Source organism: Arachis stenosperma, chromosome 1 (genome assembly GCF_014773155.1).
Source record: "Arachis stenosperma cultivar V10309 chromosome 1, arast.V10309.gnm1.PFL2, whole genome shotgun sequence".
NCBI classification, from domain to species: Eukaryota; Viridiplantae; Streptophyta; class Magnoliopsida; order Fabales; family Fabaceae; genus Arachis; species Arachis stenosperma.
This window is the reverse complement of record NC_080377.1, coordinates 129,805,392-129,949,570: the sequence shown is the minus strand read 5'-3', so window position 1 is coordinate 129,949,570 and position 144,179 is coordinate 129,805,392. Positions and strand designations below refer to the sequence as shown.

At 39.1% G+C, this 144,179-nt stretch overlaps 1 long non-coding RNA gene and 4 other non-coding genes across 5 annotated transcripts; 3 read left to right on the top strand and 2 right to left on the bottom strand.

Annotated features, from left to right (window-relative positions):
- Positions 1–53,913: 53,913 nt before the first annotated feature.
- On the bottom strand, positions 53,914–54,017 carry LOC130948871 (small nucleolar RNA R71). Its single transcript, XR_009073287.1, has one exon. It is a non-coding gene; the product is annotated as a small nucleolar RNA R71 (small nucleolar RNA).
- A 7,031-nt stretch (positions 54,018–61,048) lies between these two features.
- LOC130951465 (small nucleolar RNA R71) lies at positions 61,049–61,155 on the bottom strand. The gene has a single exon (XR_009073983.1). It is a non-coding gene; the product is annotated as a small nucleolar RNA R71 (small nucleolar RNA).
- A 19,119-nt stretch (positions 61,156–80,274) lies between these two features.
- On the top strand, positions 80,275–80,382 carry LOC130952754 (small nucleolar RNA R71). Its single transcript, XR_009074935.1, has one exon. It is a non-coding gene; the product is annotated as a small nucleolar RNA R71 (small nucleolar RNA).
- Positions 80,383–92,502: 12,120 nt separating this feature from the next.
- On the top strand, positions 92,503–96,677 carry LOC130940363 (uncharacterized). Its single transcript, XR_009070289.1, has 3 exons — positions 92,503–93,147; positions 93,328–93,505; positions 96,134–96,677. It is a non-coding gene; the product is annotated as an uncharacterized LOC130940363 (long non-coding RNA).
- Positions 96,678–110,373: 13,696 nt separating this feature from the next.
- LOC130951612 (small nucleolar RNA R71) lies at positions 110,374–110,481 on the top strand. The gene has a single exon (XR_009074039.1). It is a non-coding gene; the product is annotated as a small nucleolar RNA R71 (small nucleolar RNA).
- The last annotated feature ends 33,698 nt before the right edge of the window (positions 110,482–144,179 follow it).

The window sequence follows — 144,179 nt, the reverse complement described above, 5'->3', positions numbered from 1 at the left end:
TGGAGGTGAGCGAACAGCCACAGGAGTCCTCCAATGTGGCTTCTACTGGCCTACTCTCTATAAAGATTCCTGAGCATTTGTACTTAATTGTGACAGTTGTCAAAGATCTGGCAATCTGCCTCACAGTTATGCCATGCCTCAGCAAGGGATCTTGGAGATTGAGTTGTTTGATGTATGGGGTATTGACTTTATGGGACCCTTCCCACCATCATACTCAAACACTTATATTCTGGTGGCAGTGGATTATGTATCCAAATGGGTGGAAGCTATTGCAACACCCACCAATGACACTAAAACAGTGTTAAAATTCCTCCAGAAACACATCTTCAGTAGATTTGGTACCCCTAGAGTATTAATCAGTGATTGGGGCAGTCATTTCTGCAATAAACAGCTTTACTCTGCTTTGGTTCGTTATGGAGTTAGCCACAGGGTAGCTACTCCATATCACCCACAGACTAATGGGCAAGCTGAAGTCTCAAATAGAGAACTTAAAAGAATCCTGGAATGGACTGTAATTAACCGTAGAAAGGATTGGGCAAGGAGCTTGGATGATGCTCTGTGGGCATACAGAACAGCATTCAAGACCCCTATAGGGACCTCTCCATACCAGCTTGTGTATGGAAAGGCATGTCACTTGCCAGTGTAACTGGAACATAAGGCCTACTGGGCGATCAGATTCCTAAACCTTGATGCCAAATTAGCTGGAGAAAAATGATTGCTTCAGTTAATGAGCTAGAGGAATTTAGACTCAATGCTTTCGAGAATGCAAAAATTTACAAAGAGAAAGCAAAAAGATGGCATGATAAGAAATTGTCATCCAGAGTCTTTGAGCCGGGGCAGAAAGTTCTGCTATTTAATTCCAGGCTCAAATTATTCCCCGGGAAATTAAAATCCCGGTGGAGAGGTCCATATGTGATTACAAGCGTATCACCATATGGATACGTAGAGCTTCAGGATAATGAATCCAACAAAAAGTTCATTGTTAATGGACAGAGAATTAAACATTATCTTGAAAGTAACTTCGAGCAAGAATGCTCGAAACTGAGACTTGATTAGAGCTCAGTGGTAGTCCAGCTAAAGACAATAAAGAAGCGCTTGCTGGGAGGCAACCCAGCCATTTACAAAGTATTTACTAATTAAATAAATTTCCTTTTTTTACAGGTATGTGTCCAAGTATCTTCAAGGTATAATAGCAATTGCTTGAATTCACAGAGTTACAGGGGAATTTGGAAGTTCACTGGCGAAAAAAGGCCAGTAAGAAACATTTTGGGCGTTGAACGCCCAAAAGAAGCACCCACTGGGCGTTCAACGCCAGTAAGGGTAGCCATCTGGGCGTTAAACGCCAGAAAGGAGCATCTTCTGGGCGTTAAACGCCAGAAAGAAGCACCTTCTGGGCGTTTAACGCCAGATTGACAGCATCCTGGGCGTTCAGAAAAACGCCCAGTGACAAAGGACTTCCTGGCGTTCAACGCCAGAAAGATGCATCAGCTGGGCGTTGAACGCCCAGGAGAAGCAACGTTTGGGCGTTAAACGCCCAAAACATGCAGCGTTTGGGCATTTAACTCCAGAATGGTGGGGAGGAGGTAAAATTCGTTTTTCTTCACAAATTTTCTAATTTTTATGTTTCAATTCATGATTTCTTGCATAAACATGTTTCAATTCCAAAAATTTTTAAATCCTAATTTCTAAAAACCCTAATTTCTAAAATCCCTTTTTCAAAAATATCAAATGTATCTTAATTCATAAACACAAATCTTTTTCCAATCCAATTCTTTTTCAAATCTTTTTAATTTCTTCTCATATCTTTTTCAACTCATCTTATCTTTTTTTCGAAACTGCCTCTCCTTCTACTCCTCTCCTTTCCTTTCTTTTGCTTGAGGACAAGCAAACCTCTAAGTTTGGTGTGATTTGCCATGATCACTGAGCTAAAACTCATTAAGATCATGGCACCTAAGGGAACAGGAAGAGCAAGGATGTGAACTTAAGGGAGCTGAAGCGTCAGAAATTAATTCTTGAAGGCACCCCACAGACTAGAGGAACATCCACTTCCCAAAATATAGGTTGTTAAGTTCTAATTCTAGCTTTAACTCTGTGATAGTATTATTATAGGATTTTACCTTAGAAGTTATATAGGAGTAGTAGTAATTAGCATATCTATTTTGGCTTTATTTCCAATTAAGTTATAACTTATTTTTCTCATCATCATCAAACATGAATAAAATAGTAGATTTATAGAATAAAGAGGCAATTTAATTTTTTCGAGTTCTTAATAAGGAAAATTCTAATTATTTATATGTGGTGGCAATACTTTTTGTCTTCTGAATGAATGCTTGAACAGTGCATAATTTTGATATTGAATTTTATGAATGTTAAAATTGTTGGCTCTTGAAAGAATGATGAACAAGAGAAATGTTATTGATGATCTGAAAAATCATGAAATTGATTCTTGAAGCAAGAAAAAGCAGTGAAAAAAAAAAGAAAAAAAATTCTTGCCAAAAAAAAGAGAGAAAGAAAAAAGCAAGCAGAAAAAGCCAATAGCCCTTAAAACCAAAAGGCAAGGGTAAAAAGGATCCAAGGCTTTGAGCATTAATGGATAGGAGGGCCCAAGGAAATAAATCCGGGTCTAAGCGGCTAAATCAAGCTGTCCCTAACCATGTGCTTGTGTCATGCAGGTCCAAGTGAAAAGCTTGAGACTGAGTGGTTAAAGTCGTGATCCAAAGCAAAAAGAGTGTGCTTAAGAGCTATGGACACCTCTAATTGGGGACTCTAGCAAAGCTGAGTCACAATCTGAAAAGGTTCACCCAATTATGTGTCTGTGGCATTTATGTATCTGGTGGTAATACTGGAAAACAAAGTGCTTAGGGCCACGGCCAAGACTCATAAAGTAACTGTGTTCAAGAATCAACATACTAAGCTAGGAGAATCAATAATACTATCTAAATTCTGAGTTCCTATGGATGCCAATCATTCTGAATTTCAAAGGATAAAGTGAGATGCCAAAACTGTTCAGAAGCAAAAAGCTACTAGTCCCGCTCATCTAATTAGAATCTGAGCTTCACTTGAAACTCTGAGATATTATTGTTCCTTAATTTCTTTTCATCCTATTTTATTTATCTAGTTGCTTGAGGACAAGCAACAGTTTAAGTTTGGTGTTGTGATGAGCGGATATTTTATACGCTTTTTGGGGGTAATTTCATGTAGATTTTAGTATGTTTAAATTAGTTTTTAATAGAATTTTATTAGTTTTTAAGCAAAAATCATATTTCTGGACTTTACTATGAGTGTGTGTATTTTTCTGTGATTTCAGGTATTTTCTGGCTGAAATTGAGGAAGTTGAGCAAAAATCTGACTTAGGCTGAAAAAGGACTGCTGATGTTGTTGGATCCTGACCTCCCTGCACTCGAAATGGATTTTCTGGAGCTACAAGAGTCCAATTGGCGCGCTCTCAATGGCGTTGGAAAGTAGACATCCAGGGATTTCCAGCAATATATAATAGTCCATACTTTGCCCGAAGATAGACGACGTAACTTGGCGTTGAACGCCAAGTACATGCTGCTGTCTGGAGTTAAACGCCAGAAACACGTCATGATCCGGAGTTGAACGCCCAAAACACGTCATAACTTGGAGTTTAACTCCAAGAAAAGCCTCTACTCGTGGATAGCTTTAGTCTCAGCCCAGCACACACCAAGTGGGCCCCAGAAGTGGATTTCTGCACCAATTATCTTAGTTTACTCATATTCTGTAAACCTAGGTTACTAGTTTACTATTTAAACAACTTTTAGAGAATTATTTTGTACCTCATGACATTTTCATATCTGAATTACATACTTTTTGATGGCATGAGTCTCTAAACTCCATTGTTGGGGGTGAGGAGCTCTGCAGCGTCTCGATGAATTAATGCAATTGTTTCTATTTCACTCAAACGTGTGTATGGTCCGATCTAAGATGTTTATTCGCGCTTAATTATGAAGGAGGTGATGATCTGTGACACTTATCACCCCCTTTAATCCATGAACGTGTGCCTGACAAACACCTCCGTTCTACATCAGATTGAATGAGCTTCTCTTAGATTCCTTAATCAGAATCTCCGCGGTATAAGCTAGAATTGATGGTGGCCACTCTTGAGAATCCGGAAGGTCTAAACCTTGTCTGTGGTATTCCGAGTAGGATTTAAGGATTGAATGGCTGTGACGCGCTTCAAACTCGCGATTGCTGGGCGTGATGACAAACGCAAAAGGATCAATGGATCCTATTCCAACATGATCGAGAACCAACAGCTGATTAGCCGTGCTGTGACAGAGCATAGGAACGTTTTCACTGAGAGGATGGGAGGTAGCCACTGACAATGGTAACACCCTACATACAGCTTGCCGTAGACGTGCTTTACAAACAATTGAGTTGAATATTACATTGCAGAAATTCAGAGGACAAGGCATCTCCAAAACTCCAACATATTTCTCATTACTGCACAACAAGTAACGATTTTATTCCCTCTTCTTTTTCCAATCTAATAATTCCAACTGATAATTTTAATTAATATCCTGACTAAGAATAATAAAATAAACATAGCTCGTTTCAACAAGAATAATCTCAGTGGGATCGACCCTTACTCACGTAAGGTATTACTTGGACGACCCAGTGCACTTGCTGGTTAGTTGTACGGATTGCAAAAGTGTGATTGCAATTTCATGCACCAAGCATCGCATTCGTTAATTTCTTTTGCTAAAGTTAAGGAACTAGGTTTGAAAGTGTCAGAATTAGCTTTTGATCTGCATGTACATACTCCGCATCAGACGGTTATAACTAGGTCAGGGTGTAGGTAAGTAGGTTTCAAGCTTGAGGGTAGAGACTTCGTGCATGATTTGATCTGTTTACCAATGGTTGGGTTGGAGATGATATTGGAATTTGATTGGTTGTCAAAGAACCGGGTTTTGTTGGATTGCTTTGAGCAGTCAATCCAGTTTATGCCGGAAGGAGAAAAAGGAGCAGTGATAGCTGAGGGTTACTATCTGAACTCTGTGATGGTGTGATGATCAGACTTTTGTGTGGTATAGAATTTCACAATAAATTCTCATTGCAAGTATAGTTTCTAAACCAACAAAGGATCCTTTCATACAAGCACTTGGTTGTCACAAGTAATAAACCCCTAAAATTAATAACCGAAGTATTCAAACCTCGGGTCGTCTTCTCAAAGGAATTGCAGGGTAGTGTTCTTGCTATTGGTTATGAGTTATATATTTTGGGGTTTTGGATGAGAGACATGAAAAGTAAAAGGCGATGGAAATCTAATGATAAAGCGGTCTTGGCAAGGTTTGGTGGTCAAGGATCTCTATCTTCATCACTAATCACATCATGATAATTGCAATGATCAATCTCATTAAATCATCCTCTAACTAGTAAAGAAGAGTCATATGAGCTATATCAATCCGAGTCCATAGGTCCTAACTATTCACTAATTGAATTAATGAGAGCTAGAGTCAATGGCTACCAATCATCAATCGCTTGGGCATTAGTAACTCAAGAGTTCCTAAATTACCATCTCAAGCCAAGAACATAAAATTCTACTCTGACATCCTTCCAAGCATTTCATCAAATACTTAGAAGGCACAAAAGGAAAGCATGGTCAATTGACAACAAGAATGGATTCTAACAATAATTAATTGCAAAAGATTAACAACAACCATCAACGAAAATACAATTAACATGAATTACCTCAAATTGCATTAAAAGAAAATAAGAAGAACAAGAGTAGATCAACTTACAAAGTATGGAAACAAAATAGAATAATTGCAACAAGAGAATAGAAGAACAAGATGTAGCAACATAGAATTGAAAGGTAGAAGTAGATGAAAGCAAAGATTAAAACCTAGATCTAAGAAATTCTAACCTAAACCTAATCCTAATTCTAGAGAGAAGGGAGAGCTTCCCTCTCTAGAAACTAACTCTAAAACTAGATCTAAAACTAACTAATGTGTATTCTAAGGTCCTAAGGTGCATTCCCCTTCAATCCTTGATCTTTTTAAGCATTTTGGCGCCAAATTTGGTTTAGATTGGGCCCCACAGCTCCTGTGAATTCGTTGGGCACGATTTCACTTAAAAATCACGTGCCAGCACCGACGCGCATGCTTTCAGCACGCGTACGCGTCCATGGGGTTTTGCGCGATCCACGGGTATGCGTCTAGTGCGCGTGCGCGTCCATGGGCGTATCCCAAATCTTTGGCTTTTCATGGTTTCTCCACTTTGCATACTTTCTCTTCACTCCTTTGATCCATTCTTAGCCCTTTTCAATCTGAAATCACTAGCAAACACATCAAGGTATCTAGTGGAATCAAAGAAAGATTAGAATTATCAAATCAAGGGTCCAAAAGCATGTTTTCACACTTAAGCACAAATTAAAAGACAATCATGGAACTATACTATTTAATTGAATAAATGTGAGAAAAGGTTAACAGAATGCTCTAAATTCAACATAGGATAAACCCTAAAAATAGGGTTTATCATCCTCCCCACACTTAAACCTTAGCATGTCCTCATGCTAAAATAAGAAGGAAACAAGGGGTATGACATTTATTCAATGTAACTAAACTATATGCAAACTATCTAAATGCAACTATCTATATGAATTCAAATGCTTGGTCCAAACAAATCAACTTCCAAGGGAATATATGTAAGCACAAGGGATAAAGCAATAGGAGCTAAACTAAACCAAACCCACAATCGCATTGAATTACCAAAAAGATTTACAAACTTGCATGAATAAGAATGATTATGGTGAAAACATGAAATTGAGCAATTGAACCCTCACCGGATGTGTATCCGCTCTAGTCACTCGTGTTTATGGGTTGATTCACTCAATTCTCCCCTAATCATGCTTTTCCAAAATTTGTTCTTCATCTAACAATCAACAATCATTCAATTCATGCATATAAATATCATGATATCTTTCTCAAGGGTTGTAATGGGGCTAGGGTCAAGGTAGGATCATATATGGTTAAGTGGACTAAAATTTGAATCTTTGATTAACCTAGACTTTCCCACCTAACCTATACAATGGCCTGTACAAATTCAAAACTAACCTAACTACCCATTCTTCACATTTCACATATTCATGTATTTTCTTTTAATTTCACAACACTTATGCATTGTCACTTTTATTTGGACTTTATTTTGGGGCATTTTTGTCCCCTTTTATTGTTTTTCTTCTTTTTCTTTCTTTTCTATTTTTTTCTTTTCTTTTCTTTTTTTCCTTTGTTTTTCTTTTTGTTTTTCCCATAAATTTTTTTTCTTTCAAACTATATACAAGAACAAAAATGTATAAGGTCTATACATTTAATCAATACATGAGCATGCACCCAATTCCCAAATATAAAAATGCAAAACACCCTTCTATCCCCACCAATGTTCCCAAACCTCCCCAAACTTGAATAATAAACACTCTTACTAGCCTAAGCTAATCAAAGATCCAAATAGGGACATTTATTGTTTTTCACTTTAGGCTTGTAATGTGCTAAAATAAAGAACAATTGGGTTAAGCGTAGGCTTAAAATTGGCTAACAATGGAAGGTAAAAGGTAGGCTATTTGGGTAAGTGAGCTAATGAAATATTGGTCTCAATCATATAAATGCATGAATACAAGGAATAATTGGACATATAGAATTAAACAAATCAAGGATCACAATCATAGAAAGAGAACAATTGCACACAAGAAGGAAAATAAGTGGTTATAAGATGTAACCACACCATTAGGCTCAAATCTCTCAAGCCTGTGTTCTTAGCTCAAAACATGCTTCACAAAGTATAAAATTCAAACAAGTTCCACAAAAATTTTCCAATCAATTAGGGTGATGCCCTATAGATAAATTCCTTGGGAAAATTCTATCATTTTGACTAAGCTTATTCTAAATGCAATGTTGTGATTGAGAAATTCTAAAATTTCCTTAGTTTACCCCTTTTTTTTCAATCAAAACCAATTTCATATGCAAAGGGGTCAACTTAGGTTTCAACAATCCAAAATATTTTTTTTCTAATCACAACCAAAAAGCTAAAACAACTATATGAAGAAAATCCAACTAAAAATATGAAATGTATCCAATCTAAGGCGCAAAATGCAATAAACTAAAATAAAAGTATGCAACAACTAAAATAAAGATATCCACAATACCAGTATATACAATAATCCAAAAAGAGTGCAAAATAAAGTAAAATGACATAAATTAGGAGATAATGTCCAAAAATGTTCACCCAAGTAAAGCTATCTACCGACGGCGATGACGGTGACCTCCCCACACATAGAATGAAGCACCGTCCTCGATGCTACTGTTCGGGCTCATGGTGAGGGTCAATAGTCGCATCTGGCTGGGTCTCAGGCTGTGGCTCCTCAGGGGGCTGTTGTGCCTCCGGGGTAGCCTGTGTCTGTGGAGGTGCCTTTGGCTGAGCCTGCTCCACCTCATCGGATGCGGAAGAAGCGGGAAGAGGGGGAAACTCAATGCCCAGTGCCATGAACATCTGATCTACTCTGTCCAGGCATTGCATAATGCGGTGCTCACTGTGCTCCATGAAGCGGAACAGATGCTGAATTAGTAGATATGTCGGCTGGAGTGCAAGTGGTGGTACTAAGGATGCTGCTGGTGCTGATGGTCCTGTTGCAGTTGAGGAAGAAGAAGGTTCAGCTGGTGCTGCTCTGGCTCGAGCTCCAGATGCACGCTGGATGGAGGCTTCTCGTGCACCCACGTACCCCACAGAATAATAACCTCCTCCTCGTCATCGTCTGGGGCTAGTGGTGACACATCATCGTCTCTCCATGGAGCACTGGCTAGCTCAGCCATCCTAGTGACCAGAGTGGGAAAGGAAAGTATGCCACGGACATGTGCTCGCTATATGTACCTCCTAATCAACCGGAAAAAATATACCACCTTCCCCTCCATAACATAGCCGATCAGGACGAGCATGTCCATCAGAATCTCAGAAAAAATGGGTAATAGGCATGACATAGGTGGCAAAAATCTGTTGCCAAGTCCTGGCCTCTCTCGATAATTGAGCAAAAAGCATCCCCTTGGGTTACTCTGAAGAAGTTACAGTAAAATTCCTTTACCCATGATGTGTATATCCTGCCCAAATCCCTATCAACAAAGCCTAGGCCCATCTCTTGAATACGGGCCTCCATGGATCGCCTCAGGTCGGTGGGAAGGGCCAATTTCTTCTCAATATTCATATTTTTCTTCCGATAGGTTGGGAAACAGAGCTCACAGTACAAGTTAGGAAACCTGTTTGTGTCAGTAGGCGGGAGCTGCTGGTTTTCTTTATCCACTTCATTAAATGGGTTCTTGGCATAGTTGGCATAAGGAGAAAGAATAGAGGCCTAAGGTGTGTTCCTCTTTCTAGAGGTAACCTTGGCTTTCTCTCTATCAGACATCCTGAAAAATAGATATTGCAGGATATAAACATTTAAGCCAAGTAGAGGAAAGAAAGCAAGGAATCACACATTCATGAAGTGAGGTAAAAAAGATGAAAGCTTGGAATGCAAGCAACAAGAATAAGAATTTAATCCAAGCCACAAACCAAGAAATCGAGAAATATATGCATAGTGCTTATTTATCAACCTCAATAACCGTCATACCCAAGAAGAATGGTTAAAGTGTTAGTTGAAAACTAAAAATAGGAATTAGTTGGTTATTCAAGTTAGAAGTTAGAAAACTAGTTCAAAGGTTAGGGGTATGACGCTCATCTGCTTAATTAGGATGAATGCAGAAAATTAAGGATAGCAAGCACACTCATAATCATGGGGAAGAAGCAGTCATTGACGACGAAATATGAAATTGCAAAAAGAGCAATTAATTGAAAGCAAGTCATTAATCAATGTCATAAATGTGCAATAATTGGTGTTGGAAAAGTTGAAACATGCATTAGTGTAACCAAAAGCAAGTTGAAAACCATTTGAACGCAAAAGGGTCACACTAGTGAAATGTACCAATCAATGCAAAAGAATGAACCATATTTAAGAGAATTGCAAGTTAGATCAAACGGTGAGCTAAGTAATTAGTCAAAAGGCATTTGATTTAGCTTGAAAAATTGAAAGCATATGAAGGTTCAATGCATATCACGGAAACAAAATAAGCACAGAAATGCCAACCAAATCAACCTAGGAATTGAGCTTGGTAAAAGATAGGTAGATTTCACTTCAAAAGTGTGAAGTTCAATGCCTAGGGTATAGGTTGAAGAACAAAACAATTTTCGGAAATTTGGGCAGCATTCCAGCAGTAAATTGGATGTTTATGGATAGCAAACAGCAGCAAAAATAATTCATGAATCCAAAAATGCATCAAACATGATAAAAATATGTGATTCATGTGCACAGGCAGCATCAAACACAATCAAACAAAGAAAGTACAGCAAGGCAGCAATGAAAAGAACAGCACAGCAGTAAGATAAACACAAAGGACATCACCAATCAAACAACCATGCAATTTATATTTCGAAGGTAAACAGGAACGGAGCAATTATCAGGCCTAGAATCTTTTAACCACATTCTAACTACCTAACCGCATACATTGCTATCTAACCTACAAGATATAATTAACAAAAGAAAAATAAAAACAGAGCAAAATATTCGAAATGGGGGCACCTGGGAGCAGTAGTAGAGACATAATTGGGAGAAGAATGGTGAAAGGAAGTGGTGCCACCCAAGGACAGCAGCTGCCCGGTAGTAGGGATAGCAGGACGGTGATGCTGGGATAGGGGGTACAGCGGAGAGATATAGCTCCTCTCTATTGCTGCGATGAGAAGAAGAACGAGTGGTAGAGAGAGAGAGGTTGGTGATAGTTGTAGGGTAGCTCACCGGCGAGGCTAATGGCGGCAAGGGCAAACAGAGAGTATGCGACAGGGAAGGGAGAAGGGAAAGAGGGACTGAGAAGAGAAGAGAGAAGGAAAAAGGAAGGGTTGCGGCGGCGACGAGGTCACCGGAAGGTGGTTGGTGAGCGGCGGTTAGGGCACGAAATTGTGATCACTACTTTTCACAACTCAAATAATCCCCGGTAATGAATCCAAAAACTTGGTGCTCAATACCATGGTATAAACACAACTTCGCACAACTAACCAGCAAGTGCACTGGGTCGTCCAAGTAATAAACCTTACGCGAGTAAGGGTCGATCCCACGGAGATTGTTGGTATGAAGCAAGCTATGGTCATCATGAAAATCTCAGTCAGGCAGATTCAAATGGTTATGGATGATATATGAATAAAACATAAAGATAAAGATAGAGATACTTATGTAATTCATTGTTGAGAACTTCAGATAAGCGAATGGAGATGCTTTGTCCCTTCCGTCTCTCTGCTTTCTTACTGTCTTCATCCAATCCTTCTTACTCCTTTCCATGGCAAGCTGTATGTTGGGCATCACCGTTGTCACTGGCTACAATCCCGTCCTCTCAGTAAAAATGTTCAACGCACCCTGTCACGGCACGGCTAATCATCTGTCGGTTCTCAATCAGGTTGGAATAGAATCCATTGATTCTTTTGCGTCTGTCACTAACGCCCAGCCTTCAGGAGTTTGAAGCTCGTCACAGTCATTCAATCATTGAATCCTACTCAGAATACCACAGACAAGGTTTAGACCTTCCGGATTCTCTTGAATTCCGCCATCAATTCTAGCTTATACCACGAAGATTCCGATTAAAGAATCCAAGAGATAAACATTCAAGCCTTGTTTGCTTGTAGAACGGGAGTGGTTGTCAGGCATGCATTCATAAGTGAGAATGGTGATGAGCGTCACATAATCATCACATTCATCAAGTTCTTGAATGCGAATGAATATCTTGGAATAAGAACAAGCTGAATTGAATAGAAGAACAATAGTAATTGCATTAATACTCGAGGTACAGCAGAGCTCCACACCTTAATCTATGGTGTGTAGAAACTCCACCGTTAAAAATACATAAGAACAAGGTCTAGGCATGGCCGAATGGCCAGCCCCCATAACGTGATCAAAAGATTCAAAGATCTAAAGATGGTCTAAGATCCAAAGATCTGATCTAAGAACTAGATGTCCAAAGATGAAAATACAATAGCAAAAGGTCTTATTTATAAAGAACTAGTAGCCTAAGGTTTACAGAAATGAGTAAATGACAGAAAAATCTACTTCCGGGCCCACTTGCTTGGGCTGAGCATTGAAGCATTTTCGTGTAGAGACTCTTCTTGGAGTTAAACGCCAGCTTTTGTGCCAGTTTGGGCGTTTAACTCCCATTCTTGTGCCAGTTCCGGCGTTTAACGCCGGGCATTCTTGAGCTGATTTGGAACGCCGGTTTGGGCCATCAAATCTCGGGCAAAGTATGGATTATTATACATTGATGGAAAGCCCAAAATGTCTACTTTCCAACGCCATTGAGAGCGCACTAATTGGGCTTCTGTAGCTCCAGAAAATCCACTTCGAGTGCAGGGAGGTCAGAATCCAACAGCATCTGCAGTCCATTTCAGTCTCTGAATCAGATTTTTGCTCAGGTCCCTCAATTTCAGCCAGAAAATACCTGAAATCATAGAAAAATACACAAACTCATAGTAAAGTCCAGAAAAGTGAATTTTAACTAAAAACTAATAAAAATATACTAAAAACTAACTAAAATATACTAAAAACATACTAAAAACAATGCCAAAAAGCGTACAAATTATCCGCTCATCACAACACCAAACTTAAATTGTTGCTTGTCCTCAAGCAACTGAAAATCAAATAAGATAAAGAGAAGAGAATATGCAATGAATTCCAAAAACTTCTATGAAGATCAGTATTAATTAGATGAGCAGGGCTTTTAGCTTTTTGCCTCTGAATAGTTTTGGCATCTCACTTTATCCTTTGAAATTCAGAATGATTGGCTTCTATAGGAACTCAGAATCCAGATAGTGTTATTGATTCTCCTAGTTAAGTATGATGATTCTTGAACACAGCTACTTTATGAGTCTTGGCCGTGGCCCAAAGCACTCTGTCTTCCAGTATTACCACCAGATACATACATGCCACAGACATATAATTGGGTGAACCTTTTCAGATTGTGACTCAGCTTTGCTAGAGTCCCCAATTAGAGGTGTCCAGGGTTCTTAAGCACACTTTTTTTGCCTTGGATCACAACTTTATTTATTTCTTTTTTTCTTTCTTTTTCTCTTTCTCCTTTTTTTTTGTTTTCTCTCTTTTTTTTCGCTTCTTTTTTTTGTATTCACTGCTTTTTCTTGCTTCAAGAATCATTTTTATGATTTTTCAGATCCTCAGTAACATGTCTCCTTTTTCCTCATTCTTTCAAGAGCCAACCATTCATGAACAACAAATTCAAAAGATATATGCGCTGTTTAAGCATACATTCAGAAAACAAAATTGTTGCCACCACATCAAAATAATTAATCTGTTATAAAATTTAAAATTCATGCAATTCTTCTCTTTTTCAATTAAGAACATTTTTTTTAAGAAAGGTGATGGATTCATAGGACATTCATAACTTTAAGGCATAGACACTAAGACACTAATGATCACAAGACACAAACATAGATAAACATAAAGCCTAATTTTTGAAAAACAGGAAAATAAAGAACAAGGAAATTAAAGAACGGGTCCACCTTAGTGATGGCGGCTTGTTCTTCCTCTTGAAGATCTTATGGAATGCTTGAGCTCCTCAATGTCTCTTCCTTGCCTTTGTTGCTCCTCTCTCATGAATCTTTGATCTTCTCTAATTCCATGGAGGAGGATGGAATGTTCTTGATGCTCCACCCTTAGTTGTCCCATATTGGAACTCAATTCTCCTAGGGAGGTGTTGATTTGCTCCCAATAGTTTTGTGGAGGAAAGTACATCCCTTGAGGCATTTCAGGGATTTCATGATGAGTAGGATCTCTTGTTTGCTCCATCCTTTTCTTAGTGATGGGCTTGAGGTCATGCCTTCTCAGTTGAACCGGCTTCCCTCTTGAGTTTCTCTTCCATTGAGCGCCCTCTTCACAAATGTTTATGAGGACTTGGTCCAACCTTTGATCAAAGTTGACCCTTTTTGAGTTTGAAAGGGATCTCGGGGATCACCTTCTTCATGGCTACAACTTCATAGAAGTGGTCTTGATGCACCCTTGAGATGAATCTCTCCATCTCCCATGACTCGGAGGTGAAAGCTTTTGCCTTCCCTTTTCTCTTTCTAGAGGTTTCTCCGGCCTTGGATGCCATAAATAGTTATGGAAAAACAAAAAGCAATGCTTTTACCACACCAAACTTAAAAGGTTTGCTTGTCCTCGAGCAAAAGAAAGAAGAGAGTAGAAGAAGAAGAAATAGAGGAGATGGAGATGGCTTTGTGGTTTGGCCAAAGGGGGGAGAAGTAGTTGTTAGGGTGTGTGAAAATGAAGGAGTGAAGATGGGTTTATATAGGGGTGGAGAGAGGGGTAGGGTTCGGCTATGGGAGGGTGGGTTTGGGAGGGAAAGTGGTTTAAATTTGAATGGTGAGTGATGAGCGGATAATTTATACGCTTTTTGGCATTGTTTTTAGATAGTTTTTAGTAAGTTCAAGCTACTTTTAGGGATGTTTTCCTTAGTTTTTATGTTAAATTCACATTTCTAGACTTTACTATGAGTTTGCGTGTTTTTCTGTGATTTCAGGTAAATTCTGACTGAAATTGAGGGATTTGAGCAAAACTCTGAAGAAGGCTGACAAAAGGACTGCTGATGCTGTTGGAATCTGACCTCCCTGCACTCGAAATGGATTTTCTGGAGCTACAGAACTCCAATTGGCGCACTCTCAATGGCGTTGGAAATTAGACATCCAGGGCTTTCCAGCAATATATAATAGTCCATACTTTATTCAAAGAATGACGACGTAACTTGGCGTTGAACGCCAAGTACATGCTGCTGTCTGGAGTTAAACGCCAGAAAAACGTCATGATCCGGAGTTGAACGCCCAAAACACGTCATAACTCGGAGTTCAACTCCAAGAGAAGCCTCAGCTCGTGGATTGATCAAGCTCAGCCCAAACACACACCAAGTGGGCCCCGGAAGTGGATTTATGCATCAATTACTTACTCATGTAAACCTTAGTAGCTAGTCTAGTATATATAGGACATTTATCTATTGTATTAGACATCTTTTGACCACTTTAACTCTTTAATCATTCGGTCACTTGATCATGGAGAGGGCTGGCCATTCGGCCATGCCTGAACCTCTTTCACTTATGTATTTTCAACGGTGGAGTTTCTGCACACCATAGATTAAGGGTGTGGAGCTCTGCTGTACCTCAAGTATTAATGAAGTTCTATTTTCTTTCATTCAATTCCTCTTTTATTCTTATTCCAAGATATTCATTTGTACTCAAGAACATGATGAATGTGATGAGTCAGATAACCCTCATTATCATTCTCACTTATGAACGCGCGTGATTGACAACCACTTCCGTTCTACATGCAACCGAGCTTGAATGTATATCTCTTAGATTCCCCAACAGAATCTTCGTGGTATAAGCTAGATAGATGGCGGCATTTATGAGGATCCGGAAAGTCTCACCTTGTCTGTGGTATTCCGAGTAGGATCCTGGGAATCCGAAAAGTCTAACCTTGTCTGTGGTATTCCGAGTAGGATTCCGGTAATGAATGACTGTGACGTGCTTCAAACTTGCAAGTGCTGGGCGTTAGTGACAGACGCAAAAGAATCAAGGGATTCTATTCCTGTAGGCGCAGGAACCAACCAGTGATTAGCCGTACTGTGACAGAGTGCGTGAGCATTAGTTTTCACTGCGAGGATGGGATGTAGCCATCAACCATGGGTGATGCCTCCAGACGATTAGCCATGCGAGTGACAGCCGCAGAGGACCATTTTCCCGAGAGGATTGAAAGTAGCCACCGCTGATGGTGAACCCCTATACACAGCTTGCCATGGAAAGGAGTAAGAAGGACTGAGTAGAAGCGGTAGGAGAGCAGGCGTCCTTGGGTCATACAGCATCTCCATTCACTTATCTGAAATTCCTACCAATGAATCTGCATAAGTATTCTATCCCTTTTATTATTTCTATTTTATTATTTGAATCTAATCAAGTATCATGTTTAATCCGCCTGACTGAGATTTGCAAGGTGACCATAGCTTGCTTCATACCAACAATCTCTGTGGGATCGACCCTTACTCACGTAAGGTTTATTACTTGGACGACCCAGTACACTTGCTGGTTAGTTGAACGGAGTTGTGAATTTAACCAAGAGACACAATAGTTTTTGTGTACATACCAAAGGGCCAATATCAAGGAACACAATTTCGTCCACCAAGTTTTTGGCGCCGTTGCCGGGGATTGTTCGAGTATGGACAACTGACGGTTCATCTTGTTGCTCAGATTAGGTAATTTTCTTTTCAAAAATCTTTTTTTCAAAATTTTTCTTTTATTTTCGTTTTTTTTTAAGAATATTTTCGAAAAAAAAATTAATAAAAATACAAAAAAATTAGAAAATCATAAAAATCAAAAATATTTTGTGTTTCTTGTTTAAGTCTTGAGTCAATTTTTAAGTTTGGTGTCAATTGCATGTTTTAAAAATTTTTCTTGCATTTTTTTCGAAAAATCCATGCATTCATAGTGTTCTTCATGATCTTCAAGTTGTTCTTGATAAGTCCTCTTGTTTGATCTTGATGTTTTCTTGTTTTTTGTTGTTTGTTGTTTTTCATGTGCATTTTTGCATTCATATTTTCCATGCATTAAAGATTTCTAAGTTTGGTGTCTTGCATGTTTTCTTTGCATCAAAAATTTTTCAAAATTATGTTCTTGGTGTTCATCATGATCTTCAAAGTGTTCTTGGTGTTCATCTTGACATTCATAGCATTCTTGCATGCATCTTGTGTTTTGATCCAAAACTTTCATGCTTTGGGTCATTTTTGTGTTTTTCATTAAAAATTCAAAAATCAAAAAAATATCTTTTCCTTATTTCCCTCCAATTTTCGAAATTTTGGGTTGATTTGGTCAAAAATTTTCAAAATTAGTTGTTTCTTACAAGTCAAGTCAAAATTTCAATTTTAAAAATCTTATCTTTGTAAAATCTTTTTCAAAAATCATATCTTTTTCTTTTTCTTTATAAATTTCGAAAATTTTAAAAATCTTTTTCAAAATATTTTTCAAAATCTTTTTCTTATCTTTATATCAAATTTTCGAAAATTAGCTAACAATTAATGTGATTGGTTCAAAAATTTGAAGTTTGTTACTTTCTTGTTAAGAAAGGTTCAATCTTTAAGTTCTAGAATCTTATCTTGTAGTTTCTTGTTAGTTAAGTAATTTTAAAAATTAAATCTTTTTCAAAATATCTTTTTCTTAAAAACCTTTTTATCTTTTTATCTTATCTTTTTCAAAAACTTTATCTTTTTCAAAATTTGATTTCAAAATATCTTATCTAACTTCTTATCTTTTTAAATTTTGATTTCAAATCTTTTTCAATCAACTAACTAACTTTTTGTTTGTTTCTTATCTTTTTCAAAACCACCTAACTACCTCTCTCTCTTCTATTTTCGAAAATATCTCTCTCTTTTTCAAAAATTCTTTTTAATTAACTAATTGTTTCAAATTTTAATTTCAAATTACATTTATCTCTAATTTTCGAAAATCACTAACTCTTTTTCAAAATTATTTTCGAATTCTCCCTCCTCTTTTCTTCTTCTATTTAATTAATTAATTACTAACACTTCTCTCCACCTTTCTTCATCTAAAATCCGAACCCTCTTCTTCATTCCTCTACTCCCTTCTTTTTCTACTAACATAAAGGAATCTCTATACTGTGACATAGAGGATTCCTCTTTCTTTTCTTGTTTTCTTCTCTTTCATATGAGCAGGAACAAGGAAAAGGGCACTCTTGTTGAAATAGATCCAGAACCTGAAAGGACTCTGAAGAGAAAATTAAGAGAAGCTAAATTGCAACAATCCAGAAGAAACCTTCTAGAAATTTTCGAACAAGAGAAAGAGATGGCGGCTGAAAATAATAATAATAATGCAAGGAGAATGCTTGGTGACTTCACTAAACCAACGTCCAAATTTGATGGAAGAAGCATCTCCATTCCTGCCATTGGAGCCAATAACTTTGAGCTTAAGCCTCAACTAGTTGCTTTAATGCAACAAAACTGCAAGTTTTATGGACTTCCATCTGAAGATCCTTACCAGTTTTTAACTGAGTTCTTGCAAATCTGTGAGACTGTAAAGACGAATGGAGTTGATCCTGAAGACTACAGACTCATGCTTTTCCCTTTTGCTGTGAGAGACAGAGCTAGAGTATGGTTGGATTCACAACCTAAGGATAGCCTGGACTCCTGGGATAAGCTGGTCACTGCCTTCTTAGATAAATTCTTTCCTCCTCAAAAGCTGAGCAAGCTGAGAGTGGATGTTCAAACCTTCAAACAAAAAGATGGTGAATCCCTCTATGAAGCTTGGGAAAGATACAAGCAGCTGACCAAGAGATGTCCATCTGACATGTTTTCAGAATGGACCATATTAGACATATTCTATTATGGTCTCTCTGAATTTTCGAAAATGTCATTGGACCATTCTGCAGGTGGATCTATTCACCTGAAGAAAACGCCTGAAGAGGCTCAAGAACTCATTGACATGGTTGCAAATAACCAGTTCATGTACACTTCTGAGAGGAATTCTGTGAACAATGGGGTACCTCAGAAGAAAGGAGTTCTTGAAATTGATGCTCTGAATGCCATATTGGCTCAGAACAAAATGTTGACTCAACAGGTCAACATAATCTCTCAAAATCTGAATGGATTGCAACATGCATCCAACAGTACTAGAGAGGAAGCTTCTGAAGAAGCTTATGATCCTGAGAACCCTGCCATGGTAGAGGTTAATTACATGGGTGAACCTTATGGAAACACCTATAACTCATCATGGAGAAATCATCCAAATTTCTCATGGAAGGATCAACAAAAGCCTCAACAAGGCTTTAACAATGGTGGACGCAATAGGCTGAGCAATAGTAAGCCATATCCATCATCTTCTCAGCAACAGACAGAGAACTCTGAACAAAACAATTCTAATTTAGCCAATATAGTCTCTGATCTGTCAAAGGCCACTTTCAGTTTCATGAATGAAACCAGATCCTCCATTAGAAATTTGGAAGCACAAGTGGGCCAGCTGAGTAAGAAAGTTATTGAAACTCCTCCCAATAGTCTCCCAAGTAATACAGAAGAAAATCCAAAAGGAGAGTGCAAGGCCATTGACATAGTCAATATGGCCGAATACACAAGGGAGGAGGAGGACGAAAATCCTAGTGAGGAAGACCTCCTGGGACGTTCCTCAAGCAAGAAGGAGTTTCCTATTAAGGATCCTGAGGAATCTGAGGCTCACCTAGAGACCATAGAGATTCCTTTAAATCTCCTTCTGCCATTCATGAGCTCTGAAGAATATTCATCCTCTGAAGAGAATGAAGATGTGACTGGAGAGCAAGTTGCTCAATACTTAGGAGCTATCATGAAGCTGAATGCCAAGCTGTTTGGTAATGAGACTTGGGAAAGTGAACCTCCCTTGCTCATTAGTGAACTAGATACTTGGATTCAGAGAACTCTACCTCAAAAGAAACAAGATCCTGGCAAGTTCTTAGTACCTTGCACCATTGGCACCATGAGCTTTGAAAAAGCTCTATGTGATCTTGGGTCAGGAATAAATCTTATGCCACTCTCTGTAATGGAGAAGCTGGGGATCATTGAGGTACAGCCTGCCTTGTTCTCATTACAATTGGCAGACAAGTCAGTGAGACAAGCCTATGGAATAGTAGAGGACGTGCTAGTAAAGGTTGAAGGCCTTTACATCCCTACTGATTTCATAATCCTGGACACTAGGAAGGAAGATGATGAATGCATCATCCTTGGAAGACCTTTCCTAGCCACAGCAGAAGCTGTGATAGATGTCAACAGAGGAGAATTAGTCCTTCAATTGAATGGGGAATACCTTGTGTTTAAGGCACATGGCCATCCCTCTGTGACAAAAGAGAGTAAGCATGAAGAGCTTCTCTCAGTTCAAGGTCAAGAAGAACCCACACAGTCAAACTCTAAGTTTGGTGTTGTGAGGCCACAACCAAACTCTAAGTTTGGTGTTCAAACCCCATATCCAAACTCTAAGTTTGGTGTTGGGACTACACACTAAATTGACCTGATCACCATGTGGCTCCATGAGAGCCACTGTCAAGCTATTGACATTAAAGAAGCGCTTGTTGGGAGGCAACCCAATTTTATTTATCTAATTTTATTTTATTTTGTTTCTTGTTTATTTTTGTGTTTTATTAGGTACATGATCATGAGGAGTCATGAAAAAAATAAAAAAAAATTAATTAAAAACAGAGTCAAAAACAGAAGAAAAAAATTTTCACCCTGGAGGTAGCGCAGACTGGCGTTCAACGCCAGAAAGGTGCATCTGGCCGGCGTTCAACGCCAGAACAGAGCACCATTCTGGCGCTGAACGCCCAAAACAAGCAACAACCTGGCGTTAAACGCCAGGATGGTGCACAGAGAGGACAAAATGGCGCTGAACGCCAGGAACAAGCATGAAACTGGCGTTCAACGCCAGAAACATGCATTACATGGGCGTTGAACGCCCAGAACATGCATCAATGGGCGTTTGAACGCCAGAATGATGCATGAAGGCATTCTACATGCCTATATGGTGAAGGAATGGTATTTGTTTTCACCTCAGGATCTGTGGACCCCACAGGATCCTCACCTCAGGATCTGTGGACCCCACAGGATCCCCACCTACCATATTCCCACCTTACCTCCTAATCCTAATTTTTGTGATGTGAATACCCCATGTCACAATTCCCAATATTCTTCATCAATCACCTCAATTCCTCTTCCCAATTACCCCATTCACCATTCACATCAACCCACCCTTCCCCATAAACCCCACCTACCCTCATAAAATTCAAATTCAATTTCCCACCCATTCCCACCCAAAATGGCCGAACTCCCACCCTCCTCTCTCCCTATAAATACCCTTCCATTCTTCTTCATTTTCACACAAAAATAACCCCTTCTTCTCCCACATAGCCGAACCTACTTCTCTCCCTATTCACCATATTCTCTTCTTCTTCTTCTACTTTTCTTTCTTTCTTGCTCGAGGACGAGCAAATTTTAAGTTTGGTGTGGTAAAAGCATAAGCTTTCTTTTTTTTTTCTGTTTTTCCATTACCAATGGCACCTAAGGCCGGAGTATCCTCTAGAAAAGGAAAAGGGAAAGCAAAAGCTTCCACCTCCGAGTCATGGGAGATGGAAAGATTCATCTCCAAGAGCCATCAAGACCACTTCTATGATGTTGTGGCAAAGAAGAAGGTGATCCCTGAGGTCCCTTTCAAGCTCAAAAAGAATGAGTATCCGGAAATCCGACATGAAATCCAAAGAAGAGGTTGGGAAGTCATAACCAACCCCATGCAACAAGTTGGAATATTGATGGTTCAAGAGTTCTATGCTAATGCATGGATCACTAGGAACCATGATCAAAGTATGAACCCGAATCCAAAGAACTATCTCACAATGGTTCGGGGGAAATACTTAGATTTCAGTCCGGAAAATGTGAGGTTGGCGTTTCACTTACCCATGATGCAAGGTGATGAACGCCCCTACACAAGAAGGGTCAACTTTAATCAAAGGTTGGACCAAGTCCTAATGGACATTTGTGTGGAAGGCGCCCAATGGAGAACAGACTCCAAAGGCAAGCCAGTCCAACTAAGAAGACTGGACCTCAAGCCTATAGCTAGAGGATGGTTGGAGTTCATCCAAAGATCCATCATCCCTACAAGCAACCGATCTGAAGTTACTGTGGATCGGGCCATCATGATTCATAGCATCATGATTGGAGAGGAAGTAGAAGTTCATGAGGTCATCTCCAATGAACTCTACAAAATAGCCGACAAGTCCTCACCCATGGCACGGCTAGCCTTCCCTCACCTTATTTGCCATCTATGTTACTCAGCCGGAGTTATCATAGATGGAGATGTCTCCATTGAAGAAGACAAGCCCATCACCAAGAAAAGGATGGAGCAAACAAGAGAAGTTCCTCACGGCCCTCAAGAAGAACATGAGGAAGTTCATCATCAACAAATGCCTCAAGGAATGCACTTTCCTCCCAACAACTATTGGGAGCAACTCAACACCTCCTTAGAAGATTTGAGCCATAATGTTGAACAACTAAGGGTGGAACATCATGAACACTCCATCATTCTCCAAGAAATAAGAGAAGATCAAAGAGCAATGAGGGAAGAGCAACAAAGGCAAGGAAGGGACATAGAAGAGCTTAAGAACATCATTGGTCTTTCAAGAAGAAGACGCCACTAAAGGTGGATTCATTCCTTGTTCTTTATTTCTTTCTGCTTTTCGGTTTTTAATTATTGTGTTTATCTATGTTTTGTGTCTTTATTTCATGATTATTAGTATGTAACCATGCCTTAAAGCTATGAATAAAATCCATTAATCCTTCACCTCTCTTAAAAGAAAAATGTTTTAATTCAAAAGAACAAGAAGTACATAAATTTCGAAAATAGCTCTTGAATTTAGTTTAATTATATTGATGTGGTGACAATACTTTTTGTTTTCTGAATGAATGCTTGAACAGTGCATATGTCTTTTGATCTTGTTGTTTATGAATGTTAAAATTGTTGGCTCTTGAAAGAATGATGAACAAAGAGAAATGTTATTGAGGGTCTGAAAAATCATGAAATTGATTCTTGAAGCAAGAAAAAGCAGTGAAAAAGAAGAAGCATTCGAAAAAAAAAAAGAGTATATAGAAAAAGAAGGAGCAGTAGAAAAAGCCAATAGCCCTTAAAACCAAAAGGCAAGGGTAAAAAGGATCCAAGGCTTTGAGCATCAATGGATAGGAGGGCCCAAGGAAATTAAATCCAGGCCTAAGCGGCTAAATCAAGCTGTCCCTAACCATGTGCTTGTGTCATGAAGGTCCAAGTGAAAAGCTTGAGACTGAGTGGTTAAAGTCATGATCCAAAGCAAAAGAGTGTGCTTAAGAGCTCTGGACACCACTAACTGGGGACTTTAGCAAAGCTAAGTCACAATCTGAAAAGGTTCACCCAGTTATGTGTCTGTGGCATTTATGTATCCGGTGGTAATACTGGAAAACAAAATGCTTAGGGCCACGGCCAAGACTCATAAGTAGCTGTGTTCAAGAATCAACATGCTTAACTAGGAAAGTCAATAACACTATCTGAGATTCTAAGTTCCTAGAGAAGCCAATCATTCAAAACTTCAAAGGAAAAAGTGAGATGCCAAAACTGTTCAGAAGCAAAAAGCTACAAGTCCCGCTCATTTAATTATAATTAATATTCATTGATATTTCTGAATTTATAGTATATTCTCTTCTTTTTATCCTATTTGATTTTCAGTTGCTTGGGGACAAGCAACAATTTAAGTTTGGTGTTGTGATGAGCGGATAATTTATACGCTTTTTGGCATTGTTTTTAGATAGTTTTTAGTAAGTTCAAGCTACTTTTAGGGATGTTTTCCTTAGTTTTTATGTTAAATTCACATTTCTGGACTTTACTATGAGTTTGTGTGTTTTTCTGTGATTTCAGGTAAATTCTGACTGAAATTGAGGGATTTGAGCAAAACTCTGAAGAAGGCTGACAAAAGGACTGCTGATGCTGTTGGAATCTGACCTCCCTGCACTCGAAATGGATTTTCTGGAGCTACAGAACTCCAATTGGCGCGCTCTCAACGGCGTTGGAAAGTAGACATCCAGGGCTTTCCAGCAATATATAATAGTCCATACTTTATTCAAAGAATGACGACGTAACATGGCGTTGAACGCCAAGTACATGCTGCTGTCTAGAGTTAAACGCCAGAAAAACGTCATGATCCGGAGTTGAACGCCCAAAACACGTCATAACTCGGAGTTCAACTCCAAGAGAAGCCTCAGCTCGTGGATTGATCAAGCTCAGCCCAAACACACCAAGTGGGCCCCGGAAGTGGATTTATGCATCAATTACTTACTCATGTAAACCTAGTAGCTAGTCTAGTATATATAGGACATTTATCTATTGTATTAGACATCTTTTGACCACTTTAACTCTTTAATCATTCGGTCACTTGATCATGGAGAGGGCTGGCCATTCGGCCATGCCTGAACCTCTTTCACTTATGTATTTTCAACGGTGGAGTTTCTGCACACCATAGATTAAGGGTGTGGAGCTCTGCTGTACCTCAAGTATTAATGAAGTTCTATTTTCTTTCATTCAATTCCTCTTTTATTCTTATTCCAAGATATTCATTCGTACTCAAGAACATGATGAATGTGATGAGTCAGATAACCCTCATTATCATTCTCACTTATGAACGCGCGTGATTGACAACCACTTCCGTTCTACATGCAACCGAGCTTGAATGTATATCTCTTAGATTCCCCAACAGAATCTTCGTGGTATAAGCTAGATAGATGGCGGCATTTATGAGGATCCGGAAAGTCTCACCTTGTCTGTGGTATTTTGAGTAGGATCCTGGGAATCCGGAAAGTCTAACCTTGTCTGTGGTATTCCGAGTAGGATTTCGGTAATGAATGACTGTGACGTGCTTCAAACTTGCAAGTGCTGGGCGTTAGTGACAGACGCAAAAGAATCAAGGGATTCTATTCCAGTAGGCGCAGGAACCAACCAGTGATTAGCCGTACTGTGACAGAGTGCGTGAGCATTAATTTTCACTGCGAGGATGGGATGTAGCCATCAACCATGGGTGATGCCTCCAGACGATTAGCCATGCGAGTGACAGCCGCAGAGGACCATTTTCCCGAGAGGATTGAAAGTAGCCACCGCTGATGGTGAACCCCTATACACAGCTTGCCATGGAAAGGAGTAAGAAGGACTGAGTAGAAGCGGTAGGAGAGCAGGCGTCCTTGGGTCATACAGCATCTCCATTCACTTATCTGAAATTCCTACCAATGAATCTGCATAAGTATTCTATCCCTTTTATTATTTCTATTTTATTATTTGAATCTAATCAAGTATCATGTTTAATCCGCCTGACTGAGATTTGCAAGGTGACCATAGCTTGCTTCATACCAACAATCTCTGTGGGATCGACCCTTACTCACGTAAGGTTTATTACTTGGACGACCCAGTACACTTGCTGGTTAGTTGAACGGAGTTGTGAATTTAACCAAGAGACACAATAGTTTTTGTGTACATACCAAAGGGCCAATATCAAGGAACACAATTTCGTCCACCAGTGAGGTAGGTGGGGTTTTATGAAGGATGGATGTGAGTGGTGAATAGAAAGATGGGATTTGATAGGTGAGGGGTTTTTGGGGAGGAGGTGTTGAGGTGATTGGTGAATGGGTGAAGCAAAGAGAGAGTGGTGGGGTAGGTGGGGATCTGTGGGGTCCACAGATCCTGAGGTGTCAAGGAAAAGTCATCCCTGCACCAAGTGACGAGCAAATATGCTCTCTGTGCCAATTCTAGCATTAAACGCTGGGCTGGTGCCCATTTCTGGCGTTTAACGCCAGCTTCTTGCCCTTTCCTGGCGTTTAACGCCAGTCTGGTGCCCCTTTCTGGCGTTAAATGCCCAGAATGGTGCCAGACTGGGCGTTAAACGCCCATTTGCTGCCCTTACTGGCGTTTAAACGCCAGCAGGTTCTTCCTCCAGGGTGTGCTGTTTTTCTTCCTGTTTTTCATTTTGTTTTTGCTTTTTCAACTAATTTTGTGACTTCTCATGATCATCAACCTACAGAAAACATAAAATAACAAAGAAAAATAGATAAAATATAACATTGGGTTGCCTCCCAACAAGCGCTTCTTTAATGTCAGTAGCTTGACAGAGAGCTCTCAATGAGCCTCACAGATACTCAGAGAAATGTTGGAACCTCCGAACACCAAACTTAGAGTTTGAATGTGGGGGTTCAACACCAAACTTAGAAGTTGGTTGTGGCCTCCCAACACCAAACATAGAGTTTGACTGTGGGGGCTCTGTTTGACTCTGTTTTGAGAGAAGCTCTTTATGCTTCCTCTTCATGGTTACAAAGGAATATCCTTGAGCCTTAGACACAAAGGACTCTTCATTCACTTGAATGATCAATTCTCCTCTGTCCACATCAATCACAGCCTTTGCTGTGGCTAGGAAGGGTCTGCCAAGGATGATGGATTCATCCATGCACTTCCTAGTTTCTAGGACTATAAAATCAGCAGGGATGTAATGGTCTTCAATCTTTACCAGAACATCCTCTACAAGTCCATAAGCTTGTTTTCTTGAATTGTCTGCCATCTCTAGTGAGATTCTTGCAGCTTGCACCTCAAAGATCCCTAGCTTCTCCATTACAGAGAGAGGCATGAGGTTCACACTTGACCCTAGGTCACACAAGGCCTCCTTGAAGGTCATGGTGCCTATGGCGCAAGGTATTGAGAACTTTCCAGGATCTTGTCTCTTTTGAGGTAATTTCTGCCTAGACAAGTCATCCAGTTCTTTGGTGAGCAAAGGAGGTTCGTTCTCCCAAGTCTCATTACCAAATAACTTGTCATTTAGCTTCATGATTGCTCCAAGGTATTTAGTAACTTGCTCTTCAGTGACATACTCATCCTCTTCAGAGGAAGAATACTCATCAGAGCTCATGAATGGCAGAAGTAAATCCATTGGAATCTCTATGGTCTCAATGTGAGCCTCAGATTCCCATGGTTCCTCATTAGGGAACTCATTGGAGGCCAGTGGACGTCCATTGAGGTCTTCCTCAGTGGCGTTCACTGCCTCTTCCTCCTCTCCAAATTCGGCCATGTTGATGACCTTGCACTTCTCCTTTTGGATTCTCTTCTGTATTGCTTGGAAGAGTACTAGGAGGGAGTTCAGTAATTTTCTTGCTCAGCTGTCCCACTTGTGCCTCCAAGTTTCTAATGGAGGACCTTGTTTCAGTCATGAAACATTGAGTGGTTTTGATTAGATCAGAGACCATGGTTGCTAAGTCCGAGTGGCTCTGCTTAGAATTCTCTGTCTGTTGCTGAGAAGATGATGGAAAAGGCTTGCCATTGTTAAACCTGTTTCTTCCACCATTATTGTTGTTGAAGCCTTGTTGAGGTCTCTGTTGATCCTTCCATGAGAGATTTGGATGATTTTTCCATGAAGGATTATAGGTGTTTCCATAGGGTTCTCCCTTGTAATTCACCTCTTCTATTGAAGGGTTCTCAGGATCATAAGCTTCTTCTTCAGATGAAGCATCCTTAGTACTGCCTGGTGCAGCTTGCATTCCAGACAGACTTTGAGAAATTAAATTGACTTGCTGAGTCAATATTTTGTTCAGAGCCAGTATGGCATTTAAAGTATCAATCTCAAGAACTCCTTTCTTCTGATTTGTCCCATTGTTCACAGGATTCCTTTCAGAAGTGTACATGAATTGGTTATTTGCAACCATTTCAATTAGTTCTTGAGCTTCTGCAGGCGTCTTCTTCAGATGAAGAGATCCTCCAGCAGAGCTATCCAAAGACATCTTGGACAGTTCAGACAGACCATCATAGAAAATACCTATGATGCTCCATTCAGAAAGCATGTCAGAGGGACACTTTCTGATCAATTGTTTGTATCTTTTCCAAGCTTCATAGAGGGATTCTCCTTCCTTCTGTCTGAAGGTTTGGACTTCCACTCTAAGCTTACTCAATTTTTGAGGTGGAAAGAATTTTGCCAAGAAGGCATTGACTAGCTTTTCCCAAGAGTTCAGGCTTTCCTTAGGTTGTGAGTCCAACCATATCCTAGCTCTGTCCCTTATAGCAAAAGGGAATAGCATAAGTCTGTAGACCTCAGGGTCAACCCCATTAGTCTTGACAGTGTCATAGATTTGCAAAAATTCAGGAAAAAACTGATGAGGATCTTCCAATGGAAGTCCATGGAACTTGCAATTCTGTTGCATCAGAGAAACTAATTGAGGCTTAAGCTCAAAGTTGTTTGCTCCAATGGCAGGGATAGAGATGCTTCTCCCATAGAAGTCGGGAGTAGGTGCAGTAAAGTCACCCAGCACCTTCCTTGCATTGTTGGCATTGTTGTTGTTTTCGGCTGCCATGGGTTCTTCTTCTTTAAAGATTTCTGTTAGATCCTCTACAGAGAGTTGTGCCTTAGCTTCTCTTAGCTTTCACTTCAAGGTCCTTTCAGGTTCAGGGTCAGCCTCAACAAGAATGCTTTTGTCTTTGCTCCTGCTTATATGAAAGAGAAGAGAACAAGAAAATATGGAATCCTCTATGTCACAGTATAGAGATTCCTTGATGTGTCAGAGGAAAAGAAAAATAGAAGGAGAGGTAGAAGAATTCGAACTTATCAAAAGAGATAGAGTTCGAATTGTTCCTTGAGGAATAGTGTTAGTCCATAAATAGAAGGATGTGAGAAGAGGGGAAGAAATTTTCGAAAATTAAGTAAAAGATTTTAAAAACATTTTGAAAATACTAATTGATTTTCGAAAACTAAGATTTAAAAAAAATCAAGTGATTTTTGAAAAAGATTTTGAAATTAGAAATCAAAAGATATGATTTGAAAACTATTTTGAAAAAGATTTGATTAAGAAGATATGATTGAAAAGTTATGGTTTTAAAAAGATGTGATTGAGAAGATTTGATTTGAAAAACAATTTAAAAAGATTTGATTTTAAAAATTAATGACTTGGCTAACAAGAAAAGATATGATTCAAACATTAAACCTTTCTCAACAGAAAAGGCAACATACTTGAAATGTTGAATCAAATCATTAATTGATAGCAATTATTTTTGAAAATGGAAAGAAATTGATTTTAAAAAAGATTTGATTGAAAAGATTTGATTTGAAAAAGATTTGATTTTGAAAAGATTTTGAAAACTTGAAAAAAATCTGAATTGAAAACAGAATCTTCCCTCTTGTGCCATCCTGGCATTAAACGTCCAGAATGGTATACATTCTGGCGTTTAACGCCCAAAGCTCTAACCTTTTGGGCGTTAAACGCCCAGCCAGGCACCCTGGCTGGCGTTTAAACGCCAGTTTGCCCTTCTTCACTGGGCGTTTTGAACGCCCAGCTTTTTTTGTGTAATTCCTCTGCTGAATGTTCTGAATCTTCAATTCTCTGTATTATTGACTTGAAAAGACACAAATTAAATTTTTTTTGGATTTTTAATAATGAGGAATAATCAAAATGCAACTAAAATCAAATAACAATGCATGCAAGACACCAAACTTAGCAGTTTGTGTACTACTGACACTAACAAAATGAGAATGCATATGAGAAACAATAAAACACTCAAGTCAAGAGAATTTAAAGATCAGAGCAAGGAAATCATCAAGAACAACTTGAAGATTAATGAAGACACATGAATGAATGCAAGAAGAACAGAAACATGCAATTGACACCAAACTTAAAATGAGACACTAGACTCAAACAAGAAACATAAAATATTTTTGGTTTTTATGATTTTGTAAATTTTTTTGGATTTTTCGAAAATTAAGTGGAAAAGAAAATAAAGGTATCAAAATTCTTAATGAGAATTCCAGGAATCATGCAAATGTTAGTCTAAAGCTTTAGTCTAAAGGAATTAGACATGGCTAGCCAAGCTTCAGCAGGACATTGCATTCAAGAGCTAAATTGATGAGAATCAATTAGCTTTGGTGATGATAAGAACATCACCTTGAAATACTAGAATTCATTCTTAAGAACTCTGAAGATAAATACCTAATCTAAGCAACAAGATGAACCGTTAGTTGTCCAAACTCAACAATCCCCGGCAACGGCGCCAAAAACTTGGTGCACGAAATTGTGATCACTACTTTTCACAACTCAAATAATCCCCGGTAATGAATCCAAAAACTTGGTGCTCAATACCATGGTATAAACACAACTTCGCACAACTAACCAGCAAGTGCACTGGGTCGTCCAAGTAATAAACCTTACGCGAGTAAGGGTCGATCCCACGGAGATTGTTGGTATGAAGCAAGCTATGGTCATCTTGTAAATCTCAGTCAGGCAGATTCAAATGGTTATGGATGATATATGAATAAACATAAAGATAAAGATAAGAGATACTTATGTAATTCATTGGTGAGAACTTCAGATAAGCGAATGGAGATGCTTTGTCCCTTCCGTCTCTCTACTTTCCTACTGTCTTCATCCAATCCTTCTTACTCCTTTCCATGGCAAGCTGTACGTTGGGCATCACCGTTGTCAGTGGCTACAATCACGTCCTCTCAGTGAAAAATATTCAACGCACCCTGTCACGGCACGGCTAATCATCTGTCGGTTCTCAATCAGGTTGGAATAGATCCATTGATTCTTTTTGCGTCTGTCACTAACGCCAGCTTCAGGAGTTTGAAGCTCGTCACAGTCATTCAATCATTGAATCCTACTCAGAATACCACAGATAAGGTTTAGACCTTCCGGATTCTCTTGAATGCCGCCATCAATTCTAGCTTATACCACGAAGATTCCGATTAAGAATCCAAGAGATAAACATTCAAGCCTTGTTTTCTTGTAGAACGGAGTGGTTGGTCAGGCACGCGTTCATAAGTGAGAATGGTGATGAGCGTCACATAATCATCACATTCATCAGTTCTTGAGTGCGAATGAATATCTTGGAATAAGAACAAGCTGAATTGAATAGAAGACAATAGTAATTGCATTAATACTCGAGGTACAGCAGAGCTCCACACCTTAATCTATGGTGTGTAGAAACTCCACCGTTGAAAATACATAAGAACAAGGTCTAGGCATGGCCGAATGGCCAGCCCCCAAAACGTGATCAAAAGATTCAAAGATCTAAAGATGATCTAAGATCCAAAGATCTGATCTAAGAACTAGATGTCCAAAGATGAAAATACAATAGCAAAAGGTCTTATTTATAAAGAACTAGTAGCCTAAGGTTTACAGAAATGAGTAAATGACAGAAAAATCCACTTTCGGGCCCACTTGGTGTGTGCTTGGGGGAGCATTGAAGCATTTCGTGTAGAGACTCTTCTTGGAGTTAAACGCCAGCTTTTGTGCCAGTTTGGGCGTTTAACTCCCATTCTTGTGCCAGTTCCGGCGTTTAACGCCGGGCATTCTTGAGCTGATTTTGAACGCCGGTTTGGGCCATCAAATCTCGGGAAAAGTATGGACTATTATACATTGCTGGAAAGCCCAGGATGTCTACTTTCCAACGTCGTTGAGAGCGCGCCAATTGGGTTTCTGTAGCTCCAGAAAATCCACTTCGAGTGCAGGGAGGTCAGAATCCAACAGCATCTGCAGTCCATTTCAGTCTCTGAATCAGATTTTTGCTCAGGTCCCTCAATTTCAGCCAGAAAATACCTGAAATCACAGAAAAATACACAAACTCATAGTAAAGTCCAGAAAAGTGAATTTTAACTAAAAACTAATAAAAATATAATAAAAACTAACTAAATCATACTAAAAACATACTAAAAACAATGCCAAAAAGCGTATAAATTATCCGCTCATCAAGTACGCGTACGCGTTGATGCATTGGTGCGGCACCAATACTTGTAACCCGAGAGTTGCGCTAACTCTGGGCCAACATTATGCCTTTAGCCCAACTCTCCATCCATGCGGATGCCCAGGGTACGCGCCCGCGTCAATGCACGCATCTTCATTCTACGCTTCAGCGCGCATGAAGCTTCCGCGTCCATCCTTTTTTCGCTCACCCACGCAGACGCGCACGGGGCGCGCACGCGTGGATTAAAAAATATAACCCCAAGGACTGGAGTACCCTAGCGAAGTCGCGTGCATCCCCTTCTCCTTCACCACGTCTCTCCCTCTTCGTCTCCCCTTTTCACAGAACCTCCATAACCGCTGATGAGCGGATAATTTGTACGCTTTTTGGCATTGTTTTTAGTATGTTTTTAGTATGTTTTAGTTAGTTTTTAGTATATTTTTATTAGTTTTTAGTTAAAATTCACTTTTCTGGACTTTACTATGGGTTTGTGTGTTTTTTCTGTGATTTCAGGTATTTTCTGGCTGAAATTGAGGGATCTGAGCAAAAATCTGATTCAAAGGCTGAAAAGGGCTACAGATGCTGTTGGATTCTGACCTCCCTGCACTCGAAGTGGATTTTCTGGAGCTACAGAAGCCCAATTGGCGCGTTCTCAACGGCATTGGAAAGTAGACATCCTGGGCTTTCCAACAATGTATAATAGTCCATACTTTGCGCGAGATTTGATGGCCCAAACCGGCGTTGCAAATCAGCCTCAGAAATCCCAGCGTTTAACGCTGGAACTGGCATAAAAATTGGAGTTAAACGCCCAAACTGGCATGGAAGCTGGCGTTTAACTCCAGAAAAGGTCTCTACACATGAAAGCTTCAATGCTCAGCCCAAGCACACACCAAGTGGGCCTGGAAGTAGATTTTTCTGTCATTTACTCATTTCTGTAAACCTTAGGTTACTAGTTCACTATTAATAGGATCTTTTGACATTGTATCTGTACCTCATGACACTTTACACGTTTCTTTGTGTACTTCTTACAGCATGAGTCTCTAAACCCCATGGTTGGGGGTGAGGAGCTCTGCTGTGTCTTGATGGATTAATGCAATTACTGCTGTTTCTCATTCAATCATGCTTGCTTCCATTCTATGATATTACTTGTTCTTAACCCGGATGAATGTGATGATCCGTGACACTCATCATCATTCTCAACTATGAACGTGTGCCTGACAACCACCTCCGTTCTACCTTAGATTAAGTAGATATCTCTTGAATTCTTTAACCAGAATCTTCGTGGTATAGCTAGAACTGATGGCGGCATTCAAGAGAATCCGGAAGGTCTAAACCTTGTCTGTGGTATTCTGAGTAGGATTCAATGATTGAATGACTGTGACGAGCTTCAAACTCCTGAAGGCGGGGCGTTAGTGACAAACGCAAAAGAATCACTGGATTCTATTCTGGCCTGATTGAGAACCGACAGATGGATAGCCGTGCCGTGACAGGGTGCGTTGAACATTTCCAATGAGAGGATGGGAGGTAGCCATTGACAACGGCGAAACCCTACATACAGCTTGCCATGGAAGGAGCCTTGCGTGCTTGAAGAAGAAGACAGTAGGAAAGCAGAGATTCAGAAGATGGAGCATCTCCAAAACCTCAACCTATTTTCCATCACTGCAAAACAAGTACTTAATTCATGTTCTTTTGCTTTTCACAATCAATCCTGATAATTTCTGATATCCTGACTAAGATTTACAAGATAACCATAGCTTGCTTCAAGCCGACAATCTCCGTGGGATCGACCCTTACTCACGTAAGGTATTACTTGGACGACCCAGTGCACTTGCTGGTTAGTTGTGCGGGATTGCAAAAGTGTGATTGCAATTTCGTGCACCAAGTTTTTGGCGCCCTTGCCTGGGATTGTTCGAGTTTGGACAACTGACGGCTTATCTTGTTGCTTAGATTAGGACTGTTTTATTTTTGTTGGTTTAGAGTTTTTTAGTTGAGTCTAGTTTCATATTTTAAGTTTGGTGTCAATTGCATGCTTTTGTTTTTCTTCTAATTTTCGAATTTGCATGTCTTTAGTCCTTTTTTTTATCCGTAAAAATTCTAAGTTTGGTGTCCTCTTTGTGTTTTTCCTTTAAAATTTTCGAAAAATTGTGTTTGATTTTCTAAAAATTTTAAGTTTGGTGTCATTTTGTTGTTTTTCTCTTTCTTCATTTCAAAAATCAAATCTTTTTCATAAAAATTTTTCAATCATATCTTTCTAATTCCTAATCTCAAAATCTTTTTAATTAACTAATTGATTCAGTTTTCAATTTGCTTTGTTCTTATTTTCTTTTAATTTTCGAATTTTTTTATTTTATTTTCCTTTTGTTTTATTTTAATTTTATTTTTTTTCGGTTAATTCAAAAAAAAAAACAAAATTTATCTATTTGCAATCCATATCAATTCCCTTTATCCACTATGGACCTAAGTGAAATTGATCAGTCCAGAAGGACTCTGGGGTCATATGCTAACCCCATTACAGCTGCATATGGGAGTAGCATCTGTACACCTCCCATCAAAGCAAGCAGATTTGAGCTAAACCCTCAACTTATTATCATAGTGCAGCAAAATTGCCAGTATTCCGGTCTTCCTCAAGAAGAGCCTACTGAGTTTCTGGCACAGTTCTTACAAATTGCTGACACAGTACATGATAAAGAGGTGGATCAGGATGTCTATAGACTATTACTGTTTCCATTTGCTGTAAAAGTTCAAGCTAAAAGGTGGTTGAATAACCAACCTACAGCAAGCATAAAGACATGGAAACAGTTATCAGACAAATTCCTGAATCATTTTTACCCTCCAAAGAGGATGACACAGCTAAGGCTGGACATCCAAGGCTTTAAACAAGAGGATAATGAATCCCTTTACAATGCCTGGGAGAGGTATAGAGGTATGCTAAGAAAATGCCCCTCTGAAATGTTTTCAGAGTGGGTACAGTTAGACATCTTCTACTATGGGCTTACAGAAAAAGCTCAGATGTCTTTAAACCACTCAGCTGGTGGATCTATACACATGAGGAAGACTATTGAAGAGGCTCAAGAGCTTATAGACACTGTTGCTAGAAACCAATATTTGTACTCTAGCAATGAGTTCTCTCCAAAAGAGGAAGTCATGGCAGTAGTCACTGATCCTAATCCTCAAGAACAGATGATTGAGCTTAATCAACAATTGCTCCTGATGACAGAACAGTTAGCAGAATTTAAAGAGATACTCCATGAAACTAAAGTTGCTAACAAGAACATAGAACTGCAGTTGAATCAAGCAAAACAGCAAATATCTAAACAGATAACAGAGGAATGTCAAGCAGTTCAACTGAGGAGTGGTAAGACACTGAATAACACTGCTCAAAAGAGCAAAAAGCCAAATAAGAAACAATTGACAGAGGACAACCAAACCACTGTTCAAAATCCCTCTGAGGACAGTAAGAGCCCAGAGAGGAATGCTATTGGCGTTCAAACGCCAGAAGGGGAAGGAAAGCTAGCGTTAAACGCCCATTCCTTACCCAGTTCTGGCGTTCAAACGCCAGAAAATGGAGAGAAGTTGGCGTTTAACGCCCAATCTTCACCCATTCCTGGCGTTCAGACGCCAAGGGAGGATCAGACACCTGAGAGTGCTGACAGTAATCCCTCTAAAAAGGCTTCTTCAACCACTTCTGTAAGGAATAAACCTGCAGCATCTAAGGTTGAAGAATATCAAACCAAGATGCCTTATCCTCAAAAACTCCGCAAAGCGGAACAGGATAAGCAATTTGCCCGCTTTGCAGACTATTTAAGGACTCTTGAAATAAAGATTCTGTTTGCAGAGGCACTTGAGCAAATACCTTCTTATGCTAAGTTCATGAAAGAGATCCTAAGTCATAAGAAGGATTGGAGAGAAACTGAAAAAGTGTTTCTCACTGAAGAATGCAGTGCAGTCATTCTGAAAAGTTTACCAGAAAAGCTTCAAGATCCAGGAAGCTTTATGATACCATGCACATTAGAAGGTGCCTGCACCAAGACAGCCCTATGTGATCTTGGAGCAAGCATCAATCTAATACCTGCATCCACTATCAGAAAGCTTGGGTTGACTGGAGAAGTCAAACCAACCCGGATATGCCTCCAACTTGCTGATGGCTCCATTAAACATCCATCAGGCATAATAGAGGATATGATTGTTAAGGTTGGGCCATTTGCCTTTCCAATTGACTTTGTGGTGCTGGAAATGGAAGAGCACAAAAGTGCAACTCTCATTCTAGGAAGACCTTTCCTAGCAACTGGACGAACTCTCATTGATGTACACAAAGGGAAAGTAACCCTGAGAGTCAATGAGGATGAGTTCAAGTTGAATGCTGTAAAAGCTATGCAGCATCCAGACACACCAAATGACTGCATGGGCACTGACATTATTGACTCTCTGGTAGAAGAGATCAATATGACTGAAAGCCTAGAATCAGAGCTTGAAGACATCTTCAAGGATGTTCAACCTGATCAAGAAGAACCACAGGAAACAAAGGAATTTTCGAAAATTCCTCATGAGGAGGATAAGCCTCCCAAACCTGAACTCAAACCACTACCACCATCCCTGAAGTATGCATTTCTGGGAGAGGGTGACACTTTTCCAGTGATTATAAGCTCTGCTTTAAATCCACAGGAAGAGGAAGCACTGATTCAAGTGCTAAGGACACACAAGACAGCTCTTGGGTGGTCCATAAGTGATCTTAAGGGCATTAGCCCAGCCAGATGCATGCACAAGATCCTGTTGGAGGATAATGCCAAACCAGTGGTCTAACCACAGAGGAGGCTAAATCCTGCCATGAAGGAGGTGGTGCAGAAAGAGGTCACTAAATTACTAGAGGCTGGGATTATTTATCCTATTTCTGATAGCCCCTGGGTGAGCCCTGTACAAGTTGTCCCCAAGAAGGGAGGCATGACAGTGGTTCATAATGAAAAAAATGAACTGGTTCCTACAAGAACAGTCACAGGGTGGCGTATGTGTATTGACTACAGAAGGCTCAATACAGCCACCAGAAAGGATCATTTTCCTTTACCATTCATAGACCAAATGCTAGAAAGACTAGCTGGTCATGATTATTACTGCTTTTTGGATGGCTATTCAGGTTACAACCAAATTGCAGTAGATCCTCAGGACCAAGAGAAAACAGCATTTACTTGCCCTTCTGGCGTGTTTGCCTACAGGAGGATGCCTTTTGGTCTGTGTAATGCTCCTGCAACCTTTCAGAGATGCATGTTATCCATCTTCTCTGATATGGTGGAGAAATTCCTGGAAGTCTTAATGGATGACTTCTCAGTATATGGAGACTCATTCAGCTCCTGTCTTAATCACCTAGCACTTGTCCTGAAAAGGTGCCAAGAGACTAACCTGGTTTTAAACTGGGAAAAATGTCACTTTATGGTGACTGAAGGAATTGTCCTTGGGCACAAAATTTCAAGCAGGGGAATAGAGGTGGATAAGGCAAAGGTAGAGGTAATTGAAAAATTACCACCACCTGCCAATGTTAAGGCAATCAGAAGCTTTCTGGGGCATGCAGGATTTTACAGAAGGTTCATAAAGGATTTTTCGAAAATTGCAAAACCTTTGAGTAACCTGCTAGCTGCTGACACACCATTTGTGTTTGACACACAGTGTCAGCAGGCGTTTGAGACCCTGAAAGCTAAGCTGGTCACAGCACCAATCATCTCTGCACCAGATTGGACATTGCCATTTGAATTAATGTGTGATGCCAGTGACCATGCCATTGGTGCAGTGTTGGGACAGAGGCATAACAAGCTTCTGCACGTCATTTATTATGCCAGCCGTGTTCTAAATGACACACAGAAGAATTACACAACCACAGAGAAAGAGTTACTTGCAGTGGTCTATGCCATTGACAAGTTTAGATCCTATCTAGTGGGATCCAAAGTGATTGTGTACACTGACCATGCTGCTCTTAAATACTTACTCACAAAGCAGGATTTAAAACCCAGGCTAATAAGATGGGTGTTGCTTCTGCAAGAGTTTGATATAGAAATAAGAGACAGAAAAGGGACAGAGAACCAGGTAGCTGATCATCTGTCCCGAATAGAACCAGTAGCTGGGGCGTCCCTCCCTTCTACTGAGATCTCTGAGACTTTCCCAGATGAGCAACTCTTTGCCATTCAGGAAGCTCCATGGTTTGCAGATATTGCAAACTATAAAGTTGTGAGGTTCATACCCCAGGAGTACAGCAGAGTGCAAAGAAAGAAATTAATTTCAGATGCCAAGTACTACCTATGGGATGAGCCATATCTCTTTAAGAGATGTGCAGACGGAATGATCCGCAGATGTGTACCCAGAGAAGAAGCACAAAGGATCCTATGGCACTGCCATGGATCACAGTACGGAGGACATTTTGGAAGTGAGCGAACAGCCACTAAAGTCTTCCAATGTGGCTTCTACTGGCCTACTCTCTATAAAGACTCTCGAGAGTTTGTGCGTAACTGTGACAGTTGCCAAAGAGCTGGTAACTTGCCTCACGGATATGCCATGCCTCAACAAGGGATATTAGAGATAGAATTGTTTGATGTATGGGGAATTGACTTCATGGGTCCATTCCCACCATCATACTCAAACACTTACATTCTGGTGGCAGTGGACTATGTATCTAAATGGGTAGAAGCAATTGTTACACCCACTAATGATACCAAGACCGTGCTGAAATTCCTCCAGAAACACATCTTCAGCAGGTTTGGTGTTCCCAGAGTACTAATCAGTGACGGGGGCACTCATTTCTGCAGTAGACAGCTATACTCTGCTATGGTCAGATATGGAATTAGCCACAAGGTGGCAACTCCTTATCATCCACAGACAAATGGGCAAGCTGAAGTCTCAAACAGAGAATTAAAAAGAATCCTAGAACGGACTGTGATAGCCCGAAGAAAGGATTGGGCAAAGAGTTTGGATGATGCTCTGTGGGCATACAGAACAGCATTCAAGACTCCTATAGGAACCTCTCCATACCAACTAGTGTATGGGAAGGCCTGTCATCTGCCCGTGGAACTGGAACATAAAGCCTACTGGGCAACCAGATTCCTAAACATGGATGCTCAGTTAGCTGGTGAAAAAAGATTGCTCCAGCTGAATGAGCTAGAAGAGTTCAGACTCAATGCCTTTGAAAATGCAAAAATTTATAAGGAAAAGGCAAAGAAATGGCATGACAAGAAGTTGTCAACCAAAGTCTTTGAGCCAGGACAAAAAGTTCTGCTCTTCAACTCTAGGCTCAAATTGTTTCCAGGAAAACTTAAATCCCGGTGGAGGGGTCCGTATGTGATTACAGGAGTGTCACCATATGGATATGTTGAGCTTCAGGATATTGATTCTGACAAAAAGTTCATTGTTAATGGACAAAGAATCAAGCATTATCTTGAAGGCAATTTTGAGCAGGAATGCTCAAAACTGAGACTTGAGTTATTCTCAGTAAAGGTCCAGCTAAAGACAGTAAAGAAGCGCTTGCTGGGAGGCAACCCAGTCATTAGTAGGTCATATGTTTTGTTTTTACAGAGGCAAGTATCAAAAATGAAGGAATTCACAGAGTTACAGAAGGATTCAGCGCAAAAAGCAGACAAAAAGAACTTACTGGCGAAAAAACGCCAGTAAGGGGCATTTTGGGCGTTAAACGCCAGAATGGGCACCATTCTGGGCGTTTAACGCCAGGTGTGCAGCATCCTGGGCGTTTAGAAAAACGCCCAGTGACAAAGGGGATTCTGGCGTTTAACGCCAGCCAGGGCACCTGGCTGGGCGTTAAACGCCCAAAAGGGGCAACAAATGGGCGTTAAACGCCAGAATGAGTGCCATTCTGGGCGTTTAACGCCAGAAAGGTGGGGGACCCAGATTTTGTTTTCCAATCAAATTTTTTTCAAACTTTCCTTTTCTTACCCATACTTTTCTACATAAACACACTTCAACCTTTCATCATTCACTTTCAAATCTTCAAAAATTAAAATCATTCTTCAAATCTTACTCAAATCAACCCCAAATCTTGTTCAAAAAAAAAACAAACAACCACCCTTCTCTCAAATTCTCTCCATATCTTCTCAAATCTCTTCTAAATTTTTTCGAAATCTCCTCCTCCCTTATAAAAACACGTTCGGCCTCCTCATTCCCCCGCACCATTCAAATTTGCTCTTCTCCTCTCTCTCTCTTCTTTCCTTTCTTTTGCTTGAGGACAAGCAAACCTTTAAGTTTGGTGTGCTTTTCTGTGATCACTAAGCCAAGATTCATCAAGATCATGGCTCCTAAGGGAAAACAAACCAATTTAAGAGGAAAGAAAGAGAATAATCCAAAGAATCTTTGGAATCAAGAGAAGTTCTTAACTAAAGAACATGAAGACCATTATCACAAAATAATGGGTCTGAGGTCAGTGATCCCGGAAGTTAAATTTGATCTGAAAGAAGATGAATATCTGGGGATCCAAGAGCAAATTCGAAACAGAGGATGGGAAGTTCTAACCAATCCTGAGATAAAGGTTGGAAGGAATATGGTTCAGGAATTCTACTCAAATCTGTGGCTAACAGATAAGCAGAGAATGACTGGAACTGCTTACCATACCTACAGAACCATGGTCAGAGGGAAAGTTATGTACTTCCATCTGGACAAAATAAGAGAGATCTTCAAGTTACCTCAACTGCAAGATGATCCTGAATCCTTTAATAGGAGAATGGTGAGAGCAGATAAAGGGTTGGATCAAGTTCTAGAGGACATATGCCTCCCTGGAACTAAGTGGATAACCAATTCAAAGGGTGTCCCAAACCAACTCAAGAGGGGAGACCTCAAACCAATTGCAAGAGGTTGGCTAGACTTTATTGGGCGTTCCATATTGCCCACTAGCAACCGTTCTGAGGTCACTATCAAGAGAGCAGTGATGATTCATTGCATTATGCTTGGAAAAGAAGTGGAGGTCCATCATGTGATTGCTTGTGAGATCTACACAATTGCAAATAAGAATTCCATTGAAGCCAAACTGGCTTACCCAAGCCTGATCTCCTTGCTCTGTAAAGAGGCTGGGGTAAAGATGGGAGTAGATGAATTCATACCCATTGAACATCCAATCACCAAGAAGTCAATGGAAGGACAAACACAAGACAACTCTATCAAAAGGAGGGCGCAGGAGTTCCTCCCTGAATTTCCTGAAATTGGCTACTGGGCCAGCCTGGAAGCATCTATCACCAAGTTGCAAGAGACTATGGAGCAACTTAAGGAAGAACAGCAGAATCAGAACTGCATGCTCTGCAAATTGCTGAAGGAACAAGAGAAGCAGGGGCGTGAGCTTCAAGAATGGAAACGCCAAAAGTTCTCCCCTCAATTTGAGGGAGCATCCACTTCTCAAAATCAAGGTTGTTGAGTCCTAACTCTGTGATAACCTCTATCATTAGGAGCCTATTTAAATTTTCTGTTTTCTATTTTTTTTCTATTTTTAGTTTCATTTTATATCTATTTTTGAGTCTTGTTCTTAATTCATAATTAATAAAATTTAAAGCTTATGCCTTAAAGCTATGAATGTCCTATGAATCCATCACCTCTCTTAAATGAAAACTGCTTTAATCACAAAAGAACAAGAAGTACAAGATTTCGAATCTATCCTTGAAACTAGCTTAATTGGTTTGATGTGGTGACAATACTTTCTGTTTTCTGAATGTATGCTTGAACAGTGCATATGTCTTTTGAATTTGTTATTCATGAATGTTAAAATTGTTGGCTCTTGAAAGAATGATGGAAAAAGAGACATGTTACTGAGGATCTGAAAATTCATAAAAATGATTCTTGAAGCAAGAAAAAGCAGTGAATACAAAAAAAAAATTTCGAAAAAAAAGAGAAAAAGAAAGAAATAAAAGTTGTGAACCAAGGCAAAGGAGAGTGTGCTTAAGAACCCTGGACACCTCTAATTGGGGACTCTAGCAAAGCTGAGTCACAATCTGAAAAGGTTCACCCAATTATGTGTCTGTGGCATTTATGTATCCGGTGGTAATACTGGAAGACAGAGTGCTTTGGGCCACAGCCAAGACTCATAAAGTAGCTGTGTTCAAGAATCATCATACTTAACTGGGAGAATCAATAACACTATCTGGATTCTGAGTTCCTAAAGAAGCCAATCATTCTGAATTTCAAAGGATAAAGTGAGATGCCAAAACTGTTCGGAGGCAAAAAGCTACTAGTCCCGCTCATCTAATTTGGAGCTAAGTTTCATTGATAATTTGGAGTTTATAGTATATTCTCTTCTTTTTATCTTATTTGATTTTCAGTTGCTTGAGGACAAGCAACAATTTAAGTTTGATGTTGTGATGAGCGGATAATTTATACGCTTTTTGGCATTGTTTTTAGTATGTTTTTAGTATGATTTAGTTAGTTTTTAGTATATTTTTATTAGTTTTTAGTTAAAATTCACTTTTCTGGACTTTACTATGGGTTTGTGTGTTTTTCTATTATTTCAGGTATTTTCTAGCTGAAATTGAGGGATCTGAGCAAAAATCTGATTCAGAGGCTGAAAAGGGTTGCAGATGCTGTTGGATTCTGACCTCCCTGCACTCGAAGTGGATTATTTGGAGCTACAGAAGCCCAATTGGCGCGCTCTCAACGGCATTGGAAAGTAGACATCCTGGGCTTTCCAACAATGTATAATAGTCCATACTTTGCCCGAGATTTGATGGCCCAAACCGGCGTTGCAAATCAGCCTCAGAAATCCCAGCGTTTAACACTGGAACTGGCATAAAAATTGGAGTTAAACGCCCAAACTGGCATGGAAGCTGGCGTTTAACTCCAGAAAAGGTCTCTACACATGAAAGCTTCAATGCTCAGCCCAAGCACACACCAAGTGGGCCCGGAAGTGGATTTTTCTGTCATTTACTCATTTCTGTAAACCTTAGGTTACTAGTTCACTATTAATAGGATCTTTTGACATTGTATCTGTACCTCATGACACTTTACACGTTTCTTTGTGTACTTCTTACAGCATGAGTCTCTAAACCCCATGGTTGGGGGTGAGGAGCTCTGCTGTGTCTTGATGGATTAATGCAATTACTGCTGTTTTTCATTCAATCATGCTTGCTTCCATTCTAAGATATTACTTGTTCTTAACCCGGATGAATGTGATGATCCGTGACACTCATCATCATTCTCAACTATGAACGTGTGCCTGACAACCACCTCCGTTCTACCTTAGATTAAGTAGATATCTCTTGGATTCTTTAACCGGAATCTTCGTGGTATAAGCTAGAACTGATGGCGGCATTCAAGAGAATCCGGAAGGTCTAAACCTTGTCTGTGGTATTCTGAGTAGGATTCAATGATTGAATGACTGTGACGAGCTTCAAACTCCTGAAGGCGGGGCGTTAGTGACAAACGCAAAAGAATCACTGGATTCTATTCCGGCCTGATTGAGAACCGACAGATGGATAGCCGTGCCGTGACAGGGTGCGTTGAACATTTCCAATGAGAGGATAGGAGGTAGCCATTGACAACGGCAAAACCCTACATACAGCTTGCCATGGAAGGAGCCTTGCGTGCTTGAAGAAGAAGACAGTAGGAAAGTAGAGATTCAGAAGATGGAGCATCTCCAAAACCTCAACCTATTTTCCATCACTGCAAAACAAGTACTTAATTCATGTTCTTTTGCTTTTCACAATCAATCCTGATAATTTCTGATATCCTGACTAAGATTTACAAGATAACCATAGCTTGCTTCAAGCCGACAATCTCCGTGGGATCGACCCTTACTCACGTAAGGTATTACTTGGACGACCCAGTGCACTTGCTGGTTAGTTGTGCGGGATTGCAAAAGTGTGATTGCAATTTCGTGCACCAGTACTATGCACGTCCGTGTGGGTTGCGGCTTGTGCGAGAAGCTTAGTGTTGGCGCGATGTGCGCCTAACTCTCGGGTATTAAGTATGATGTTACCTCTGTGTATTGACGCGTATGCGTATAGCGTGCGTACGCGTCCCTGCCCCCTTTTTTTTCTTTTTTTTTTCGGGAACACTAAAAACAGCCTAAAATCTCCCTAACACTACCTACAATATACAACCAACTACAAATGCAACATTAACAAAATCTTATTATGGTTTTGAGGTTTTCCAACTACTAACAAGTATAAATTATATGTTAACCACTCAACAACCAAATTATTGAAACAGGCATATATAAAAAGGAAACTACCTACAATGGTAACTCAAATCACTTATTAATCAAAGCTACAAGAGAGTGGAAAGAGTTTACCATGGTGGGGTGTCTCCCACCTAGCACTTTTAGTTTAAGTCCTTAAGTTGGACGTTTCGGAAGCTCTTTGTTATGGTGGCTTGTGCTTATATTCATCCTTAAATCTCCAAGGATCTTTGCTTCTCAAATGGTTGAAAGAAATTCCAACCATCTTCATCAAGCTTTGGCAAAGTTCTACCCAAGATATGAGCTCCCATAGTTGGTTTTCATGCTCCGAACCGAGATCCCATGTTTTATTTTCACACCCGTCTTCAAGTTGAGCATCATGGTTCTTCCATCCGGGTGGTTGACACATAGAATTCTCTTTAGCACACCAAATCTTCCTTTTAGACCCATACAAAGTAGCATTTATCCAATCATGGTCCCTATGTCTTGAAAACTTGACCTCGATGAGCCTAATTCCAAACTTCTAACCACTACATAACTCTTTCTTACTCTTAGTTCCACAAAGAGCTCTAAGTTGCCCATCATTTTCAATTAAACCATATTCAAGTGAGAAAATAAAGCTTAGGGATAGGAATTTTACCCACTTGAATGTTGTGTTGGATGGTGACTTAGGAAGGGTGACTTCCCTACACTTAGACAATGCAAGGTCGACTTCCTTATGCTCTTCCTTGGTTGCTACTACCTCTTGATAACTTTATTCAAATTCTTCTTGCTTGTTGACTTCTTCCAATTCCTCCTCATCCTCAATCGAGTCAAACTTGGGAGGTTGTGTGAAATCTACTTCAACATCGGCTTCACATTCATTGAAAGAATCTTCAACAAGAGTATCAACGTTTCTTGATGGTGAGTTGTCTTCAATAACTTCAACTTCAAATTCCATGGGAGAGGATTCCATTTTGGATAAGAATTCATTAATGATGGAGTCTTCCTCTTGATTACCCTCTTCAAAGTTTCCGACTATGGTATGCTTTGGAGGTTGTACACCCTCCTCAACATCAATATTAAGTTTCTTGGAGAGAGGTTCTTGAAATTCCCATGGTGGTTCCGCATCTCCTAAATCTTCAACCACTCATTCCTCTTCTTCCACAATCATGGCTTCCTCTGTAACAACCCTAGTTTTTGAAAATCAAATAATTAGTTATTTGTGATTTATTTTAAGAAAATTATTTTGCTAAAGGTAATTAAATAGAGTTTCATGATAATTGAAGTTTGAATTAATTAGAATTTTTATATAAACTTTATTAGATATTTGGTATAATTGAAATTATAATTTTAGTAATTGAAAAAGAAGAAAGAATTGTACTGTTCAATTTAAGTAATTTTTAATGAATTATGTTCTATTTTATTAATTTGTACTCTTAGAGATTAATTTATTAGAAATGGTTAGTTTAATTTTTATAAATACTTTAAGTTTAAGTTAATTAATGTTCAAGTATAATTTTTATTATAATTAATTATTCTACACAAATTGAAATTAGAGTTTTGATAAAAAGTTATATCATTTAATTTGAATAATTAATATTGAGTTTAAGTTATATTTTATAAACATGTGATTAATATGTTCATTTTATATTTTAAATTAGAAATAATTGATTGAGCCTAGAAATATGTTGATAAATAATGTTCCTAAATATTTTTAATAGAGCATATTTGATTTTAAAATTACTCTACCCTCTAATTTTATCAAAATATCTAATCATATCTATCCATATTCTTTATAAAATCCCTAATTCCTAAACCTAAATTCCCAAATCAACTCAGAAACCCTAATTTCTCAAATTGAAAATCATAAGTTCCTAATTAGAAACCCTAATCCTAAACCCTTTTGCCTCAGCCGCACCCCCACACCTCTTTCACCCTTTTCAGCGTAACACACTCAGCCCCACTCAAACTCACACACGGACAAGAGAGGAAGAAGGAGAAAAGGATGGCGCCGGCGGGTTGAGTGCCGCCATCGCTGTCGTTGCCACGTCTGAGGGAGAAAGAGATCAACAGAGAGTGCAGTTGCTGAACCCAGGATCGCTGCTGCTTAGGGCTTTGTCGCCGCCATCCATGGAACCATGAGTCGCGCCACTATCACTAAGGGGAGGAGGGAGAAGGCGTGATGCTGGAGGAGCGCGACCCACCGCGCCGCCGTTGGTCAATTGCCATCGAGCTCGAAGAAGCAGGGGAGAACGACGTTGGGTTTGAGGAAGACAGAGGTGGAGTGGCATGAGGTGGAAGGCGAGCTGTTCGCGTTGCTGTTTGTGCCACCGTTGCTGAGCCATAGCGCCGCCGCCGCCGAGTCTCACTGCTGTGCGTCGCTGTCCAAAGCAGAGAGTCACAATGAAGCTCCGTTTGTGCTTCTCTGGTCCGCCAAGAGAGGAGCTCATGGGTGGAGGAAGACCAGTTGAGGAAGAGAACACCGTTGAGTGGGGTAAACGCCTCTGCTGTACTTCTTGGTCACTGGTGGTGGAGTCGCATCGCCGTCACCCCTGGGCTGCCGTTCCTGCTGCCGCCGTTTCCTCATTCTGTTATTATTGTCTAATTGAGGTAAGGCATTCTGGCTCTTGCTTCAATTTGAGTTAGCATGGAGTTTCCAGAATTTTTACTGTTATCCTATTTGAATTCACCGTTTCTGATTGCTGCCGTGACCACCTCACGTTGCTACTGGCTCTGTTTGAAAATGGCTGCTACTTCTGGAATCCCAGATCGGAGAGGAGAGGAGGCGTTTAACCTTGTCATTGTTGCTGCCATGGAAATAGGTGCTGGAAACTGCTATTGGAGCAGCTGCGTTTAGTGATTTTTGCGAGTTTCGACTTTGAGTTATGGGATTTATTTTAAAATTAACAGTTTTAATTTATGAATGCCAACGAGGTTTAGTGTGTAATTGCAAATAATTCATAAATATGATTAATTGATAGGAATAAGCTTAGTTTGAGGTTGTGAAATTTGGATTAAGTTTGGTACTGAGATGATATTCTGGTGTTTCAATTAGTTTATTGAGTTTAGGTTATGGATAAGAATGTCACTGGGTTTTGTTATTGTGAGTAATTAATTTGACAAGTTTAATTTTGGTTAATGCTGTGACTCATATTGGTTTTCTGATTTTGATGGATTTATTGAGAATTCTGACCTATGTGATATTGCTGAATTGGTTGAAATGTGGCTGTGAATGGTGATTCATTTGATAATACTTGTTACACTAAAATTTGATGAGTTAACTATTGAAAAGTTATCATATTGATAATTGATGAACTGAGTTGGATTTGTGTTTGGTTTGGGATTATCGTGATGATGGTTTAAGTTGTGGCTATATTTTGATTATTGAGAATAAGCGTTTGCTGTAGATTTTAGCAATCTGATATGTCAGAATGGCTGTGAAATTGACTTGTGACTGGTTGAAATTAGTTTTGATGCTTGCTAATATTGATTCATGATTAATCAGAATTATGTTTGAGAACTGCTAAAAGATTGAAGTTTGATTACCGAGTTGTTCTCTTGAAATATGACTTCTAAAACAAAATAGCTACTTTGTTAACAAGTAAACGACTTTAAATTATGGAAGGCTGATTTTTGGGGTTACTGGTTGATTGAGTTTAATTTTGAAAGGATTCTATGATATGTTGAAAATAGTTATAAATTGATAAGATAGAAGTTGGATAGATGGATTATGTGGAAATTGCGGAGTATGATTTAATTGTTGATTATTGCGAATTATGAGTGTTTGATTGATTGAGAATCTCCTGTTGTGATAATTGTTGAGAAAGGCTTGATAAGATGTTGAAAAGAAAGAACCCGTAAGGGTGGCTAAGTCCGAGTTTTAGGGGAGATGCTGCCAAAATTTTATAAAATCTGAGGTTTTATTTGAGAAGTTATTTTAGAAGCTTGGATTTGAAAAATGATTATTTAAGTTTTATTTAGTTAAGAAAGGAATTATTCTATTTTAAATTCGATTTACCAAAGAAAGGTTTATGTTTCAAAATTAAATTATTTAAGAAAGAAACTATGTTTTGAGATTGATTCAATATGAAAAGAATTATGTTTTAAGCTTGAAATAAAGGATTACTTTTTAAAAGTTTGATGAATTTATAATATTTGAATTTGAATAGTAAAGAGAGATGATTTTTGAGTATTTGGAAAGTTAGTAAACTTGAGAAAGAGTTTTATTTGATTACTTCTAATCAGAGGTTATGTTTTGAAAGCTATTTAATGAATTTAAAATAAATGATTTTTTTAAGTCTTTTGATAGAGAACTAAACTGAAAAATAGTTTTAAAGTTGGCTTGACTCAAGATTGCCAAAGTAGAGATTATGAACTGAAATGAGGATTAAGATTTTCATGAACAAATGCTTGAGAAAGTTAAGAAAGGTTTAAGAAGATGTGATAAGGATTTAAAGGGAAAGAGAGAATGAAGATTGATTTGTGGATTATTGAGATTGAGAAAGGATAATGAAAAACAATAAAAGGCGGGAATACCCCACGAGCTATTAGTTGTTTAACTACAGGGAAAATCCATGAACTGATAATTGGTTAAATTCGGGAAGTACCCACGAACTGAATGATCATTGATCTCGGGGAAATCTATAAATTGTTATTTGATTTATATGCGGGAAAAACCCACAGACTGATAATCATTGATTACGGGAAAAACCCATGAATTGCTATATGTTGATCTCGGATATGACCCACGAATTGAAGATCATTGTTTGCTGTGTATTGATCTCGAGTAACACCCATGAACTGAAGATCGCTATGTTATTGTGTATTGATCTCGGGGAATAACCCACGAACTGAAGATCTCTGTTTTGTTTGTGAAATGATCTCGGGGATGCCCACAAACAGAGGATCACTGTTTCTCCTTGTGCGTATATTATGGGGTTGGGCTTTGCATCGACTGCCGGTAGTCACGAAGGAGTGGTATTCTTACCACCGACACATATGCACTAAGGACACAAAGGGAAGCCATATCTGGGACTTGTTCCTAGGTAATGTCGGGCTGCAGGGTGTAAAACGACACGTGAGCTCATGGCCTGTTTAGGACAGACACGCATCATATTGGTTGTTCATTTACATTTGGTTGTGTTTGCCTGTATTACGTCTCTATGATTGTGTTATTTGTCTTATTGTGATTTATTTGTGTGTTGAATTGAGTTTCTTACTTGTGCTAGTAGTTTGTGAATGGATAGAGATGATTAATATATGTTGTTATGACTGAGAATCAATTATGTGGCTGAAAGATATTTAATATGACAAGTTTTGCGATTGAGATCTGTTTTGGGTTTAGAAATTTAAAGAAAGTAATTATTTATCTAAAGTAAGATTAAAAAGTATTTCAAAGGGGTTTGACAAAGATGGTTTATTAAGCAAAGTTAATTATTTGCATGCCAATCATTACTTTTGCGGCATTCCCATTCCCTACTGATAATGTGTGGTTTGTTATCACCCCAAAATCTTTCCCCCTTTCAGTGACACAGGTTTGAAGACTCAATTTGAAGCTGTGGACGATTATTGGACTATATTTATGAGTTAAATATATGAGTTAAATTGCTTTCATAGAGTTTCCTCGCACTTATTGCTTAAGATTTTTATTTTATACAGAGGAATATGATTTGTATCTGAGTTTTATTTGAAATCTTTTGTATGACAGATATTATTATTAATAGTTATGTGATTATTATTACTTTAAAATTTTTGATATATGATTTTGATAATCAAAAACAAAATTTTCTAGAATTTTTTTTAGAAACTGAAACGCAATATCGAACTAAAGGCTCAATAGTAAATAGTTAATAAAGGAAAGCAGGTTAGTAATGCCTTACTTTCGGTACGATCATGACGTTCTGGAAGTTGGGTCGTTACAAATGGTATTAGAGCAGTTTGTTCCTGTTAGAGCATTGGGAATGGACTCACTATGCTTCATTGCATACTCTGAGTGTTTGTCATGCTTTGTTACTTGTTCTGATAACGAGAGTTTGAGTTTTATATGCATGATTGTCTGATGATTAACACTGTTGGTTTACCATTGCATGCCTCATGGTATTAGGTCTGGCCAACTTAATACTAATTATTTATGTATATGGGAACACTAATGGGTTGTCATAGATGAAATAGAAGAATAGGTAATGCGATTCACGGGGTTTGGGAGCGTTAGAAGTTATGAAGTTAGCTTCGATTCGACGTATAATCTTTATTCGTGCCATGTGAACTTGTGCTATCTCTTCATTGTTTTCATTTGAATTCCTTGTTTTGGATTTCCTCGTCAGCATATAACTTGCTTATCTTTCAACCTTATCTTATTGTTCTTGTATACCTTTCCTTGCTTGTGAATCTAATTGCTTACCTGACTTTTTTCAAATCTTCATTCTTGACCATGCTTAAATTTTTGTTCATAGATTCCGTTTTCTTTGATTTGAGTTTAAATTTATTTTCTTAGAATAATTTTCGAGGGTGAAAATTTTTCTAAGGTGGGTAGAATGTAACAATCCTAGCTTTTGAAAATCAAATAATTAGTTATTTGTGATTTATTTTAAGAAAATTATTTTGCTAAAGGTAATTGATGAGCGGATAATTTATACGCTTTTTGGCATTGTTTTTAGGTAGTTTTTAGTATGATCTAGTTACTTTTAGGGATGTTTTCATTAGTTTTTATGCTAAATTCACATTTCTGGACTTTACTATGAGTTTGTGTATTTTTCTGTGATTTTAGGTATTTTCTGGCTGAAATTGAGGGACCTGAACAAAACTCTGATAGGAGGCTGACAAAGGACTGCTGATGCTGTTGGAATCTGACCTCCCTTCACTCAAAATGGATTTTCTGGAGCTACAGAACTCCAAATGGCTCGATCTCAATGGAGTTAGAAAGTAGACATCCAGAGCTTTCCAGCAATATATAATAGTCCATACTTTATTCGTAATTAGATGATGTAAACTGGCGCTCAACGCCAGTTTCATGCTGCATTCTAGAGTCAAACGCCAGAAACATGTCACGAACTAGAGTTGAACGCCCAAAACACGTTACAACTTGGCGTTCAACTCCAAGAGAAGCCTCAGCTCGTGGATAGATCAAGCTCAGCCCAAGCACACACCAAATGGGCCCCGAAAGTGAATTTATGCATCAATTACTTACTTCTATAAACCCTAGTAGCTAGTTTAGTATAAATAGAACTTTTTACTAGTTTATTAGATGTCTTTGACTATCTAGTCTTTTGACCACATATCTGGTCCTTCTCCCTATTTTCGAATTTCATATCATATTTTGGGGGCTGGCCATTCGGCCATGCCTGGACCTTCATCACTTATGTATTTTCAACGGTGGAGTTTCTACACACCATAGATTAAGGGTGTGGAGCTCTGCTGTACCTCAAGTTTCAATGCGAGTACTACTATTTTTTATTCAATTCGACTTATTCTTATTCTAAGATATTCGTTGCACTTCAATATGATGAATGTGATGATCGGTGACACTCATCATCATTCTCACCTATGAACGCATGACTGACAACCACTTCCGTTCTACTTTAGACCGGGCGCATATCTCTTGGATTCCTTAATCAGAATCTTCGTGGTATAAGCTAGAATTGATGGTGGCATTCATGGAAATCCGGAAAGTCTAACCTTGTCTGTGGTATTCCGAGTAGGATTCCGGAATTGAATGACTGTGACGAGCTTCAAACTCGCGATTGCTGGGCGTGATGACAAATGCAAAAGAATCAAAGGATTCTATTCCAACATGATCGAGAACCAACAGATGATTAGCCGTGCTGTGACAGAGCATTTGAACCATTTTCACTGAGAGGATGGGATGTAGCCATTGACAACGGTGATGCCCTACATACAGCTTGCCATAGAAAGGAGTGACAAAGATTGGATAAAAGCAGTAGGAAAACAGAGATTCGGAAGGAACACAGCACCTCCATACACTTATCTGAAATTCCCATCATTGAATTACATGAGTAATTCTATCTTTATTTTCTGTTTAAATTTATTATTATTATTCGAAAATCCAATAATCTCTTAATATAGTTGAATCCGCCTGATTGGGATTTACAAGATGACCATAGCTTGCTTTATACCAACAATCTCTGTGGGATCGACCCTTACTCATGTAAGGTATTACTTGGACGACCCAGTACACTTGCTGGTTAGTTGTGCGGAGTTGTGACAAAGTATGATTTGTGTTTGAGAGCACCAAGTCTTTGGAGCCATTGTTGATGATCACAATTTCGTCCACCAAGTTTTTGGCGCCGTTGCTGGGGATTGTTCGAGTATGGACAACTGACGGTTCATCTTGTTGCTCAGATTAGGTAATTTTCTTTTTATTTTCTTTTCAAAAAAATTTTTTTCAAAAATCTTTCAAAAATTTGTCTTTATTTTCGTTTTCCTAAAGAATATTTTTGAAAAAAAATAATAAAAATACAAAGAAATCATAAAATCATAAAAATAAAAAATATTTTGTATTTCTTGTTAGAGTCTTGAGTCAATTTTTAAGTTTGGTGTCAATTGCATGTTTTTAAAAATTTATGCATTATTTTTCGAAAATTCATGCATTCATGGTGTTCTTCATGATCTTCAAGTTGTTCTTGGTAAGTCTTCTTATTTGATCTTGATGTTTTCTTGTTTTGTGTCTTTTATTATTTTCATATGCATTTTTGCATTCATAGTGTCCATGCATTAAAGATTTCTAAGTTTGGTGTCTTGCATGTTTTCTTTGCATCAAAATTTTTTTCAAAAATATGTTCTTGATGTTCATCATGAACTTCAAGTGTTCTTGGTGTTCATCTTGACATTCATAGTATTCTTGCATGCATAATATGTTTTGATCCAAAATTTTCATGTTTTGGGTCATAATTGTGTTTTTCTCACTCATCATTAAAAATTCAAAAATAAAAAATTATCTTTTCCTTAATTTTCTCATAATTTTCGAAAATTTGAGTTGACTTAGTCAAAAAAAATTTTAAAATTAGTTGTTTCTTACAAGTCAAGTCAAATTTTCAATTTTAAAAATCTTATATTTTCAAAACTTTTTCAAAAATCAAATCTTTTTTACTTTTCTTATTAATTTTTGAAATTTTCTTTTTAAAAATATTTTTCAAAAATCTTTTTCTTAATTTTATCTTTATTTTCGAAAATTATGCTAACAATTAATGTGATTGGTTCAAAAATTTGAAGTTGTTAATTTCTTGTTAAGAAAGGTTCAATCTTTAAATTCTAGAATCTTATCTTTTAGTTTCTTGTTAGTTAAGCAATTAATTTTAATTTTAAAAATTAAATCTTTTCTAACCATATCTTTTTAATCATATCTTTTTATTTTATCTTTTATATCATATTTTTTTTAATTTTATCTTTTTTCAAAAATTTGATTTTAAAATATCTTATCTAACTTCTTATCTTCTTATCTTTTCAAATTTGATTTTAATATCTCTTCCAACTAATTATTTGACTTTTTGTTTATTTCTTATCTTTTTCAAAACCACCTAACTACTCTCCCCTCTCTAATTTTCGAAAATACCTCCCTCTTTTTCAAAAGAATTCTTTTTAATTAACTAATTGTTTTAAATTTTAATTTTAATTCTATCTTATCTTTAATTTTCGAAAATCATTAACTCCTTTTCAAAATTAATTTTTGATTTCTCTCTCTCATCTTCTTCTATTTATTTATTCATTTACTAACACTTCTCTTCACCTCTCTTCATCTCCAATCACAGCCTCTATCCTTACCCTTGTGTTTGGATTCTCCTTTCTTTATTCTTTTCTTCTTCTACTAATAATAAGGATCCTCTTTACTGTGACATAGAGGACTTCTCATCTTTTCATGTTCTCTTCTCTTTCATATGAGCAGGAACAAGGAAAAAAACACTCTTGTTGAAGCTGATCCTGAACCTGAAAGGACTCTGAAGAGGAAACTAAGAGAAGCTAAATTACAATAATCCAGAGGCAACCTTTCTAAAATTTTTGAACAAGAGAAGGAGAAGGCAGCCGAACCCAACAACAATAATGCAAGGAGGATGCTTGGTGATTTTACTAAACCCACGTCCAAGTTTGATGGAAGAAGCATCTCAATTCCTGCCATTGGAGCAAACAATTTTGAGCTGAAACCTCAGTTAGTTGCTCTAATGCAACAGAACTGCAAGTTTCATGGACTTCCATCTGAAGATCCTTACCAGTTTTTAACTGAGTTCTTGCAGATTTGTGAGACTGTTAAGACGAATGGAGTAGATCCTGAAGTCTACAGGCTCATGCTTTTCCCTTTTGCTGTAAGAGACAGAGCTAGAACATGGTTGGACTCACAACCTAAAGATAGCCTGGACTCCTGGGATAAGCTGGTCACGGCCTTCTTGGATAAATTCTTTCCTCCTCAAAAGCTGAACAAGCTTAGAATGGATGTTCAGACCTTCAAGCAAAAAGATGGTGAATCCCTCTATGAAGCTTGGGAAAGATACAAGCAGATGACCAAAAAGTGTCCTTCTGACATGTTTTCAGAGTGGACCATATTAGATATATTCTATATAGTCTATCTGAGTTTTCCAAGATGTCATTGGACCACTCTGCAGGTGGATCCATTCACCTAAAGAAAATGCCTGCAGAAGCTCGGGAACTTATTGACATGGTTGCAAATAACAAATTCATGTATACTTCTGAGAGAAATTCCATGAATAATGGGATGCCTCAGAGGAAGGGATTTCTTGAAATTGATGCTCTGAATGCCATATTGGCTCAGAACAAAATGTTGACTCAGCAAGTCAACATGATTTCTCAAAGTCTGAATGGATGGCAAAATGCATCCAACAGTACTAAAGAGGCATCTTCTGAAGAAGAAGCTTATGATCCTGAAAATCCTGCAATGGCAGAGGTAAATTACATGGGTGAACCTTATGGAAACACCTATAATTCATCATGGAGAAATCATCCAAATTTCTCACGGAAGGATCAACAAAAGCCTCAACAAGGCTTTAATAATGGTGGAAGAAATAGGCTCAGCAATATCAAGCCTTATCCATCATCTTCTCAGCAACAGACAGAGAATTATGAACAGAATACCTCTAACTTAGCAAATTTAGTTTCTGATTTGTCTAAGGCCACTTTAAGTTTCATAAATGAAACAAGATCCTCCATCAGAAATCTGGAGGCACAAGTGGGCCAACTGAGTAAGAAAATCACTGAAACCCCTCCTAGTACTCTCCTAAGCAATACTGAAGAAAATTCAAAAAGAGAGTGCAAGGCCATTGATATAATCAATATGGCCGAATGCAAGGAGGAGGGAGAGGACGTGAATCCTAATGAGGAAGATCTCATGGGACGTCTCTCAAGCAGGAAGGAGTTCCCTATTGAGGATCCAAAGGAATCTGAGGCTCATATAGAGACCATAGAGATTCTATTAAATCTCCTTCTGCCATTCATGAGCTCTGAAGATTATTCTTCCTCTGAAGAAGATGAAGATGTAACTGGAGAGCAAGTTGCTCAATATCTAGGAGCTATCATGAAGTTGAATGCCAAGTTATTTGGTAATGAGACTTTGGAAGGTGAACCTCCCTTGCTCATTAGTGAACTTGATACATGGGTTCAGCAAACTTCACCTCAAAAGAAACAAGATCCTGGGAAATTCTTAATACCATGTACCATAGGCACCATGACCTTTGAAAAAGCTCTGTGTGACCTAGGGTCAGGCATAAATCTTATGCCACTCTCTGTAATGAAGAAGCTGGGGATCATTGAGGTACAGCCTGCCTTATTCTCAATACAACTGGCAGACAAGTCAGTAAGACAAGCTTATGGATTAGTAGAGGACGTGTTGGTAAAGGTTAAAGGCCTTTACATTCCTGCTGATTTCATAATCTTAGACATTAGGAAGGAGGATGATGAATGCATCATCCTTGGAAGACCTTTCTTAGCCACAGCAGAAGCTGTGATAGATGTTAACAGAGGAGAATTAGTCCTTCAATTGAATGGGGACTACCTTGAGTTTAAGGCACACGACTATCCTTCTGTAACAAGGGAGAGTAAGCATGCAGAGCTTCTCTCAGTACAGAGTCAAACAGAGCCCCCACAATCAAACTTTAAGTTTGGTGTTGAATCCCCACAACCAAACTCTAAGTTTGGTGTTGAAAATCCGAAACCAAACTCTAAGTTTGGTGTTGGGACTATACAACATTGACCTGATCACCTGTGAGGCTCCATGAGAGCCCACTGTCAAGCTATTGACATTAAAGAAACGCTTATTGGGAGGCAACCCAATTTTTATTTATCTAATTTTATTTTTTATTTTATTGTTCTTTTATGTTTTATTAGGTTCATGATCATGTGGAGTCACGAAAAAATATTAAAATTAAAAACAGAATAAAAAATAGCAGAAGAAAAATACACCCTGGAGGAATGACTTACTGGCGTTTAAATGCCAGTAAGGAGCATCTGGCTGGCGTTCAACGCCATAACAGAGCATGGATCTGGCGCTGAACGCCAGAAACAAGCAACATCCCGGTGTTCAAACGCCAGGAATGCACCCTGAGGAGAGCTGGCGCTGAACGCCAGAAACAAGCATGGAACTGTCGTTCAACGCCAGAAACATGCTGTACATGGGCGTTGAACGCCCAGAACATGCATCACTTCGGCATTTAAATGCCAGAATTGCATGGAAAGGCATTTTACATGCCTAATTGGTGTAGGGATGTAAATCCTTGACACCTCAGGATCTGTGGATCCCGCAGGATCATCTCAGGATCTGTGGACCCCACAGGATCCCTGATGAGCGGATAATTTATACGCTTTTTGGCATTATTTTTAGTATGTTTTTAGTATGTTTTAGTTAGTTTTTATTATATTTTTATTAGTTTTTAGTTAAAATTCACTTTTCTGGACTTTACCATGAGTTTGTGTATTTTTCTATGATTTCAGATATTTTCTGGCTGAAATTGAGGGATCTGAGCAAAAATCTGATTCAGAGGCTGAAAAGGACCGTAGATGCTGTTGGATTCTGACCTCCCTGCACTCGAAGTGGATTTTATGGAGCTACAAAGGCTCAATTGGCGCGCTCTCAACTTCGTTGGAAAGTAGATATCCTGGGCTTTCCAGCAATGTATAATAGTCTATACTTTGCCCGAGATTTGATGGCCCAAACCGGCGTTCCAAATCAGCTCAAAACTGCCCAGCGTTAAACGCCGGAACTGGCACAAGAATGGGAGTTAAACGCCCAAACTGGCACAAAAGCTGGCGTTTAACTCCAAGAAGAGTCTCTACACATGAAAGCTTCAATTCTCTGCCCAAGCACACACCAAGTGGGCCAGGAAGTGGATTTTTATGCCATTTACTCATTTTTGTAAACTCTAAGCTACTAGTTCTCTACAAATAGGACCTTTTGCTATTGTATTTTGATCTTTGGATCATTTTAGATCTTTTGATTATCTTTGGATGTCTAGTTCTTAGATCATTGGGAGGCTGGCCATTCGGCCATCCCTAGACTTTGTTCTTATGTATTTTCAACGGTGGAGTTTCTACACACCATAGATTAAGGTGTGGAGCTCTGCTGTACCTCGAGTATTAATGCAATTACTATTGTTCTTCTATTCAATTCAGCTTATTCTTGTTCTAAGATATCACTTGTTCCTCAACTTGATGAATGTGATGATCCGTGACACTCATCATCATTCTCACCTATGAACGCGTGCCTGACAACCACCTCCGTTCTACCTTAGATTGAGTGGATATCTCTTGGATCCCTTAATCGGAATCTTCGTGGTATAAGCTAGAATTGATGGCGGCATTCAGGAGAATCCGGAAGGTCTAAACCTTGTCTGTGGTATTCTGAGTAGGATTCGAGGATTAAATGACTGTGACGAGCTTCAAACTCCTGAAGGCTGGGCGTTAGTGACAGACGCAAAAGAATCAATGGATTCTATTCCAACCTGATTGAGAACCGACAGATGATTAGCCGTGCTTTGATAGAGCGCGTTGAACATTTTCACTGAGAGGACGGGACTGTAGCCATTGACAACGGTGATGCCCAACATACAGCTTGCCATGGAAAGGAGTAAGAAGGATTGGATGAAGACAGTAGGAAAGCAGAGAGACGGAAGGGACAAAGCATCTCCATACGCTTATCTGAAATTCTCACCAATGAATTACATAAGTATCTCTATCTTTATTTTATGTTTTATTCATAAATCATCCATAACCATTTGAATCTGCCTAACTGAGATTTACGAGATGACCATAGCTTGCTTCATACCAACAATCTCCGTGGGATCGACCCTTACTCGCGTAAGGTTTATTACTTGGACGACCCAGTGCACTTGCTGGTTAGTTGTGCGAAGTTGTGATAAAGAGTTGAGATTGCAATTGAGCGTACCATGTTGATGGCGCTGATGCCAAGGCATCTTAGGCTAGTTTCACTAGCATTTTCCTGTTAGTTTTAGTTGTTTTATGCATTTTCTTGAGCTTAAAGTAACCAAGAATGGTTAAATGAACAACAAAGTAATGAATCATCCAAACAGTATAATTTTGATACAAATTTCATGAGTTTTTAGTTATATTACTTGAATGCTATGAATAGAAGATTTCTCATGAAATTTTGCAAGACCTTGATGCAATTGTTTGGATGATTTCAGGGAAGAAGAGGCTAGGCAAGGAAGCAACAAAATCAATAAAGGAAGCTTGAAGATCACATGTGGAGTTTAAGTTCCAGTTTAAGCTTAAACTGGAACTTAAACTGCCAAGCCATATAATGCTGAAAGTGGCGTTTAACCTCTAGTTTAACCTTAAACTGGAAGTTAAACGCCAGAATGAGAAATGCACCAAAGCTGAAATTGGCGTTTAACCTCCAGTTTAAGGTTAAACTGGAAGTTAAACGCCAGAATCATGGAAGTTGAGAAATGCTGAAACTGGCGTTTAACCTCCAGTTTAACCTTAAACTAGAAGTTAAACGCCAGAATGAGAATTTCACCAAGGGGGCATTTCCACGTTTAACCTCCAGTTTGACCTTAAACTGGAGGTTAAACGTGTTCGACACCATTTCTCACCAGGAAGCAATTCCACGTTTAACCTCCAGTTTAACCTTAAACTGGAGGTTAAACGCCAGAAGTAGGAAAGGCACCAGGAGCATTTCCACGTTTAAGCTCCAGTTTAACCTTAAACTGGAGCTTAAACGTGTTCGACTATTTTTCTCCTCCAGGGTTGCTTTCTCATTTCCACGTTTAAGCTTCAGTTTAACCTTAAACTGAAGCTTAAACGTGTTCGACCCAATTGCTCCTCCAGAGTTGTTTTCTTCATTTCCACGTTTAAGCTTCAGTTTAACCGTAAACTGAAGCTTAAACGTGTTCGACATTTCACACTCCTGGGTTGCTTTCTTCCATTTCCATGTTTAAGTTTCAGTTTAACCTTAAACTGAAACTTAAACTTCAACTTAAACGCCACTTTTTGAAAGAGTTTCTGGGCCAAATATATTGAAGTTTAAGTTAGCATTTGAGCACAAACATTAACTTAAACGTATTATGGTATGAAACCCAATTGAATATCATGGTTTATGGGATTGGGCCTGAAGAATTGATGAGTCTGGAACTTCAATTTGTTGAGTCTTGTGTCATTACTTGTTATTCACTAAGTTTGCTCAATGAATGTTACAGAATTGGATCACAGCCTCATCAGGATTATGGACCATAAACCCAAAGCAAAAGGAAATCAAGGAAAAGCCTCAAAGCCCAAGAAACACATCAGAAGCTCAATTTAGAAAGTGTATAAATAGGATAGAATTGAAGTTAGTTAGGATTTTTGGAGACACTTGGGAATTTTTCATCAATTTTGTAATTGAATTCTGAGCTATGAATCACTAAACCCCTTTCATTGGGTTAGGGAGCTCTATTGTAATTCAATGAATCAATAATAGTTTTATCTTCTTCTTCAATCTTTTCTCTTAAATTTTGTTAGAAAGCTTCTCGATCTAATTCCATTGGGTAGTTGTCTTGGGAAAGAAACTACCCATAATTGGAATCCTTCGGAACCTTGGGAAAGGAATGGAGGATTCATGCTAGAGAAGCTTTCTCACAGTGAATTGGATTGGGGTTTGGATGGATATTGTGACATGTAATCCTACCAAATTGTGGTTCATGAAACTGTGTGGTATAATCAGTGATCGAGCATCATCTCTTCTTATGAACATTTAAACCAAGGGATTGGGAATTTGTTTGTTTTTAGAGAGAATTGGTGAGCCAAGGGATTGGGATCCAATCATATAAGATTGCCAAGCAAAATTCAATGAATGCATTGGTTGAGGAAGAGATAAAAATGTTTTGATTCGGAGATCTCAATATCTCCTAACACCCAATGAACTCCCATTTCTGATCTACACTTTCTATTTACATTCTGCAATTTCAATTCATGCAATCACCCCCATCCCTTTTTAATTTCAGCACTTTAGCTTCTCGCTCTTTAATTCATGCAATTTTATATTCCGCAATTCTCATCTAAATCTTGATTCTGCTCAACTAGAACATACTTCTAATCCGAATTGCTCACTCAACCAATCCTTGTGGGATTCGACCTCACTCTATTGTGAGTTTTTACTTGACGATAACCGGTGCACTTGCCGGAAGGAATTTTGCCGATCGTGCAATTTCCTAAATCGTAGCATATCAAGTTTATGCACATCAAGTTTATGGCGCCGTTGCCGGGGATTGGTTTTCGATTGACAATTCTCAAATTGGAAGTTAACTAGATTGAGCATTTTTCTTGTTTTGTTAATTTAGTTCAAGTTACTTGTTGAATCTTAATTTCTGCACTCTGTTAATTGCTTTTTCTTTCTTATGCCTTTCAATTCAAGCAACTAACTCACTGACCCACTAACTATTTGAATTAATTCCTCAACTACTCTAACCATACTTTTCCATTAACCAAGAGTATTCCACTTGTTTGTTGCTTGTGGTGTGTTCTTGTATGACAGGTAGGAGAGGAGAGACATCAACTCCTTCATATACCGAACCAGAGAGGACCCTTCATAGACTTAGAAGGGAAGCAAGAGGGAAGAGAGTACTGAGAGAAGAAGAATCGGAAGGAGAATCTGAGGACAATTTTGAGGAAGCTCTAGATCTCAACATGGATAGAGAAGTTCACAACCATGAGAGGGCTGATGGAAACAATGCCATTCCTGAGAGGAGGGTTCTTGGTTCATACATAAATCCAACCTCTGGGAATTGTGGTAGCAGCATCCAGAAACCACCCATTCAGGCCAACAATTTTGAACTCAAACCACAGCTAATATCATTGGTGGAGGATCATTGTTCATTTGGTGGGAGTGCTAATGAAGACCCAAACCAACATCTCACAAAATTCCTGAGAATTTGCGACACTGTGAAGTCCAATGGAGTCCAGGAAGATGCCTATAAACTGCTCTTGTTCCCATTTTCACTTAGGGACAAGGCAGCTAAGTGGCTGGAATCATTCCCAAGGGGGAGCCTAACAACCTGGGATGAGGTGGAAAGCAAGTTTCTGGCACGTTTCTACCCCCCACAAAAGGTCAATAGGCTTCGATCTGAGGTTCAGACTTTCAGACAACAGGATGGTGAAACCCTCTACGAGGCATGGGAGAGGTTCAAAGAATTGACAAGGAAATGCCCACCAGATATGTTCCATGACTGGGTGCAATTGCATATTTTCTATGATGGACTTTCTTATGAATCAAGGAAGGCTGTAGACCATTCATCAGGAGGTTCATTGAACAGGAAAAAGACTGTGGAAGAAGCCATTGAAGTGATTGAGACAGTGGCTGAGAATGAATACTACTATGCTTCAGAGAGGCACAACACTAAGGGAGTCATGGAGCTGAACCATGTTGATACAATTCTAGCCCAAAACAAGGTGTTTGCCAAGCAACTAGCAGAGCTCACCAGGAAATTAGACACAAAGCAAGTGGCTGCAATACACACACAAGATCAAGAGGAAGTAAGCATTGAAGGAGGTGATTGGGAAGAGGCCAACTATGTGGGAAACCAACAAAAGCAATCATATGATCCACATTCCACACTTACAACCCAGGATGGAAAAACCACCCAAACTTTGGGTGGGAAAACCAGCAAACCCAACCACAAACCCACAAACCTTACAACCACAACCAACATAACAATTCCACATACCAAAACTCCAACCAAAGATCATACCAAGCCACACAAAACACTTACTCCCAACCACCATATCATGGCCAAAATAATCAACCTGCCCAATCCAATCCGAACCAACAATTTCAAGATCAATTAAACAGGATAGAAGGAATACTAGCAAACATGGGTCAGGACATAAATGAGTTGAAAAGCTTTAGGGAAGATGTGAGATCGACCTTAAGGAACCATGGTGAAAAACTCAAGTGGATGGAGTCTCGAGTAGGAGAGCTATCTCAACAGGCCCCCAAGTCAACTGCAGTGTTCCCTAGTGACACAGAAAAGAATCCTAAAGGGGAACAAAAGGGAGTGAGATGGGAAGAATGCAAGGCCATCACCATATTGAAGAAAGTCTCAGAAGAAGAAGGAATCAGACCCTCAGAAAAGGAGCCAGAAATCTTGAAAGAAGGTGTGGAAGAAGCTAAGCAGGAAAGTGAAACTGAGCAAGCCAAGGAAATGCAAAAGGAAGGCATGCTGGGAACATACCAACCAAAAGCACCATTTCCTCAGAGGTTAGGAGGAGGTGAAAAAGGGAAAACATATTCAAGGTTCTTAGAGACATTTAAGTCTCTCCATATCAATATTCCCTTTCTTGAGATCCTCCAGCAGATGCCTACACACATCAAGTATTTGAAGGAATTGCTGAGCAAGAAAAGAGTTTTGAAGGGAGGACAAACTGTAATAATGAACAAGGAATGCAGTGCACTCATTAAGAAGGATATGGTCTCTAAGAAAACAGACCCAGGAAGTTTTCATATCCCCTGCATCATAGGGGAAACAAAAATTGACAGAGGATTCTGTGATCTAGGAGCTAGCATAAATGTGATGCCTCTGACTCTTATGAGGAGGCTACAACTGAATGAGGTGAGATCCACTGATGTAATCATACAACTGGCTGACAAAACTCAAAAGCAAGCTGAAGGGGTAGTTGAGAATGTGCTGGTGAAAGTGGGAAATTATTTTTTCCCCACAGACTTTGTCATTTTGGACATGGAGGAAAGCTACCTATACCCTATCATTCTGGGAAGGCCATTTCTAGCCACTGCTAGAGCGCTCATAGATATAGAACAAGGAGAGCTAATTTTGAGAGTACATGATGAACAGCTCATTTTCCATGTTTTTAAACCTGCATCTGAGCCTGAACCAGAACCTGAAAAGCCTAAGGATGATAGTAGCAATCTGTGTTTGGAGGAAAGCAATTCAGCAGCTGAAACTCTAAAACAATCCTTTGAAGGCAAACAAGAATTACAAGAGTTAAAGCCACAAGAATCAATAAAAACAGATCAGAAGGTTCCTCCTAGCATAAGGGTCAATGAAGAAATCCTCGAGAGAGAGGGAAGAATTGTAAAGAAATTGCCAAGAGGGTGGAGAAACAAGAAAATTCCCACTGAAGGTTTCTCTCCGGGAGACAAAGTGATATCAAGTCATTATCTGCCAATCCCACCTGGCCTCAAACCCATTCCTTCCCAGCTCCCTCAAGTGTGCACAATCAGGAAAGTTCTTTCTATGGAACATTTGGAAATCATGAAGGAATTAAATGGGGACGTTTCCATAGTGAGAGGAGAGGACATCAAGCACTACAATCCACCCTAACAAGGGACAACCGTCAAGCTAGTGACGTTAAAGAAGCGCTTCATGGGAGGCAACCTATGTTTTAGTATCCTTACTCTTTATTGTTTTGCTCTGCATCTAATAAAGCATGGTTTCTTATGCATGAACTTGAATCCTCAGGACAACTGTTGATAAGGTGCACTAAACATTGCAATGTAAAATACAATTGGTCTCTAAGTTTGGTGTACCTGAAGGCACCCCCAAATCTTATTCAAATTGTATTCAATCTTTCAAGGTGCACAACCAAACATTAAGTTTGGTGTTCCTTTTAAACACAGTTAATGAAAAGCAAGAAGTTCCTTTGGATTTAGAAATTCATGACAAGTAAACCATTGCACGTTTTAATACTTTGATTTCAATTATTTTAGGTAGTAAAATTGTTTAGGATCAAAGAGCCAAAGTGACTATGATTTATTAGAATTATGCACAATTATTAAGGACAACCAACATGGATTTCATATCATCAGGAGACATTACCAAACACTAAGTTTGGTGTCCAGTAATAAGTGTGCATACATACAAAGGTCACGGCTATAAGCTCATGAAGACAATCATTGATTTACAATTCAAAAAGAATAAAAAAAAACATGTGCAAGTACTATTCATTATTCACATGGACCGAAAAATAATAGCAAATTTGTTTGTTTGTGCAGGTACAAAAGGAAGGATAAAAATGGAGGAAGAAGACAAGGGGGGAGGTACGGTTCTTGGTCAAAAAGGAAGTTCACAAGTCTTTGAAACTAACACATGGGAAAAGGAAGTTCTGCATGAAAAGATAGCTACATGTACAACCTAATGCACCCAGAATACTTCCAAGAAAGTGAAAAGCAATTCGTCCTTCTCCCTAATTCATATATTTACCATCAAGCCATACTTCACAAATCACCCTAGCCATCCATTTTTCACTTGCATGCACTATAAAGAACCACTTGAGGAACGAGTTCCACACCACCAAATCTCCTTCTTGCACATTTTCTTTCATCATAGCATAACTATCTCTTGCCGAAAACAACCTCACCACACTTCTAACAACACTTTCTTACTTCACCTTGTCAACTTTAGCTTGTCACTTGCCAAAACTAAAGAACCAATGGCAGCCTCATCTAGCCACAAAAGAAGAAAGGATAAGGAGCCAATGGAGGAGGAAAGGGAATTTGATGCATGAAAATACAAATCAGTTTTCCATGAGATTCAAGCCGAATGGATGAGACCTAAAAGGGTACTAGCTGAGGTTCCCTTTGACCTTGAAAAGGATGAGTTTCCAGGTATTTGGGAGAAGATCAAAAAGAGGAAGTGGGAGCTCTTGACTAAGCCAATCACTAAAATCAACATCAACCTGGTGAAGGAGTTTTATGCAAATGCAGTGAGGGAGGATCCAACCGTGGAACCCACATACAAAAGCTATGTGAGAGGGGTGGAAGTTGACTTCAGCCCCAAAGCAATCATGAAAACTCTTGGCCTGAAAAACATACGTTTCAGCCAAGCAAGTTATGAAGAAAGGATGATAGGAGAACCTGACTATTCGACTATTGCTGAAGACCTTTGTGCCATCAGAGCTGAATGGGTGAGAAAAACAAAGGGGCTCCAAGAGTCTTGAGAAGGGGAGACCTAACACCTGAAGCTAAAGGGTGGTATGCAATAGTTAGGAGATCCATCCTACCCACTGCAAACTCTTCAGAAATAGTCCCTAAAAGAGCCATCTTGCTACATTGCATTATGGTGGGAGGGGAGATCAAAGTTCATAAACTCATTGCTGAACAGATACAAGAGTTTAGTGAGAAAAGTGACCATGACTCCTGGCTCCACTTCCCTAGCACCATCATTAGACTATGCATCGATGCCCAAGTACCACTTGAAGATGAAAAACCTAATTGGCTATATCCTGGAATGGCCATAACTGCGTACAGAATGACTCTTGGCCCAATTGCTCCAAGACATACAAAAAGAAGAAATGAAGAAGGACAACAAGCAGAAGCAGAGCAAGAAGAATGAGAAGAAGGAGAAGAAGGAGAAGAAGAGCAAGAAGAGTAAGGAATTCCAGGAAGAAGGCAACAAGTTCCCAGAGACCCCATGGATATGAGCAGAATGCAGGAAATCATAGAAGGAATGTCTCAACAATACATGAGGTCTCAGGAGAGACAAGAGGACTTTCACCTAAAAATGATGGATATGCAAAGGAACTTTGAATCAAGATTTCTAGATCTGCAAAGGGAACAGAATTCACAATTACAGGAATCCCTCAGCCACATATGCCAACACCAAGATGCCAATATCTTGGCAATCAAGGAAGCCACCACTTTGCAGAATGCAAGATACTCAGTTCAAGCTGATTACAACATCAGTTCTCAAATCAAGCTTAACTACATAGGGGAACATCTACACAAGATGGACCCAGCATTCCTAGCTTTTGATGAGTATTTCAAAGGGAGAAAAGAAGGAGAAATAAACAAGGCAATGGTCCTTGAAAAAGGAGTGGAAGAAACAATGAAAAAGGCTGGATTCTGGAAAAAGCTCATAAGAAAAGACAAGGGAAGTACAAGTGGTCAAAAAGAGGTAAGAAGCAAGAAGAAGCAGGATCCAAGAATCAAGAAGAACCAAGCAATAAATAAGAGGTGGTCTCGTTCTTTAATAATCAAATGATAGTTTGTGAATTGTCTTTATGAGCTTTCTTTCATTATAAGTCATTTAAGTTTTATGTGAAATTTCTAGTATGTTTGTCTGTTTATTGCTTTGAATAAAGTGAATGCCTAGATGTTTGGATATAACTTCACCTTCTTAAACAAATGCTTGCCATACTTGTTCTGTTTCCAAAAATAAAAGAAAAGTTTGAACAAAAGTAACTTGGCTCAATTAGTGACAAATCAAGTAAAATTAAGTGGTGGTATGCATGCTTGATTGTTTAGTCAGCTCACTGGAAATTGAGTGTAGAATTATCATTTTTGTGTAGAAGTTGAATACTGTCTATGGATCTTGATGAATAAATGTCTTTGGCCATGAAAAAGAAAGAAAAAGAAGAAGAAAAAGCCACTGAAAAAGGGCAACCAAAAAGCAAAAAAATTGAGAAAATAAGCTAGGCACCAATGGTTTGAACTTCTGAGACAAATGCCTGTGGTGTTTATGTATTAAGGATATGCTTGGATGAATAGGTTCTGAGGAGTGTTTCAACACTTGGTAACTTGGGTTAACTAACCCGGGATTATCAACCAAAAGTCCATTATCAAGAGCAGCCTAAATACAAAACATTTAGTCACACAAAGAGGTGCTGGGCACCAATGTCTCAAGAAGAAATATGAACTAAAATGCCTGTAGTGGATATGTGTAGTGCACTGACAAGAAAAAGAAAATGCCAAAGGCTTGTGCAACACATGACACTGAGCAAACAAGGAGCAAGGGAGCTCTAAGAAAAAGAAAAAAAAAACAAAGAAAGGAAAAAGTGCCAAGGACATAAGAATAACAAGAGGCCATAGCAGTGTTTGATGGATGCAATGAAAAAAGTGATAATCCTACCTGATAAGAATGAAAAAGTGATGCTGCAACTTTCTGCATAAAACCCTTCTGATGAACTTCAAATGCTTGCTAATATAGCCAATGTAATTGCTTTTTGATTCATACTTTCTTCTCAAATAACTCAAGACTTGCTTAGGGACAAGCAAGTATTAAGTTTGGTGTTGTGATGCCAAGGCATCTTAGGCTAGTTTCACTAGCATTTTCCTGTTAGTTTTAGTTGTTTTATGCATTTTCTTGAGCTTAAAGTAACCAAGAATGGTTAAATGAACAACAAAGTAATGAATCATCCAAACAGTATAATTTTGATGCAAATTTCATGAGTTTTTAGTTATATTACTTGAATGCTATGAATAGAAGATTTCTCATGAAATTTTGCAAGACCTTGATGCAATTGTTTGGATGATTTCAGGGAAGAAGAGGCTAGGCAAGGAAGCAACAAAATCAATAAAGGAAGCTTGAAGATCACATGTGGAGTTTAAGTTCCAGTTTAAGCTTAAACTGGAACTTAAACTGCCAAGCCATATAATGCTGAAAGTGGCGTTTAACCTCCAGTTTAACCTTAAACTGGAAGTTAAACGCCAGAATGAGAAATGCACCAAAGCTTAAATTGGCGTTTAACCTCCAGTTTAAGGTTAAACTGGAAGTTAAACGCCAGAATCATGGAAGTTGAGAAATGCTGAAACTGGCGTTTAACCTCCAGTTTAACCTTAAACTGGAAGTTAAACGCCAGAATGAGAATTTCACCAAGGGGGCATTTCCACGTTTAACCTCCAGTTTGACCTTAAACTGGAGGTTAAACGTGTTCGACACCATTTCTCACCAGGAAGCAATTCCACGTTTAACCTCCAGTTTAACCTTAAACTGGAGGTTAAACGCCAGAAGTAGGAAAGGCACCAGGAGCATTTCCACGTTTAAGCTCTAGTTTAACCTTAAACTGGAGCTTAAACGTGTTCGACTATTTCTCTCCTCCAGGGTTGCTTTCTCATTTCCACGTTTAAGCTTCAGTTTAACCTTAAACTGAAGCTTAAACGTGTTCGACCCAATTGCTCCTCCAGAGTTGTTTTCTTCATTTCCACGTTTAAGCTTCAGTTTAACCGTAAACTGAACCTTAAACGTGTTCGACATGTCACACTCCTGGGTTGCTTTCTTCCATTTCCACGTTTAAATTTCAGTTTAACCTTAAACTGAAACTTAAACTTCAACTTAAACGCCACTTTTTGAAAGAGTTTCTGGGCCAAATATATTGAAGTTTAAGTTAGCATTTGAGCACAAACATTAACTTAAACGTATTATGGTATGAAACCCAATTGAATATCATGGTTTATGGGATTGGGCCTGAAGAATTGATGAGTCTGGAACTTCAATTTGTTGAGTCTTGTGTCATTACTTGTTATTCACTAAGTTTTCTCAATGAATGTTACAGAATTGGATCACAGCCTCATCAGGATTATGGACCATAAACCCAAAGCAAAAGGAAATCTAGGAAAAGCCTCAAAGCCCAAGAAACACATCAGAAGCTCAATTTAGAAAGTGTATAAATAGGATAGAATTGAAGTTAGTTAGGATTTTTGGAGACACTTGGGAATTTTTCATCAATTTTGTAATTGAATTCTGAGCTATGAATCACTAAACCCCTTTCATTGGGTTAGGGAGCTCTATTGTAATTCAATGAATCAATAATAGTTTTATCTTCTTCTTCAATCTTTTCTCTTAAATTTTGTTAGAAAGCTTCTCGATCTAATTCCATTGGGTAGTTGTCTTGGGAAAGAAACTACCCATAATTGGAATCCTTCGGAACCTTGGGAAAGGAATGGAGGATTCATGCTAGAGAAGCTTTCTCACAGTGAATTGGATTGGGGTTTGGATGGATATTGTGACATGTAATCCTACCAAATTGTGGTTCATGAAACTGTGTGGTATAATCAGTGATCGAGCATCATCTCTTCTTATGAACATTTAAACCAAGGGATTGGGAATTTGTTTGTTTTTAGAGAGAATTGGTGAGCCAAGGGATTGGGATCCAATCATATAAGATTGCCAAGCAAAATTCAATGAATGCATTGGTTGAGGAAGAGATAAAAATGTTTTGATTCGGAGATCTCAATATCTCCTAACACCCAATGAACTCCCATTTCTGATCTACACTTTCTATTTACATTCTGCAATTTCAATTCATGCAATCACCCCCATCCATTTTTAATTTCAGCACTTTAGCTTCTCGCTCTTTAATTCATGCAATTTTATATTCCGCAATTCTCATCTAAATCTTGATTCCGCTCAACTAGAACATACTTCTAATCCGAATTGCTCACTCAACCAATCCTTGTGGGATTCGACCTCACTCTATTGTGAGTTTTTACTTGACGATAACCGGTGCACTTGCCGGAAGGAATTTTGCCGATCGTGCAATTTCCTAAATCGTAGCATATCAAGTTTATGCACATCAGGCGCCATTGATGATCACAATTTCGTGCACCAAGTTTTTGTCACCGTTGCCGGGGATTGTTTGAGTTTGGACAACTGACGGTTCATCTTGTTGCTTAGCTTAGGTATTTTTCTTCAGAGTTCTTAAGAATGAATTCTAGTGTTTCAAGGTGATGTTCTTATCATCACCAAAGCTGATTGATTCTCATCATTTTAGCTCTTGAATGCAATGTCCTGCTGAAGCTTGGCTAGCCATGTCTAATTCATTTAGACTGAAGCTTTAGACTAACATTGCATGATTCCTGGAATTCTCATTAAGAATTTTGATATCCTTATTTTCTTTTTCACTCAATTTTCGAAAAATCCAAAAAAATTACAAAATCATAAAAACCAAAAATATTTTATGTTTCTTGTTGAGTCTAGTGTCTCATTTTAAGTTTGGTGTCAATTGCATGTTTCTATTCTTCTTGCATTTTTTTCAAATTCAATCATGTGTCTTCATTGATCTTCAAGTTGTTCTTGATGATTTCCTTGTTCTGATCTTTAAATTCTCTTGTCTTGAGTGTTTTGTTGTTTCTCATATGCATTCTCATTTTGTTAGTGTCAATAGTATACAAACTTCTAAGTTTGGTGTCTTGCATGCATTGTTTATTTGATTTTAGTTGCATTTTGATTATTCCTCATCATTAAAAATTCAAAAAAAATTTTTCTTTGTGTCTTTTCAAGTCAATAATACAGAGAATTGAAGATTCAGAACATACAGCAGAGGAATTACACAGAAAAAGCTGGGCGTTCAAAATGCCCAGTGAAGAAGGAAAGCTGGCGTTTAAACGCTAACCAGGGTGCCTGGCTGGGCGTTTAACGCCCAAAAGGGTAGTGTTTTGGGCGTTAAATGCCAGAATGTGTACCATTCTGGGCGTTTAACGCCAGGATGGCACAAGAGGGAAGATTTTGTTTTTGATTCAAATTTTTTTTCAAGTTTTCAAAATCAAATCTTTTTCAAATCATATATTTTCAATCATAGATTTTCAAAATCAATTTCTTTCTTTTTCAAAGATACTTGCTAGCAATTAATGATTTGATTCAACAATTCAAGTATGTTGCCTTTTCTGTTGAGAAAGGTTTAATGCTTGAATCATATCTTTTCTTGTTAGCCAAGTCATTAATTTTCAAAATCAAATCTTTTTAAATTGTTTTTCAAATCATATCTTCTCATTCATGTCTTTTTAAAACCATAACTTTTCAATCATATCTTATTAATCACATCTTTTTCAAAATAGTTTTCAATCTTATCTTTTTAATTTCTAATTTCAAAATCTTTTTTCAAAAATCACTTGATTTCTTTTCCACTCTTAGTTTTCGAAAATCAATTAGTATTTTTCAAAATGATTTTAAAATCTTTTACTTAATTTTCGAAAATTTCTTCCCTTATTCTCACATCCTTCTATTTATGGACTAACACTCCTCCTCAATGCACAATTTGAACTCTATCCCTCTTGATAAGTTCGAATTCTTCTACCTCTTCCTTCTATTCTTCTTTTCCTCTGACACCTCAAGGAATCTCTATACTGTGACATAGAGGATTCCATAGTTTCTTGTTCCTTCTCTTTCATATGAGCAGGAACAAAGACAAAAGCATTCTTGTTGAGGCTGACCCTGAACCTGAAAGGACCTTGAAGCGAAAGCTAAGAGAAGCTAAAGCACAACTCTCTGTAGAGGACCTAACAGAAATCTTCAAAGAAGAAGAACCCATGGCAGCCAAAAACAACAATAATGCCAACAATGCAAAGAAGGTGCTGGGTGACTTTACTGCACCTACTCCCGACTTCTATGGGAGAAGCATCTCTATCCCTGCCATTGGAGCAAACAAATGTGAGCTTAAGCCTCAATTAGTTTCTCTAATGCAACAGAATTGCAAGTTCCATAGACTTCCATTGGAAGATCCTCATCAGTTTTTAGCTGAATTTTTGCAAATCTGTGACACTGTCAAGACCAATGGGGTTGACCCTGAGGTCTACAAACTTATGATATTTCCTTTTGCTGTAAGAGACAGAGCTAGGATATGGTTGGACTCACATCCTAAAGAAAGCCTAAACTCTAGGGAAAAGCTAGTCAATGCCTTCTTGGCAAAGTTCTTTCCACCTCAAAAATTGAGTAAGCTTAGAGTGGAAGTCCAAACCTTCAGACAGAAGGAAGGTGAATCCCTCAATGAAGCTTGGGAAAGATACAAATAATTGATCAGAAAGTGTCCCTCTGACATGCTTTCTGAATGGAGCATCATAGGTATCTTCTATGATGGTCTGTCTGAACTGTCCAAGATGTCATTTGACAGCTGTACTGGAGGATCTCTTCATCTGAAGAAGATGCCTGCAGAAGCTCAAGAACTCATTGAAATGGTTACAAATAACCAATTCATGTACACTTCTGAAAGGAATCCTGTGAACAATGGGACGAATCAGAAGAAAGGAGTTCTTGAGATTGATACTTTGAATGCCATATTGGCTCAGAACAAAATATTGACTCAGCAAGTCAATATGATTTCTCAAAGTCTGTCTGGAATGCAAGCTACACCAGGCAGTACTAAGGATGCTTCATCTGAAGAAGAAGCTTATGATCCGGAGAACCCTTCAATGGAAGAGGTGAATTACATGGGAGAATCCTATGGAAACACCTATAATCCTTCATGGAGAAATCATCCAAATCTCTCATGGAAGGATCAACAGAGACCTCAACAAGGTTTCAACAACAATAATGGTGGAAGAAACAAGTTTAGCAATGGCAAGCCTTTTCCATCATCTTCTCAGCAACAGAACGAGAATTCTGAGCAGAGCCACTCTGACTTAGCAACCATGGTCTCTGATCTAATCAAAACTACTCAAAGTTTCATGACTGAAACAAGGTCCTCCATTAGAAACTTGGAGGCACAAGTGGGACAGCTGAGCAAGAAAATTACTGAACTCCCTCCTAGTACTCTTCCAAGCAATACAGAGGAGAATCTAAAAGGAGAGTGCAAGGTCATCAACATGGCCGAATTTGGAGAGGAGGGAGAGGCAGTGATCGCCACTGAGGAAGACCTCAATGGACGTCCACTGGCCCCCAATGAGTTCCCTAATGAGGAACCTTGGGAATCTGAGGCTCACACTGAGACCATAGAGATTCTATTGGATTTACTTCTACCATTCATAAGCTCTGATGAGTATTCTTCCTCTAAAGAGGATGAAGATGTCGCTGAAGAGCAAGTTGCCAAGTACCTTGGAGCAATCATAAAGCTAAATGACAAGTTATTTGGTAATGAGACTTGGGAGGATGAACCCCTTTTGCTCACCAAAGAACTGGATGACTTGACTAGGAAAAGATTACCTCAAAAGAGATAGGATCCTGGGAAGTTTTCAATACCTTGTACCATAGGCACCATGACCTTTAAGAAGGCTCTGTGTGACTTAGGGTCAAGTATAAACCTCATGCCTCTCTCTGTAATGGAGAAGCTAGGGATTTTTGAGGTACAAGCTGCAAGAATCTCATTAGAGATGGCAGACAATTCAAGAAAACAAGCTTATGGACTTGTAGAGGATGTTCTGATAAAAATTGAAGACCATTACATCCCTGCTGATTTCATTGTCCTAGAGACTGGGAAGTGCATGGATGAATCTGTCATCCTTGGCAGACCCTTCCTAGCCACAGCAAAGGCTGTGATTGATGTTGACAGAGGAGAATTGATCATTCAAGTGAATGAAGAATCCTTTGTGTTTAAGGCTCAAGGATATCCCTCTGTCACCATGGAGAGAAAGCATGAAGAGCTTCTCTCAAAACAGAGTCAAACAGAGCCCCCACAGTCAAACTCTAAGTTTGGTGTTGGGAGCCCACAACCAACTTCTAAGTTTGGTGTTGAACCCCCACATTCAAACTCTAAGTTTGGTGTTGGGAGGTTCCAACATTGCTCTGAGCATCTGTGAGGCTCCATAAGAGCCCACTGTCAAGCTACTGACATTAAAGAAGAGCTTGTTGGGAGGCAACCCAATGTTATACCTATCTAATTTCCTTTGTTATTTTATGTTTTCTGTAGGTTGATGATCATGGAAAGTCACAAAATTGAAAAAGCAAAACACAGAATGAAAAACAGAAAGAAAAATAGCACACCCTGGAGGAAAACCTTGCTGGCGTTTAAACGCCAGTAAGGGCAGCAAATGGGCGTTTAATGCCCAGTCTGGCACCATTCTGGGCGTTTAACGCCAGAAAGGGGCACCAGACTGGCGTTAAACGCCAGGAAAGGGCAAGAAGCTGGTGTTAAACGCCAGAAATGGGCACCAACCCGGCGTTTAACGCCAGAATTGGCATAAAGAGCATTTTTGCTCGCTACTTGGTGCAGGGATGAATTTTCCTTGAGACCTCAGGATCTGTGGACCCCACAGGATCCCCACCTACCCCACCACTCTCTCTCTTCTTCACCCATTCACCAATTACCTCAACTCCTCTTTCCCAAAAAAACCCCTCACCTATCAAATCCTACCATTCTCTTCACCACTCACATCTATCCTTCATAAAACCCCACCTACCCTACCATTCAAATTCAAACCACTTTCCCTCCCAAACCCACCCATAATGGCCGAACCATACACACCCTCTCCATTCCTATATAAACCCATCTTCACTCCTTCATTTTCACACAAACTAAACACTACTCCCCCTCCATCTCCTCTATTTCTTCTTCTTCTACTCTCTTCTTTCTTTTTTTGCTCAAGGACGAGCAAACCTTCTAAGTTTGGTGTGGTAAAATCATTGCTTTTTGTTTTTCCATAACCATTTATGGCACTGGTGCACGAAATTGTGATCACTACTTTTCACAACTCAAATAATCCCCGGTAATGAATCCAAAAACTTGGTGTTCAATACCATGGCATAAACACAACTTCGCACAACTAACCAGCAAGTGCACTGGGTCGTCCAAGTAATAAACCTTACGCGAGTAAGGGTCGATCCCACGGAGATTGTTGGTATGAAGCAAGCTATGGTCACCTTGTAAATCTTAGTCAGGCAGACTCAAATGGGTATGGGTGATATATGAATAAAACATAAAGATAAAGATAGAGATACTTATGCAATTCATTGGTGAGAACTTCAGATAAGCGAATGGAGATGCTTTGTCCCTTCCGTCTCTCTGCTTTCCTACTGTCTTCATCCAATCCTTCTTACTCCTTTCCATGGCAAGCTGTATGCAAGGGTTTCACCGTTGTCAGTGGCTACCTCCCATCCTCTCAGTGGAAATGTTCAACGCACCCTGTCACGGAATGGCTATCCAGCTGTCGGTTCTCGATCATGTCGGAATAGAATCCAGTGATTCTTTTGCGTCTGTCACTAACGCCCCACAATCGCGAGTTTGAAGCTCGTCACAGTCATTCAATCATTGAATCCTACTTAGAATACCACAGACAAGGTTTAGACCTTCCGGATTCTCTTGAATGCCGCCATCAATTCTAGCTTATACCACGAAGATTCCGGTTAAAGAATCCAAGAGATAAACATTAGAGCCTTGTTTGCTTGTAGAACAAAAGTGGTTGTCAGTCACTTGTTCATAAGTGAGAATGATGATGAGCGTCACATAATCATCACATTCATCATGTTCTTGAGTGCGAATGAATATCTTGGAATAAGAACAAGCTGAATTGAATAGAAGAACAATAGTAATTGCATTAATACTCGAGGTACAGCAGAGCTCCACACCTTAATCTATGGTGTGTAGAAACTCCACCGTTGAAAATACATAAGAACAAGGTCTAGGCATGGCCGTGAGGCCAGCCTCCCAATGATCTAAGATAGCATAAGACTAAAGATAGCTACCCAGATACAAAATACAATAGCAAAAGGTCCTACTTATAGATAACTAGTAGCTTAAGGTTTACAAAGATGAGTAAATGACATAAAAATCCACTTCCGGGCCCACTTGGTGTGTGCTTGGGCTGAGCATTGAAGCATTTTCATGTAGAGACTCTTCTTGGAGTTAAACGCCAGCTTTTGTGCCAGTTTGGGCGTTTAACTCCCATTCTTGTGCCAGTTCCGGCGTTTAACGCCGGGCATTCTTGGGCTGATTTGGAACGCCGGTTTGGGCCATCAAATCCTGGGAAAGGTATGGACTATTATACATTGCTGGAAAGCCCAGGATGTCTACTTTCCAACGCCGTTGAGAGCGCGCCAATTGGGCTCTTGTAGCTCAAGAAAATCAACTTCGAGTGCAGGGAGGTCAGAATCCAACAGCATCTGCAGTCCTTTTCAGTCTCTGAATCAGATTTTTGCTCAGGTCCCTCAATTTCAGCCAGAAAATACCTGAAATCACAGAAAAACACAAAAACTCATAGTAAAGTCCAAAAAAGTGAATTTTAACTAAAAACTAATAAAAATATACTAAAAACTAACTAAATCCTACTAGAAACATACTAAAAACAATGCCAAAAAGCGTACAAATCATCCGCTCATCACAACACCAAACTTAAATTGTTGCTTGTCCCCAAGCAACTGAAAATCAAATAAGATAAAGAGAAGAGAATATGCAATGAATTCCAAAAACATCTATGAAGATCAGTGTTAATTAGATGAGCGGGGCTTTTAGCTTTTTGCCTCTGAACAGTTTTGGCATCTCACTCTATCCTTTGAAATTCAGAATGATTGGCTTCTATAGGAACTCAGAATCTAGATAGTGTTATTGATTCTCCTAGTTAAGTATGATGATTCTTGAACACAGCTACTTTATGAGTCTTGGCCGTGGCCCAAAGCACTTTGTCTTCCAGTATTACCACCGGATACATACATGCCACAGACACATAATTGGGTGAACCTTTTCAGATTGTGACTCAACTTTGCTAGAGTCCCCAATTAGAGGTGTCCAGGGTTCTTAAGCACACTCTTTTTGCCTTGGATCACAACTTTATTTTTTTCTTTTTCTCTTTCTCCCTTTTTTCGTTTTTTTCAATTTTTTTTTGTATTCACTGCTTTTTCTTGCTTTAAGAATCATTTTTATGATTTTTCAGATCCTCAGTAACATGTCTCCTTTTTCATCATTCTTTCAAGAGCCAACCAATCATGAACCACAAATTCAAAAGACATATGCACTGTTTAAGCATACATTCAGAAAACAAAAGTATTGCCACCACATCAAAATAATTAATCTGTTATAAAATTTAAAATTCATGCAATTCTTCTCTTTTTCAATTAAGAACATTTTTCATTTAAGAGAGGTGATTGATTCATAGGACATTCATAACTTTAAGGCATAGACACTAAGACACTAATGATCACAAGACACAAACATAGATAAACATAAGCATAAAATTCGAAAAACAGGAAAATAAAGAACAAGGAAATTAAAGAACGGGTCCACCTTAGTGATGGTGACTTGTTCTTCCTCTTGAAGATCTTATGGAGTGCTTGAGCTCCTCAATGTCTCTTCCTTGCCTTTGTTGCTCCTCTCTCATGATTCTTTGATCTTCTCTGATTTCATGGAGGAGGATGGAATGTTCTTGGTGCTCCACCCTTAGTTGTCCCATGTTGGAACTCAATTCTCCTAGGGAGGTGTTGATTTGCTCCCAATAGTTTTGTGGAGGAAAGTGCATCCCTTGAGGCATCTCAGGGATTTCATGATGAGTGGGATCTCTTGTTTGCTCCATCCTTTTCTTAGTGATGGGCTTGTCCTCGTCAATGGGGATGTCTCCCTCTATGTCAACTCCAACTGAATAACAGAGGTGACAAATGAGATGAGGAAAGGCTAACCTTGCCAAGGTAGAGGACTTGTTCGCCACCTTATAAAGTTCTTGGGCTATAACCTCATGAACTTCTACTTCTTCTCCAATCATGATGCTATGAATCATGATGGCCCATTCTATAGTAACTTCAGACCGGTTGCTAGTGGGAATGATTGAGCGTTGGATGAACTCCAACCATCCCCTAGCCATGGGCTTGAGGTCGTGCCTTCTCAATTGAACCGGCTTCCCTCTTGAATCTCTCTTCCATTGGGCGCCCTCTTCACAGATGTCTGTGAGGACTTGGTCCAACCTTTGATCAAAGTTGACCCTTCTAGTGTAAGGATGTTCATCTCCTTGCATCATGGGCAAGTTGAATGCCAACCTTACATTTTCCGGACTAAAATCTAAGTATTTCCCCCGAACCATTGTAAGCCAATTCTTTGGGTCCGGGTTCACACTTTGATCATGGTTCTTGGTGATCCATGCATTGGCATAGAACTCTTGAACCATTAAGATTCCGACTTGTTGAATGGGGTTGGTAAGAACTTCCCAACCTCTTCTTCGGATCTCATGTCGGATATCCGGATATTCACTCTTTTTGAGTTTGAAAGGGACCTCGGGGATCACTTTCTTCAAGGCCACAACTTCATGGAAGTGGTCTTGATGCACCCTTGAGATGAATCTCTCCATCTCCCATGACTCGGAGGTGGAAGCTTTTGCCTTCCCTTTCCTCTTTCTAGAGGTTTCTCCGGCCTTGGATGCCATAAATGGTTATGGAAAAACAAAAAGCAATGCTTTTACCACACCAAACTTAAAAGGTTTGCTCGTTCTCGAGCAAAAAGAAGAAAGAAGAGAGTAGAAGAAGAAGAAATGGAGGAGAGGGAGATGGCTTTGTGGTTCGGCCAAAGGGGGGAGAAGTAGTGTTTAGTGTGTGTAAAAATGAAGGAGTGAAGATGGGTTTATATAGGGGTGGAGAGAGGGGTAGGGTTCGGCCATTATGGGTGGGTTTGGGAGGGAAAGTGGTTTGAATTTGAATGGTGAGGTAGGTGGGGTTTTATGAAGGATGGATGTGAGTGGTGAAGAGAAAGATGGGATTTGATAGGTGAGGGGTTTTTGGGGAAGAGTGGTTGAGGTGATTGGTGAATGGGTGAAGAAAAGAGAGGGTGGTGGGGTAGGTGGGGATCCTGTGGGGTCCACAGATCCTGAGGTGTCAAGGAAAAGTCATCCCTGCACCAAGTGGCGTGCAAAAATGCACTCTTTTGCCAATTCTGGCGTTAAACGCCGGGCTGGTGCCCATTTCTGGCGTTTAACGCCAAGTGCTTGCCCTTTTCTGGCGTTTAATGCCAGTCTGGTGCCCCTTTCTAGCGTTAAACGCCCAGAATGGTGCCAGACTGGGCGTTAAACGCCCAACTGCTACCCTTACTGGCGTTTAAACGCCAGCAAGACCTTCCTCTAGGGTGTGCTATTTTTCTTTCTATTTTTGCTTTTTTGATTGATTTTGTGACTTCTCATGATCATCAACCTACAGAAAACATAAAATTACAAAGGAAAATAGATAAAATATAACATTGGGTTGCCTCCCAACAAGCGCTTCTTTAATGTCAGTAGCTTGACAGAGGGCTCTCATGGAGCCTCACAGATACTCAGAGCAATGTTGGAACCTCCCAACACCAAACTTAGAGTTTGAATGTGGGGGTTCAACACCAAACTTAGAGTTTGGTTGTGGCCTCCCAACACCAAACTTAGAGTTTGACTGTGGGGGCTCTGTTTGACTCTGTTTTGAGAGAAGCTCTTCATGCTTCCTCTCCATGGTGACAGAGGGATATCCTTGAGCCTTAAACACAAAGGATTCCTCATTCACTTGAATGATCAATTCTCCTCTGTCAACATCAATCACAGCTTTTACTGTGGCTAGGAAGGGTCTGCCAAGGATGATGGATTCATCCATGCACTTCCCAGTCTCTAGGACTATGAAATCAGCAGGGATGTAATGGTCTTCAATCTTCACCAGAACATCCTCTACTAGCCCATAAGCTTGTTTTCTTGAGTTGTCTGCCATCTCTAGTGAGATTCTTGCAGCTTGTACCTCAAAGATCCCTAGCTTCTCTATTACAGAGAGAGGCATGAGGTTTACACTTGACCCTAAGTCACACAGAGCCTTCTTGAAGGTCATGGTGCCTATGGTACAAGGTATTGAAAACTTCCCAGGATCTTGTCTCTTTTGAGGTAATTTCTGCCTAAACAAGTCATCCAGTTCTTTGGTGAGCAAAGGGGGTTCATCCTCCCAAGTCTCATTACCAAATAACTTGTCATTTAGCTTCATGATTGCTCCAAGGTATTTAGCAACTTGCTCTTCAGTGACATACTCATCCTCTTCAGAGGAAAAATACTCATCAGAGCTCATGAATGGCAGAAGTAAATCAAATAGAATCTCTATGGTCTTAGTGTGACCCTCAGATTCCCATGGTTCCTCATTAGGGAACTCAGTGGAGGCCAGTGGACGTCCATTGAGGTCTTCCTCAGTGGTGTTCACGGCCTCTTTATCCTCTCCAAGTTCGGCCATGTTGATGGCCTTGCACTCTCCTTTTGGATTTTCTTCTGTATTGCTTGGAAGAGTGCTAGGAGGGAGTTCAGTAACTTTCTTACTCAGCTGTCCCACTTGTGCCTCCAAATTCCTAATGGAGGACCTTGTTTCAGTTATGAAACTTTGAGTGGTTTTGATTAGATCAGAGACTATGGTTGCTAAGTCAGAGTGGTTCTGCTTAGAATTCTCTGTCTGTTGCTTAGAAGATGATGGAAAAGGTTTGCCATTGCTAAACCTGTTTCTTCCACCATTATTGTTGTTGAAACATTGTTGAGGTCTCTGTTGATCCTTCCATGAGAAATTTGGATGATTTCTCCATGAAGAATTATAGGTGTTTCCATAGGGTTCTCCCATGTAATTCACCTCTTCCATTGAAGGGTTCTCAGGATCATAAGCCTCTTCTTCAGATAAAGCATCCTTAGTACTGCCTGGTGCATTTTGCATTCCAGACAGACTTTGAGAAATCAAATAGACTTGCTGAGTAAATATTTTGTTCTGAGCCAATATGGCATTCAGAGTATCAATCTCAAGAACTCCTTTCTTCTGATTTGTCCCATTGTTCACAGGATTCCTTTCAGAAGTGTACATGAATTGGTTATTTGCAACCATTTCAATTAGCTCTTGAGCTTCTGCAAGCGTCTTCTTCAGATGAAGAGATCCTCCAGCAGAGCTATCCAAAGACATCTTGGATAGTTCAGAGAGTCCATCATAGAAAATACCTATGATGCTCCATTCAGAAAGCATGTTAGAAGGACATTTTCTGATCAATTGTTTGTATCTTTCCCAAGCTTCATAGAGGGATTCTCCTTCCTTCTGCCTGAAGGTTTGGACTTCCACTCTAAGCTTACTCAATTTTTGAGGTGGAAAGAACTTTGCCAAGAAGGCATTGACTAGCTTTTCCCAAGAGTTCAGGCTGTCTTTAGGTTGTAAGTCCAACCATATTCTAGCTCTGTCTCTTACAGCAAAAGGGAATAGCATAAGTCTGTAGACCTCAGGTTCAACCCCATTAGTCTTGACAGTGTCACAGATTTGCAAGAACTCAGCTAAAAACTGATGAGGATCTTCCAATGGAAGTCCATGGAACTTGCAATTCTGTTGCATTAGAGAAACTAATTGAGGCTTAAGCTCAAACTTGTTTGCTCCAATGGCAGGGATAGAGATGCTTCTCCCATAGAAGTCGGGAGTAGGTGCAGTAAAATCACCCAGCACCTTCCTTGCATTGTTGGCATTGTTGTTGTTTTTGGCTGCCATGGGTTCTTCTTCTTTGAAGATTTCTGTTAGGTCCTCTACAGAGAGTTGTGCCTTAGCTTCTCTTAGCTTTCACTTCAAGGTCCTTTCAGGTTCAGGGTCAGCTTCAATAAGAATGCCTTTGTCTTTGCTCCTGCTCATATGAAAGAGAAGAGAACAAGAAAATGTGGAATCCTCTATGTCACAGTATAGAGATTCCTTGAGGTGTCAGAGGAACAGAAAAATAGAAGAAAGAGGTAGAAGAATTCGAACTTAGTGAGATAGAGTTTGAATTGTGCATTGAGGAGGAGTGTCACTCCATAAATAGAAGGATGTGAGAAGAGGGGAAGAGATTTTTTTGAAAATTAAGTTAAAAAGATTTTAAAAATATTTTGAAAAACTTGAATTGATTTTCGAAAACTAAAAGTGGAAAAGAAATCAAGTGATTTTTGAAAAAGATTTTGAAATTAGAAATCAAAAAGATATGATTGAAAAGTTATGGTTTTTTTAAAAAGATGTGATTGAGAAGATATGATTTGAAAAACAATTTTAAAAAGATTTGATTTTAAAAATTAATGACTTGCCTAACAAGAAAAGATATGATTCAAACATTAAACCTTTCTCAACAGAAAAGGCAACATACTTGAAATGTTCAATCAAATCATTAATTGATAGCAAGTATTTTTGAAAAAGGAAAGAAATTGATTTTGAAAAAGATTTGATTGAAAAGATTTGATTTGAAAAAGATTTGATTTTGAAAAATTTTGAAAACTTGAAAAAAAATCTGAATTAAAAACAGAATCTTCCCTCTTGTGCCATCCTGGTGTTAAACGCCCAGAATGGTGCACATTCTGGCGTTTAACGCCCAAAGCTCTACCCTTTTGGGCGTTAAACACCCAGCCAGGCACCCTGGCTGGCATTTAAACGCCAGTCTGTCCTTCTTCACTGGGCGTTTTGAACGCCCAGCTTTTTCTGTATAATTCCTCTGCTGCATGTACTGAATCTTCAGTTCCCTGTATTATTGACTTGAAAACAGAACTAAGATCAAATAAACAATGCATGCAAGACACCAAACTTAAAATTAGACACTAGACTCAAACAAGAAACATAAAATATTTTTGGTTTTTTTATGATTTTGTAATTTTTTTGGATTTTTCAAAAATTAAGTGGAAAAGAAAATAAAGGTATCAAAATTCTTAATGAGAATTCCAGGAATCATGCAATGCTAGTCTAAGACTTCGGTCCAGGAATTAGACATGGCTTCACAGCCAGCCAAGCTTTCAAAGAAAGCTTCGGTCCAAAACACTAGACATGGCCAATGGCCAGCCAAGCCTTAGCAGATCATTGCTCCAATAGCAAGATTGATAGAAATCAACAAGCTCTTGTGATGATCAGTTGAAACCTCGGTCCAATAAGATTAGACATGGCTTCACAGCCAGCCAGATTTCAACAGATCATCATGAAACTCTAGAATTCATTCTTAAGGACTCTGAAAAATACCTAATCTAAGCAGCAAGATGAACCGTCAGTTGTCCATACTCGAAACAATCTCCGGCAACGGCACCAAAAACTTGGTGCACGAAATTGTGATCACTACTTTTCACAACTCAAATAATCCCCGGTAATGAATCCAAAAACTTGGTGTTCAATACCATGGCATAAACACAACTTCGCACAACTAACCAGCAAGTGCACTGGGTCATCCAAGTAATAAACCTTACGCGAGTAAGGGTTGATCCCACGGAGATTGTTGGTATGAAGCAAGCTATGGTCACCTTGTAAATCTTAGTCAGGCAGACTCAAATGGGTATGGGTGATATATGAATAAAACATAAAGATAAAGATAGAGATACTTATGCAATTCATTGGTGAGAACTTCAGATAAGCGAATGGAGATGCTTTGTCCCTTCCGTCTCTCTGCTTTCCTACTGTCTTCATCCAATCCTTCTTACTCCTTTCCATGGCAAGCTGTATGCAAGGGTTTCACCGTTGTCAGTGGCTACCTCCCATCCTCTCAGTGGAAATGTTCAACGCACCCTGTCACGGCACGGCTATCCAGCTGTCGGTTCTCGATCATGTCGGAATAGAATCCAGTGATTCTTTTGCGTCTGTCACTAACGCCCCACAATCGCGAGTTTGAAGCTCGTCACAGTCATTCAATCATTGAATCCTACTCAGAATACCACAGACAAGGTTTAGACCTTCCGGATTCTCTTGAATGCCGCCATCAATTCTAGCTTATACCACGAAGATTCCGGTTAAAGAATCCAAGAGATAAACATTAGAGCCTTGTTTGCTTGTAGAACAAAAGTGGTTGTCAGTCACTTGTTCATAAGTGAGAATGATGATGAGCGTCACATAATCATCACATTCATCATGTTCTTGAGTGCGAATGAATATCTTGGAATAAGAACAAGCTGAATTGAATAGAAGAATAATAGTAATTGCATTAATACTCGAGGTACAGCAGAGCTCCACACCTTAATCTATGGTGTGTAGAAACTCTACCGTTGAAAATACATAAGAACAAGATCTAGGCATGGCCGTGAGGCCAGCCTCCCAATGATCTAAGATAGCATAAGACTAAAGATAGCTACCCAGATACAAAATACAATAGCAAAAGCTCCTACTTATAGAGAACTAGTAGCTTAAGGTTTACAAAGATGAGTAAATGACATAAAAATCCACTTCCGGGCCCACTTGGTGTGTGCTTGGGCTGAGCATTGAAGCATTTTCGTGTAGAGACTCTTCTTGGAGTTAAACGCCAGCTTTTGTGCCAGTTTGGGCGTTTAACTCCCATTCTTGTGCCAGTTCCGGCGTTTAACACCGGGCATTCTTGGGCTGATTTGGAACGCCGGTTTGGGCCATCAAATCCTGGGCAAAGTATGGACTCTTATACATTTCTGGAAAGCCCAGGATGTCTACTTTCCAACGCCGTTGAGAGCGCGCCAATTAGGCTCCTGTAGCTCCAGAAAATCAACTTCGAGTGCAGGGAGGTCAGAATCCAACAGCATCTGCAGTCCTTTTCAGTCTCTGAATCAGATTTTTGCTCAGGTCCTTCAATTTCAGCCAGAAAACACCTGAAATCACAGAAAAACACACAAACTCATAGTAAAGTCCAGAAAAGTGAATTTTAACTAAAAACTAATAAAAATATACTAAAAACTAACTAAATCCTACTAGAAACATACTAAAAATAATGCCAAAAAGCGTACAAATCATCCGCTCATCAGGCACCGAAGGCCGGAGAAACCTCTAGAAAGACGAAAGGGAAGGCAAAAGCCTCCTCCTCCGAGTCATGGGAGATGGAGAGATTCATCTCAAGGGTGCATCAAGACCACTTCTATGAAGTTGTGGTCATGAAGAAGGTGATCCCCGAGGTCCCTTTCAAACTCAAAAAGAGTGAATATCTGGAGATCTGACATGAGATCCAAAGAAGAGGTTGGGAAGTTCTTACCAACCCCATTCAACAATTCGGAATCTTAATGGTTCAAGAGTTCTATGCCAATGCATGGATCACCAAGAACCATGATCAAAGTGTGAACCCGGACCCAAAAAATTGGCTTACAATGGTTCGGGGGAAATGCTTAGATTTTAGTCTGAAAAATGTGAGGTTGGCATTCAACTTGCCCATGATGCAAGGAGATGAACACCCTTACACTAGAAGGGTCAACTTTGATCAAAGGTTGGACCAAGTCCTCATAGACATTTGTGAAGAGGGCGCTCAATGGAAGAGAGATTCAAGAGGGAAGCCGGTTCAACTGAGAAGGCATGACCTCAAGCCCATGGCTAGGGGATGGTTGGAGTTTATCCAACGCTCAATCATTCCCACTAGCAACCGGTCTGAAGTTACTATAGACCGGGCTATCATGATTCATAGCATCATGATTGGAGAAGAAGTAGAAGTTCATGAGGTTATAGCCCAAGAACTTTATAAGGTGGCGGACAAGTCCTCTACCTTGGCAAGGTTAGCCTTTCCTCATCTCATTTGTCACCTCTGTTATTCAGTTGGAATTGACATAGAGGGAGACATCCTCATTGATGAGGACAAGCCCATCACTAAGAAAAGGATGGAGCAAACAAGAGATTCCACTCATCATGAAATCCCTGAGATGCCTCAAGGGATGCACTTTCCTCCACAAAACTACTGGGAGCAAATCAACACCACCCTAGGAGAATTGAGTTCCAACATGGGACAACTAAGGGTGAAGCACCAAGAACATTCCATCCTCCTCCATGAAATTAGAGAATATCAAAGAATCATGAGAGAGGAGCAACAAAGGCAAGGAAGAGACATTGAAGAGCTCAAGCACTCCATAAGATCTTCAAGAGGAAGAACAAGCCGCCATCGCTAAGGTGGACCCGTTCTTTAATCTCCTTGTTCTTTATTTTTCTGTTTTTTGAATTTTCATGCTTATGTTTATCTATGTTTGCGTCTTATGATCATTAGTGTCTTAGTGTCTATGCCTTAAAGTTATGAATGTCCTATGAATCCATCACCTTTCTTGAATGAAAAATGTTCTTAATTGAAAAAGAGAAGAATTGCATGAATTTTAAATTTTATAACAGATTAATTATTTTGATGTGGTGGCAATGCCTTTGACTTCTGAATGTATGCTTGAACAATGCATATGCCTTTTGAATTTGTTGTTCATGAATGTTGGCTCTTGAAAGAATGATGAAAAAGGAGACATGTTACTGAGGATCTGAAAAATCATAAAAATGATTCTTGAAGCAAGAAAAAGTAGTGAATACAAAAAAAAATGAAAAGAAAAAGAAAAAAAATAATAAAGTTGTGATCCAAGGCAAAAGAGTGTGCTTAAGAACCCTGGACACCTCTAATTGGGGACTCTAGCAAAGTTGAGTCACAATCTGAAAAGGTTCACCCAGTTATGTGTCTGTGGCATGTATGTATCCGGTGGTAATACTGGAAGACAGAGTGCTTTGGGCCATGGCCAAAACTTATAAAGTAGTTGTGTTCAAGAATCATCATACTTAACTAGGAGAATCAATAACATTATCTGGATTCTGAGTTCCTATAGAAGCCAATCATTCTGAATTTCAAAGGATAGAGTGAGATGCCAAAACTGTTCAGAGGCAAAAAGCTAAAAGTCCCGCTCATCTAATTAATACTGATCTTCATAGATGTTTTTGGGATTCATTTGATTTTCAGTTGCTTGGGGACAAGCAACAATTTAAGTTTGGTGTTGTGATGAGCGGATAATTTATACGCTTTTTGGCATTGTTTTTAGTATGTTTTTAGTATGTTTTAGTTGGTTTTTATTATATTTTTATTAGTTTTTAGTTAAAATTCACTTTTCTGGACTTTACCATGAGTTTGTGTGTTTTTCTGTGATTTCAGGTATTTTCTGGCTGAAATTGAGGGATCTGAGCAAAAATCTGATTCAGAGGCTGAAAAGGACTGCAGATGCTGTTGGATTCTGACCTTCCTGCACTTGAAGTGGATTTTATGGAGCTACAGAAGCCCAATTGGCGCGCTCTGAACTGTGTTAAAAAGTAGACATCTTGGGCTTTCCAGTATCCATGCTTTGCCCGAGATTTGATGGCCCAAACCGGCGTTCCAAATCAGCTCAAAACTGCCCGGCGTTAAACACCGGAACTGGCACAAGAATGGGAGTTAAACGCCCAAACTGGCACAAAAGCTGGTGTTTAACTCCAAGAAGAGTCTTTACACATGAAAGCTTCAATGCTCAGCCCAAGCACACACCAAGTGGGCCCGGAAGTGGGTTTTTATGTCATTTACTCATTTCTGTAAACACTAGGCTACTAGTTCTCTACAAATAGGACCTTTTGCTATTGTATTTTGATCTTTGGATCATTTTAGATCTTTTGATCATCTTTGGATGTCTAGTTCTTAAATCATTGGGAGGCTGGCCATTCGACCATGCCTAGACCTTGTTCTTATGTATTAATACCTCGAGTATTAATGCAATTACTATTGTTCTTCTATTCAATTCAGCTTATTCTTGTTCTAAGATATCACTTGTTCCTCAACTTGATGAATGTGATGATCCGTGACACTCATCATCATTCTCACCTATGAACGCGTGCCTGACAACCACCTCTGTTCTACCTTAGATTGAGTGGATATCTCTTGGATCCCTTAATCGGAATCTTCGTGGTATAAGCTAGAATTGATGGTGGCATTCAAGAGAATCCGGAAGGTCTAAACCTTGTCTGTGGTATTCTGAGTAGGATTCAAGGATTGAATGACTGTGACGAGTTTCAAACTCCTGAAGGCTGGGCGTTAATGACAGACGCAAAAGAATCAATGGATTCTATTCCAACCTGATTGAGAACCGACAGATGATTAGCCGTGCTGTGACAGAGCACGTTGAACATTTTCACTGAGAGGACGGGACTGTAGCCACTGACAACGGTGATGCCCAACATACAGCTTACCATGGAAAGGAGTAAGAAGGATTGGATGAAGACAGTAGGAAAGCAGAGAGACGGAAGGGACAAAGCATCTCCATACGCTTATCTGAAATTCTCACCAATGAATTACATAAGTATCTCTAACTTTATTTTATGTTTTATTCATAAATCATCCATAACCATTTGAATTTTCCTGTCTGAGATTTACGAGATGACCATAGCTTGCTTCATACCAACAATCTCCGTGGGATCGACCCTTACTCGCGTAAGGTTTATTACTTGGACGACCCAGTACATTTGCTGGTTAGTTGTGCGAAGTTGTGATAAAGAGTTGAGATTGCAATTGAGCATACCATGTTGATGGTGCCATTGATGATCACAATTTCGTGCACCAATCCCCACCTACCATATTCTCCCCTTTTCTCAACATTCATCCTCTCTTTCCAATAAACATTCTTCCCAAAACCCTTCACCAATCACCTTAATCTCTCTTCCCAATCACCCCCTTCACCACTCACACCCATCCACTATTCCCCATAAACCCCACCTACCTTCAAAATTCAAATTTCTTTCCCACCCAAACCTACCCTAAATGGCCGAACCTACTCCCTCAACCTTCACTATATAAACCCCTCCATTCTTCTTCATTTTCACACAACACAAACCTCTCTTCTCCTTCTTGGCCGAATACACCTCTCCCCCTCTCCTCCATATTTTCTTCTTCTTCTTCTCTTCCTTCATCTCTTGCTCGAGGGCGAGCAATATTCTAAGTTTGGTGTGGTAAAAGCATAGCTTTTTTGTTTTTCCATAACCATTGATGGCACCTAAGGCCGGAGAATCCTCTAGAAAAGGGAAAAGGAAGACAAAAGCTTCCACCTCCGAGTCATGAGAGATGAAAAGATTCATCTCCAAAGCCCATCAAGACCACTTCTATGATGTTGTGGCCAAGAAGAAGGTGATCCCCGAGGTCCCTTTCAAGCTCAAGAAAAATGAGTATCCGGAGATCCGACACGAGGTCCAAAGAAGAGGTTGGGAAGTTCTAACCAACCCCATCCAACAAGTCAGAATCTTAATGGTTCAAGAGTTCTATGCCAATGCATGGATCACTAGGAACCATGATCAAAGTAAAAACCCGAACCCAAAGAATTATCTTACAATGGTTCGGGGGAAATACTTAGATTTTAGTCCGGAAAATGTGAGGTTGGCGTTCAACTTGCCCATGATGCAAGGAGATGCACGCCCCTACACTAGAAGGGTCAACTTTAATCAAAGGTTGGACCAAGTCCTTATGGACATATGTGTGGAAGGAGCTCAATGGAAAAGAGATTCCAAAGGTAAGCCGGTTCAACTAAGAAGACCGGACCTCAAGCCTGTGGCTAGAGGATGGTTGGAGTTCATCTAACGCTCCCTCATCCCCACTAGCAACCGATCTGAAGTTACTGTGGATCGGGCCATCATGATTCATAGCATCATGAATGGAGAGGAAGTAGAAGTTCATGAAGTCATCTGCCATGAATTCTACAAAATAGCCGATAAGCCCTCTACTTGGCAAGGCTAGCTTTTTCTCATCTTATTTGCCATCTATGTTACTCAGTTGGAGTTATCATAGAATGAGACATCCTCATTGAGGAGGACAAGCCCATCACTAAGAAAAGGATGGAGCAAACAAGAGAGCCCACTCATGGAACCCAAGAGACGCATGAGGAAGCTCATCACCAAGAAATCCCGGAGATGCCTCAAGGGATGCACTTTCCTTCCAACAACTATTGGGAACAACTCAACACTTCCTTAGAAGATTTGAGTTACAATGTGGATCAATTAAGGGTGGAACATCAAGAGCACTCCATCATTCTCCATGAAATTAGAGAAAATCAAAGAGCAATGAGGGAGGAGCAACAAAGGCAAGGAAGGGACATAGAAGAGCTTAAGGACATCATTGGTCCTTCAAGAAGAAGACGCTACTAAGGTGGACTCATTCCTTAACTTCCTTGTTCTTATCTCTGTTTTTCGATTTTTATGCTATATGTGTGTTTATGTTTTATGTCTCTACCTCATGATCATTAGTATTGAGTAACTATGTCTTAAGGCTATAAATAATTCCATAAATCCTTCACCTTTCTTAAATTAAAAATTTTTTTAAATCAAAAGAACAAGAAGTATATAAATTTTGAAAATTGTTCTTGAATTTAGTTTAATTATAATGATGTGGTGACAATACTTTTTGTTTTCTGAATGAATACTTAAACAGTGCATATTTTTTATCTTGTTGTTTATGAATGTTAAAATTGTTGGCTCTTGAAAGAATGATGAAAAAGAGAAATGTTATTGATGATCTGAAAAATCATAAAATTGATTCTTTTAATCAAGAAAAAGCAGTAAAAAAGCAAAAGCTTGTGAAAAAAAATGGCGAAAAAAAAATTTGAAAGAGAAAGAAAAAGCAAGCAGAAAATGCCAATAGCCCTTAAAACCAAAAGGCAAGGGTAAAAAGGATCCAAGGCTTTGAGCATCAATGGATAGGAGGGCCCAAGGAAATAAAATCCAGGCCTAAGCAACTAAATCAAGCTGTCCCTAACCATGTGCTTGTGGCATGCAGGTCCAAGTAAAAAGCTTGAGACTGAGTGGTTAAAGTCGTGATCCAAAGCAAAAAGAGTGTGCTTAAGAGCTCTGGACACCTCTAACTGGGGACTCTAGCAAAGCTGAGTCACAATCTGAAAAGGTTCACCCAGTCATATGTCTGTGGCATTATGTATCCGGTGGTAATACTGGAAAACAAAATGCTTAGGGCCACGGCCAAGACTCATAAAAGTAGCTGTGTTCAAGAATCAACAAACTTAACTAGGAGAATCATTAACACTATCTGAAATTTTAAGTTCCTATAGAAGCCAATCATTCTAAACTTCAAAGGAAAAAGTGAGATGCCAAAACTGTTCAGAAGCAAAAAGCTACAAGTCCCGCTCATCTAATTAGAATTAATATTCATTGATATTTTGGGATTTATAGTATATTCTCTTCTTATCCTAATTGATCTTCAGTTGCTTGGGGACAAGCAACAATTTAAGTTTGGTGTTGCGATGAGCGGATAATTTATACGGTTTTTGGCATTGTTTTTAGGTAGCTTTTAGTATGATCTAGTTACTTTTAGGGATGTTTTCATTAGTTTTTATGCTAAATTCACATTTCTGGACTTACCCATGAGTTTGTGTGTTTTTCTGTGATTTCAGGTATTTTCTGGCTGAAATTGAGGGGCCTGAGCAAAACTCTGATAGGAGGCTGACAAAGTACTGCTAATGCTGTTGGAATCTGACCTCCCTGCACTCAAAATGAAATTTCTGGAGCTACAGAACTCCAAATGGCGCGCTCTCAACGGCGTTGGAAGGTAGACATCCAGAGCTTTCCAAAAATATATAATAGTTCATACTTTATTCGTAATTCGACGACATAAACTGGCGCTCAATGCCAGTTCCATGTAGCATTCTGGAGTCAAACGCCAGAAACACGTCACGAATTAGAGTTGAACGCCCAAAACACGTTACAACTTGGCGTTCAACTCCAAGAGAAGCCTCAGCTCGTGGATAGATCAAGCTCAGCCCAGGCACACACCAAGTGGGCCCCAGAAGTGAATTTATGCATCAATTACTTACTTCTGTAAACCCTAATAGCTAGTTTAGTATAAATAGAACTTTTTACTAGTTTATTATATGTCTTTGACTATCTAGTCTTTTGACCACATATCCGGTCCTTCTCCCTATTTTCGAATTTCATATCATATTTTGGGGGCTGGCCATTCGGCCATGCTTGGACCTTCATCACTTATGTATTTTCAATGGTGGAGTTTCTACACACCATAGATTAAGGGTATGGAGCTCTGCTGTACCTCAAGTTTCAATGCGAGTACTACTATTTTCTATTCAATTCGACTTATTCTTATTCTAAGATATTCGTTGCACTTCAACATGATGAATGTGATGATCCGTGACACTCATCATCATTCTCACCTATGAATGCGTGACTAACAACCACTTCCGTTCTACCTTAGACCGGGCGCATATCTCTTGGATTCCTTAATCAGAATCTTCGTGGTATAAGCTAGAATTGATGCGGCATTCATGGGAATCCGGAAAGTCTAACCTTGTCTGTGGTACTCCGAGTAGGATTCCAGAATTGAATGACTGTGATGAGCTTCAAACTCGCAATTGCTGGGCGTGATGACAAACGCAAAGGAATCAAGGGATTCTATTCCAACATGATCGAGAACTGACAGATGATTAGTCGTGCTGTGACAGAGCATTTGGACCATTTTCACTGAGAGGATGGGATGTAGCCATTGACAACGGTGATGCCCTACATACAGCTTGCCATAGAAAGGAGTGACAAAGATTGGATAGAAGCAGTAGGAAAGCAGAGATTCGGAAGGAACACAGCACCTCCATACACTTATCTAAAATTCCCATCATTGAATTACATGAGTAACTCTATCTTTATTTTCTGTTTAAATTTATTATTATTATTCGAAAATCCAATAATCTCTTAATATAGTTGAATCCGCTTGACTGTGATTTACAAGATGACCATAGCTTGCTTCATACCAACAATCTCTGTGGGATCGACCTTTACTCACGTAAGGTATTACTTGGACGACCCAGTACCCTTGCTAGTTAGTTGTGCGGAGTTGTGGAAAAGTGTGATTTATGTTTGAGAGCACCAAGTCTTTGGAGCCATTGTTGATGATCACAATTTCGTCCACTAGTAATTAAATAGAGTTTCATGATAATTTAAGTTTAAATTAATTAGAATTTTTATATAAACTTTATTAGATATTTGGTATAATTGAAATTATAATTTTAGTAATTGAAAAAGAAGAAAGAATTGTACTGTTCAATTTAAGTAATTTTTAATGAATTATGTTGTATTTTATTAATTTGTACTCTTAGAGATTAATTTATTAGAAATGATTAGTTTGATTTTTATAAATACTTTAAGTTTAAGTTAATTAATGTTCAAGTACAATTTTTATTATAATTAGTTATTATACACAAATTGAAATTAGAGTTTTGATAAAAAGTTATATCATTTAATTTGAATAATTAATATTGAGTTTAAGTTATATTTTATAAATATGTGATTAATATGTTCATTTTATATTTTAAATTAGAAATAATTGATTGAGCCTAGAAATATGTTGATAAATAATGTTCCTAAATATTTTTAATAGAGCATATTTGATTTTAAAATTACTTTACCCTCTAATTTTATCAAAATATCTATTTATATCTATCCATATTCTTTTATAAAATCCCTAATTCCTAAACCTAAATTCCCAAATCAACTCAAAAACCCTAATTTCTCAAATTGGAAACCTAAGTTCCTAATCAGAAACCCTAACCCTAAACCCTTTTGCCTCAGCCGCACCCTCACCCCTCTTTCACCCTCTTTAGCGTAACACACTCAGCCCCACTCAAACTCACACGCGGACAAGAGAGGAAGAAGGAGAAAAGGATGGCGTCGGCAGGGTGGGTGCCGCTGTCGCTGTCGTTGCCACGTCTGAGGGAGAATGAGATCAACAGAGTGTGCAGTTGCTGAACCCAAGATCGCTACTGCTGAGGGCTTTGTCACCGCCGTCCATGGAACCATGAGTCGCGCCGCTGTCACTAAGGGGAGGAGGGAGAAGGCGTGATGCTGGAGGAGCGCAACCCGCCGCGTCGCCGTAGGTCCCTTGCCATCGAGCTCGAAGGAGCAAGGGAGAACGACGTTGGGTTTGAGGGAGACAGAGGTGGAGTGGCGCGAGGTGGAAGGCGAGCTGTTCGCGTTGCCGTTTGCGCCACCGTTACTGAGCCTTAGCGCCGCCGCCGCCGGGTCTCACTGCTATGCGTCGCTATCCAAAGCAGAGAGTCACGATGGAGCTTTGTTTGTGCTTCTCTGGTCTGCCGAGAGAGGAGCTCATGGGTGGAGGATGGCCAGTTGAGGGAGAGAACGCCGTTGAGTGGGGTAAACGCCTCTGCTGTGCTTCTTGGTTACTGGTGGTGGAGCCGCATCGCCATCACCACTAGGCTGCCATTCCTGCTGCCGCTGTTTCCTCATTCTGTTATTATTGTCTAATTTGAGTTAGCATGGAGTTTCCAGAATTTTTACTGTTATCCTATTTTAATTCACCATTTTTGATTGCAGCCGTGACCACCTCACGTTGCTGCTGGCTCTGTTTGAAAATGGCTGCTACTTATGGAATCCCAGATCGGAGAGGAGAGGAGGCGTTTAACCTTGTCATTGTTGCTGCCATGGAAATAGGTGCTGGAAACTGCTATTGGAGCAGCTGTGTTTAGTGATTTTTGCGAGTTTCGACTTTGAGGTAGGGGATTTATTTCAAAATTAACAATTTTAATTTATGAATGCCAATGAGGTTTAGTGAGTAATTGATAGGAATAAGCTTGGATTGAGGTTGTGAAATTTGGATTAAGTTTGGTACTGAGATGATATTCTGGTGTTTCAATTAGTTTATTGAGTTTAGGTTATGGCTAAGAATGTCACTGGGTTTTGTTATTGTGAGTAATTAATTTGACAAGTTTAATTTTGGTTAATGCTGTGACTGATATTGGTTTTCTGATTTTGATGGATTTGTTGAGAATTCTGACCTATGTGATATTGCTGAATTGGTTGAATGTGGCTGTGAATGGTGATTCATTTGATAATACTTGTTACACTAAAATTTGATGAGTTAACTATTGAAAAGTTGTCGTATTGATAATTGATGAACTGAGTTGGATTTATGTTTGGTTTGGGATTATTGTGATGATGGTTTAAGTTGTGGCTATATTTTGATTATTGAGAATAAGCGTTTGTTGTTGATTTTAGTAATCTGATATGTCAGAATGGCTGTGAAATTGACTTGTGACTGGTTGGAATTGGTTTTGATGCTTGCTAATATTGATTCGTGATTAATCAGAATTATGTTTGAGAACTGCTAAAAGATTGAAGTTTGATTACCGAGTTGTTTTCTTGAAATATGACTTCTAAAACAAAATAGCTACTTTGTTAACAAGTAAATAACTTTAAATTATGGAAGGCTGATTTTTGGGGTTACTGGTTGATTGAGTTTAATTTTGAAAGGATTCTATGATATGTTGAAAATAGTTATAAATTGATAAGATGGAAGTTGGATAGATGGATTATGTGGAAATTGTGGAGTATGATTTAATTGTTGATTATTGCGAATTATGAGTTTCTGATTGATTGAGAATCTCCTGTTGTGATAATTGTTGAGAAAGGTTTGATAAGATGTTGAAAAGAAGGAACCCGTAAGGGTGGCTAAGTCCAAGTTTTAGGGGAGGTGTTGCCGAAATTTTATAAAATCTGAGGTTTTATTTGAGAAGTTATTTTAGAAGACTTGGATTTGGAAAATGATTATTTAAGTTTTATTTAGTTAAGAAAAGAATTATTCTAATTTAAATTCGATTTACCAAAGAAAGGTTTATGTTTCAAAATTAAATTATTTAAGAAAGAAACTATGTTTTGAGATTGATTCAATATGAAAAGAATTATATTTTAAGCTTGAAATAAAGGGTTACTTTTTAGAAGTTTGGTGAATTTATAATATTTGAATTTGAATAGTAAAGAGAGATGATTTTTGAGTATTTGGAAAGTTAGTAAACTTGAGAAAGAGTTTTATTTGATTACTTCTAATCAGAGGTTATGTTTTGAAAGATGTTTAATGAATTTAAAATAAATAATTTTCTTAAGTCTTTTGATAGAGAACTAAACTGAAAAATAGTTTTAAAGTTGGCTTGACTCAAGATTGCCAAAGTAGAGATTATGAACTGAAATAAGGATTAAGATTTTCATGAACAAATGCTTGAGAAAGTTAAGAAAGGTTTAAGAAGATGTGTTAAGGATTCAAAGGGAAAGAGAGAATGAAGATTGATTTGTGTATTGTTGAGATTGAGAAAGGATAATGAAAATGATAAAAGGCAGGAATACCCTACGCGCTGTTAGTTGTTTAACTACAGGGGAAACCCATGAACTGATAATTGGTTAAATTCGGGAAGTACCCACGAACTGAATGATCATTGATCTTGGGGAAACCTATAAATTGTTATTTGTTTTATAAGCGGGAAAAACCCACGGACTGATAATCATTGATTACGGGAATAACCCATGAATTGCTATATGTTGATCTCGGGTATGACCCACGAACTGAAGATCATTGTTTGCTGTGTATTGATCTCGGGTATAACCCTGAACTGAAGATCGCTATGTTATTGTGTATTGATCTCGGGGTATAACCCACGAACTGAAGATCTCTGTTTTGTTTGTGAAATGATCTCGGGGACGCCCACGAACTGAGGATCACTGTTTCCCCTTGTGCGTATATTATGGGGTCGGGCTTTGCGCCGGCTGCCGGTAGTCACGAAGGAGTGGTATTCTTACCACCGACACATATGCACTAAGGACACAAAGGGAAGCCATATCTGGGACTTGTTCCTAGGTAATGTTGGGCTGCAGGGTGTAAATCGACACGTGAGCTCATGGCCTGTTTAGGACAGACATGCATCATATTGGTTGTGCATTTACATTTGGTTGTGTTTGCCTATATTACTTCTCTGTGATTGTGTTGTTTGTCTTATTGTGATTTGTTTGTGTGTTGAATTGAGTTTTTTACTTGTGCTAGTAGTTTGTGAATGGATAGAGATGATTAATATCTGTTGTTATGACTGAGAATCAATTATGTGGCTGAAAGATATTTAATATGACCAGTTTTGCGATTGAGATCTATTTTGGGTTTAGAAATTTAAAGAAAGTAATTATTTATCTAAAGTAAGATTAAAAAGTATTTCAAAAGGGCCTTGACAAAGATGGTTTATTAAGCAAAGTTGATTATTTGCATGTCAATCATTACTTTTGCGGCATTCCCATTCCCTATTGAGAACGTGTGGTTTGTTCTCACCCCACCCTAAAATCTTTCCCCCTTTCAATGACACAGGTTCGAAGACTCAATTTGAAGCTGCGGACGATTGTTGGACTATATTTATGAGTTAAATGTATGAGTTAAATTGCTTTCATAGAGTTTCTTCGCACTTATTGCTTAAGATTTTTATTTTATACAGAGGATATGATTTGTATCTGAGTTTTATTTGAAATCTTTTGTATGATAGATATTATTATTAATAATTATGTGATTATTATTACTTTGAAATGTTTGATATATGATTTTGATAATCAAAAACGAAATTTTCTGGAATTTTCTTAGAAACTGAAACACAATATCGAACTAAAGGCTCAATAGTAAATAGTTAATAAAGAAAAGCAGGTTAGTAACGCCTTACTTTCAGTACGATCATGATGTTTTGAAAGTTGGGTCGTTACATCCTCCAATTGTTCCAATACAAAGTCTAACTCCTTATTCTCCACCGGAGTTTCTAATCTCTCCTTCATGCTATGCTCTTCTTTTGATCTTTCGCATTGGCCACGGAAGTACCTTGAGTCTTCAAGCATTGGTAGGCTAAAGTATGCACTACCTCGGTCAAATTAGTCACAAACTCTAATGCATTCCTTTGCATGGCCTCTTGTCCTTGTAGTAGCAAAGTGAGAGAATTTCCCATTGGGGCTTGAGGTGGATAGGAAGGTTCATCATTTTGGAGAAAGGGTTTATAGTAGGAAGGTGGTTCCTCTTGGTAAGAGTATGGAGATGATGTGCATTGAGGTGGTTCTTAGTGGTAATCATAATAGGGTTGTGGTGGTTCTAAAGATTCTTGCTCATAATGGTCACAAGGATAGGATATGGGTGATTGGTGATATGGTGGGCATGGGTCATATGAAGGTGTTTGGTGAAAAGGGGCTTGTGAGTATGGTTGAGAACTATATTGAGGAGACGGTTGGTGACACATACAAGAACTACCATATCTATTCGATTGGTATGTATTAGGATTGGAGTTATACCCATATGAGACTGGAGGAAGTTATTGCCAAGAAGGTTGTCCATAAGCTTGACGTTCCTTCCAACCTTGATTGTTCCATCCTTGATGCATGTTGTCATTGAGGTTTACATTTCCTACAACACAATTAGAACCAAACTCATAGCCAAAGTGAGAATTCATAGTGAAAACAAAAACAAAACTAAGTTCTAATGGTAAAAAAACTAACAAACAAGCAAAAGACAAACATATTCACAATATTCACATATATACAATAAACAATAACAAGGTACACAATTGTAAATCCCTGGCAACGGCGCCATTTTGATGATCAGACTTTTGTGTGGTATAGAATTTCACAACAAATTCTCGTTGCAAGTATAGTTTCTAAACTAACAAAGAATCCTTTCAAACAAATATTTGGTTGTCACAAGTAACAAACCCCTAAAATTAATAACCAAAGTATTCAAACCTCGGGTCTTCTTCTCAAAGGAATTTCAGGGTAGTGTTCTTGCTATTGCTCATGAGTTGTATATTTTGGGGTTTTGGATGAGAGACATGAAAAGTAAAAGGTGATGGAAATCTAATGATAAAGCGGTCTTGGCAAGGTTTGGTGGTCAAGGATCTCTATCCTCATCACTAATCACATCATGATAATTGCAAGGATTAATGGTGCACGAAATTGTGATGTCAATGGCGCCAATAACTTGGTACGCACAATTGTAATATCACTCTTTTTCATAACTTTACACAACTAACAAGCAAGTGCACTGGGTCGTCCAAGTAATAAACCTTACGTGAGTAAGGGTCGATCCCACGGAAATTGTCGGCTTGAAGCAAGCTTTGGTCACCTTGTAAATCTCAGTCAAGCGGATTCAAATGGTTATGGAGTTTTAATAATTAAAATATAATTAAACATAAAATAAAGATAGAGATACTTATGTAAATCATTGGTGGAAATTTCAGATAAGTGTATGGAAATGCTTTATCCTTCTTGAATCTCTGCTTTTCTACTGCCTTCATCCAATCGTTCATACTCCTTTACATGGCAAGCTGTATGTAGGGCATCACCGTTGTCAATGGCTACTTCCCATCCTCTCAGTGAAAAAGGCCCTATACGGTTTCCCGCATGGCTAATTGATGAGCGGATATTTTATACGCTTTTTGGGGGTAATTTCATGTAGATTTTAGTATGTTTTAATTAGTTTTTAGTTAAATTTTATTAGTTTTTAGGCAAAAATCATATTTCTGGACTTTACTATGAGTTTGTGTATTTTTCTGTGATTTCAGGTATTTTTTGGCTGAAATTGAGGGAGCTGAGCAAAAATCTGAGTTAGGCTGAAAAAGGACTGCTAATGCTGTTGGATCCTGACCTCCCTGTACTCGAAATGGATTTTCTGGAGCTGCAGGAGTCCAATTGGCGCGCTCTCAACGGCGTTGGAAAGTAGACATCCAGGGCTTTCCAGCAATATATAATAGTTCATACTTTGCGCGAAGATAGACGACGTAACTTGGCGTTGAACGCCAAGTACATGCTGCTGTCTGGAGTTAAACGCCAGAAACACGTCATGATCCGGAGTTGAACGCCCAAAACACGTTATAACTTGGAGTTCAACTCCAAGAAAAGCCTCAGCTCGTAGATAGCTTTAGTCTCAGCCCCAGCACACACCAAGTGGGCCCCAGAAGTGGATTTCTGCACCAATTATCTTAGTTTACTTATTTTCTGTAAACCTAGGCTACTAGTTTACTATTTAAACAACTTTTAAAGACTTATTTTGTACCTCATGACATTTTCAGATCTGAATTACATACTTTTTGATAGCATGAGTCTCTAAACTCCATTGTTGGGGGTGAGGAGCTCTGTAGCGTCTCGATGAATTAATGCAATTGTTTTTATTTCACTCAAACGCGTGTATGGTCCGATCTAAGATGTTTATTCGCGCTTAATTATGAAGGAGGTGATGATCCGTGACACTCATCACCTCCCTCAATCTATGAACGTGTGCCTGACAAACACCTCCGTTCTACACCAGACTGAATGAGCTTCTCTTAGATTCCTTAATCAGAATCTCCGCGGTATAAGCTAGAATTGATGGCGGCCACTCTTGAGAATCCGGAAGGTCTAAACCTTGTCTGTGGTATTCCGAGTAGGATTCAAGGATCGGATGGCTGTGACGAGTTTCAAACTCGCGATTGCTGGGCGTGATGACAAACGCAAAAGGATCAATGGATCCTATTCCAACATGATCGAGAACCAACAGCTGATTAGCCGTGCTGTGACAGAGCATCTGGACCGTTTTCACTGAGAGGATGGGAGGTAGCCACTGACAATGGTGACACCCTACATACAGCTTGCCGTAGACGGGCTTTACAAACAATTGAGTTGAATATTACATTGCAGAAATTCAGAGGACAAAGCATCTCCAGAACTCCAACATATTCCCCATTACTGCACAACAAGTAACGATTTTATTCCTTCTTTTTTTCCAATCTAATAATTCCAACTGATAATTTTAACTAATATCCTGACTAAGAATAATAAAATAAACATAGCTCGTTTCAACAAAAATAATCTCCGTGGGATCGACCCTTACTCACGTAAGGTATTACTTGGACGACCCAGTGCACTTGTTGGTTAGTTGTACGGATTGCAAAAGTGTGATTGCAATTTCGTGCACCAAATTTTTGGCGCCGTTGCCGGGGATTATTCGAGTTTGAACAATTAAAGGTTTATTTTGTTGCTTAGATTAGGAAGAATTTATCCTTTCTTTTTACTAGAATTGCATCTTTTATTATCCCTTTTTAAAAATTTTTCAAAAATATTATTTTTCTTTATCAAATTTTTAAAGTTTTTCGTGAGTTTAGTGTCTTGTTCTAAGTTTGGTGTCAATTACATATTTGATATTTTTCTTTAAAATTTTCGAACTTGTGTTCTTTTCTTCTTCATTGATCTTCAAGTTATTCTTGTTTATCTTTCTTGTTGATCTTGAATTTTTCTTGTTTTATGTCTTTTCTTGTTTCACTTGTGTTCTTTTTAAAGCATTAATCTTCCAAAAGGAATATACCTATTCGAAACAAGTGTTACATTTACTCCCAATTGGCTAGAGTATTGGTTTATATTCTTGATGATTGGGCACCAGTTCTTTTGAAAATCTTTTTCAAAAATAATTTTTCTTGACTTAATCTTGTGCCAAACTTTAAGTTTGGTGTTTTCTTGTTAATCTTTCCTTAAATTTTTGAAAATTTATCTTGGTTTCCTAAAAATTTTAAGTTTGGTGTTCTTTCTTTTGTTCTTGGTGTTCTTGTGAATCTTCAAAGTGTTCTTGAGTCTTTCTTGTGTTTTGATCTTAAAATTTTTAAGTTTGGTGTTCCTTGGTGTTTTCCCTCCAAAATTTTCGAAAATAAGGAGCATTAGATCTAAAAATTTTAAGTCTTGTGTCTTTTGTGTGTTTTTCTCTTTCATCATAAAATTCAAAATTAAAAAAATATCTTTTCTAACTAATTTTAAACTATATTTTCGAAATTTTTATATAAAAATTTAGATTTCAATTTCAAAATTTTTCAATTCTTATCTTTTTAAGTTTCAAAAAAAAAAATCTTTTTCAAAAATATCCTAACCACTTTCTCTCTCCTCAAATTTTCGAAAATCTTCATAAAAGTTTTCAAATTTTTAATTTTTAATTTTCTTTCTTTATTTATTTTATTTTTATTTCGGTCTTTGTTTTATTTTATTATTTCGAAAATTATTCTTATAATAAAATAGACAATATCAACATCTATACCATCTCCCTTGCTCCATCATGGAACTAAGTGGAAATGCACAGTCCAAGAGGACTTTGGGGTCATATGCTAGCCCCACTACTGCTTCATATGGGAGTAGTATCTGTATACCCTCCATTGGAGTTAGTAGCTTTGAGTTGAATCCTCAGCTCATTATCATGGTGCAGCAAAACTGCCAGTATTCCGGTCTTCCACAGGAAGAACCTACAGAGTTTCTGGCACAATTTTTACAAATTGCTGACACAGTACATGATAAAGAAGTGGATCAGGATATCTACAGATTATTACTGTTTCCATTTGCTGTAAAAGATCAAGCTAAGAGGTGGTTAAATAACCAGCCTAAGAACAGCATAAAAACATGGAAACAGCTGTCAGAAAAATTCCTGAATCACTATTTCCCTCCAAAACGGATGACACAGCTAAGGCTAAGCATCCAAGGCTTCAAACAAGGAGATAATGAATCCCTTTATGATGCCTGGGAAAGATACAGAGAGATGCTAAGAAAATGCCCCTCTGAAATGTTTTCAGAATGGGTGCAATTAGACATCTTCTACTATGGGCTTACAGAAAAAGCTCAGATTTCTCTAGACCACTCAGCTGGTGGATCTATACATATGAGAAAAACAATTGAAGAAGCTCAAGAGCTTATTGATACAGTTGCTAGAAATCAGCATCTGTACCTAAGCAGTGAATCTTCCATGAAAGAAGAAGCTAAAACAGTAACTGCTGAACTCAGTCCGGTGGATCAGGCTAATGAATTCAATCAGCAATTAGACTTTCTAACTCAGCAGCTAGCCGAATTCAAGGAAATATTACAAGAAAGAAGAATGGCTAACAGGAATATGGAAGTACAGTTAAAGCAGACAGAAAAACAACTATCAAAACAAATAACAGAAGAATGCCAAGCAGTTCAACTAAGAAGTGGGAAAACATTAAATACCTCACTTCAAAGCAACAGGAAGCCAAGAAATGAACAAATGGCTACTCAAAATCCCTCTAAGGACAATCAGAGCCCAGAGAGGAATAATGCTGGCGCTGAACGCCCAGCCCATGCTCATTCCTGGCGTTCAACGCCAGAAACAAGCATGAATCCGGCGTTGAACGGCCAAAGGGAGCATAGTTCTGGCGTTCAGACACCAGTAACAAATGGGGAGGTGGCGTCTAACGCCACTCCAGCTTCCACCCCTGGCATTCAAATGCCAGTGGGGGATCAGTCACATACAAGTGCTGATGACAACCCTTCTAAAAAGGCTTCCCAACCCACTTCTGTAGGTAATAAACCTGCAGCAACTAAGGTTGAGGAATACAAAGCCAAAATGCCTTATCCTCAAAAACTCCGCCAAGCGGAACAGGATAAGCAATTTGCCCGCTTTGCAGACTATCTCAGGACTCTTGAAATAAAGATTCCGTTTGCAGAAGCACTTGAGCAAATACCCTCTTGTGCTAAGTTCATGAAAGAGATCTTAAGTCATAAGAAGGATTGGAGGGAAACTGAAAAAGTTTACCTCACTGAAGAATGCAGTGCAGTCATTCTGAAAAGCTTACCTGAGAAGCTTAAAGATCCTGGGAGCTTTATGATACCATGCACATTAGAGGGCACTTATACCAAGCAAGCTTTATGTGATCTTGGGGCAAGTATCAACCTAATACCTGCATCTACTATCAGAAAGCTTGGTTTAACTGAAGAAATCAAACCAACCAGGATATGTCTTCAACTTGCTGATGGCTCCATTAAATACCCATCAGGCGTGATTGAAGACATGATTGTCAAGGTTGGGCCATTCGCCTTTCCTACTGACTTTGTGGTGCTGGAAATGGAGGAGCACAAGAGTGCAACTCTCATTCTAGGAAGACCTTTCCTAGCAACTGGCCGAACCCTCATTGATGTCCAAAAAGGGGAAGTAACCTTGAGAGTCAATGAGGAGGAGTTCAAGTTGAATGTTGTTAAAGCCATGCAACATCCAGACACCCCAAATGACTGCATGAGTGTTGATATTATTGACTCCCTAGTAAGAGAGGTCAATATGGCTGAGAGTCTCGAATCAGAGCTAGAGGACATCTTTAAAGATGTTCAGCCTGATCTGGAGGAATCAGAGAGAATAGTAGAACCTCTGAAAATCCCTCAGGAAGAGGAGAAACCTCCTAAACCCGAGCTCAAACCATTACCACCATCCCTGAAATATGCATTTCTAGGAGAAGGTGATACCTTTCCTGTAATTATAAGTTCTACCTTAGAGCCACAGGAAGAGGAAGCACTAATTCAAGTGCTAAGGACACACAAGACAGCTCTTGGGTGGTCCATCAGTGATCTTAAGGGCATTAGTCCAGCCAGATGCATGCACAAAATCCTATTGGAGGGTGACGCCAAGCCTGTGGTCCAACCACAAAGGCGGCTGAACCCAGCCATGAAGGAAGTGGTGCAAAAGGAGGTCACTAAATTACTAGAGGCTGGGATTATTTATCCTATTTCTGACAGCCCCTGGGTAAGCCCTGTCCAAGTCGTCCCTAAGAAGGGAGGCATGACAGTGGTTCACAATGAAAAAAATGAACTGGTTCCTACAAGAACAGTTACAGGGTGGCGTATGTGTATTGATTATAGAAGGCTCAATACAGCCACCAGAAAGGATTATTTTCCTTTACCATTCATAGACCAAATGCTAGAAAGACTAGCAGGTCATGAATACTACTGCTTCCTGGATGGATATTTAGGTTATAATCAAATTGCAGTAGATCCCCAGGATCAGGAGAAAACGGCATTCACCTGCCCATCTGGAGTATTTGGATATAGAAGGATGCCATTTGGCCTGTGCAATGCACCTGCAACCTTTTAGAGGTGCATGCTCTCAATTTTCTCTGATATGGTGGAAAAATTCCTGGAAGTCTTCATGGATGACTTTTCAGTATTTGGAGACTCATTCAGCTCCTGCCTTAACCATTTAGCACTTGTTCTAAAGAGATGCCAAGAGACTAACCTGGTTTTAAACTGGGAGAAGTGTCACTTTATGCTGACTGAAGGAATTGTCCTTGGGCACAAAATCTCGAACAAGGGGATAGAGGTGGATCAAGCTAAGGTAGAGGTAATTAAAAAATTACCACCACCTGCCAATGTTAAGGCAATCAGAAGCTTTCTGGGGCATGCAGGATTCTATAGGAGGTTTATAAAGGATTTTTTCAAAATCGCCAAACCTCTGAGCAACCTGCTAGCTGCTGACACGCCATTTATCTTTGATAAAGAGTGTCTGCAGGCATTTGAGACTCTGAAAGCTAAATTGGTTACAGCACCAATCATCTCTGCACCAGACTGGACATTACCATTTGAATTGATGTGTGATGCCAGTGACCATGCCATTGGTGCAGTGTTGGGACAAAGGCATGACAAGCTTCTGCACGTCATTTACTATGCCAGCCGTGTTTAAATGACGCACAGAAGAATTACACAACCACAGAAAAAGAGCTTCTTGCATGGTTTACGCCATTGACAAATTCAGATCCTATTTAGTAGGATTAAAGTGATTGTGTATACTGATCATGCTGCTCTTAAATATCTACTCATAAAGCAGGATTCAAAGCCCAGACTTATAAGATGGGTGTTGCTTCTGCAGAGTTTGATATAGAAATAAGAGACAGAAAAGGGACAGAGAATCAAGTAGCAGATCACCGGTCCCGAATAGAACCAGTAGAAGGGGCGTCCCTCCCTCTCACTGAGATCTCTGAAACCTTTCCGGATGAGCAACTCTTTGCCATCCAGGAAGTGCCATGGTTTACAGACATTGCAAACTACAAGGCAGTGAGATTCATACCCAAAGAGTACAGTAGACAGCAATCAAAGAAGCTGATCACAGATGCAAAGTATTATCTTTGGGATGAGCCGTATCTCTTTAAGAGATGTGCAGATGGAGTAATCCGTAGATGTGTGCCTAAAGAAGAAGCACAGAAGATCCTTTGGCATTGCCATGGATCACAGTATGGAGGACATTTTGGAAGTGAGCGAACAGCCACAAGAGTCCTCCAAAGTGGCTTCTACTGGCCTACTCTCTATAAAGATTCCCGAGTGTTTGTGCTTAATTGTGACAGTTGCCAAAGATCTGGCAATCTACCTCACAGTTATGCCATGCCTCAACAAGGAATCCTGGAGATTGAGTTGTTTGATGTATGGGGTATTGACTTCATGGGACCTTTCCCACCATTATACTCAAACACTTATATTCTAGTGGCAGTGGATTATGTATCCAAATGGGTGGAGGCTATGCAACACCACTAATGACACTAAAACAGTGTTAAAATTCCTCCAGAAACACATCTTCAGCAGATTGGTACCCCTAGAGTATTAATCAGTGATGGGGGCACTCATTTCTGCAATAAACAGCTTTACTCTGCTTTGGTTCGTTATGAAGTTAGCCACAGGGTAGCTACTCCATATCACCCACAGACTAATGGGCAAGCTGAAGTCTCAAATAGAGAACTCAAAAGAATCCTGGAACGACTGTAATTAACCGTAGAAGGATTGGGCAAGGAGCTTGGATGATGCTGTGGGCATACAGAACAGCATTCAAGACCCCTATAGGGACCTCCCCATACCAGCTTGTGTATGGAAAGGCATGTCACTTGCCAGTGAACTGGAACACAAGGCCTACTGGGCAACCAGATTCCTGAACCTTGATGCCAAGTTAGCTGGAGAAAAACGTTTACTCCAGCAAAATGAGCTAGAGGAATTTAGACTCAATGCTTTCGAGAATGCAAAAATTTACAAGGAGAAAGCGAAAAGATGGCATGATAAGAAATTGTCATCCAGAGTCTTTGAGCCGGGGCAGAAAGTTCTGCTATTTAATTCTAGGCTTAAATTATTCCCCGGAAAATTAAAATTCCGGTGGAGAGGTCCATATGTAATTACAAGTGTATCACCATATGGATACGTAGAGCTTCAGGATAATGACTCTAACAAAAAGTTCATTGTTAATGGACAGAGAATTAAACATTATCTTGAAAGTAACTTCGAGCAAGAATGCTCAAAACTGAGACTTGATTAGAGCTCAGTGGTAGTCCAGCTAAAGACAATAAAGAAGCGCTTGCTGGGAGGCAACCTAGCCATTTACAAAGTTTATTTACTAATTAAATAAATTTCCTTTTTTTACAGGTATGTGTCCAAGTATCTTCAAAGGGTAAAAATAGCAATTGATTGAATTCACAGAGTTACAGGGAAATTTGGAAGCTCACTGGCGTGAAAAAGCCAATAAGAAACATTTTGGGCGTTGAACGCCCAAAAGAAGCACCCACTGGGTGTTCAACGCCAGTAAGGGTAGCCATCTGGGCGTTAAACGCCAGAAAGGAGCGTCTTCTGGGCGTTGAACGCCAGAAAGAAGCACCTTCTGGGCGTCTAACGCCAGATTGTTAGCATCCTGGGCGTTTTTCAACGCCCAAAAGAAGCACCCACTGGGTGTTCAACGCCAGTAAGGGTAGCCATCTGGGCGTTAAACGCCAGAAAGGAGCGTCTTCTGGGCGTTGAACGCCAGAAAGAAGCACCTTCTGGGCGTCTAACGCCAGATTGTTAGCATCCTGGGCGTTCAGAAAAACGCCCAGTGACAAAGGACTTCCTGGCGTTCAACGCCAGAAAGAAGCATCAGCTGGGCGTTGAACGCCCAGGAGAAGCAGCATTTGGGCGTTAAACGCCCAAAACATGCATCGTTTGGGCGTTTAACGCCAGGATGGTGGGGAGGAGGTAAAATTCGTTTTTCTTTACAATTTTTCTAAATTTTTATGTTTCAATTCATGATTTCTTGCATAAACATGTTTCAAAATGTCATCCTTCAAAATCAAATTAGTTTTCTAAGAACCCTAATTTCTAAAATCCCTTTTTCAAAAATATCAAATGTATCTTAATTCATAAACATAAATCTTTTTCCAATCCATTTCTTTTTCAAATATTTTTAATTTCTTCTCATATCTTTTTCAACTCATCTTATCTTTTTTTCGAAACTGCCTCTCCTTCTACTCCTCTCATTTCCTTTCTTTTGCTTGAGGACAAGCAAACCTCTAAGTTTGGTGTGGTTTGCCATGATCACTGAGCTAAAACTCATTAAGATCATGGCTCCTAAGAGAACAGGAAGAGCAAGGATGTGAACTTAAGGGAGCTGAAGCGTCAGAAATTAATTCTTGAAGGCACCCCACAAACTAGAGGAATATCCACTTCCCAAAATACAGGTTGTTAAGTTCTAATTCTAGCTTTAACTCTGTGATAGTATTATTATAGGATTTTACCTTAGAAGTTATATAGGAGTAGTAGTAATTAGCATATCTATTTTGGCTTTATTTCCAATTAAGTTATAACTTATTTTTCTCATCATCATCAAACATGAATAAAATAGTAGATTTGTAGAATAAAGAGGCAATTTAATTTTTTCGAGTTCTTAATAAGGAAAATTCTAATTATTTATATGTGGTGGCAATACTTTCTGTCTTCTGAATGAATGCTTAAATAGTGCATATTTTTTATATTGAATTTTATGAATGTTAAAATTGTTGGCTCCTGAAAGAATGATGAACAAGAGAAATGTTATTGATGATCTGAAAAATCATGAAATTGATTCTTGAAGCAAGAAAAAGCAGTGAAAAAATTTTTTTTTTTTTGCGGAAAAAAAAATGCCAAAAAGAGAGAAAGAAAAAGCAAGCAGAAAAAGCCGATAGCCCTTAAAACCAAAAGAAAAGGGTAAAAAGGATCCAAGGCTTTGAGCATTAATGGATAGGAGGGCCTAAGGAAATAAATCCAGGCCTAAGCGGCTAAATCAAGCTGCCCCTAACCATGTGCTTGTGGCATGCAAGTCCAAGTGAAGAGCTTGAGACTGAGTGGTTAAAGTCATGATCCAAAGCAAAAGAGTGTGCTTAAGAACTCTGGACACCTCTAATTGGGGACTCTAGCAAATCTGAGTCACAATCTGAAAAGGTTCACCCAATTATGTGTCTGTGGCATTTATGTATCTGGTGGTAATACTGGAAAACAAAGTGCTTAGGGCCACGGCCAAGACTCATAAAGTAGCTGTGTTCAAGAATCAACATACTAAACTAGGAGAATCAATAATACTATCTGAATTCTGAGTTCCTATGGATGCCAACCATTCTGAATTTCAAAGGATAAAGTGAGATGCCAAAACTGTTCAGAAGCAAAAAGCTACTAGTCCCGCTCATCTAATTAGAATCTGAGCTTCACTTGAAACTTTGAGATATTATTGTTTCTTAATTTCTTTTCATCCTATTTTATTTATCTAGTTGCTTGAGGACAAGCAACAGTTTAAGTTTGGTGTTGTGATGAGCGGATATTTTATACGCATTTTGGGGGTAATTTCATGTAGATTTTAGTATGTTTTAATTAGTTTTTAGTTAAATTTATTAGTTTTAGGCAAAAATCATATTTCTGGACTTCACTATGAGTTTGTGTATTTTTCTGTGATTTCAGGTATTTTCTGCTGAAATGAGGGAGCTGAGCAAAAATCTGAGTTAGGCTGAAAAAGGACTGCTGATGCTGTTGGATCCTAACCTCCCTGCACTCGAAATGGATTTTCTGGAGCTACAGAAGTCCAATTGGCGCGCTCTCAACGGCGTTGGAAAGTAGACATCCAGGGCTTTCCAGAAATATATAATAGTCCATACTTTGCGCGAAGATAGATGACGTAACATGGCGTTGAACGCCAAGTACATGCTGCTGTCTGGAGTTAAACGCCAGAAACACGTCATGATCCGGAGTTGAACGCCCAAAACACGTTATAACTTGGTGTTCAACTCCAAGAAAAGCCTCAGCTCGTGGATAGCTTTAGTCTCAGCCCTAGCACACACCAAGTGGGCCCCAGAAGTGGATTTCTGCACCAATTATCTTAGTTTACTTATTTTCTGTAAACCTAGGCTACTAGTTTACTATTTAAACAACTTTTAAAGACTTATTTTGTACCTCATGACATTTTCAGATCTGAATTACATACTTTTTGACGGCATGAGTCTCTAAACTCCATTGTTGGGGGTGAGGAGCTCTGCAGCGTGTCGATGAATTAATGCAATTGTTTCTATTTCACTCAAACGTGTGTATGGTCCGATCTAAGATGTTTATTCGCGCTTAATTATGAAGGAGGTGATGATCCGTGACACTCATCACCTCCCTCAATCTATGAACGTGTGCCTGACAAACACCTCCGTTCTACATCAGACTGAATGAGCTTCTCTTAGATTCCTTAATCAGAATCTCCGCGGTATAAGCTAGAATTGATGGCGGCCACTCTTGAGAATCCGGAAGGTCTAAAGCTTGTCTATGGTATTCCGAGTAGGATTTAAGGATCGGATGGCTGTGACGAGCTTCAAACTCGCGATTGCTGGGCGTGATGACAAACGCAAAAGGATCAATGGATCCTATTCCAACATGATCGAGAACCAACAGCTGATTAGCCGTGCTGTGATAGAGCATCTGGACCGTTTTCACTAAGAGGATGGGAGGTAGCCACTGACAATGGTGACACCCTACATACAGCTTGCCGTGGACGGGCTTTACAAACAATTGAGTTGAATATTACATTGCAGAAATTCAGAGGACAAAGCATCTCCAGAACTCCAACATATTCCCCATTACTACACAACAAGTAACAATTTTATTCCTTCTTCTTTTTCCAATCAAATAATTCCAACTGATAATTTTAATTAATATCCTGACTAAGAATAATAAAATAAACATAGCTCGTTTCAACAAAAATAATCTCCGTGGGATCGACCCTTACTCACATAAGGTATTACTTGGACGACCCAGTGCACTTGCTGGTTAGTTGTACGGACTGCAAAAGTGTGATTGCAATTTTGTGCACCACTAATCAGCTGTTGGTTCTCGATCGTGTAGGAATAGGATTTACTATCCTTTTGCGTCTGTCACCACGCCCTACAGTCGCGAGTTTAGAGTGGCCTTAGATAGATCAGAGACTATGTTTGCTAAGCTAGAGGGGCCCTGTTCAGAATTCTCTGTCTGTTGCTGAGAAGATGATGGAAAAGGCTTGCTATTGCTAAACTTGTTTCTTCCACCATTATTAAAGCCTTATTGGGGCTTTTGTTGATCCTTCGATGAGAAATTTGGATGATTTCTCCATGAGGGATTATAGGTGTTTCCATAGGCTTCACCTATGTAATTCACCTCTGCCATTACAGGGTTCTCAAGATCATAGGCTTCTTCTTCAGAAGATGCCTCTTTAGTACTGTTGGATGCATTTTGCAAACCATTCAGACTCTGAGAAATTATATTGACTTGCTGAGTCAAAATTTTATTCTGAGCCAATATGGCATTTAGAGCATCAATTTCAAGAACTCCCTTCTTCTGAGGCATCCCATTACTCATAGGATTTCTTTCAGAAGTGTACATGAACTGGTTATTTGCAACCATGTCAATGAGTTTCTGAGCTTCTGCAGGCATCTTCTTTAGGTGAATAGATTCACCTACAGAATGGTCCAATGACATCTTAGACAATTCAAACAGACCATTATAGAATATATCCAGGATGGTCCATTCTGAAAGCATGTCAGAAGGACACTTTTTGGTCAGTTGCTTGTATCTTTCCCAAGCTTCATAGAGGGATTCACCATCTTTCTATCTGAAGGTTTGAACATCCACTCTAAGCTTGCTCAGCTTTTGAAGAGGAAAGAACTTGGCCAAGAAGGTCGTGACCAGCTTATCCCAAGAGTTCAGGGTATCTTTAGGTTGAGAGTCCAACCATATTCTAGCTCTGTCTCTTACAGTAAAAGGGAAAAGCATAAGCCTGAAGATCTCGGGATCAACCCCATTGGTCTTAACAGTATCACAGATCTGCAAGAATTCAGTTAAGAACCGAAAAGGATCTTCTGATGGAAGTCCATGAAACTTGCAATTTTGTTGCATCAAAGAAACTAATTGAGGCTTTAGCTCAAAATTGTTTGCTCCAATGGCAGGGAATGAGATGCTTCTTCCATGTAAGTTGGAATTTGGTGCGGTAAAGTCACCAAGCATCTTCCTTGCATTGTTGTTGGGTTCGGCCATCTCTACTTCTTTTTCAAAAATTTTAGTAAAGTTCTCTTCAGAGTGTTGTGTTTTAGCTTCTCTTAGCTTCCTCTTCAGAGTCCTTTCAGGTTTCGGATCAGCTTCAACAAGAATGTTCTTATCCTTGCTCCTGCTCATGTGAAAAAGAAGAGAACAGAAAAGAAGAGTAATCCTCTATGTCACAGTACAGAGATTCCTTTATGTAAGTAGAAGAAGAAAAGAATAGAAGAAGGAGAAGAGAAAAATTCGAATACAGAGAGGAAGAGAGGGTTCGAATTTTAAGATGAAGAGGAGTGTTAGTAAATAAATAAAATAAATAGAAAGAGAGAGAGGGAATTTTTGAAAATTAACTAAAATAAAAGAAAAATATTTTTGTTTTTATTTTAAATTAAAGTTAAATTCCAAAAATTAAGAGACGAAATAAAACTAAAATTAAAATTTAAAACAATTAGTTAATTAAAAAGAATTTTGAAAAAGGGTGAGGAATTTTCGAAAATTAGAGAGAGAAAAGTAGTTAGGTGGTTTTGAAAAAGATAAGAAATAGTGAAGTGAACAAAAAATCAATTAGTTAGTTGAAAAAGATTTGAAAATCAATTTTGAAAAGATAAGGAGTTAGAAAAGATTTTTGAAATTGATTTTGAAAAAGATATGATTTGGAAAAGATATGTTTAAAAAGATATGATTGAAATTTATTTTGAAAAAAAGATTTGAAAAGGAAATTTAGAAAGAGTTGATTTTTTTAAAATTAAAATTGATTACTTGACTAACAAGAAACTAAAAGATATGATTCTAGAATTTATAGATTGAACCTTTCTTAATAAGAAAGTAACAAACTTCAAATTTTTGAATCAATCACATTAATTGTTAGTAAAGTTTTCGAAATTTTGAAATGAAATTAAGAAAAAGATTTTGAAATCAAATTTAAAAAAAAATTTGAAGAAAAAAAAAAGAAAAAATGAAAAATATTTGATTTTTGAAATATCTTTGAAAAGATAAGATTTTTTTAAAAATGAAATCTTGACATGACTAACAAGAAACAACCAATTTTAAAAATTTTTGACTAAGTCAACCCAAAGATTTCAAAATTTATGAGAGAAATAAGGGAAATATATTTTTTTTATTTTTTGAATTTAATGAGGAAAGAGAAAAAACACAAAAATGACCCAAAACATAAAAATTTTGGATCAAAACCAGTGTTGTATGCAAAAACACTATGAATGTCAAGATGAACACCAAGAACAATTTGAAGATCATGATAAACACCAAGACTTATTTTTGAAAAATTTTCAAGAAAAGAAAAATATGCAAGACACCAAACTTAGAGATTTTCAATGTTTAGCCACTATGGATTAAAAATGCATATGAAAAGCAACAAAAGACACAAAACAAGAAAATATGAATATCAAACAAGAAGACTTATCAAGAACAACTTGAAGATCATGAAGAACACATGCATGAATTTTCGAAAAATGCAATGATTATTAAAAACATGCAATTGACACCAAACTTAAAAATTGACTCAAGACTCAAACAAGAAACACAAAATATTTTTTTGATTTTATTAAAAAAATTTTTTGGATTTTTCAAAAATTATTTTTAGAAAAACGAAAAAAAATTTTGAAAGTTTTTGAAAATTTTTTGAAAATAAAATAGAGATTGAAACAAAAAGAAAATTACCTAATCTGAGCAACAAGATGAACCGTCAGTTGTCCAAACTTGAACAATGTCCGGCAACGGCGCCAAAAACTTGGTGCACGAAATTGTGATCTCAATGGCGCCAACAACTTGGTACGCACAATTGTAATATCACTCTTTTTCACAACTTCGCACAACTAACCAGCAAGTGAGTAAGGGTCGATCCCACGGAGATTGTCGGCTTGAAGCAAGCTATGGTCACCTTGTAAATCTCAGTCAGGTGGATTCAAATGGTTATGGAGTTTTAATAATTAAAATATAATTAAACATAAAATAAAGATAGAGATACTTATGTAAATCATTGGTGGGAATTTCAGATAAGTGTATGGAGATGCTTTATCCCTCTTGAATCTCTGCTTTCCTACTGCCTTCATCAAATCCTTCATACTCCTTTCCATGGCAAGCTGTATGTAGGGCGTCACCGTTGTCAATGGCTACTTCCCATCCTCTCAGTGAAAAAGGTCTTCTACGGTTTCCCGCATGGCTAATCAGCTGTTAGTTCTCGATTGTGTAGGAATAGGATTTACTATCCTTTTGCGTCTGTCACCACGCCCTACAGTCGCGAGTTTGAAACTCGTCACAGTCATCCCATCCCAGATCCTACTCGGAATACCACAGACAAGGTTTAGATTTTTCGGATCTCAAGAATGTTGCCAATGGATTCTAGCTTATACCACGAAGACTCTGATCTCACGAAATGGAAGGCTCTGTTGTTAGGAGAGGCACCCATGCGTTCTGGACCAGGAATCCAAGAGATATACACTCTAGCTTTCGCAGGTGGAACATAGGTGTTTGTCAGGCACGTGTTCATAAGTGAGAATGGTGATGAGTGTCACGGATCATCACATTCATCAAGCTGTAGTGCGAATGAATATCTTAGAATAAGAATAAGCATGAATTGAAATGAAAACAGTAGTAATTGCATTAATACTCGAGGAACAGCAGAGCTCCACACCCTTAATCTATGGTGTGTAGAAGCTCCACCGTTGAAAATACATAAGTGATGAAGGTCCAGGCATGGCCGTGAGGCCAGCCCCCAAAATATAATCATAGGATCAAAAGATAATCCAAAGATGAAAATACAATAGTAAAAAGTCCTATTTATACTAGACTAGTTACTAGGGGTACAGAAATGAGTAAATGATGCAGAAAATTCACTTCCGGGCCCACTTGGTGTGTGCTTGGGCTGAGCATTGAAGCTTTCACGTGTAGAGGTCTTCCTTGGAGTTGAACACCAGTTTGTAACTTATTTCTGGTGTTTGACTCTGCTTTGCAACTTTTTTCTGGCGTTTAACGCCATAATAGGGCAGAAACCTGGCGTTAAACGCCAGTTTGCGTCGTCTAAACTTGGGCAAAGTATGGATGTCTACTTTCCAACGCAATTGAGAGTGTGCCATTTGGATTTCTGTAGCTCTAAAAATTTTATTTCGAGTGCAGGGAGGTCAGAATCCAACAGCATCAGCTGTCCTTCTTCAGCCTCTAAATCAAATTTTTGCTCAGGTCCCTGATGAGCGGATATTTTATACGCTTTTTGGGGGTAATTTCATGTAGATTTTAGTATGTTTTAATTAGTTTTTAATAGAATTTTATTAGTTTTTAAGCAAAAATCATATTTCTGGACTTTACTATGAGTGTGTGTGTTTTTCTGTGATTTCAGGTAAATTCTGACTGAAATTGAGGGATTTGAGCAAACTCTGAAAAAGGCTGACAAAAGGACTGCTGATGCTGTTGGATTCTGACCTCCCTGCACTCGAAATGGATTTTCTGGAGCTACAAGAGTCCAATTGGCGCGCTCTCAACGGCGTTGGAAAGTAGACATCCAGGGCTTTCCAGCAATATATAATAGTCCATACTTTGCGCAAGGATAGACGAAGTAACTTGGCGTTGAACGCCAAGTTCATGCTGCTGTCTGGAGTTAAACGCCAGAAAAACGTCATGATCCGGAGTTGAACGCCCAAAACACGTCATAACCTGGAGTTTAACGCCAAGAAAGGCCTCTACTCGTGGATAGCTTTAATCTCAGCCCCAGCACACACCAAGTGGGCCCCAGAAGTGGATTTCTGCACCAATTATCTTAGTTTATTCATTTTCTGTAAACTTAGGTTACTAGTTTACTATTTAAACAACTTTTACAGACATTTCTTGTACCTCATGACATTTTCAGATCTGAATTACATACTTTTGACGGCATGAGTCTCTAAACTCCATTGTTGGGGGTGAGGAGCTCTGCAGCGTCTCGATGATTTAATACAATTCCTTGTTTTCCATTCAAACCGCTTGTTCTTATCTAAGATGTTTATTCGCGTTTAATTGTGAAGAAGGTGATGATCCGTGACACTCATCACCTTCCTCAATCATGAACGTGTGCCTGACAACCACCTCCGTTCTACATCAGACTGAATGAATATCTTAGATTCCCAACAGAATCTTCGTGGTATAAGCTAGATAGATGGCGGCATTCATGAGAATCCGGAAAGTCTAAACCTTGTCTGTGGTATTCCGAGTAGGATTCCGGGATTGAATGACTGTGACGTGCTTCAAACTCCTGAGGGCTGGGCGTTAGTGACAGACGCAAAATAATCAATGGATTCTATTCCAACCTGATTGAGAACCGACAGATGATGATTAGCCGTGCTGTGACAGAGCATAGGAACGTTTCACTGAGAGGATGGGAAGTAGCCACTGACAACGGTGACACCCTACATAGAGCTTGCCATGGAAGGAATCTGCGTGTGAGAAGAGGATTTCAAGGAAAGTTGAAGTCAAAGGACAAAGCATCTCCAAAACTCCAACATATTCTCCATTACTGCACACAAGTAACGCTAATACTCTTTATTATTCCAACTTGCAATTTTAAGTAGTTTGGCTTTTTACAAGTAAAATCCAATTAATCCTATTGACCTCCTGACTAAGATTAATAAAATAAACATTGATTGCTTCAAGCCAATAATCTCCGTGGGATCGACCCTTACTCACGTAAGGTATTACTTGGACGACCCAGTGCACTTGCTGGTTAGTTGAACGAAGTTGATCTTGGACCAGGTTCTATTATCATATTCTATAAAGAGATACAATTTCGTCCACCAAGTTTTTGGCGCCGTTGCCGGGGATTATTGAATTTGGACAATTGAAAGCTTATTTTATTTCTTAGATTAGGAATAATTTATTTTTATTTTTATTGTTATAGAGTCATTAAATCTTGATAGGATAGTTTCTTTTCAAAAATTTTTCTTTTCAAAATTTATTATTGTTCTTTTAATTAATTGCTAATTTTCGTGAGTTAGTGTCTTGTTCTAAGTTTGGTGTTAATTGCATATTTTATATTTCTCTAAAATTCTCGTGTTGAGTTTCTTGGTTCTTCCTTGATTTTCAAGTTGTTCTTGATAATTGGTTATACCCTTTGGAACCTTTTTCAAAATAATTTTCTTGGATTGAATCTTGTACCAAACTTTAAGTTTGGTGTTTTCTTGTTAAGTTTTCTTTAATTTTCGAAAATTTGTTTGATTTTCTAAAAATTTTAAGTTTGGTGTTCTTTCTTTTGTTCTTGGTGTTCTTGTGAATTCAAGGTGTTCTTGAGTTTTTCTTGTGTCTGATCTTAAAATTTTTAAGTTTGGTGTTCTTTGGCGTTTTCCCTCCAAAAATTTTCGAAAATAAGGAGCATTGGATCTAAAAATTTTAAGTCTTGTGTCTTTGTGTGTTTTTCTCTTTCATCATAAAATTCAAAATTCAAAAAAAAAAATATTATTTTCTAACTAATTTGAACTACTTTTTTTTTCGAAAATTTTATATAAAAATTCAATTTTCAATTTCAAAATATTTTCACTTTCATTTATTATTTCGTTTTTATTTTTATAAAATAAATAATACCACACATTCCACAGTCCTTTATAAACAAATAACTCTATTGTTCAATATGGAAGCAAGTGGGAATGAACAGTCCAAGAGGACTCTGGGGTCATATGCTAACACACTACTGCTTCATATGGGAGTAGTATTTGTATACCCTCCATTGGAGTTAGTAGCTTTGAGCTGAATCCTCAGCTCATTATCATGGTGCAGCAAAACTGCCAGTATTCCGATCTTCCACATGAAGAACCTACAGAGTTTCTGGCACAATTTCTGCAAATTGCTGATACAGTACATGATAAGGAAGTAGATCAGGATGTCTACAGATTATTACTGTTTCCATTTGCTGTAAAAGATCAAGCTAAGAGGTGGTTAAATAACCAGCCTAAGAGCAGCATAAAAACATGGAAACAGCTGTCAGAAAAATTCCTGAATCACTATTTTCCTCCCAAACGGATGACACAGCTAAGGCTAAACATTCAAGGCTTCAAACAAGGAGATAATGAATCCCTTTATGATGCTTGGGAGAGATACAGAGAGATGCTAAGAAAGTGCCCCTCTGAAATGTTTTCAGAATGGGTGTGGTGGACGAAATTGTGATTCTTATTCTTAGCTCTGATTCATTGTAATTGGATTTATTCAATAATTGTCCTTATTTGAAGTCACAATCCCGTTCAATTAACCAGCAAGTGTACTGGGTCGTCCAAGTAATACCTTACGTGAGTAAGGGTCGAATCCACAGAGATTGTTGGTATGAAGCAAGCTATGGTCACCTTGCAAATCTCAGTTAGGCAGATTAAATCTGTTTATGGTGAGTTCGAATATTAATAAATAATAAAAAGGGATAGAATACTTATGCAGGTTCATTGGTAGGAATTTCAGATAAGTGGAATGGAGGTGCTGTAGAGCTCACGGACGCCTGCTTTCCTATTCCTTCTACTCAATCCTTCTTACTCCTTTCCATGGCAAGCTTTGTATAGGGGTTCACTATCAGCTGTGGCTACTTTCATTCCTCGGGGAAATAACCTGTGCGGCTGTCACTCGCACAGCTAACCAGTCTGGAGGCATCACCCATGGTTGATAGCTACATCCATCGCAGTGAAAGCTAATGCACGCACTCTGTCACAGTACGGCCAATCACCGGTTGGTTCCCGCTCCTACTGGAATAGAATCCCTCTTTTGCGTTTGTCACTAACGCCCAGCAGGTTAAAGTTTGAAGCACGTCACAGTCATTCATTACCGGAATCCTACTCGGAATACCACAGACAAAGTGAGACTTTCCGGATTCCCAGGATCCTACTCGGAACACCACAGACAAGGTTGGACTTTCCGGATCCTCATAAATGCCGCCATCCATCTAGCTTATACCACGAAGATTCTGTTGGGGAATCTGAGAGATACACATTCGAGCTTCTTTGCATGTAGAACGGAAGTGGTTGTCAATCACGCGTGTTCATAAGTGAGAATAATAATGAGGGTTATTAACTCATCACATTCATCATGTTCTTGGGTACGAATGAATATCTTGGAATAAGAATAAAAGAGGAATTGAATAAAAGAGAATAGAACTTCATTAATCTTTGAGGTGCAGCAGAGCTCCACACCCTTAATCTATGGTGTGCAGAAACTCCACTGTTGAAAATACATAAGCAAGAGGTCCAGGCATGGCCGAATGGCCAGCCCCCTAAACGTGATCACAGGATAGAAAATACAATCCAGGATGTCTAATACAATAGTAAAAGGTCATATATATACTAGACTAGCTACTAGGGTTTACATGAGTAAGTAATTGATGCATAAATCCACTTCCGGGGCCCACTTGGTGTGTGTTTGGGCTGAGCTTGATCAATCCACGTGTAGAGGCATTTCTTGGCGTCAAACTTCAGGTTATGACGTGTTTTGGGCGTTTAACTCCGGATCATGACGTTTTTCTGGCGTTTAACTCCAGACAGCAGCATGTACTTGGCGTTTAACGCCAAGTTACGTCGTCATTCTTCGAATAAATCATGGACTATTATATATTGCTGGAAAGCCCTGGATGTCTACTTTCCAACGCCGTTGAGAGCGCGCCATTTGGAGTTCTGTAGCTCCAGAAAATCCATTTCGAGTGCAGGGAGGTCAGAATCCAACAGCATCAGCAGTCCTTTTGTCAGCCTTCTTCAGAGTTTTGCTCAAATCCCTCAATTTCAGTCAGAATTTACCTGAAATCACAGAAAAACACACAAACTCATAGTAAAGTCTAGAAATGTGAATTTAACATAAAAACTAATGAAAACATCCCTAAAAGTAGCTTAAACTTACTAAAAACTAAATAAAAACAATGCCAAAAAGCGTATAAATTATCCGCTCATCACAACACCAAACTTAAATTGTTGCTGTCCCAAGCAACTGAAAATCAAATAGGATAAAAAGAAGAGAATATACTCTAAAGTCCAAAATATCAATGAATATTAATTTAATTACATGAGCGGGACTTGTAGCTTTTTGCTTCTGAACCGCTTTGGCATCTCACTTTTCCTTTGTAGTTTAGAGGTATTGGCGTCTCTGGGGGAATTTAGAATTTGGGATAGTGTTATTGACTTTCTTAGTTAAGCATGTTGATTCTTGAACACAGCTACTTATGAGTCTTGGCTGTGGCCCTAAGCATTTTGTCTTCCAGTATTACCACCAGATACACAAATGCCACAGACACATAACTGGGTGAACCTTTTCAGATTGTGACTTAGCTTTGCTAAAGTCCCCAATTAGTGGTGTCCAGAGCTCTTAAGCACACTCTTTGCTTTAGATCATGACTTTAACCACTCAGTCTCAAGCTTTTCACTTGGACCTTCATGACACAAGCACATGGTTAGGGACAGCTTGATTTAGCCGCTTAGGCCCGGATTTAATTTCCTTGGGCCCTCCTATCCATTGATGCTCAAAGCCTTGGATCCTTGCTTTAGAATTTTCGCCCTTTTTTTTTCACTGCTTTTTCTTGCTTCAAGAATCAATTTCATGATATTTTTCAGATCATCAATAACATTTCTCTTTGTTCCTCATTCTTTCAAGAACCAACAATTTCAAACACTCATAAACAACAAGATCAAAAGACATATGCACTGTTCAATCATTCATTCAGAAAACAAAAATTATTGCCACCACATCAATATAATTAAACTAAATTCACTAATAATTTCGAAAATTATGTACTTCTTGTTCTTTTGAATTAAAACATTTTTCTTTTAAGAGAGGTGAAGGACTAATGGATTTTATTTCATAGCTTTAAGGCATGGTTTACATACTAATGATCATGAAGTAGAGACACAAAAAACATAAATAAACATAGCACTAAAAACCGAAAACAGAAAGAATTAAAGAACAAGGAATGAATCCACCTTAGTGGCGTCTTCTTCTTGAAGGACCAATGATGTTCTTCAACTCTTCTATGTCCCTTCCTTGCCTTTGTTGCTCCTCCCTCATTGCTCTTTGATCTTCTCTTATTTCTTGGAGAGTGAGGGCGTGTTCATGATGTTCCACCCTTAGTTGTTCAACATTATGGCTCAAATCCTCTAAGGAGGTGTTGAGTTGCTCCCAATAGTTGTTAGGAGGAAAGTGCATTCCTTGAGGCATTTGTTGATGATGCACTTCCTTATGTTCTTCTTGGAGGCCGTGAGGAGCTTCCCTTGTTTGCTCCATCTTTCTCTTGGTAATGGGCTTCTTCTTCAATGGAGACATCTCCTTCTATGATAACTCCAGCTGAGTAACATAGATGCATATAAGGTGGGGGAAGGCTAACCGTGCCATGTATGAAGGCTTGTCAGCTATTTTGTAGAGTTCATTGGAGATGACTTCATGAACCTCTACTTCTTCACCAATCATGATGCTATGAACCATGATGGCCCGATCCACAGTAACTTCAGATCGGTGCTTGTGGGATGATGGATCTTTGAATGAACTCCAACCATCCTCTAGCTACAGGCTTGAGGTCCAGTCTTTTTAGTTGGACTGGCTGCCTTTGGAGTCTACTCTCCATTGGGCGCCTTCCACATATGTCCCTAAGGACTTGGTCCAACCTTTGGTAAAGTTGACCCTTCTTGTGTAGGGGCGTTCATCACCTTGCATCATAGGCAAATGAAACGCCAACCTCACATTTTCCGGACTGAAATCCAAGATTTCCCCCTAACCATTGTGAGATAATTCTTTGGGCTTGGGTTCATACTTTGGTCATGGTTCCTAGTGATCCATGCATTGGCATAGAACTCTTGAACCATGAGAATTCCGACTTGTTGCATGGGGTGGCTAGACTTCCTAACCTCTTCTTTGAATTTCATGTCGGATCTCGGATACTCATTTTTCTTGAGTTTGAAAGGGACCTCAGGGATCACTTTCTTCTTTGCCACAACATCATAGAAGTGGTCTTGATGGCTTTTGGAGATGAATCTCTCCTTCTCCCATGACTCGGAAGTGGAAGCTTTTGCTTTCCCTTTCCCTTTCTTGAGGAAACTCCGGTCTTGGGTGCATTGATGGTGATGAAAAACAAAAAGCTTAGGCTTTTACCACACCAAACTTAAAATTGCTTGTCCCCAAGCAAGAAAAGAAAAGAAGAGTAGAAGAAGAAGAAGAAAATATGGTAGAGAGGGAGAAGAGAGGGTTCGGCTATGTGGAGAATGTGGGGTTGTGTTGTGTGAAAATGGAAAAGAAAAGAAGGGTATTTATAGGGAGGGGGGGGTATAGGTTCGGCCATTTTGGGTGGGAATGGGTGGGAAATGAATTTGAATTTTTATGGAGGTAGGTGGGGTGTATGGGGAAGAGGAGGTTGATGTGAATGGTGAATGGGTAAATTGGGAGGAGGAATTGAGGTGATTGATGAAGAAGATGTTGGGAATTGTGACATGGGGAATCACATCACAAAAAACTAGGATTGGGAAGTAAGGTGGGAATATGTTAGGTGAGGATCTGTGGGGTCCACAGATCTGAGGTGAGGATCCTGGGGGGTCCACAGATCCTGAGGTGAAAAGAAATACCATCCTTCTCCCTATAGGCATGTAACATGCCATCATTCTGGCGTTCAAACGCCCATTGGTGCATGTTCTGGGCGTTAAACGCCCATGTAATGCATGTTTCTGGCGTTGAACGCCAGTTTCAAGCTTGTGTTTCTGGCGTTCAGCGCCAGATTGTCCTCTGTGTGCGCATTCTGGCGTTAAACGCCAGGATGTAGCTTGTTTGGGCGTTCAGCGCCAGAAAGATGCTCTGTTCTGGCGTTGAACGCCAGCCAGATGCTCCTTCTGGGCGCTGAACGCCAGCCCGTGCGTCCTCCAGGGTGAAAATTTTTTTCTTCTGTTTTGACTCTGTTTTTAATTTTTTTTTTATTTTTTCGTGACTCCTCATGATCATGTACCTAATTCAACACAAAAATAACACCAAAATAAAATAAAATAAAATTAGATAAATAAAATTGGGTTGCCTCCCAACAAGTGCTTCTTTAATGTCATTAGCTTGACAGTGCTCCGCAAGGTGATCAGGTCAATGTTAGTGTAGTCCCAACACCAAACTTAGAGTTTGGATATGGGGTTGAACACCAAACTTAGAGTTTGGTTGTGGCTTCACAACACCAAACTTAGAGTTTGACTGTGTGGGTTCTTCTTGACTTGAACTGAGAGAAGCTCTTCATGCTTACTCTCTTTTGTCACAGAGGGATGGCCATGTGCCTGAAACACAAGGTAGTCCCCATTCAATTGAAGGACTAACTCACCTCTGTTGACATCTATCACAGCTCCTGCTGTGGCTAGGAAAGGTCTTCCTAGGATGATGCATTCATCATCTTCCTTCCTAGTGTCTAGGATAATGAAATCAGTGGGGATGTAAAGGCCTTCAACCTTACTAGCACGTCCTCCACTATTCCATAAGCTTGTCTTATGGATTGTCTACCAATTGTAATGAAAACAAAGCAGGTTGTACCTCAATGATTCCCAGCTTCTCCATTACAGAGAGTGGCATAAGGTTTATTCCTGACCCCAGATCACATAGAGCTTTTTCAAAGCTCATAGTGCCAATGGTGCAAGGTATTAAGAACTTGCCAGGATCTTGTTTCTTTTGAGGTAGAGTTCTCTGAATCCAAGTATCTAGTTCACTAATGAGCAAGGGAGGTTCACTTTCCCAGGTCTCATTACCAAACAGCTTGGCATTCAGCTTCATGATAGCTCCTAAGTATTGAGCAACTTGCTCTCCAGTCACATCTTCATTCTCTTCAGAGGATGAATATTCTTCAGAGCTCATGAATGGCAGAAGGAGATTTAAAGGAATCTCTATGGTCTCTAGATGAACCTCAGATTCCTCAGGATCCTTAATAGGAAGCTCCTTCTTGCTTGAGGGACGTCCCAGGAGGTCTTCCTCACTAGGATTTTCGTCCTCCTCCTCCCTGGTGCATTCGGCCACTTTGATTAAATCAATGGCCTTGCATTCTCCTTTTGGATTTTCTTCTGTATTGCTTGGGAGAGTACTGGGAGGAGTTTCAATAACTTTCTTACTCAGCTGGCCCACTTGTGCCTCCAAATTTCTAATGGAGGATCTTGTTTCATTCATGAAACTGAAAGTGGCTTTTGACAGATCAGAGACTATATGGCTAAATTAGAAGTGTTTTGTTCAGAGTTCTCTGTCTGCTGAGAAGATGATGGATATGGCTTACTATTATTCAGCCTGTTGCGTCCACCATTGTTAAAACCTTGTTGAGGTTTCTGTTGATCCTTCCAGGAGAAATTTGGATGATTTCTCCATGATGAGTTATAGGTGTTTCCATAAGGTTCACCTAAGTAATTAACCTCTGCCATTGCAGGGTTTTCAGGATCATAAGCTTCTTCAGAAGCTGCCTCTCTAGTACTATTGGATGCATGTTGCAATCCATTCAGATTTTGAGAGATCATGTTGACCTGTTGAGTCAACACTTTGTTCTGAGCCAATATGGCATTCAGAGCATCAATTTCAAGAACTCCTTTCTTCTGAGGTACCCCTTGTTCACGGAATTCCTCTCAGAGGTGTACATAAACTGGTTGTTTGCAACCATGTCAATGAGTTCTTGAGCCTCTTCAGGCGTTTCTTCAGGTGAATAGATCCACCTGCAGAATGATCCAGTGATATTTTCGAAAATTCAGAGAGACCATAATAGAATATATCTAATATGGTCCATTCTGAAAACATGTCAGATGGACATCTCTTGGTCAGCTGCTTGTATCTTTCCCAAGCTTCATAGAGGGATTCACCATCTTTTGTTTGAAGGTTCCACTCTCAGCTTGCTCAGCTTTTGAGGAGGAAAGAATTTATCTAAGAATGCAGTGACAAGCTATCCATGAGTCCAGGCTATCCTTGGGTTGTGAATCCAACCATACTCTAGCTCTGTCTCTTACAGCAAAAGGGAAAAGCAAGAGTCTGTAGACTTCAGGATTAACTCCATTTGTCTTTACAGTGTCACAGATCTGCAAGAACTCAGTTAAAAACTGGTAAGGATCTTCAGATGGAAGTCCAAAACTTGCAGTTTTGTTGCATTAGAGCAACTAGTTGAGGCTTAAGCTCAAAGGTATTGGTTCCAATGGCAGGAATGGAGATGCTTCTTCCATCAAACTTGGACGTTGGCTTTGTAAAGTCCCCAAGCATTCTCCTTGCATTATTATTATTTTCGGCCATCACCTCTTGTTCTAATTTTCTGAAAGGTTGTTTCTGGATTGTTGTAATTTAGCTTCTCTTAATTTTCTCTTCAGAGTCCTTTCAGGTTCTGGATCAATTTCAACAAGAGTGCCTTTATCCTTGTTCCTGCTCATATGAAAGAGAAGAAAACAAGAAAAGAAAAAGGAATCCTCTATGTCACAGTATAGAGATTCCTTTATGTTAGTAGAAAAAGAAGGGGTAGAGGAATGAAGAAGAGGTTCGGTTTTTAGAGGAAGAGGGGTGAAGAGAAGTGTAGTAATTAAATAATTAAATAGAAGAAGGAAAGAGAAGAAAGAATTCGAAAATAATTTTTAAAAAAAAGGTTAGTGTTTTCGAAAATTATAATTAAAATTTAAACATGAAACAATTAATTAATTAAAAAGAATTTTTTTTTTTTGAAAAAGGAGGGAGATATTTTCGAAAATAGAAGAGAGAAAGGTAGTTAGGTGGTTTTGAAAAAGATAAGAAACAAACAAAAAGTTAGTTAGTTGATTGAAAAAGATTTGAAATCAAAATTTAAAAAGATAAGAAGATAAGAAGTTAGATAAGATATTTTGAAATCAAATTTTGAAAAATAAAATTTTTTTGAAAAAGAAAAAAATAAAAGATAAAAAGATTTAATTCAAAAAAAATTTAAAATTATTTACTTCACTAACAAGAAACTACAAGATAAGATTCTAGAACTTAAAGATGAACCTTTCTAACAAGAAAGTAACAAACTTCAAATTTTTTGAACCAATCACATTAATTATTAGTGAATTTCGAAAATCACATATAAAGATAAGAAGAAGATTTTGAAAATAATTTGAAAAAGACTTTTGAAAATTTCGAAAAACAATAAAAAATGAAAAAGATATGATTTTTTTTGAAAAAGATTTTGAAAAGATAAGATTTTTTAAAATTGAAATTTTGATTTGACTTGTAAGAAACAACTAATTTTGAAAACTTTTGACCAAGTCAACCCAAAATTTCGCAATTTTGGAGGAAAATAAGGAAAAGATATTTTTGATTTTGAATTTTTAATGAAAAACACAAGAATGACCCAAAACATGAAAATCTTGGATCAAAACACAAGATGCATGCAAGAATGCTATGAATGTCAGGATGAACACTAAGAACACTTTGAAGATCATGATGAACATCAAGAACATTATTTTGAAAAATTTTTGATGCAAAGAAAACATGCAAGACACCAAACTTAGAAATTTTTAATGCATGGAAAATATGAATGCAAGAATGCACATGAAAAACAAGAAAAGACATAAAACAAGAAATCATCAAGATCAAACAAGAGGACTTATCAAGAACAACTTGAAGATCATGAAGAACACTATGAATGCAAGGATTTCGAAAAAAAACTGCAAGAAAAATTTAAACGCATGCAATTGACACCAAACTTAAAAATTAACTCAAGACTCAAACAAGAAACATAAAATATTTTTGATTTTTATGATTTTCTAATTTTTTTGTATTTTTATTAATTATTTTCGAAAATAAAGTTTTGAAAAACGAAGAATAAAAGAAAAATTTTTGAAAAAGATTTTTGAAAAGAAAAGTACCTAATCTGAGCAACAAGATGAACCGTCAGTTGTCCATACTCGAACAATCCCCGGCAACGGCGCCAAAAACTTGGTGGACGAAATTGTGATTCTTATTTTCTTATGTTGTATAAATTTTATTCTATCTTTTGAGCTTTGGCATATACCCTTAGGACACTGTTTATTTATTATTCCTTTTGGAAATTGACCTTCCTTCACAACTCCGTTCAACTAACCAGCAAGTGTATTGGATCGTCCAAGTAATACCTTACGTGAGTAAGGGTCGAATCCACAGAGATTGTGGTATGAAGCAAGCTATGGTCACCTTGCAAATCTCAGTTAGGCAGATTAAATCTGTTTATGATGAGTTCGAATATTAATAATAAAATAAATAATAAAAAGGGATAGAATACTTATGCAAGTTCATTGGTAGGAATTTCGGATAAGTGGAATGGAGGTGCTGTAGAGCTCACGGACGCCTGCTTTCCTATTCCTTCTACTCAATCCTTCTTACTCCTTTCCATGGCAAGCTTTGTATAAGGGTTCACTATCAGCTGTGGCTACTTTCATTCCTCTCGGGGAAATAACCTGTGCGGCTGTCACTCGCACAGCTAACCAGTCTGGAGGCATCACCCATGGTTGATAGCTACATCCCATCCTCGCAGTGAAAGCTAATGCACGCACTCTGTCACAGTGCGGCCAATCACCGGTTGGTTCCCGCTCCTACTGGAATAGAATCCCTCTTTTGCGTTTGTCACTAACGCCCAGCAGGTTAAAGTTTGAAGCACGTCACAGTCATTCATGAACGGAATCCTACTCGGAATACCACAGACAAGGTGAGACTTTCCGGATTCCCAGGATCCTACTCGGAACACCACAGACAAGGTTGGACTTTCCGGATCCAGATAAATGCCGCCATCTGTCTAGCTTATACCACGAAGATTCTGTTGGGGAATTTAAGAGATACACATTCAAGCTTCTTTGCATGTAGAACGGAAGTGGTTGTCAATCACGCTCGTTCATGAGTGAGAATGTTAATGAGGGTTATTAACTCATCACATTCATCATGTTCTTGGGTACGAATGAATATCTTGGCATAAGAATAAAGAGGAATTGAATAAAAAAAAATAGAACTTCATTAATCTTTGAGGTACAGCAGAGCTCCACACCCTTAATCTATGGTGTGTAGAAACTCCACTGTTGAAAATACATAAGCAAGAGGTCCAGGCATGGCCGAATGGCCAGCCCCTAAACGTGATCACAGGATAGAAAATACAATCCAGGATGTCTAATACAATAGTAAAAGGTCCTATATATACTAGACTAGCTACTAGGGTTTACATGAGTAAGTAATTGATGCATAAATCCACTTCCGGGGCCCACTTGGTGTGTATTTGGGCTGAGCTTGATCAATCCACGAGCTAAGGTATTTCTTGGCGTCAAACTTCAGGTTATGACGTGTTTTGGGCGTTTAACTCCGGATCATGACGTTTTTCTGGCGTTTAACTCCAGACAGCAGCATGTACTTGGCGTTTAACTCCAAGTTACGTCGTCATTCTTCGAATAAAGCATGGACTATATATATTGCTGGAAAGCCCTGGATGTCTACTTTCCAACGCCGTTGAGAGCGCGCCATTTGGAGTTCTGTAGCTCCAGAAAATCCATTTCGAGTGCAGGGAGGTCAGAATCCAACAGCATCAGCAGTCCTTTTGTCAGCCTTCTTCAGAGTTTTGCTCAAATCCCTCAATTTCAGTCAGAATTTACCTGAAATCACAGAAAAACACACAAACTCATAGTAAAGTCCAGAAATGTGAATTTAACATAAAAACTAATGAAAACATCCCTAAAAGTAGCTTAAACTTACTAAAAACTATATAAAAACTATGCCAAAAAGCGTATAAATTATCCGCTCATCAAAGCCCATAGCACTTGGGGGAGCTCTTCGGCCTAGGCTCCTTTTGACTCTTGTAATCTTCTTTTTAGCCCTGCCAGTATGACTTTGTTGGCTGCCTCGGCCTGCCCATTAGTTGTGGGTGTTCCACCGAGGTGAACTGGTGTTTTATTTTCATACTGGCTACTAGGCTTCTGAAGGTAGAATCGGTGAATTGGATTCCATTGTCTGTAGTAATGGAATAAGGTATCCCATATCTTGTGATGATATTTTGTAGAGGAACCTCCGACTTCTTGAGCAGTGATGGTTGCCAATGGTTCTGCTTCTATCCATTTTGTGAAGTAATCTATTCCCACGATCAGGTATTTGACTTGTCCTGGCGCTTGGGAAAAAGGACCTAACAAATCCATTCCCCATTTTGCAAAGGGCCATGGAGAACTGATACTGATGAGCTCCTCTGGGGGAGCCACGTGAAAATTTGCATGCATCTGACATGGTTGGCACTTTTTCACAAATTCTGTGGCATCTTTCTGCAAGGTCGGCCAGTAGAGTCCAGCTCTAATTACTTTCCTGGCTAATGACCTTGCTCCAAGATGATTTTCGCAGATTCCACTGTGGATTTCCTCTAACACCTCGGTGGTTTTTGAGGTCGGTACGCACTTTAACAGTGGTGTTGATATCCCCCTTCTGTAGAGAATATTTCTCATCAAAGTGTAATGTTGTGCTTCCCTCCAGATTTTCCTGGCCTCTTTTTCCTCTTTTGGAAGGATGTCAAATTTTATGTATTCGACCAAGGGGTTTATCCATCCGAGGTTTAAACCGACTACCTCAAGGACTTCTTGTTTGTCTTCTATTTTTACCATTGAGGGTTCCTGGAGGGTTTCTTGGATCAGGCTTCTGTTGTTCCCTCCCGGTTTGGTACTTGCTAACTTGGATAGGGCGTCTGCTCTGCTGTTTAGATCCCGAGTTATGTGTTTAACCTCGGTTTCTGTGAAGTGCCCAAGGTGCTACAGAGTTTTCTCCAAGTACCTCTTCATATTTGGGTCCTTTGCCTGATACTCTCGCTTATCTGGGAGGTCACCACTTGTGAGTCGCTGTATATCATCACCTTTGTAGCACCGACTTCTTCTGCCAGCTTTAATCCAGCAATCAAGGCTTCATACTCTGCCTGATTATTTGAAGTTGGGAATTCAAATTTTAGGGAAACCTCTATCTGGGTTCCTCTTTCATCTACCAATATTATGTCTGCACCGCTTCCTATTTTGTTGGAGGATCCATCTACATAGAGTTCCCATGTAGTTGGTTTTTCCTCCTGATCCCCTGCGTATTCTGCAATGAAATCGGTGAGGCATTGGGCTTTAATCGCCGTCCGAGTTTCGTATCTTAAGTCGAACTTGGAAAGCTCTATTGCCCATTGAACCATTCTCCCTGCAACATCCGTCTTTGGAGGATTGCTTCATGGGTTGGTTCGTACGGACTCTTATTGTGTGAGCTTAAAAGTAAGGCCGTAGCCTTCGTGAGGCTATTACTAAGGAGTAGGCAAACTTCTCTAGTTTGTGGTACCTTAGCTCAGGGCCTTGTAGAACTTTGCTGATGAAATATACTGGATTTGTCCGACCTCATCTTCTCTTATCAGGGCTGATGAGACAGCCTTGTCTGCTACAGATAAGTATAGGACGAGGTCTTTTCCAGATACGGGTCGGGTCAGAATAGGAGGTTGGCTTAAGAACTTTTTGAACTCCTGGAATGCCTCCTCGCATTCAGGGGTCCATTCAAACTGACATCCCTTTCTCAATAAGGAGAACAGTAGAAGGGATTTTAGTGCTGATCCTACCAAAAATCTGGAGAGGGCTGCAAGTCGGCCATTCAGCTGCTGGACTCTCAAACAAGTTGGGCTTTTCATCTCTAGGATGGCTCTACACTTATTGGGATTGGCTTCGATCCCTCTTTGTGTTAGCATAAATCCTAGAAATTTCCCTGCCTCCACCGCGAAGGCGCACTTTGCGGGATTTAGTCTCATCCCGTGCAGCCTTATGGTGTCAAAGACTTGTGAGAGATCTGCCAAGAGGTCGACTTCTTTCTTGGTCTTTACCAGCATGTCGTCGATGTATACTTCCATTAGGCTCCCAAGGTGAGAGACAAACACCTTATTCATCAACCTTTGGTATGTGGCTCCTGCATTTTTCAATTCGAATGGCATGACCGCTTAAAAAGGATGTCCGCTGAGCTTCCTTGGTCTACTAGAGTTCTGTGGAGATGGGCATTCGCCAGGATCATAGTTATTACTACTGGATCATCGTGTCTAGGGATTATTTCTTGCCCATCTTCTTTGTGAATGAAATGGTAGGGAGGTCGGATGACTCTTCTCCGACCTGGTAGACTCTTTTGAGATGTCTTTTGCGAGAGGATTTGGTGAGTCCCCCTCCCGCGAACCCTCCTGAGATCATATGGATATGTCTCTCTGGAGTCTGCGACGGTGGGTCTCTTCTATCCATATCGTCTCGCTTTCTCTTTTCATGACCGTCCGACCTTTCTATGAGATATCTATCAAGCCGACCTTCTAGCCAGCTTTTCTATCACATTTTAAGGTCGTAACAGTCGTTTGTGGAGTGACCATATATTTTATGGTACTCACAGTAATCGCTGCGGCCCCCCCTTTTTTATTTTTAATGGGGTCTAGGGGGGGCAGTCTTTCAGTGTTACAAATCTCTCTGTATACGTCCTATAGAAACTTTAAGAGGAGTATAAGAGTGGTATTTTCTTGGTCTCTCGAGACTGAGTTCCTCCTTTTTCTTGGTTTCCCTTTCCCTCTCTTTTGTTGAGGGGAGCCCAGGTCGCCAACTCAGGTCTCTCAGCTTAGCGTTTTCCTCCATATTGATGTACTTTTCAGCTCTTTCCTGTACATCACTTAGAGAAACAGGGTGTCTTTTAGATATGGACTGTGAGAAGGGACCTTCTCTTAGTCCATTGACTAACCCTATTATGATTGCCTCTGTGGGCAGGTCTTGAATCTCTAAACATGCTTTGTTGAACCTTTCCATATAGGCTCGTAAGGATTCTCCGACCTCCTGTTTTATTCCCAGGAGGCTCGGTGCATGTTTCACTTTGTCTTTCTGGATAGAGAACCTCATCAAAAACTTTCTTGAGAGGTCTTCAAAACTGGTAACCGACCTCGGGGGGAGGCTGTCGAACCACTTCATCGCTGCTTTCGATAGAGTGGTCGGGAAAGCTTTGCATCGCGTAGCGTCGGAAGCATTAGCTAGGTACATCCGACTTTTGAAATTGCTCAGGTGATGCTTTGGATCCGTGGTTCCGTCATAGAGGTCCATATCGGGGCTTTTGAAGTTCCTCGGAACTTTTGCCCTCATTATGTCCTCGCTGAAAGGATCCTCCCCTCCTAAGGGCGGCTCTTTTCGTTCGTCACGGGAGTTGCGACCTTTGAGGGAGGATTATAACTTTAAGAGTTTCTTTCTAACTCTTTTCGTCGTTCTATCTCTCTCTTTAGGTTCTTTTCAGTTTCCTTTTGTTGCTCCCGTTCTTGTTCTAACTGTTTCAGGCGACTGTGGACTAATCCCATGAGTTCAGTTACATGGGATGGTCCCTCTTTCTTTGATTTGTGCCCTTCTGAAGAGTTACCTTCGAGTTTTTTACTCCGGAGGTACCTTCCCTGTGTTGATCATTAGTTCCCTGGTGGAGGGTGAAGTCTGCATCATTATTGCCTGTGTCCAGATTCTCTTGTTCAGAATCTGTCTCCACATGACCCTCTTCGGGAAATCTGTCCGCCATTAGTGGTCGATCTCTCGGGTCCCCGGCAACGGCGCCAATGTTACTGGTGGGTAACCGGAGATTGATGGGCTAAATGGCATTGGTTGGCCCAAATGTGTGAAGGAGGAGGATTCTGAATGGGTCTGCAACTCGGGAGCCTCCGTCCGACTTGTTTCTGTGAGGAGATGGGGGTGGTACCTGCAAAGACACTCCGATGCCTAAGTTAGCAAGAGTGTGAGCAGGTCTAGAGAGTATTGGACTTAGAGATACCTGAGGGGTCAGTGTATTTATAGTGGAACCAATAACGTTGGAGTAGTGCCATATTTTTAGGGTGGTAACCGTCCCATTATCTTAGGGAGGTTAGGATATGGCTCGTAGAAGTGGTTAGAGAGATTTTAGGGGCAGTTACTCATTTGAATGAGTGCTTATCCGCCAGCTAACCCTCGTGCCCGACTTCTTTAGAACAAGTCGTAGTGAGTACCGACTTCATAGGATGAAGATTGGTACTGGTGAGGCCCAACCCTTTGGATTAGGTCTTTTGCTTGATCCTGGGCCTTTTTATTGGGCCAGGGTATGAACAAATAATAATAATAATAATAATAATAATAATAATAATATAATAATAATAATAATAATAATAATAATAATAATAATAATAATATAATTGGAAGCAATTTTTTAAATTTTCTTAATAAGAATACTTGAGCATATTTTATTTTGAGTTTCTTTAAAGTTTATTATGGTACTCAATATTTATGTGTTTTCTAGGGCTATCTCATTAGTGATTATGTCACCAACAGAATTTAAAGTAAATCTAATTTTGTTTAAAATTTAAAGGATCTACTTTATCATTCTAAATTCTCAGATTTTATAGGTTAAAGATTGAAAGTTATAAATTTTTTAAAGTCATTAGTTGAATCTGAAAAGACCAGTTTTCCAGCACTTTTACAACAACTTTCGATCGATAAACACAACTCCTAAAGTGAAGCTTTTGGAATGCAACTGATTCGTCCGAACACTAGGGAGGCCGAGCTTAAGCACTTCCGAGCAAGTCGTCAACCGGGAGGAAGAGCTTTACGTCGGCCAAGGTCAAACACCGCGGCGGGAATACCTGCAAAAGATACTCCGACGCTCAAGTTAGTAATAATCTCAGAGAAGAGAGAGAGAGTAATTAAGTGAGAGTGAAATAAGTGAATATGAGAACTGATAGTGGAACCATTTTAGCCGAGACTATTAGTCCGGATTTATAGGGATTGTTTTACCGTTTTCATATGGATAAGTTCTAGTTTATAGGTTGGTTATGATATTCTGTTTAGGTGCTATAAACCAGCTGAGCACGTTTCTTATTTTCAGCTGGGTGATACTGCTTCGGTCCTGATCACGTGCCGAGCTTTTCGGACGGCTGATACGGGACCGAGCTTTATGATGCACGTGCCGAGCTTACTATGCAACCGAGGATAAAGGTGACGTATCATAGCCCCCAAGCTTGCCTTGGTGTGGACAGGACTAAGGCGAGCTTTCGGACCAAGAATACCGCAATCCTCGGTTGCCGAGTTTCGTTTGTCGCCTATGGTCCTTGTAGCCCCCGAGCTCGGCTTAGTTTTGCTGAGAATGCAGAACGTTTTTAAATGGCTTCGAATTTTGCGCCATTGATATGATTGATCTGAAAACCGCTCCGCTTCTCTAGGCACCCCTGTCCATTGGATTCTGCAGTGGATTTAATGTCTCCCTCTTTTTGGCCACTCTAAATTAAATGTATAGGGTGAGTAACCGTTTCTTCTGTGTGACTTATGTTACTTGTACATTCTTTTTCTTTTCCAACTGCTGTATTGTGGGATTAAGGTCATTTTCTTCTCCGTGTCTGAAAAATGAGCAAGCAAGGTCAGTGTTGACTCTTTTCTTCTGTTGTCTTCATCTTCTTGCTTTTCTTTCCTTGTTTCTGATGGAGAAATGTAATGTGGCTAGTTTGTATGACTGGGTTGACATTAGAGTAAGAGAACGCAAGTCCCAATTTGATGATGAAGAATCTGTGAAGCTATTGGGGTCGGGTTTTTGGGTTAGGCCTGGTAGATATTAGGGTTGAGTTGTTACCTTGTGGTAAGGAATCGTGTTTGTGACCGACTAGATGATTGGTCTTATTTTTATATGTATAGTTGCCTTTTTACTGAACTGGGGGTGAAGCTTCCTTTCACTGAGTTTGAGTGTGGGGTTCTGTACTGGCTGAATTGTGCCCCGACGCAACTTCACCCTAACTCTTGGGGCTTTGTTCGGCGTTTGAGGTATTGATGGAGCTGTTAGACCGTCCGCCATCTCTTAGGCTGTTTTTTCTTTTTTCAGGCGAAAGGGGTGAATAGGGGTTTGTGGGTGAATCTTAGTAGTTATCCTCGTCGAGCAGTGTTTGGTATGTACAAATCTTCATTTAAGGACTTCAAATCGATGTTTGTTAAAGTTAGGAGTGTGCCTGAGGAGTTTCCTTTTTACCTGAACGAGCATTTAGTTGAAAGGTTTCCTTTGTTTTGGTGTGCTGCCCTTACCAGGCCCTGGATGTAGATGATAGGTTACTGGAAGATGACATTGTTATGGATTTCTTGTTTAAGTCTCTGGGTCCAAAGGGTTTGTTGTCAGTTGCCGAGATGTTGAAGTGGGATACCAATAGGCAGGCTGTTTATGATCATATAGGTAATTGTGTTTTGTTATGTTTATTTTTGTGTCTCTGTCTTTCTTTGTTTTATCTGAGCTGGTTGTTTGCAATGTTGCAGCTGAGAGGGCTCCTGCGATTACCACTGCTGGGTTGAAGTCTTATTTCAATCAGTGTAGGAAAAGCGAGAGAAAAGTTTCATCTAACGTGGGGAAAGGGCCTGCTGCTGTGGTAGCCCAGTATGGTCCTGGGCCGAGGTCTAAACGAAAGAGAGGTCAAGCTAAGGGTAGTCTTGCCGAGGTATTGGATGGTAGGGGAGAGTCATCGCTGATACTTCAAGCGGTTGAGTCTGCGTATGAATCGCAGAAGACTTCATGGGTATGATGAGAATGAGCATGGCCGATCCTTATGGGCGAAGCTCTATCCTTTTGGTGTTATGGCTGATGAACTTTGCTATTTTCCGGGCGATATGAAAATGATTGATGAGGTGGGCCGTGCTGGCGTCAGTCGATTTCTTCAGGTATGACTTAACTGTATGTGTTTGCTGAGTGTTCCTTTATGATGTTGTTTTCTTACTGAGTTGTTTTTCCTCTAGGTTATTGGTGCTCGGGTCGTCGCCATTGGTCGGTCTCAGGAGCTCGCCTTAGAGCGGGAGAAAAAAGAAGCTACATCTGGAGGAGTTGTCTGAAATTATCCAGAAAAAATGATAAAATTGTTGAGCTGTCTTCCTCCATTGAGAAGAGAGAGCTTGAATTTGCTGAGGAGCGGAAACTGCACGAGGCTTCTTTGAAGAACACGAAGTCTGAGGTCGATCGGTTGTCTGCTCGGATCAAAGAGTTAGAAGGCGGGGTTTATGAGGCCTTTGCCCAAGGGTTTGACCGCGCTGTTTCTCAAGTCAAGGTGTTGTATCCCGAGGCTGATCCTTCAAAGCTCGATGTTATGAAGGTTGTTGTTAATGGAGAACTTATGGAAGATGAAGGTGCTGCTGGAAGTGAGAGTGAAGGATCCAGCATAGGTGATAAGATAGAGTAGTTTTTTAGTATTTCTCTTGTTAATGCTTGTAGTATCTTTGAAGCTTGTTGCTATTTTTGTCTTGAACTTTTTTCCTAATGTTTGACAATGATGTTTTGTTGTCCGAGTATATAGCTCGGTTTGAAATTATAGCTTCTGTTGATTAATGTGATATTTTGGTTAGATTATAGTGGTGTGCCGTTATGAGAAAACGGCTGTTTTGTGTTTACTGACGGTGGTTGAAACCACTCTTTGTTTGATTGATCTGTTGATTAGGATAGTAGAGGCTTTAATGTACTGTTTTGATGATCCCTTAGGATTCGCTCGAAATAACTTGTTTGTTGTATTTACATGTGCTTCTCCGAGTATTATTATCAGAATGCGCGCGTTGTTCTCCGAGTATAAAGCTCGGATTAATTTTAAATGTTCATTTGTTAGAATGCGTGGTAGGGACCAATGTAGGAAATGTTAGTATGTACTTGTCCGAGTATTATGCTCGGCATGCGCATGTTGAATTCCGAGTATGAAGCTCGGATTAGTATGTTCGTTGGGAAAATCTTTGACTTGTTTTTATGGTGGAGGTTTTCCGAGGAATAAGCTCGGCTCGTGATGTTAGGGTTCCGAGGATTATGCTCGGACTATTTGAAGTGTTTACTAACTGAAATGTATGCTAACTTTCAAAATGAGAACCGTTTTGATTGCACATTAAGTTGTATGGGTACAATGATTTGTTGCGTCCGGCCTCGTTAAAACCCTCTCCGAGTAAAACCCATGTATTTTGGGAGAAAACCTTCGGATGGGAAAAAGAGTACCATCATTCGCAAATTACAGACTACATCATGACTGATATTTCCTTAGGGAGGAGATGTTCCATGTCCCTGGAAGTTGATCTCCTTGAAGGATTTCGAGCTTGTAAGCCCCCTTTCCGAGATTTTGGAGTACTCGGAAAGGCCCTTCCCAGTTTGCCGCCAATTTGCCGTGTGCCGGAGGTTTCCGGGCTTCTTCTGTGCGTCTGAGTACGAGGTCTCCATTATTGAAAGACCTGTGAACTACTTTTCTGTTGTGTCTTTGCTCTAGGTATTGTTTTCTGGCTCGCTGCTTTATGGCGGAAATGTCTCTTTCTTCTTCTACAAGGTCCAATTCGGCTGTCCGAGCTTGTAGGTTATTAGATTGATCATACAGCTCGGTCCTTAATGTTGGGACGCTGACCTCTACTGGAATAAGTGCTTCCGCGCCATATACCAGTTTGAAAGGAGTCTCTCCTGTGGCAGATTGAATGCTGGTATTGTAACTCCATAGAATTCCTGGAATGAGGTCGGCCCATTCTCCCTTAGCGTCACCGAGATTTTTCTTTAATCCCTGCAAGATAATTCTGTTAGCTGATTCAACTTATCCGTTAGTTTGCGGGTGCTCTACTGAGCTGAAATGATGTTTGATGTTAAAGTTTGTTAGAAAGGCAGCGAACTTATGATCTGTAAATTGTCTCCCGTTATCCGAGATTATCTCTCTTGGGATACTGTATCTGCATATGATATTTTTCCATAAAAAAAATCGTACTTTTTCTGCCGTTATGTGTGCTAGTGGCTGTGCCTCTATCCACTTAGAGAAATAATCTATTGAAACCAAAAGGAACTTTACCTGGCCTGGCGCTTTCGGAAAAGGTCCGAGGATATCTAATCCCCACCTATCGAAAGGCCAGCTTACCTCTATGGTATGGAGTTCTTCGACCGGGGTCTCCGAGAGGGTGGCGTGCTTTTAACAATTATCACATTCCTTGACTTTGGAGATGCAGTCCCGTTTTATTGTCGGCCAATAATATCCTGTTCGCAGGATCTTTGCTGCTAAAGCTCGGCCGCCAATATGGTTGCCGCAGACTCCTTCATGTGTTTCGGCCATGACATCCTCGGCCTCCTCCCAGCTGATGCATTTAAGGAGTGGTCGGGAGTGTCCTCGTCTGTACAAAGTGTTTCCTAGCACTGTATAGAAGCTTGCTCTTCTTCGGAAGAGCGGCAAGTTCGGCTCATCATTTGGCATAGTGCCTGTGTTGATGTAATCGAGAAAATGTGTTCGCCAATCTGGGACCTGTGTAATACTCAGAATTGTATCCTGCTCAAAACTTGGTTTGTCAAGTGTTAGCTGGGACAGTGCCGATGTGTTTTCGGCTTGCCAAGTTGTGGCTAACTTAGATAACACATCGGCCCTGGTGTTTTGTTCTCGGTTTACATGAATAATATCAAATTCTTTTAATTTTGAAATTAGATCCTTTGTTATGAGCCAATATTTCTCTAACAAAGGATCTTTTACCTGGAATTCGCCCTTTATTTGATGTACCACTAATGAAGAATCGCAGTAGGCTGTTATTCGAGGTATTTGCAGTTGTAGGGCGAGCTTTAGCCCAGCGAGTAGGGCCTCATATTCTGCCTGATTGTTGCTTGCGTTAAAGCGGAACTGTAGTGACTGCTCAGCCACCACTTTATCTCCTTCCTTTAGTAGAATTCCTGCTCCACTGCCCTCTTTGTTTGACGCTCCATCCACATGCATGCTCCAACTGACCTCTGTATATTGTGTATCGTTAGTCATTTCTGATATGAAGTCGGCTAGCACCTGTGACTTTAGTGTCTTTCTTGGTTCATAGTGAATATCGAACTCAAAGAGCTCGATCGCCCATTTTATTAGTCTGCCGGCGAGCTCGGGTCTGGTTAGTATCTGCCTTAGCGGTTGGTCTGTTCGTACTATGATTGTGTGGCTCTGGAAGTAGTGTCGCAGTCTTCTTGCCGTGGTGACTAGAGCCAGCGCCAATTGTTCTATCTTCGGGTACCTTGTTTCTGTTGGTTGTAGCACCCTACTGATGAAGTATACTGGGTTTTGCTTTCTTCCTGTTTCTGTTACTAATACCGAGCTTATAGCATGGTTAGATACTGATAGGTATAAACACAATGGCTTACCTGTCTCTGGTCTTTGGAGGATTGGTGGTGATGTTAGGTTCTATTTGAGCTCGGTAAAAGAGTTCTCACATTCGTCTGTCCAGGTGAACTTCTTGCCTTTAGAGAATGTCTGAAAGAAATGATAAGATCGGTTTGCCACTACTGGTAGGAAACGAGATAAGGCAGCTATTCGTCCTGCTAGTTGTTGGACTTCTTTTATCGTCTTTGGGCTTGTCATGTTCAGTATGGCTTTACATTTTTCTGGGTTGGCTTCGATGCCTCGTGAGGTTAGCATGAATCCGAGGAATTTCCCTCCTTGGACTCCGAAAGCACATTTGTCCGGATTAAGTCTCATGTTGTATGCTCGGATTTGTCTGAATATTTTTACCAAGTCATCACAGTGTGACCCTTGTGCTGGTGTTTTTGCTACCATATCATCTACATAGACTTCCATATTCCGGCCTATCTGCTGTTGGAATACTTTGTCCATTAACCGTTGATATGTATCACCTGCATTCTTTAAGCCAAAAGGCATTACCTTGTAACAAAAATTTCCATATTCTGTTATAAAAGCCGTTTTGCTTTGGTCTTCTGGGTGCATCAGAATCTGGTTATAGCCAGAGTATGCATCCATAAAACTCAAAGCTTTGAAACCAGAGGCGTTATCAACTAATTTATCAATGCAAGGCAATGGGTATGCATCTTTAGGACAGGCTTTATTTAAGTTTGTAAAGTCGACGCACATGCGCCATTTACCTGAACTCTTCCTTACCATTACCACGTTGGACAACCATGTGGTGAAGCGAATTTCTCTGATAAAACCTGCATTGAGGAGCTTCTGGGTTTCTTCGAGTGCTGCTTGTCTTTTCTCCTCTCCGAGGTTTCTTTTCTTCTATGCAATTGGTCGGATTGTTTTGTCAATTGATAGCTTGTGGCAGATGACTTCTGGGTTTATCCCGGGCATGTCATCTGGTGTCCATGCGAAAAGGTCGGCGTTCTTACGCAGTATGTGAATGAGTCTTGCTCGGTCTGCCCCTTCTAACGCTTCTCCAACATATGTGCATTGTTTCTCGTCTGCTGTTAATGTTACTTGTTGAAGATTGTCCATTGGCTGAGGTCTTTCACCGAGATCTTCCCTAGGGTCTAGGTCAGCCAGTGTCGTGGAGTTGGCAGACGTGTGGGTTGCTTGAACCTGGGGCCGAGCTTCCTGTTTTGTTTGGACTGATTTTAGACCGGCGTTGTAGCATTGCCGAGCTTCTCGATGATCGGCGTACACCGTAGCGATCTTGTTTTCCTGCACTGGAAACTTGACACATAGATGTAATGTGGACACCACTGCTCTGAATGTATTCAGGGCGGGTCTCCCAAGTATAATATTGTAAGGGCTGTAACAGTTTACTATTAGGTATTGAATATCAATTGACTTTGACATAGGAATTTCTCCCATTGTAATCTTTAGCCATATATGTCCCATGATGGGGACTCTCTCTCCGGAGAACCCAATTAGCTCTCCGGAGGAAGGTTGTATCAATTTTTCAGATAATTTCATTTTTGTAAAGGTAGAGTAAAATAAAACATCAGCGCTACTACCTGGATCTAATAATGTCTTTCTTACCAACAGTTCTCCGATTTGGATTGAAATTACCACGGGGTCGTCGAGGTTAGGGCTTGCCGATTTGAAATCTGCTTGGTTGAAGGATATTGTGACATCTGATCCTTTGTCTTTCCTTGGTTGTATGGTTCCTTCGATTGCTAGCGTTGCTCTGTAGCTTCGTTTCTTGGCCGAGCTTGTCTCTCCTCCGCCTGCGAATCCTCCTGATATGTGGTTAATGACTCTTCTTGGTGGATCAGGAGTCGTCCTCTCTTTTTTGTCGTCGGCCTTTGCCTGCTCTATATCCTGTTCGAGTTTCCTCCTCTGCCCTTTCGTGTCTCAATATATTTGTCCAAGAGCCCTTGGCGTGCTAGCCTTTCCAGGAGGTCCTTTGCGACGATGCAGTCATCCGTAGTGTGACCGAGCTTTCGGTGGAAAGCACAATGCTTTGTCTTATCCACGAACCTTTGATCCTGGTAGTTCCCTGCTCGGGCTGGTGGCTTTATGATTCTGGCATTGAGGATTTCTCTGATGATGTTTTCTCTTCTGGTATTGAATCTGGTGTATGTGTTGTACTTTGAAGCGGGTTTGGAAGGTTTCTTACTGTCCCTGTTGCCTGGCGATCTGAAAGTTCTTTCTTCGTCTTTTCCGACTTGGTTGTTTGTCCGATTTTTGGGCTTCTCGGAGTTCTTCGATCTCCATTTGTCCTGCCGCCCTTTCTCGGAACTCCTCTAGCGTCTTCGGCTTTGTTATAGCGATGGTCTCCCGAAATTTGCCGAGCCTGAGACCGGCCTTCAGAGCGTGTAGGTGAACGGCCGGGTCCAAGTCCTGGATCTCCATAGTGGCATCCGCGAATCTGGTCATGTAGTCTTTCAGGCTCTCGTGCTGGCCTTGTTTGATGGTGCCGAGATAGTCCGATCCGTGTACGTAGATTCTTGACGCGGCAAAGTAATTGATGAATGATCTGGCAAGATCTTCGAAGGAGGAAATTGATCCTTCAGGGAGTTTAGAGAACCAGAGTAATGCAGCACCGTCGAGGTAGGTAGGGAATGCTCAGCAAAGGACGGGCTCGTTCTTAGGGCCGTTGAAAAACATCATTGATTGGAACTTCTTTATGTGGGCTCGGGGGTCGCCGAACCCTTTGTACGGCTCCAGTGCAGTTGGGAGAGTAAAGTTTTTTGGCATCTGATAATTTGTGATCTCTTCGGAGAAGGGGTTGTCGAGGGTGAGCTTCTCCTTTGGCGGGGCAATGTTCAAAGGGTCTGTAGCACCTTGAGCCGAGTTTTTGGAGCTTTCTCCGTTGTTCTGCGTAGACAACTCGGCTATTCTTCGTACTTCTGCCTGCAGTTCGGTGATTCGAGCCAGGAGGTCATCCTGTGAAAGTTGTGGACTTTCCTTGTCAGCCATGTTCGAGGATCGGGAATCCTGCAAAATAGGGTAGAAGACTAAACAAAGGAAAAAGTGGGGTTAGAAGTATCGGGCCCCACGGTGGGCGCCAAGTGATTCGTCAGAACACTAGGGAGGCCGAGCTTAAGCACTTCTGAGCAAGTCGTCAACCGGGAGGAAGAGCTTTACGTCGGCCAAGGTCAAACACCGCGGCGGGAATACCTGCAAAAGATACTCCGACGCTCAAGTTAGTAATAATCTCAGAGAAGAGAGAGAGAGTAATTAAGTGAGAGTGAAATAAGTGAATATGAGAACTGATAGTGGAACCTGATTTTAGCCGAGACTATTAGTCCGGATTTATAGGGATTGTTTTACCGTTTTCATATGGATAAGTCCTAGTTTATAGGTTGGTTATGATATTCTGTTTAGGTGCTATAAACCAGCTGAGCACGTTTCTTATTTTCAGTTGGGTGATGCTGCTTCGGTCCTGATCACGTGCCGAGCTTTTCGAACGGCTGATACGGGACCGAGCTTTATGATGCACGTGCCGAGCTTACTGTGCAACCGAGGATAAGGGTGACGTATCAGCAACCAAAGCACACTTTTTACCAGGTGACTATAGAATTTCCAATCCAAAATTTAGATTGGTTTAAGTTGTGTGGACAACAACAAAAAATAAAAAAGTATTATTTTTTATGACAAAATTTTATCCACATATAGATTATTATCTATTCAAATTTACATGTATAATAGTATATGAAACCGAATTGTTTAGCTTATAAATCACTAGCTTTTTATAAAAAAATCAAACATATAAACATCCAATTTTAAGAAATTAAACATTCACACATGAAGAACACAATTAACCAATTTTAATTCAACCAATAAACTTTATTTTTTGTTACAGCTCTTAAAATCGGTTACACTTAGGAGATTTTTGGCTCACTTTTTCATCTAGTTTTCAATCAAAACTAACTTTACAATAAAGATAAATGTGTTATTCTTTTAAGACGAATTTAATTTTTAGATTAACTCGTTTTTTTTAGTGGACTAAATGAGTCGGCTCTATAAAATTTGACCTGTTTACTAGCCCTAATTACATGAGTATTTGGTCACTTTTCCTAAGCATAGCTTATCTCGTAGTATCTCATCATAAAAAAAAAACTGTTGGTAGAGTACACATACAGTTTTGTTGCCGATACCTTACTATCGACGCCCCCACAAATCCAGTGGAATTCCATCTCCTGGAGCTCTTGAAACAATGCAACAGCAGCATACTCCTCCAACAAGTCCACGTCCAAATGAAAGATACAGCGGATAGTTTGTTTGAAAGCGTCCTAGAGAAGCGTCCAAACGTAGATGGAACTATTATCATTTAGAGTCATCTTTTTCTTCTTCTTTCTCCTCCTTTTAATGGGTTCACCTTTTTTGGAACAGACTCTTAATTAAAAAAGATTGGGAGAAAGAATTCAAGAATCAAGAATAATTATGGAAATTCACTTTTGACACTTTATTGTTTTAAATTTCAAAATATATAAAATAATTTTTAATATTTATTTTGTTAGATAATATAATTTTTTATTATTAATGATAATTGCTAATGTAAAATATTACGGTACAATTTGGACAAATTAATCTCTAAAATAAATATAAAACAGTTTTTTAAAAATTAAAAAAATATTACAACAGTTTTTGAAAAATTTTAAAAAATTTAAAATGGTTCTTTTGAATAATTTATATATAATTATTTTTTAATTAATAAATTTTAATTTCTAAAATTTTTAGTCTATTTATCTTAAATTTGATTGTTTATATACAAAAAATTTTAGAAAAATTATTATAAAAGATCGTTAGAAAGATTTATTTATTGAAAGGAACCATTAATACAAAATTATTAAAAAAATAATTTTTATAATATTTAAAGAAAAAGTTCAATTTTTTTAGAGAGATAAATATATCTTTAAATAATTTTTTTTATTTATTTTTTTTATAAATATATTTTCTTTGATTCTCTATTATATTTAAATTCTTATTTACACATCTTCATCTATCAAAATATTTATTGTTAGTGAATCCCCTAATTTCCAATTCACCATTAGTGAATCTTCTTATTTGTGTTTTTTCTTATTTGTTTATCTATCGCAAAAAATTGCTTCTCTTGATCTTGTATGTAATAATAATTATTGGTTTATCATAAATGCTTGTTCAATATATTTCTAATTTTAAATTAAAATTGTGTAATTTAAAACTAAAATAAAAAAATTAAAACAAAAGAATTTCAGAAAAAAAACATCTTCTATAAAATTTTCAATTAATATAATTTCATTACGAGTCAAAGATCTAATAAATAATTGTACATTAGCTAAAAATAGATAACTCTAATGCTTCTATATTACTATTTTTTATGTTTTTATACAAGTAGATTCTATGCTATTATTCCTTATGTTTTTATACATGTAGATAATATTAATGCACCAGGTTCTTCATTCGAATGAAGTTGATGTTGAAGTTGAGTAAGTCTTAGTTTAGATTTTTTATGTTCAACATTATTTTGGCTTAGCATCACCTTGCTCAAACTCAACTACCTGAAAAGATTTAGAATTTACTACAGAAGGTATGGCATTAGTATATCTTGATAATGCATACTGATTTGCATAATTTAAAAAGAAAATTAAACATAATATTATTAATAAAATACATGCAGTAATTAAAGTTTAGAGTTTCACTAAAATTAAAGTAAACACTACTTATTCCAAAGTTTATTAGCATTTCTCACGAAGTAGTTAACTTCAAATCATAGCCACCAACTCATTCACATTTAAAACTAAGAACTTTGTTTTAAATTTGAGTTAGTTGTGTAGTTAACATGTTTTGCTCATCAAAATTAGTATGTTTTACAAATGGCTGAGCTTAAATTTTGGTTTAAAATATTATCGAGAAGTTACCTAACTTATTAGGATAATAACTAGGTCCCAAAGACAAAGATAAGATAAAAAAAAAAAAATCAATACATAAAAGTGAAGAGTCGTTTGTTGATGAACATAATAGGATTCTATTAAACTCAAAATAAAACAACTAGACTTATAATAGAAACATATACTATAATTGATCATTCAATAGTATGCAAATAAAAATGATCTTTCAAACATAAAATAAATCTGAATTGCAATTGAAGCAACCATGCTTATCTACTGCATCGGAATATTTATTAGACTGCATAAAGTAATTTGAAAATTTTTTTATGTTAAAAAGTTTTTTATTTTATGAATTTTGAAAACAAAATTATGAAATTATAATCCACTATACATATTAGACAAAGTATAAAAATATGTAAATTTTATGA